Raw genomic sequence first — 106,201 nt, 5'->3', positions numbered from 1 at the left:
CTGCCCTGTATTAGTCTGCTTAGGTTGGGTGTCTTAAACAGCAAAAATTGCTTATCTCACAATTCTGAAGGCTGAACGTCCAAGATCAAGGCGCCTGCACAGTGAAGTTCTGGTGAGACACCTCTTCTTGCCTTGCAGACAACTGCCTTCTAAGTCCTCACATGGCAGAGAGAGAGAGAAAGAGGAGGAGGAGGAGGAGAAGGAGGAGGAGGAGGAGCAGGTGGAGGAGGAGGAGGAGGAGGAGGGAGAGGAGGAGGAGGAGGAGAGAGAGCGCGCTTTCTGGTGTCTTCCAAGGGCACTAATCCCATGATTAGGCCCAATCCTCATAAACTCATGTAACTCTAATCCCCCCAAAGGTTCTATCTCTGAATACCATTACATTGGGCTTCAACATTAAATTTGGGGGATACAAACATTCAATTTATAACACACCCCAGCTTCTTTCTTTCTTTCTTTCTTTCTTTCTTTCTTTCTTTCTTTCTTTCTTTCTTTCTTTCTTTCTTCCTTTCTTTCTTTCTTTCTTTCTTTCTTTCTTTCTTTCTTTTTCTTTCTTCTTTCTTCCTTCCTTCCTTCCTTTCTTTATTTCTTCCTTCCTTTCTTTCTTTCTTTCTTTCTTTCTTTCTTTCTTTCTTTCTTTCTTTCTTTCTTTTATTTTTTAATAAATCTTTATTCAGATTATTACAATTGTTTCTCCTTTTCCCCCCATAGCTCCCCTCCACCCGGTTCCCACCCCACCTTCTCTCCTTACCTCCCCGCACTGTCCTCATCCATAGGTGTATGATTTTTGTCCAGTCTCTTCCTGAACCCTCCCATACCCCTTTCCCCCTGAGAATTATCAATCCACTCCCTTTCTATGCCCCTGATTCTATTATATTCACCAGATTATTCTGTTCCTCAGGTTTTTAATTCACTTGATTTTTAGGTTCACTTGTTGATAGATATGTATTTGTTGTTCATAATTTTTATCTTTACTTTTTTCTTCTTCCTCTTCTTAAAGAATACCTTTCAGCATTTCATATAATACTGGTTTGGTGGTGATGAACTCCTTTAGCTTTTTCTTATCTGTGAAGCTCTTTATCAGACCTTAAATTCTGAATGATAGCTTTGCTGGGTAGAGTAATCTTGGTTGTAGGTTCTTGCTATTCATCACTTTGAAAATTTCTTGCCACTCCCATCTGGCCTGCATAGTTTCTGTTGAGAAATCAGCTGACAGTTGTATGGGTGCTCCCTTGTAGGTAACTAACTGTTTTTCTCTTGCTGCTTTTAATATTCTCTCTTTGTCTTTTGCTCTTGGCATTTTATTTATTTTTTATTTTTTATTTTTTTAAATAAATCTTTATTCAGATTATTACAATTATTTCTCCTTTCCCCCCCCATAGCTCCCCTCCACCCATTTCCCACCCCACCTTCTGCCCTTACCTCCCCCCCACTGTCCTCATCCATAGGTGTATGATTTTTGTCCATTCTCTTCATGAACCCCCCCATACGCCTTTCCCCCTGAGAATTATCAGTCCACTCCCTTTCTATGCCCCTGATTCTATTATATTCACCAGATTATTCTGTTCCTCAGGTTTTTAATTCACTTGATTTTTAGGTTCACTTGTTGATAGATATGTATTTGTTGTTCATAATTTTTATCTTTACTTTTTTCTTCTTCCTCTTCTTTAAGAATACCTTTCAGCATTTCATATAATACTGGTTTGGTGGTGATGAACTCCTTCAGCTTTTTCTTATCTGTGAAGCTCTTTGTCTGCCCTTCAATTCTGAATGATAGCTTTGCTGGGTAGAGTAATCTTGGTTGTAGGTTCTTGCTATTCATCACATTGAAAATTTCTGGCCACTCCCGTCTGGCCTGCATAGTTTCTGTTGAGAAGTCAGCTGACAGTCATATGGGTGCTCCCTTGTAGGTAATTAACTGTTTTTCTCTTGCTGCTTTTAATATTCTCTCTTTGTCTTTTGCTCTTGGCATTTTAATTATGATGTGTCTTGGTGTGGTCCTCTTTGGATTCCTTTTGTTTGGGGTTCTGTAGGCTTCCTGGACTTGTAAGTCTATTTCTTTCACCAGGTGGGGGAAGTTTTCGGTCATTATTTCTTCAAATAGGTTTTCAGTATCTTGCTCTCTCTCTTCTTCTGGCACCCCCATAATTCTGATGTTGGTACGCTTGAAGTTGTCCCAGAGTCTTCTTACATTATCTTCAACTTTTTGGATTTTTTTTTTTGCTTTTTGCTTTTTCGGTTGAGTGTTTTTTGCTTCTTTGTATTTCAATTCTTTGACTTGATTCTTGTGTTCCTCTATTCTGTTTTTGGGTCTCTGTATAATATTTTTTATTTCAGTCAGTGTATGTTTAATTTCTAGTTGGTCCTTTTTCATATCTTCGAGGGTCTCGTTATATTTATCGGCCTTTTCTAGGATATTCTTAAAAAGTCTTATAACCGTGGTTTTGAATTCTATATCCAGTCGTTTGTTTTCCTCCATTTCTTTCGTTTGTGATCTGATTCTTTGACGCCGCATTTTCACTGCTTCCCTGAGTCGGTAAGGTAGATTTGTGTGCTAGGTTTCCAATATGGCCCAGTGGGTCTGCCTCCCCAGTTAACCTGAGGTGGACACTCTTGGTGCACCCCTTTGTGGACTGTGTGTACAGCCTTGTTGTAGTTAAGTCTTTATTGTTGTTGGTATCACTGGGAAGAATTGACCTCCGGGCCAGTTGGCTGTAAGGATCAGCTGTGTCTATGCTGGGAGAAGTTCGGTGCTGGAGACAGCCTTATAGGATTAGACTTGCCAAATTGCAATAGCCTCTGTGCTCAGCTTGGATGGGGTGGAGTCTCAGTCTTGGCTTCCTGTCAGCCTTGCCCTTGCGCGCATGAGCGCTTTCAGTCCTCCGCCTTCCCCAGCTCGAGTCTCTGCCTGAGAGTCCAGACTCCCCCCACAAGAGCGTGGGTCCCCAGGGGCTCGCCTGGAACTGGGGTTCACTGCAGTCAGAACTGGGGCTCAGTGCAGTCAGAATCCTCTGACTCCCTTCCACTAGGGAAAGCCTGTGGCAACTTCCGCAGCCTTTGTGTGCACTGGCGTGCGCACGCGTGCGCACTTTCAGTCCTCTGCCTTCCCCGGCTCCCGAGTCTCCGCCCGAGAGTCCAGACTCCCCCCACAAGAGTGTGGGTCCCCAGGGGCTCGCCTGCAACTGGGGTTCACTGCAGTCAGAACTGGGGCTCAGTGCAGTCAGGATCCTCTGACTCCCTTCCACTAGGGAAAGCCTGTGGCAACCTCCGCAGCCTTTGTGCGCACTGGCCTGCGCGCCTTCAGACTTCTGCCTTTCCCAGCTTGAGTCTCCGCCCGAGAGTCCAGACTCCCCCCGTAAGAGCGTGGGTCCCCAGGGGTTCGCCCGGAACTGGGGTTCAGTGCAGTCAGAACTGGGGTTCAGTGTGGTCAGAGGCTTCCTTCCCCCTTCCGCCAGAGAAAGTCAGCCAGGCTCTCAGCCGCCCTTCCTCTCTGCGCGCACAAAGCCCCTTTGCCGTACCTCCAATTCTCTGTGAGCTTTTCTCTTTCCTTCTAGTTGTAGAATTTTCACTCAGCCAGCTTTCCTGTGGTTCTGGATGGTGTCCGTTCTGTCTTTTAGTTGTAGTTTTGAAATTGTTGTGCGAGGCAGCAGTTTAGGTGTTTACCTATGCCGCCATCTTGGTTTTCTCTCTTGCTCTTGGCATTTTAATTATGATGTGTCTTGGTGTGGTCCTCTTTGGATTCCTTTTGTTTGGGGTTCTGTGCGCTTCCTGGACTTGTAAGTCTATTTCTTTCACCAGGTGGGGGAAGTTTTCAGTCATTATTTATTCAAATTGGTTTTCAGTATCTTGCTCTCTCTCTTCTTCTGGCACCCCCATAATTCTGATGTTGGTACGCTTGAAGTTGTTCCAGAGGCTCCTTACACTATCTTCAACTTTTTGGATTTTTTTTTCTTTTCTGGTTGAGTGTTTTTTGCTTCTTTGTATTTCAATTCTTTAACTTGATTCTTGTGTTCCTCTAGTCCAGCCGTGGGCAAACTACGCCCTGCAGGCTGGATCCGGCCCGTTCGGCTGTTCTATCCGGCCTGCGGAGCCGAAAGAGCGGAGGGTTCTCTTGCTCTCCCCTCCGCTCCTTTACTTTTAATTTATATTAGTTCACACAAACACTCCATCCATGCTTTTGTTCCAGCCCTCCGGTCCAGTTTAAGAACCCATTGTGGCCCTCGAGTCAAAAAGTTTGCCCACCCCTGCTCTAGTCTGTTGTTGGGTCTCTGTATAATATTTTTTTATTTCAGTCAGTGTATGTTTAATTTCTAGTTGGTCCTTTTTCATATCTTCATGGGTCTCATTATATTTATCGGCCTTTTCTAGGATATTCTTGAAAAGCCTTATAACCGTGGTTTTGAATTCTATATCCAGTCATTTGTTTTCCTCCATTTCTTTCGTTTGTGATCTGTTTCTTTGTCGCCGCATTTTCACTGCTTCCCTGAGTTGGTAGGGTAGCTTTGTGTGCTAGGTTTCCTATATGGCCCAGTGGGTCGGTCTCCCCAGTTAACCTGAGGTGGATACTCTTGGTGCACCCCTTTGTGGACTGTGTGTACAGCCTTGTTGTAGTTAAGTCTTGATTGTTGTTGGTATCACTGGGAGAAATTGACCTCCAGGCCAGTTGGCTGTGAGGATCAGCTGTGTCTACGCTGGGAGAAGTTCGGTGCTGGAGACAGCCTTATAGGATTAGACTTGCCAAATTGCAAAAGCCTCTGTGCTCAGCTTGGATGGGGTGGAGTCTCAGGGCGGAGCAGACAGTCTTGGCTTCAGTCAGCCTTGCACTTGTGCGCGTGCCTCCAGACCTCTGTCTTCCCCAGCTCCCGAGTCTCTGCCCAAGAGTCCAGATTCCCCCCCGTGAGAGCGTGGTTCCCCAGGGGCTCGCCTGGAACTGGGGTTCAGTGCAGTCAGAACTGGGGTTCAGTGCAGTCAGGAGCTTCCGACTCCCTTCTGCTAGGGAAAGCCTGTGGCAACCTCCGCAGCCTTTGTGCGCACTGGCACGCGCGTGCCTCCAGACCTCTGCCTGCCGGGGCTCCCCGGGATCTCTGAGTCTCCAGTTGCCTTTCTCTCTACCTGACAGTCCAGACTCCCCCTGTATGAGCCTGGGTCCACAGGGTTTTGCCCGGAACTGGGGTTCAGTGCAGTCAGAACTGGGGTTCAGTGCAGTCGGCGGCTTCCTTCCCCCTCCCTCCAGAGAAAGTCAGCCAGGCTCTCAGCCACCCTTCCTCTCTCCGCACACAAAGACCCTTTGCTGTACCTCCAATTCTCTGTGAGCTTTTCTCTTTCCTTCTAGTTGTAGAATTTCCACTCAGTCAGCTTTCCTGTGGTTCTGGATGGTGTCCGTTCTGTCTTTCAGTTGTAGTTTTGAAATTGTTGTGCGAGGCAGCAGTTTAGGTGCTTACCTATGCCACCATCTTGGTTTCTCCCCCAGCCTATCTTTCTTATGCCAGTTTCACATTTAAGTACTCTGAAAGATAAAAATTTTGAACAATCACATAGTGCTACTCCCTGAAAACCAATATTTGTTGCCTTCTCAGTGCATTAACCAGTATGTGTGCAATCATCTATTATTTCTATCTAACATATCATTACATTTTACTCAAATGATTGGACAATGAAAATAGATAGTGCTGATGCTTGGAATAAGAGCCATTAGTCTTGTAAATTTAATATTGAGAATATCAGCTTCATGGTGGAATGAGAAGATGCCTGTTTCTGCCCTTCAATTTACAAGTCAACTATAACTCAACATAGTGTTCCCTGGTCAATACACACACACACACACACACACACACACACACACACACACACACACACACACAAAACTCCTGAAAGAACTGCAAAAAATATCTGAAGGTGGGAAATACATCTAAAGGTGGGGAAGACTGAAATGAATAGGGGAGGCAGGATGGGTGGAAGGACAAGCACGGTGACCACAGATGCAGTTCAGTGCCCACCATGGCTCCAGTGAGTGTGGTATCAGCGGAGAAGCTGGGCTGCAGCCTTCACACTACAGCCTGGAGTGTAAGAGGGGCAAAGCAGCGTTCCCCCTGGAAAAGGCACCTCCCTTACCAATACCCCATTGTGGCAGACCCTAGTAGAAGTGGCTATTAAGTCTTAAACCATCCAGCTGTGCCAACAGCCATAGCAAAGGGGTGGAACCATGAGACTGCAAACTTGTCTATCTTGCCCCATCCATCCTGGCAGAGGCTAGTAAAAAAAGCTGAGAAACCCCAAACAGTACAGTGATGCTACCAGTCAGTGCTGTCAGGAGGGTGCAGCTACAAGATGATGAACTTGTTTGCCTAGCCACATCCAGACAGAGCCAGGTAGAGGAAAACGAGATGCCTTAAACAGCCATGGCTGGCAAAGAGGCAGAGCCACAAAATTGTGAACTTAGCTCTCCTGACCCACCCATCCTGGAAAAGCCCAGTAGAGATAGTGGAGACACCTTCAAAAACGTAGTGGGGCCAGGAACAATTAGTAAAATGGAAGTATCACTGAAAACTTGCAAAATGGGTTCTCCACCATCTGCCACATTGTCCCACTGGTGCTGTCTCATAACTGAGGCAAGCTGGTCACAGAGGGGACCCACCATCCCAGTTGGTACACAGCATTTTCCTTAACCAAAGCAATGGTACTCCACTGTGATCTCAGAGGCACAAATACTGCAGGTAAGAAAAAAAAAACAAAAAACCTGCACTATAATACCATCTCTTGGAAAACAAAATAAAGCACCCAACTTCTCAACCTGAATTGTTGAGAACAAAACATTATCTAAACAAGAAGTGAATTCACTACCTCAAATGTGCAGGCAGAGAAACAATCCATCAAACACCATGAACAACCAAGGTAACCAAGGTAACTAATGGCTCTTATTCTAATGGTTCTTTATTTAGCACAGAAATAAAATGAAATCTCCAGAAACCAAATACAAAGTCATGGAATACTGTGACTTAAATGACAGAGAATATATGACTGCATTTATGAAGAAACTCAGCAAGATACAAGAGAACTCAGAAGGGCCATTCAATGAGCTCAGGAGTAAAATCAATGAACAAAAGGAGTACTTTACCAAAGGGATTAAAACTATAAAAAAAGAATTGAACAAATATTTGAACTAAATAAATGAGATGAGGAATGTATTAGCGAGTATTAGAAACAGAGCAGGCCACATGGAAGAAAGAATTAGTGAGCTTGAAGATAGAAACCTAGAAATGACTGAGGAAGAAGGCGGAAATTTAACACTGGAAAGGAAAAAAAAAAAAAAAAAAAAGACCTCCACAAGAACTATCTGACTCCATTATAAAATGCAACATAAGAATAATGGATATACCAGAATGATAAGAGAGGGAGAAGAGAACAGAGAGCCTACTCAAATAAATAATAGATGAAAACTTCCCAAACCCATGGAAATAACTAAACTTAAAATAGAGAAAGCTAACAGAACACCTACTTATATCAACCAAAGATCTTCTCAAAGACACATTTTATTCCAACTATTAAAAATAAATGACAATTCTCAAGGAAGCCAGCAGGGAAAGATTGTAGCCTATAACATACAAAGAAAATTCCATTAAATTATCATCAGATTTTTCACTAGAAACATTACAAGCTAGGAGAAAGGAAATATTAAAAATATTGAAAAAGGGGAACCAACAGCAGACAAGGATACCATACCCAGCAAAGTAATCCTTCCCCCTACAAACAAAAGCTGAGAGAATTTACCATCATAAGACATACATTATAAGAAATGTCAAAAGCTCTTCCACTGGAAACAAAAAGATACAAAACTTTGAGTAAGATAACTAACAAACAGACAAGCAGGAAATTCCAACTTCACTTCAGAACAGGATATTAAACACTTAATTACAACAAAAAGTTTAAGGGTAAAAGGGGCATTAAAAATAATGATAACTGCCTGGCTGGTGTGTCTCAGTGGTTGAGTATCAACCTATGAACCAGGTCACAGTTCGATTCCCTGTCAGGGCATATGCCCAGGTTGTGAGCTTAATCCCCAATAGGGGGTGTACAGCAGGCAGCTGATCAATGATTCTCTCTCACCATTGATGTTTCTATCTCTCTCTACCTCTCCCTTCTTCTCTGAAATCAATAAAAATAAAAAGGAAGGAAGGAAGGAAGGAAGGAAGGAAGGAAGGAAGGAAGGAAGGAAGGAAGGAAGGAAGGAAGGAAGGAAGGCAGAAGAAAGAAAGAAAGAGAGAAAGAAAGAAAGAAAGAAAGAAAGAAAGAAAGAAAGAAAGAAAGAAAGAAAGAAAGAAGAAAGAAAGAAAGAAAGAAAGAAAGAAAGAAAGAAAGAAAGAAAGAAAAAAGAAAGAAAAAGAAAGAAAGATGGTTTAAAAAATGCATCTTGATTAAGAGAAAATTGTAACTACTGCACTTTGGTAATGAATGCACAACATAAAAAGAGATAAATTGTGACAAAATCATAACGGGAGGAGGAAAAGAACTGAATGTGTGTAGGTGAATGCACATACGAGGAAATTAGAAGAAAAAGGACTATTGCATATATGAGACATTTTACACATACCTAATGATAACCACAAAAGTCTAGAGCTGAGACACAAAACATAAGAGAGGAAACAAAGGAAAAAATAGCATAGAAAAGCACCAAACCAAAATAGCAGACAGAAACACAAGGGGGAAAAATGGAGATACAGAGCAACCAGAAAACAAAAGATAAAATGGCTGTAATATTTATATATCAATCATTACCTAAAATGTAAATGAACTGAACTCACTAATCCAAGGGAACAGAGTAGAGTGATGGATTAAAAAAAACAACAAGACCCACCCTGACTGGTGTGGCTCAGTTGGTTGGAGTGTCATCCTATACACAGAAAGGTCACAGGTTCGAGTATTGGTGAGGACATGTACCTATGTTGCAGGTTCCTTCCTGGTCCCGGCATGAATGGGAGGCAACGGATCCATTTCTCTCTCGCTCGCTTGCTCTCTCTCTCTCTCTCTCTCTCAAATCAATAATAATAATAAAAACAACACTATTTTAAAAACACACATACTAGTAAGACCCAACTATATGTTGCCTGTAGGAAAATCATCTCAGCTCCTGAGACAAAGGCCCAAAGTGAAGGGGTGGAAGAGATGCTCCAAGCAAATAGCATCCAGAGAAAAACAGGTGTAGCAGTATTTATATCTGACAAAATATATTTCAAGATAAAAAAGGTAATGAGACAAAGATGAACATTTTATATTTATCAACATATATGCACCCAACCTGGGAGAACTAAAATATATGAAGCAATTACTAATAGTCCTAAAGGGAGAAACTGATAAAAATACAATTTTGGACTGGAATATCCCACTCACAGCAATAGATAGATAATCTAGACCAGTGGTTCTCAACCTTTCTAATGCCGCGACCCTTTAATACAGTTCCTCATGTTGTGGTGACCCCCAACCATAAAATTATTTTCATTGCTACTTCATAACTGTAATTTTGCTACGACCCTGCTAGTCGCAACCCACAGGTTGAGAACCGCTAGCGGGGTCGCATAAGACCATCGGAAAACACAGATATTTACATTACAATTCATTAACAGTAGCAAAATTACAGTTATGAAGTAACAACGAAAATAATTTTATGGTTGGGGGTCACCACAACATGAGGAACTGTATTAAAGGGTCGCGGCATTAGAAAGGTTGAGAACCATTGACAGAAAGTCAATAAAGCGATATCCGCCTTAAATGACACATTAGACCAAATTGACTTAATTGATATGTATAGAACTTTCCATCCCAAAACAAAATACAAATTATTCTCAAGTGCACATAGAACATTCTCAAGTACAGACCATATGTTGGGGCACAAAACTAGTCTCAATAAATTTAAGAAGACTGAAATCAGACCAAGCATATTTTCCAACCACAATGTAAAATTGTAAATTAACTACAAGAAGAAAGTTGGAGAAACCACAAATACCTGGAGATTAAACAACATGCTACCAAACAATTATAGGGTCAAAGAAGAAATAAAAGAACAAGTCAGTAGAAACATAGACACAAATGAAAATGAAATATGACATACCAAAATTTTAAAGTTGTAGTAAAAGCAGTACTAAAGTAGTTCTAAGAGGGAAGTGTACAACATTACCAGCCTACATCAAGAAACAAGAAAAATGCCACCAAATTCAATAACCTAGAAGCAATGAAAACATTCTTAGAAGTATACAGTCTCCCTAGTCTAAATCATGAAAAAGTGGAAAACTTAAATAGACATACCACTAGCAAGAAAACTAAAACAGTAATCAAAAACCTCACACACAAAAAAAACAAAGTTCAGGACCAGGCGGCTTCACTGGTGAGTTTTACCAAACACTGAAAGAAGATTTAATACCAATCCTTTTCAACTTCTTCCAAAAAATTGAAGAAGAGGGAATACTTCCTAACTCATTTTATGATGCCAACATTACCCTAATACCAAAACCAAACAAGGAAAACATAATAAAAGAAAATTACAGGTCAGTATCTTTGATGAACGTACAAAGATCCTAAACAAAATATTAGTAAATCAAATACAATAATACATTAAAAGGATCATATTTCACAACCAAGTGGGGTTCATTCCAGGGAATCAATCAATGTGAAATACCACATTAACAAACTAAAAGCTAAAAATAATATCATATCACTAGATCAGGGGTGGGCAAACTTTTTGACTCGAGGGCCACAATGGGTTCTTAAACTGGACCGGAGGGCAGGAACAAAAGCATGGATGGAGTGTTTGTGTGAACTAATATAAATTCAAAGTAAACATCATTACAACATAAAAGGGTATGGTCTTTTTTTTTTTAATTTCAATAGTTTTATTCATTTCAAACATTTTAACAAGAAGAATGTAAACACTAATTATTATAATTTGAAACTTCAAAAAATGGAGGAATCATAGCACAATAACATACCTTATATTGAAGATGGCAAAGGCAAAATAAAATTGCCTAACAAAGGAAAGGTACAAAAGCCTTTCAAATTAAACTTAAATATAATAAAATAATTTAAAACTAAAACAAATAGAAAAGAACAAAATGTGTAAACAGTAAATTAAACATTTTCTTTAGTGCAACTTCCAAATTATGCCCGGGACGTAGATGTAGATGGCAATGTAGACTGGGTTGAAAGGTTTTTGGTTTTTAAAACATCAACTTCAGTGGGAACAGTGTTGTTGGTCTCCTTTTTAGCTAATGCTCTGATACTGTGCTCTCCAGGGGCGTGTCTCCCTACATCACCAGGATAACGTGTCTACGCATTCCCAGGGTGATGTCGGGGGACGCGTCCACGGGCATTACAAGGAGCCTCTGGAAGATTGAGAGGTTGTTCCTTCTACTGAATGGGCGGATATAAATCCGCCCACTCAGAAGAAGGAGCTGCGGCCTTGTTTCCCGATGTTGCCATGTTAACACTGCTGCTGGTGAAGGAGCGGAGGGGAGAGCAAGAGAACCCTCCGCTCTTGCGGGCCGTAGTTTGCCCACGGCTGCACTAGATGTATTATATTCATTTCATAAGAAACAACATCACTTTATGATAAAAAAACACTCAATAAAGTGTATATAGAAAGAAGTACCTCAACATAATAAAGACTATACATGACAAACCCTCAGCTAATATCATACTCAATGGTAAAAAACTGAAAGCTTTTTTTCTAGGATCATAAACAAGGATGCCCACTCTGGCCACTGTTAGTCAACATAGCACTAGAAGTCTAGCCAGAGCAATGAGGCAAGAAAGGGAAATAAAATATATACAAATTGGAATGAAGAAGGAAAACTATTTGCAGATTACCTGATTCTATATATATAAAACCCCAAAACTCCACCAAGAAAATTATTAGAAAAAATAGACAAATACAATAAAGTTGCAATTACAAAAGCAATATATTACAAAAGCAACATACAAAAATCTATTATATTCTACTAGCACGGGGGTGGGGGGTGGGTCCCTCAGCCTGACCTGCACCCTCTCCAATCTGGGAGGCCCCAGGGGATGTCCTACTGATGGCTTAGGCCTGCTTCCCATGGTTCTCTGCCCTCTGCGTGCCTGTCTGCTTGATGCCACCGCAGGCCCTGGTGTCTGCTCTTTGTGGGGGCCTGCTTTCTCTTCGCCGCTGGGGCCAGGGGCAAGCAGGGCCCTGCTGTCTGCTCTCTGTGGGGGCTCTGTGGGGGACTGTGTTGCAACCTGTTTCAATAAAATGAGGGATGACAGACAACATACACACAGACAAGACAGACTCCGAGCTCGGTGAAGACTGCAGCAAGTTTATTAACTGCGTAATGCCTTTTATACACAAAACACTGAATAGAAGGTCTGTCAAGAGGAATATTTTTTTGTTCCTCTTAATCTCTAAGGGAGAGACAGAGCAGAAGGACAAATTCTCAGTACAGCAAATCTCAGTAAATAGTTACAGACTTCTTGGTAAGCTATGAAAGGTTGCTCTCATTCTACTGATAACCGCCATCCAAGCAAGCCTGGGAAAACTGTGTGGGTAGGGGACCCATACCTTTAAAGAACAGCTTTAAAGGTCATTCCCTTGTGGCCAAACCCACCCTTCCTGTTTTCAGGCAAGAGGGGAGCACATCCATTTGCGAAATGTGCTTCTTTGGCACGTACACAGTTGGGAATGTCTCCAAGTTAAGCTGTTTGCAGCTTTTCCTCGGCTGATTTCTTCAGCACTGCTTGCCCCTCGCTGCCATGGCCAGGAGCAAGCAGGGCCCCACAGTCTGCTATCTGCTTGCTTGCTGCAGGGGACCTTCCCACCCCATCCCCGGCCACTTGTGTGTGTGCCGACTCAGAGTGCCTGGGTTCCAGGGATGTTCCTGCCCCGCCCCTGGCCACCCGGCACCTGTGTGCCTAGGCCCGGAGTGGCCAGGGGTGTTCAGGGACCCCGGCTGCTCTGGGCCTACATGCAGGCTTATAGGCTCAGAGTGGCCTGGCTCCTGAGGATTCCTGTCCCTGGGATGCAGGCTGCTTGGCGCCTGCATGCAGGCAAGCAGCCGCTCCGCCCCTGACCGCTTGGCACCTGTGTATGCAAATTAACCCACCATCTTTGTCGGGTTAATTTGCATGCTCACTCCTGATTGGCTGGTGGGCATCACAAAGAGATGGTCAATTTGCATCTTTTACTTTTATTAGTGTAGATATACACTAATAAAAGAGAAACATGCAAATTGAGCGTACCTCCGCTACGCCCACAAGCCACGCCCACCAGCCAATCAGGAGCAAGTATGCAAATTAACCCAACCGAGATGGCTGCAGCCACAGAGTGAGCAGGAGGCTTGGGTTTCCCTGGCAATGGAGGAAGCCAAGCTTCCCACCCTCCCCCCTGGCCTGCCCTCACCTCCACTCAAGGCTACAAAGTTTTAATTATAGAAGATAAATAAATCCCAGATACCAGGGCCTCTGCTTGGGTAGCCAGGGTATGTGGCCGGCCTGCAAACCACCACAGGCCCCTCACCCAGGCCACCCCATGCCCCAAGGGAACCACCCTGATCTGGGACACCCTTCAGGGCAAACAAGCTGGCCCCCGCCAGTGCACCAGGCCTCTATCCCATCTAATAAAAGAGTAATATGCAAATTGACCATCACTCCAACACACAAGATGGCTGCTCCTATGTGGTCAAAGATGGCTGCCCCTATGTGGTCAAAGATGGCTGCCCCCATGTGGACACCAGATGGCCAGCAGGGGAGGGGAGTTGGGAGGGATCAGGCCAGCAGGGGAGGGCAGTTAGGGGTGACCAGGCCTGCAGGGGAGGGCAGTTAGGGGCAATCAGGCTGGCAGGGGAGCAGTTAGGCATCAGTCAGGCTGGCAGGGGAGTGGTTAGGGGGTGATCAGGCTGGCAGGCAGAAGCGGTTAGGGGCAATCAGGAAGGCAGGCAGGCGAGTGGTTGGGATCCAGCAGTCCTGGATTGTGAGAGGGCAGTCGGACATCCCTCAAGGGGTCCCAGATTGGAGAGGGTGCAGGCTGGGCTGAAGGACACACACCCCCGTGCATGAATTTCATGCACTCAGCCTCTAGTATACTAATAAGAAAATATCTGTAATAGAGCCGAAACCGGTTTGGCTCAGTGGATAGAGCGTCGGCCTGCGGACTGAAGGGTCCCGGGTTCGATTCCGGTCAAGGGCATGTACCTTGGTTGCGGGCACATCCCCAGTAGGAGGTGTGCAGGAGGCAGCTGATCGATGTTTCTCTCTCATCGATGTTTCTAGCTCTCTTTCACTCTCCCTTCCTCTCTGTAAAAAATCAATAAAATATATTAAAAAAAAAAAAAAAGAAAGAAAATATCTGTAATAGAAAAGAAATGATCCCATTTACAATTATAACAAAATGAATAAAATATCAAGGAATAAATTGAACAAAGATGGTCAAGGACCTGTACAATGAAAACTATAAGACACTGTTGAAAAAAATTCAAGACATAAAGAAATAGAGCCTGACCGGCATGGATCAGTGGTTGACCATCAACCTATGAACCAGGAGGTTACAGTTTGATCCCCAGTCATGAGTTGTGGGCTCGAACTCTAGCAGAGAGCATGTAGGAGGCAGCCAATCAATGATTCTCTCTCATCATTGATATTTCTCTCTTTCTCCCTCTCCCTTCCTCTCTGAAATCAATAAAAATATATTTTAAAAAAGAAAAGAAATAGAAAGGTATTCCGTGCTCATGGATTGGAAGAATTAATATAGTTAAAATGCCCATATTACCTAATGGAATATACAAATTTAATGCAATCCCTATCAAAATCCCAGTGTCACTTTTCACAGAACTAGAACAAAAAATATCCTCAAATTTGTATGGAATACAAAAGACTGAAATAGGCAAAGCAATCCTGAAAAGAAAAAAAAAAAAAGGGAGAAGAAGAAAGCCAGAGGTATCACACTCCCTGACTTGAAACTATACTACAAAGCTACAATAATCAATACAACATGATATCAGCAAAAAATAGATGCACAGACCAATGGAACATAACTGAGAGCTTAGGAATAAACCCATATATACAGGGTGTCCCTAAAAAATGTATACACACTTTGAATGATTATAAAGTCAGTGTTTATTAACATACAGTTTATTTTCAATTTTTAAAAGAATCTACAGAAATGAATAATTACTTTTGTCAATGCCTGTTTTTAAACTGATGACTGTTCAGGTCCAGGCACTGCTGATAATGTGAAGCAATGAAATCACAAACATAAAGAATAATTTCCTTCAGTATTTGTTCATCCTCAATTGGTTTAACTGTTGCATTTTTTGTTTGTTTGTTTGTTTTGTGTGTTTTTTTACAGCTCACTGTGTTTGTTTTATTTTTCTCCATCCCTTGGAGCTCCTGAGTCCAAACTTTTCTAAGTGTAGTTTCTTTTTTTTTATTAATTTCTTTATTGATTAAGGTATCACATATTTGTCCTCATCCCCCCATTCCCATCCCAAGCCCCTCCCCACGCATGCCCCCACCCCCGTGTTGTCCGTGACCACTGGTTAGGCTTATATGCATGCATACAAGTCCTTTGGTTGATCTCTCCCCTTACCCCCACCCTCCCCTACCTTCCCTCTGAGGTTTGACAGTCTGATCAATGCTTCCCTGTCTCCGGGTCTGTGTTTGTTCATCAGTTTATGTTGTTCATTATTTACCCTAGATGAGTGAGATCATGTGATACTAGAAATACACTTATAAGAACCAAAAATGAGACAATCAATAATGGTTATGCTGGGAGACAAATGAATCAGTCTGTAGTGAGTTTCTTTCTGGGCCAACAGTTCTTTTGAGTCCCAATTTCAATGTCAAACAGTTCCTTATGTGTCAGCAATGATATTTCAGTTCTGGATGGTGGACAAATGGTGGTAATGCAGGTCCGACCCTCTCTGGTTTGGTCCTGGGCAACCTGCTACAACGCACAGCTGCTGACTGCTAGTATGGCAAGGCGTCATCAGCGTCTTCCATCTCTGGACTGTTTCTCTTCTATCTTCATGGCTGGAGAAGTCCTGTCAATTCCTCTCTGTTGCAGGAATCCACATGGTCTTGGAGGTGTTTTCTGAAAATATACAAACATATTCTAGACCAAAAGTTAATAAAGGAATCCTTTCTATAAATTTGACTTGGGATCCTTTTTCATTTTTTGCCCAAATGATTTTCCTTTGGCTTGTTTTGACACCATGTGTGTTTTTCATGGGTGTCTTGCTGTTAGCATTACAAATGAAAGTTAATTTTCTAAAGTAAAATGTATTCTAGATGTAATTTACTTACAGGATATTTTTTCTTACATGATATTCTTCTACTATCCCCCCTTTTTTGATTTAAATATTAGGAGGCTTTTGGAAATTTTATAATGTAGTCTTGATAGCTTTTAAATTTTAATTTTTTGCACTAAAATATGACTGCTTTAGGTTCATTACATGTTACGCAATTTTACCATGAGATGAACTACCAATAAAAATTTTAGTTAACACTTTAGAAACAGCTGTTTGTCCAGTACCATTAATTTTTCTAGAATATGCGCTTATTTCACTTAGTCAATTTAAATTAGTCTGAGAACTTGACTACTATTTTACTGTCAAATTTAATACTCTAAAAACAATCTTATTTTACCCTGTAAATATTAGTGGAAAGGATTATTTGCCTTCTTGAATAGGCTCTGAGCATTCCTGGTGCTAGGTTGGATTTAGATATCAAAAACCCACTTCCCCACCCCATGGGTACAAGACAACTCAAACAAGTCTTGTTGCAGTGAGAGGGCAGCTGCTGTTGGCCAAGTCTCTGTCTGTTACCTGGGTCCCGATTTGAGCTGGTCATGGGAAGTGAAGCAGCCATGGGGGAAGGAGACCTCCCTCAGAAGGGGTGAGGGTTCAGGCCCTTGCAAAGTTGGGGGGGTGAGGGTCTGTGCCCCACCTCTGTTGACCCCAAGTTTTCTCCTGATGGCTCCTCTGTGACTGTGCCTGTCTTAGGTTGTTCCTTCCCTGAGGAATCTTACCCGTCTCTGGCTAACCAGCCATCCTCCAGGGCCAAGCAGGGTGATGTGAGGTTCAGTTCTGTCTCCTTGGTAGCCTATGCCCCCGTGGCCTCCACGCCCAGCATCTGCCTTGGGATCCCCTCGCCTGCTGGCAGGGCCCCGGCACTAATCACATATCTTAGGGAACCCAGGTTTCTTCTCCAGGAAGGGCCCAGCTCACGGCACTGGGCGAGAGACAGATCCATGGTACCAGCCACCATAAGGCTTCAACCTCAGCATGAACAGAAAGCTCAGGCAACAGCTGTGGGCAATCGGATTGTGAGAAGAGGGTCCCTCTTGGCCAAAAGGGCAAGAGGGGCCAATATGGAATGCTCAGGTGCCTTCCCAGAGGGCCCTCTACACAGTGGAAGGGATTAAATCCTTTCATGTCCTCTTTAAATTGCTGCCAAATATTCAAAGAATTAGTTTGAAAGTTTGTTTGGGATAATTGTACATTATGCTGTTGTAATTCTAAAATATCAAGAGATATGTTATCTTTGTCTCCAAGCACCAAAAAGATGATTTTTTATTGATTCCCAAGGGTGTGAGGTACTATTATAGGTAATGGGGGTAATAGAAATCTGGGAAAAATTATAATGACATTGTAGAATAATATCATGTAAGGATATTCTTTGCTCTAGGCCATGGCAGTTCCTTTCAAACTGGTTGTCAATTTCTTTTTGTATAGACAAGGTCTTAGTTACATTTTCTGCACCTCTCCCAGGAGCAAGTAGTGATAGTCCCTTCCTTTGGTGTCCACGAAAGCCAGAAATGTCTCTTTAATTGTACACACAAAGGAGCAGTGGTTTGATTTTGTGTCATACAAAAGGGAAGCTGGGAGGCGACCCTGTGTAATTATACTTCCTTGCCCCACCCATGGTCCTTCTGGATGACCAAGGTGTTTGGTATTATTGGTGACTACATTAGGCGGGGGATCAGCCCACGTAAGGGCTCTTACCCATGAAGGGTCAGGAACATAAGTCCAAAATACTTCCCCATTTTCCGCAGGTAATATTACCGTACAGCTGATGACAGCTAGCATGGCAAGAAAGACGTTCTCAGGTGTTCTTGGGGTTCTGGTTAACTCACAATTACTTTTCTATTTTTTTATTTTTATTTATTTATTTTTTTTATTATTATTTTTTACATATGTGTCCTTATTCCCCCATTACCCCCCACCTCCACTTATGCCCCACCCCCCTGTTGTCTGCATCCATTGATTAGGCTCTTATGCATGCACATAAGTCCCTTGGTTGATCTCTCCCGCTTACTCCCACTGAGCCCCTCCTTCCCTGAGGTTTGAGGTTGTGATTGACGTTTCTCAGTCTCTGGATCTATTCTTTTTCATCAGTCTATGCCATTCATTATATTCCACAAATGAGTGAGATCATGTGATATTTATCTTTCTCTGCCTGGCTTATTTCACTTAGCATAATGCTCTCCATCTCCATCCATGTTATTGCAAATGGTAGGAACTCCTTCTTTTTTACCGCAGCATAGTATTCCATTGTGTAGATGTACCACAGTTTTTTAATCCACTCATCTGATGATGGGCATTTAGGTTGTTTCCAAATATTAGCTATGGTGAATTGTGCTGCTATGAACATAGGGGTGCATATATCCTTTCTGATTCGTGTTTCTAGTTTCTTGGGATATATTCCTAGAAGTGGGATCACTGGGTCAAATGGGAGTTCCATTTTTAGTTTTTTGAGGAAACTCCATACTGTTCTCCACAGTGGCTGCACCAATCTGCATTCACACCAGCAGTGCACGAGGGTTCCTTTTTCTCCGCATCCTCGTCAACACTTGTCGTTTGTTGATAATAGCCATTCTGACAGGTGTAAGATGGTACTGTTAGAGAGTGGGAATTTTTGAGCATGCTTACTACTACCATTCCAGAGAGGCCGTGGACAATGCTCCAGATAGAGTTGTCAGTGCTGACACCAGGCCAGGCCTTGAGATACGGTCTCATGGCCCCTTCCCAGCACGTAGGCCTTCTTTCATAGAGCACTGTCAGCTTTCTGAAGAACAGGATGACCCTGTGAATAACATGGTCGTCAATGGCATGATCCTGATGTTGCTTAGGAAAAACTGTTTTGTCTTGGGTTACTTGCTCTGCAAGAACAGGATGTGGTTAATGTGCTTAAAAGTGGTCCTGCACAAAGGGTCGGGGCTGCTCTCTGGACTCCCTGTGTGGGTAAAGGCAGAGCAGTTGCCGGCCGGCTGGCCGGCTAATAAAGGCTCCCTAAATTTTAATTTGGTCTGGGCTCCAGTGGTCATTCACTCACACTCACTCCACAACATTTGGAGATGCCCCAGGGAGATAACCAGCCTTTGACTGGTCCTGTGACCGGAGCCCACCAGGGTCCCCGGACTCTCCGACCTAGGGGGAAATCTCTGAGGGATGTTCCTCAGCCCCGGGGACTGGTAGAGGTCGGAGACCCCGCCTGCTAAATTTCCTGATTGACTCTGATCGGAGCCACCTGAATCTGGTTCTTACCGTTAAGAAACTTATTTATGTTTCTGGTTCTGTTCTGTGGGCGCCCATCTGGGGTCTCTGGAAGGCTGGACACAGCGCTACTTCCGAGACCAGATCCCGGCGCACGACAGTGCCCGGTGATCCTCAGTCGGTTGTCTTTGTCTTTTGTTATTCTGTGTTATTGTGGTCTAATTGTCTCTATCATTAGAATGGGTCAGTCTGCTTCATGTTCTGTCTGTACTCCCCTGCAATGTTTCTTGAAAAATTTTCAGGAATTCAAGTGGCGAGCGGATGATTATGGAGCCTCTGTTAACGCTTTTGATTTACAGAAATTTTGTGAGTGGGAAGGAGAGAGCGAGGGGGCGGAGGTGTGGGACGGGAACGGGGAAGTGCTGGCGCAGGAGTGCCGCTGCGTAAGTAAAAAACTCAGACTGTCTGGTATATAAATGTAAGTGTGAGGGTCTGTGTGAAGTGAAAGCTACTTTGTGCCATCTGGCTGTACACATGAGAGTATTTGTTATCTCGTTCTATTGTTCAATTTGTTTAAAGACAGTGTACATCCCTGCTTTAGAGGGAAGACAGTAGAGAACTTTTAATTGCTTTTCCTTGATTTATAATTTTGCTGTGTTAGTTTAAATTTTTGGAATTCTAGGGCTAATTTGTGAAGGTTGCCAATCCAGAGAAGTTTAAACAAAGGCTTATTAGGTTAAGATTAGTCATAATTAACTGCTTTGTAGGCTGCCTTTTTCAGCCCTCCTAGCAAACAGAATCATGTGGTCCCAAGAACTGGGACCTGCCTGCCCTTCCTGATAGATTTACAGTGGGTCTCTCTCTGGGGGAGGAAAAGGGCCGAAAACTGTTCAGGAGCAGGTGTGAGAAAGGGTAGAGGCGGTGGAATTCACTCTCAGCCTGCTGAGATAGAGAAGCCCTAGGCTGGGGGACAGGGGGATGGTTGGAGATATCAGAAGTGGTGAAGGTTGAGATCCTCTGGGGCCTTGGAGTAAAGAAGGAAAATCTGGGAGGGAGTGCAGCTGTTCCTTAAGTGTAAAAAGCCTGGTTATACAGGATCTCAGACTGCTTGCCTTATGTCCCCTACAAAGGACAGAGTAAATAGTTAATGCAGAAAAGGGGGGGCGTCGGCGGGGAGAGCAGGGAGAGATAGGTTTTTGTTGATTTTACTGGCTACAACCTGCTCTGCTGGCGTCCTTGGTTTCTTATCTGAACTATTTTGGCTTCAAGGCTTTCTGCAAAACACAGTGAATCTTCCTCTGCCCAGTATTCTTCTCTTTAACCCTTCTAATACACATAAAAAGAAATCTCATTGTCCGAGCCTGGCAGGGTGGGGTTACTGGGTACTTCTTGGGTGGTGGTGGAATATTCAGCAAAGGAACTTTAAGATATAATATCTTTAATGTTACTACTAGTTTAAGTTTTAAAAATCTCTGTCAAAAAGAAATATTTTTGAATTAAATTAGATCAATACAATATGTAGGTATATTTTCTTGAAAAAGTACATTTAAAGTGTGTCCATCAGTGTTAATCTAAGAAATTCTGGCTGTTTATTTTTAGGAGTCATTAAAGGATTGAGGTTTCAAAGAATAAGGAATACTGAGTAGAAGGTCTGAGCCATGGTTATGCATTTGTAAAGGACATAGAAAGAAGGTTTAAAGGCTAATTTGGAAGTGTAAAATTGATAAAGGTTGTGTATGTAATAAGAAAGAGAAGAGAAATGTTGTAAGGAAATTGATTAAATAATACAGTATCATGTTTTAAAGAGCCCTGCCTGAACTCTGAAGACCTGAAGCCAATAAGAGTACCATAGAGAAAGTTTGGTATCCTGCTTGGTAGCCCTGAAAATACCTGGTGCTGGAGCATCAAGCCATGCCCTACCATCACTGGCGGTTGGTCAGAGTAGAAGTGGAGCAATAAGGGTGCCTCTGTGTCCCTGCGGGACCCCCACGCACTCTGAGCCGCGATGAGTAGGAGGGCTGAGATGGACCTTGAAGCCTAGGGCATGGGCCCGGGTAGAGCCACTACAGGTGAAGATTCACCTAATTCAGCAGATACTACAGGCAGGCCTGATGGGAGCTGGATAGCTTGGCTTCCTGGCCCTATGGGGCACATTAAGATTCAATCATGAAATTCCGGCAAAGGCAGTTACCATTCTTGTTATGTTTATGCAAACAATCAGGCCAAATTAAATACAATAGATAAAGTAGTCTTGATTTGGCTCTTTTGATAAACATGGGGGTATTTTTGAAGAGAAAAATTCCATTTCAATAGAAGTTATTAAAACTGAAAGGTTTTCTTTCCAGACCATTTGTTACAGTTTGTCTCCGCCAGGTCACAAGCCCACCTCCTTCTGTGGCCAGGCCTCATCGTCCCTCTGACAGACAGCAAGGATCTCTTGGCTCTGAGAGAAACTTCTGACCCGCCTCAGCAGGAAGTAGCTAGAAGAGCCCACCGACATCCATTTTCCCTAAAAGAATTCAGAGCCAGGATCCTTGAGGTAATATATTAGGCAGTTAGACAGATATGAGCAGGGCAAGGACAATGGGCCAAGTAGCACTACCAGATGTAATTAAGTCTTTCCATCTCTACCTATGTGAGACAAGAGGACTCCCCATAAGCAAGAGGGAACGAGGCTGCAGATAAAGCAGCCCGGGAGGCTGACGTAAAATCAGTGGGGCCTCTACAGATTCTAGTGACTCTTCCAAACCCTGACCTACCCACCTCACCAGCTTACATGGAAACCCAATCTAGAAAAGCTGAAATCCATAACCAATCTTTACTCAAGTTCTTACAAGCTTTACAGTCCACCCAGAAAGCAGTCCAGAAGCATGTCTGATATGGTCCATCCTTCTGCCCTGGTGACTCTGTTTGGGTAAAGAAATTTGCCACGCAAGGACTGACTCCTACCTGGAAAGGACCACCTCCACAGCAGTCAAGGTCGACGGGATCTTGACGTGGCTTCATCACACCTGGCTTAAGACAGCCCAGGCAAAATAGAGAGTCCAGGACTCTTTGGACCCTCTAAAGATTAGTCCTGGCCCTCATTCTGGACCCTTATCTTATAAACAGGCCCACTGACTTTATTCAGCAGAGAATTAATTCTATCAAGCTTATAGTCCTCAGGGGTCAATATAACTCCCTTGCCAACAATAACCCAAAAGAGTCAATGATTTGACTCATGTACATAAAACCAGTGGGGAATGTTAGAGAGTGGGAATTTTTGAGCATGCTTACTACTACCATTCCAGAGAGGCAGTGGACTATGCCCCAGATAGAGTTGTCAGTGCTGACACCAGGCCAGGCCTTGAGATACGGTCTCATGGCCTCTTCCCAGCACGTAGGCCTTCTTTCATAGAGCACTGTCAGCTTTCTGAAGAACAGGATGACCCTGTGAATAACATGGTCGTCAATGGCATGATCCTGATGTTGCTTAGGAAAAACTGTTTTGTCTTGGGTTACTTGCTCTGCAAGAACAGGATGTGGTTAATGTGCTTAAAAGTGGTCCTGCACAAAGGGTCGGGGCTGCTCTCTGGACTCCCTGTGTGGGTAAAGGCAGAGCAGTTGCCGGCCGGCTGGCCGGCTAATAAAGGCTCCCTAAATTTTAATTTGGTCTGGGCTCCAGTGGTCATTCACTCGCGCTCGCTCCACAACAGTACCTCATTGTTGTTTTGATTTGTATCTCTCTGATGATTAGTGACTTTGAGCAGGTTTTCATATGTCTCTTGGCCTTCCTTCTGTCTTCTTTCGAAAAGTGTCTATTTAGATCAGTTGCCCACTTTTTGATTGGGTTGTTTATCTTCTTTTTGTTAAGTTGTATGAGTTCTCTGTAAATGTTGGAGATTAAACCCTTATTGTTGATATCATTGGCAAATATGTTCTCCCACGCAGTGGGCTTTCTTGTTGTTTTATTGATGGTTTCCTTTGCTGTGCAAAAGCTTTTTATTTTGATGTAGTCCCATTTGTGTATTTTCTTTTTAGTTTCTATTGCCCTAGGGGCAGTATCAGTGAAGAAGTTCCTTCGGCATATGTCTGAGATTTTGCTGCCTGTGGATTCCTCTAGTATTTTTATGGTTTCCCATCTAATGTTTAAGTCCTTTATCCATTTTGAGTTTATTTTTGTGTATGGTGTAAGTTGGTGGTCTAGTTTCATTTTTTTTTTTTTTTGCATGTATTTGTCCAATTTTCCCAACAGCATTTATTGAAGAGACTGTCTTGACTCCATTGTATGTTCATGCCTCCTTTGTTAAATATTAATTGGGCATAGTGGTTTGGGTCAATTTCTGGGTTCTCTATTCTATTCCATTGATCTATATGTCTGTTCTTGTGCCAGTACCAGGCTGTTTTAAGAACAGTGGCTTTGTAATACAGCTTGATATCTGGTGTTGAGATCCCACCTACTTTGTTCTTTCTCAGGATTGCTGCAGCTATTCAGGATCTTTTTTTATTCCAGATGAATTTTTTGAAGGTTTGTTCTAGGTCTGTGAAATATGCTGTTGGTATTTTAATGGGAAGTGGATTGAATTTATAGATCACTTTGGGTAGTATGGACATTTTGATGATGTTGATTCTACCAATCCATGAATATGGTATGTTTTTCCATCTGTTTATGTCTTCCTCTATCTCTTTTTTCAGTGTAATGTAGTTTTCCACGTATAGGTCTTTTACCTCCTTAGTTAAGTTTATTCCTAGGTATCTTAATTTTTTTGGTGCGATGGTAAATGGAATTGCTTTTTTAGTCTCTCTTTCTGTAAGTTTGTTATTGGTGTATAGAAATGCCATAGATTTCTTGGCGCTAATTTTGTATCCTTCTACATTGCCAAATTCATTTATTAAGTCTAATAATTTTTTGATGGAGTATTTAGGGTTTTCTATGTACAGTACCATGTCATCTGCGAATAAGGACAGTTTTACTTCTTCTTTTCCAATTTGGATGCCTTTTATTTCTTCTTGTCTGATAGCAATGGCTAGTACTTCCAGTACTATGTCAAACAGGAGTGGTGAGAGTGGGCATCCTGTTTGTTCCTGTTCTTAGGGGAAATGGTTTTAGTTTTTACTCATTGAGTATGATGTTGGCTGTGTGTTTGTCATATATGGTTTTTATGATGTTGAGCTGTGATCCTTCTATTCCCACCTTGCTGAGAGTTTTTATCAAGAAAGGGTGTTGGATTTTTGTCAAATGCTTTTTCTGCATCAATTGACATGACTATATGATTTTTATCTCTCAATTTGTTTATGTGATGTATCACATTTATTGATTTGCGAATATTGTACCCTACTTTCATCCCCGGGATAAATCCTACTTGGTCATAGTGTATGATATTTCTGATGTACTGCTGGATTCGATTTGCTGGAATTTTGTTGAGGAATTTGGCAACTATGTTCATGAGGGATATTGGCCTGTAATTCTCTTTCATTGTGTTATCTTTATCTGGTTTTGGTATTAGGGTGATGCTGGCTTCATAGAAGGAGCTTGGAAGTGTTCCTTCCTCTTGAATTTTCTGGAATAGTCTGAGGAGGATAGGTTTTAGTTCTTCCTTGAATGTTTGGTAAAACTCCCCTGTGAAGCCGTCTGGCCCCGGGCTTTTGTTTGCTGGAAGCTTTTTGATGACTGCTTCAATTTCTTCCATAGTTATCAGCCTATTGAGATTTTTAGAATCTTCCTGAGTAAGTTTTGGAAGGTTGTATTTTTCTAGGAATGTGTCCATTTCCTCCAGGTTGTTTGTTAGAATAGAGTTGTTCATCGTATTTTTTAATAATTCTTTGTATTTCTCTGGGGTCTGTTGTTATTTCTCCTCTTTCATTTCTGATTTTGTTTATTTGGGTCCTCTCTCTTTGCTTCTTGGTGAGCCTGGCTAGAGGTTCATCAATCTTGTTTATCCTTTTGAAGAACCAGCTCTTGGTTTCATTGATCTTTTGTATTGTTTTTTTGTCTCTATGTCATTTATCTCTGCTCTGATCTTTATTATGTCCTTCCTTCTGCTCACTGTGGGCTTTTCTTGTTGCTCTCTTTCTAATTCTTTGAGTTGTTGCATTAGATGATTTATTACCATTTTTTCTTGTTTTTTGAGGTAGTCCTGTAGAGCTATAAACTTCCCTCTCAGTGCTGCTTTCATTATGTCCCATAGGATTTGCAATGTTGTGTTTTTATTGTCATTAGTCTCCAGGATGTTTTTAATTTCTTCTTTGATCTCATTGATAACCAAATCATTGTTTAGTAGTATGCTATTCAGCTTCCAAGTGTTTGAATTTTTTGGAATGTTTTTATTGTAGTTTATTTCTAATATTATACCATTGTGGTCTGAGAAAATGCTTGATATGATTTCAATCTTTTTGAATTTTGGAAGACTTTGCTTGTGACCCAATATGTGGTCTATTTTTAAAAATGTCCCATGTGCACTTGAGAAGAACGTATATTCCGTGGCTTTGGGGTGAAATGCTCTAAAGATGTCAATTAGGTCCAACAGATCTAGTGTGTCATTTAGAATTGCTGTTTCTTTGCTGATTTTTTGTCTAGAGGATTTATCTAGTGATGTCAGTGGTGTATTAAAGTCGCCTACTATGATGGTATTGTTGTTGATCTCTCCCTTGATAACTTCCAGGAGATTTTTTTAATGTATTTGGGTGCTCCTGCATTGGGTGCATATATGTTTACCAGAGTTATATCTTCTTGTTGAATTGCTCCCTTTAGTATTATGTAGTGGCCTTCCTTGTCTCTTATTATGGTCTTTACTTTGAGGTCTATTTTGTCAGATATAAGTATCGCAACCCTAGCTTTTTTCTCATTTCCATTTGCCTGAAAAATGTTTTTCCATCCCTTTGCTCTCAGTCTGTGTGAATCCTTTGCTCTGAGGTGGGTCTCTTGTAGACAGCAAATATATGGGTCACGTTTTCTTATCCATTCAGCTACCCTATGTCTTTTGATTGGTGCACTTAATCCATTTATGTTTAATGTTATTATTGACAAGTACATGTTTGTTGTCATATTTCTCCTTAGTGTTTGTGTTTCTTCTTGCCTTTCTCTTTCTTCTTTTTACAGCAGTCCCTTTAGCATTTCTTGCATTGCTGGCTTGGTAGTGGTAAACTCTCTTAGCCCTTTTTTGTCTGTGAAGCTCCTGATTCCACCTTCAATTTTGAATGATAGCCTTGCTGGGTACAGTATTCTTGGATTCAGTCCCTTGCTTTGCATCACTTTGTATATTTCATTCCATTCCCTTCTGGCCTGGTGTGTTTCTGTTGAGAAATCAGTTGCTATTCTGTTAGGAGACCCCTTGTAAGTAACTTTCTGTCTCTCCCTGGCAGCCTTTAAGATTCTTACTTTGTCGTTGGTGTTCGCCAATCTAATTATGATGTATCTTGGTGTTGGTCTTTTGGGGTTCAACTTGTTTGGGACTCTATGTACTTCTTGGACTTGCATAGTTTTTTTCTTGCCAATATCAGGGAAGTTTTCTGTCATTATTTCTTCAAACAGGTTTTCTATTCCTTGCTTCTCTTCCTCCCCTTCTGGTATCCTTATTAAGTGAATGTTGTTTCGTTTTGTGTTGTCCCAAAGCTCCCTTAGGCTTTCCTCTTGCTTTTTAAGTCTTCTTTCCAGTTGCTGCTGTGTTTGTGTGTTTTTTCCTACCTTGTCTTCTAATTCGCTGATGCGGTCCTCAGCCTCTTCTAGTCTACTGTTTAGGCCTTCCATTGTGTTTTTTATTGCAGCTATGTTGTTCTTCATCTCCTCTTGGTTTCTTTTCATGTTGGTGACATTCTCATTCAGCTCCTTATAGTTCTCATTGAGTTGTGTGTATTTGTCATTGAGTTGTGTGTATTTGTCATCCATCCGTTTAAACATCCTTATAACCATTACTCTGAATTCTATCTCTGATAAGCTGCTAGCCTCGAATTCATTTAACTCCCTTTCTGGTGGTTCCTCTTTTTCTTTCCTTTGGGGATTGCTTTTTTGTCTTCCCATGTTTTCCTGTAATGTTTTAATTGTAGATCCAATTGCTTTGCTACCCAGGTTCTTTTGGGGATGGTGCTACTGGCATAATCTCTCAGTTCTCCTGGGCTTGTTAATCTAGTGTAGCTCCCTACTTGAGCTATTTGGCTTCTCTTGATGTAGTCCTGCGAGCTTGAGAGGCACAACTGCAGTGTCTAGAAGTCAGCTGCGTGGAGGGGAGTGTCCCAATTTTTGCTGTCTTGCACCCTTAAATGAAATCACGTGTGCCCAGCAGGGACTCACAGTGGCACCCAGGAACTGTCTGTTGGGGTGATGGGGCTCAGGGGGCCTGCTCTCTGTAAAGGCATGACAGTGATGCCCAGAGTTCTGCATATTGGGGTGGGCAGACCCAGCTTTTGCTGTTGCACCTGTGGTGGATAGGCGCTTACTCCCAGTGGCGGCTCACAGGAGCACCCAAGGTACATTTGCCAGCGAGGCACACTGAAGAACTCTGAAGGGCCCTGACAGTGTAGCCACGCAGTTGAGGTGCCTGTGGGCCAGTATCCAGGATGAGTGGATTCAAAACTTCTGCTGCGGGGGAGTGTGCCCCTGCTTGTTCAAGATCACACCCAGGGAGAGCTCACAGTGCCTCCCACTTGTGCCCTGTGGGTAGATGAGCTCAGGGTGCCTGCCTGTTGGAACTTCGCCTCTGTGGAGGAGCACTTGCCGGGCGCAGAGTTCTGATGCACTCTGAGGGGGCCTGGCACCGCGGTTGCGCTGCTGGGGTGAATGTGGGCAGTTATCCAGGAAGAGGGAATTCAGAATTTCTACTGCGGGACTGTGCACCCTTGTCTGTGCAGAATCACACCCTCAGGGGCTCTCAGCGGCTCCCAAGCGCTGCCTAAGGAGTAGAGTGCCCTGCACGGCTGGAAACGCATGAATCCGGATACTCGTGAATCTGCTGCTGGGGAGAGGGAGGTTGCACTTACTGCTGCCAAGCGGTGCACCTTTGGAGGTGGAGGTCCCAGCGCCTGCAGGCCTGCAGCTGGGGTAGCAGGATTTTGGCTGGAGTGGCTGCTGGGTCGCAGGCAGTTCCAAGGCCTGTCTGGTTGGTGGTGTTGATGAGTTCCTAAAAAAGGCTGCTCTCCCCTTCAAGATGGTGTGGGCTCTGTGCTGGAGTCCCATTGTCTGGGGAGTGCCTGCAGTGGTGGTAGTCTCTCCTTGTCAAGGAGAGCCTGTCTGCCAGCCCCTGCTGCTCCTGCGAGATTTAACTTTCACTCACTCTCTCACACACATACCACGCACATCCACACACTCTCCTTTCATACCCTCACTCACTCCCTCTCCCTCACCTCCATCCTGCCAGCCGCCATCTTTTCCTCCCCCCAACTGTTGCGTTTTATATCGTAAACTTTATCTTTTATGTATCCCCATAAAAAAAAAAGTCTAGCCCTACTTGGTTTGGCTCAGTGGATAGAGCGTCAGCTGGCGGACTGAAGGGATCCAGTTCAATTCCAGTCAAAGGCACATGCCTGGGTGTGGGCTCGATCCTCAGTAGGGGCCATGCAGGAGGCAGCCGATCAATGATTCTCTCTCATCATTGATGTTTCTCTCTCTCCATCTCCCTTCCTCTCTGAAATAAATACAAATATATTAATATATACATATATATATATATATATATATATATATATATATATATATCCTATATAATAAAGAGGTAATATGCAAATTGACCATCACTCCAACACGCAAGATGGCTGCACCATGTGGTCAAAGATGGCCACCCCCATGTGGACACAAGATGGCAAGCAGGGAAGGGCAGTTGTGGGCGATCGGGCCGGCAGGGGAGGGCAGTTGGGAGGGACCAGGCCTGCAGGGGAGGGCAGTTGGGGGTGATCAGGCCTGCAGGGGAGGGCAGTTAGGGGTGAACGGGCTGGCAGAGGAGAGCAGTTGGGGGTGACCAGGCTTGCAGGGGAGGAGAGTTAGGGAGGACCCAGGGCTGCAGGGGACGGTAGTTGGGGAGGACCAGGCCTGCAGGGGAGGGCAGTTAGGGGCAACCAGGCTGGCAGGAGAGGGCAGTTGGAAGTGACCAGGCCTGCAGGGGAGGGCAGTTGGGGTGGACCGGGCCAGCAGGGGAGGGAAGTTAGGGGTGGCCAGGCCGGCAAGGGAGGGGAGTTAGGGGTGACCGGGCCAGCAGGGGAGGGCAGTTGGGGGCAACCAAGCCTGCAGGGGAGGACCCAGTTAGGGGTGACCAGGCCTGCAGGGGAGGGCAGTTGGGGGTGACCAGTCTGGAAGGGGAGGGCAGTTAGGGGCGACCAGGCTGGCAAGAGAGGGCAGTTGGGGGGGACCAGGCCTGCAGGAGAGGGCAGTTGGGGGAGACCAGGCCTGCAGGGGGTGGCAGTTGAAGGGGACCAGGCCTGCAGGGGAAGGCAGTTGAGGGGGACCAGGCCTGCAGGGGAGGCAGTTAGGGATTACCAGGCCAGCAGGAGAGGGCAGTTAGGGGCAATTGGGCTGGCAGCAGAGGGCAGTTAGAAGTGACCAGTCCAGCAGGGGAGGGCAGTTAGGGGTGACCAGGCCTGCAGGGGAGGGCAGTTAGGGGTGACCAGGCCTGCAGGGGAGGGCAGTTAGGGGCAAACAGGCTGACAGGGGAGCAGTTAGGCATCAATCAGGCTGGCAGGGGAATGGTTAGGGGGTGATCAGGCTGGCAGGAAGAAGCAGTTAGGGGCAATCAGGCAGGCAGGCAGGCGAGCCAGCAGTCCTGGATTGTGAGAGGGATGTCTGACTGCCCTAAATGGGCAGTTGGATAATCCTTGAGGGGTCCCAGATTGGAGAGGGTGCAGGCTGGGCTGAGGGACACACACCCCCCCATACACAAATTTTATGCACCGGGCTTCTAATATATATATATGTTAGTGACCTGGTGCATGAATTCATGCACATTAAAAGGGGGTTAATTAGAGGAAATAATTTAATATTGCTATTTGCCCTTTCTCTATAATAGAAGTGTCAGAGATAAAAGAAAATTAGTAAAATGTATATGAAAACCTTCCTCCTGTCAGAGTCTGGGGCACACCATGGACCCAGAGTCAAGTCCCCACCCACCCACATGTACCTCAAAATCGTGTGAGACCCAGACCCGGCCACCCCCCCTCATTGGGATAGATCCAGACCCGGCCAGTCCCACCCTTGTCAAGCCCTGCGGGCAGGAGGCATAGCCTCAGGTCCCCTTTCCTGGTGCCAGGATGCGGAGCATGGCCTGAGGTCCCCCAGCCCAGACTGGGGCAGGGGCGTGCCTTGAGGTCCTCTGTCAAGCCCCACCAGGTGGGGGACATGGCCCGAGATCCCCTGTCAAGCCCCGCTGGGTGGGGGGCATGGCCTGAGGTCCCCTGTCAAGCCTCGCCAGGTAGGGGGGTGCAGCCTCAGGTCCCCCGTCAAGCCCCACTGGGCGGGGGTGCGGCCAAAGTTCCCCCGACCCAGCACTGGGGGTGCACCTTGAGGTCCCCTGTCAAGCCCCGCTGGGTAGGGGGCATGGCCTGAGGTCCCCTGTCAAGCCCAGCCAGGCAGGGGAGCGCAGCCTCAGGTCCCCTGGCCCAGTGCTGGGGTGGGGATGCAGCCTGAGGTCCCCTGTCAAGCCCCACCTGGCGGAGGGTGCAATCTGAGGTCCCCTGGCTTGGTGCTGGGGTGGGGGCATGGCCTGAGGTCTCTGCCAAGCCCTGCCGGGTGGGGGGCATGGCCTGAGGTCCCTTGTCAAGCCCCATGGGGGTGGAGGAGGGCATAGCCTCAGGTCCCTGCTGATTGCTTGTTAAGGCTCCTTAAGGGAACTTGGCCTCAGCTGTGGGTGCAGCCATCTTTGTGATGGAGTGATGGTCAATTAGCATATTCCCTCTTTATTAGATAGGATGACTAGGATAATTTTTCTTTGTTCGAAGCTTGGTCTGGCTTCACCCATTATTTCAAATCAGTTAAACCTAAAAAGAAGTGAAAATTAAGTGAGTTATCAGCTGTTAAAGTATGTATACATTTTTTGGAACACCCTATATATATGCAACTAATTTTTGACAAAGGAGCCAAAAGCACAATGGAGAAAGGAGTCTCTTCAATAAATGATGTTGGAAAAACTCAAAAGGCACATGCAAAAGAATGAAACTGCTATGTGACACCATATACTAAAATGAACTGAAAGAGGTTAAAGACTTGAATATAAGACCTGAAACAATAAAATACATAGAAAAAATAGGCACTAAACTTGTGGACCTTGGTCTCAGAAAGTTTTTGTAATCTTAAACCCAAAGGCAAGGGTAGTAGAAGCAAAAATAAATAAATGAGACTACATCAAACTAAAGAGCTTCAGTACATTAAAACATTTTGATAAGGGGTCAATCTCCAAAATATAAATAACTCATACAAGTCCTATCTAGTTTGGCTCAGTGGATAGAGCGTCAGCCTGCAGTGTGAAGGGTCTTGGGTTCGATTCTGGTCAAGGGCACATGCCCAAGTTGTAGGTTCGATCTCCAGTAAGGGGCATGCAGGAGGCAGCCAATCAATGATTCTCTCTCATCACTGATGTTTCTCTCTCTCTCTTCCTCCCTCTCTGAAATCAATAAAAATATATATTTTAAAAAGGAACTCATACAACTCAACAACAAAATCAAATAATTACATTAAAAAATAAAGAGGACCTGAATAGAAAGGCATACAGGTAGCCAGAAGGTGTACAAAAGATGCTTACATCACTAATTATAAGGGAAATGCAAATATAATCCACAATGAGAAACTGCCTCATACCTATTAGAATGGCTATTATCAATAAGATAAGAAATAACAAGTGTTGGATTGAATATGGAGAAAAGGGAACCCCCATACACTGCTGCTGTGAATGTAAATTGCTGCAGCCACTATGGAAAGCAGTGTGTATGGAGATTCCTAAAAAAAAATTAAGAATAAAGCTGCCATATGACCTAGCAATTGGTCTTCTGGGTATCTACCCAGAAAATTTGAAAACATAATCACAATTGGTTGCTGGTGGAGAAGGGAGCAGGAACAGATGAATAGGTGGAGCACCAAGGATTTTTAGGGCAGTAAAAAGTATTCTTTATAATTGTGGATACATGTCATTATACATATGTCCAAACTCATAGAATGTACAATACCAAGAGTGCACCCAAAAGTACTAGGTAAACTATGAAATTTGGGTGATTATGATGTGTCAACATAGGTTTATCCTTGGTTAAAAAAATATTCAATTCAGGTGTGAATGATGTTGACACAGGAAAAGCTATGCATATGTGAGGGCAAGGGATCTCTCTCTCTCTCTGTCCGTCTGTCTCTGTCTCTCTCTCTATATATATATACTAGAGGCCCGGTGCATGAAATTTGTGCATGGAGGGGGGGGGGTTGTGTCCCTCAGCCCACCCTGCACCCTCTCCAATCTGGGACCCTTCGAGGGATGTCCGACTGTCCTACCGGGATCGGGCCTAAACGGGCAGTTGGACATCCCTCTCACAATCCAGGACTGCAGGCTCCCAACTGCTCACCTGCCTGCCTTCCTGATTGCCCCTAACTGGTTCTGCCTGCCAGACTGATCACCCCCTAACCACTCCCCTGACAGCCTGATTGATACCTAACTGCTCCCCTGCCAGCTTGTTTGCCCCTAACTGCCCTCCCCTGCAGGCCTGGTCACCCCTAACTGCCCTCCCCTGCAGTCCTGGTCCCCCCCAACTGCTCTCCCCTGCAGGCCTGGGTCTCCCCGCCGCCAACTGCCCTCCCCTGCAGGCCCGGTCGTCCCCAACTTCCCTCCTCTGCCTGCCTGGTCACCCCTAACTGCCCTCCCCTGCAGGCTTGATTGCCCCCAACTGCCCTTCCTTGCAGGCCTGGTCCCTCCCAATTGCCCTCCCCTGCTGGCCATCTTGTGGTAGCCATCTTGTGTCCACATGGGGGCAGCCATCTTTGACCACATGGAGGCAGCCATCTTGTGTGTTGGAGTGATGGTCAATTTGCATATTACTCTTTTATTAGATAGGATATACAGTGTGTGTGTATATATATATATATATATATATATATATATATATATATATATCTTCCCTATCAGTTTTGTAAATCCAGAACTGTTCTAAAAAAAAATCAAGTCTTTGAAAAAGAAAAAGATATATGTACCCCTATGTTCATTGCAGCATTATTCACAGCTAGAGCCCAGTGCACAAAATTGTGCACGGGTGCAGTCCCTAGGCCTGGCCAGCAATTGAAGCATGAGCATCTGGCGTGGAAGGGCAGGTCCCAGCTGACCTCTGGGCCCTGGGCAGCACCTGGGCCCCCGCGCCCCCGCACACCACCCTCTACCAGAGTCACGGCACCTGAGTCCTCACGTGGAGTTGTGGTGAGCATGGCTGGACACCACAGGCCGGGGTGCAGCATGGGCCTCTGGACTGCCCAGCAGCACCACATGGAAGCCACGTGGGCAGCGTACTCTCTCCCAGTTGGCCTCGCAGACTGGCTCCTGTGCAAACCCATGGGAGCCCAACTAGCCCCTGTGGTCCTGGCGGCTGTGGGCTGGCTCACCCACAAGAGGCCATGCGGGTGCAGGGCAGGCTCCTTATGGGTGCCTGGCACCTGAGTGTGAGGGCTTCTCGGGCACTTGAGCCCTGGCATCCAGGGGAGGGTAGCAGGGGGAGTGAGAGCAAGCTCAGTGGATACCCCACATTCTCACTGCACCTCTGTCCCCATCACCCCTGCTCCCAGGTAGCTGGTGAGAGGTTGCAGCACATCGCTGATGCCTGCCATGTTCTGCAGTGCCCCCTGGTGGTCAACGCACATCATAGGGCAATGGTAGGCAAACTGCAGCTCGTGAGCCGCGGTTTGCCGCTCTGTTGACTAATGAGTTTGCTGACCACTGCTGTAAGGCATTACCCTTACCCAGAAGTTTTGACTTCAGGTTAAAGACATTAGTACATTATTAAAATGTTTTTTAAGTGTTTTTCCCTAAGGCAGTGGTTGGCAAACTCATTAGTCAACAGAGCGGCAAACAGCTGCTCTCGAGCTGCAGTTTGCCGACCACTGTCATAGGGAGCGGTGGAACTCCTGCTCTCCCAGTCGAAGAACAGCCCGAGGGGACAATTTACATATTAGGCTTTTATTATATAAGGAGGCTAGCCAAGACATGGACACAACCTAAGTGTCCTTTGATGTTTGATTGCATAAAGATGCGATGCATATATATAATGAAATACCAATCAGCCATAAAAGATAAAATATTACCATTTATGACAACATGGGTAGATCATGGGAGTATTATACTAAGTGAAATAAGTCAGACAGAAAAGAACAAGAACCATATATGTTATTTCACTCATATGTGAAATCTATACCAATAAGAGAGAAATGTGTTGACTGTCACACTGCGACGCCCACAGGAGGGAATATGCAAATTAGTGGGACAAAGATGGCAGCGGCCATGTAGCCAGCTTGAGCGGGTGAAAGGCTTGGGTCGCCCCTGGCGACGGAGGAAGCTAAGCTTCCTGCCTGTCCTGGCCGTCCACTGAAGGAGGGGCCTGTGGACAGAGGCCACAGAGCTGGCCTGAGCACACGGGAGTCTGGAGTTGCCTGGGCTGGCCACTAAGGGAGGGGCCTGCAAATGGCACTCAGCCCCTCACCCAGGCTGGCCAAGCCCCCATGGGGTGAGGGTCCCCGCTGGGGGGTGTGGCCAGCCTGAAAACGGCCCTCAGCCCCTCACCCAGGCTGGCCAGGCCCCCCAGCAGGGACCCCCACCCTGAAGGGGGTGTGGTCAACCTGAAAAGGGCCCTCAGCCCCTTACACAGGCTGGCCATGCCCCCATGGGGTGAGGGTCACCACTGGAGGGCATGGCCAGCCTGCAAACAGCCATCAGCTCCTCACCCAGGCTGGCCACACCCCACCAGCGTGGACCCCCCCAACCTGAAGGGGGTGTGGCCAGCCTGAGAATGGCACTCAGCCCCCCACCCAGGCTGACCACACCCCCATGCGGTGAGGGTCCCCACTGGGGGGTGTGGCCAGCCTGAAAACGGCCCTCAGCCCCTCACCCAGGCTGGCCAGGCACCCCAGCGGGGACCCCCCAACCTGAAGGGGGTGTGGCCAGCCTGAGAATGGCACTCAGCCCCTCACCCAGTCTGGCCACACCCCCATGGGGTGTGGGTCCCCACTGCGGGGTGTGGCCAGCCTGAAAACGGCCCTCAGCCCCTCACCCAGGCTGGCCAGGCCCCCTAGCGGGGACCCCCACCCTGAAGGGGGTGTGGTCAACCTGAAAAGGGCCCTCAGCCCCTTACACAGGCTGGCCATGCCCCCATGGGGTGAGGGTCCCCACTGGAGGGCATGGCCAGCCTACAAACAGCCATCAGCTCCTCACCCAGGCTGGCCACACCCCACCAGCGGGGAACCTCACCCCATGGGGGTGTGGCTGGCCTGCAACCTGCCCCAGCCCCTCGCCCAGGTTGGCACTGTCCCCAGTGGGGACCCCCACCCCAATGAGGGTGTGGCCAGCCTGCAAACCACCACAGGCCTCTCACCCAGGCTGCCCCGCCCCCCAAGGGAACCCCCACCCTGATCCAAGACACCCTTTAGGACAAACCAGCCAGCCCCCACCCATGTACCAGGCCTCTATCCTATATAATAAAGAGGTAATACGCAAATTGACCATCACTCCAACACACAAGATGGCCATTCCCATGTGGTCAAAATGGCCGATCCCATGTGGACACAAGATGGCCACCACAAGATGGCCAGCAGGGGAGGGCAGTTGGGGGCGATCAGACCTGCAGGGGAAGGTAGCTAGGGGTGACTGGGCCGGCAGAGGAGGGCAGTTGGGGGAGACCAGGCCTGCAGGGGAGGATAGTTGGGGACCAGGCCTGCAGGGGAGGGAAGTTAGGGGCAACCAGGTTGGCAAGGGAGGGCAGTTAGGGGTGACCAGGCTGGCAGGGGAGGGCAGTTAGGGGCAATTGGGCTGGCAGTTAGGCGTTGATCAGGCTGGCAGGGGAGTGGTTAGGGGATGATCATGTTGGCAGGCAGAAGTGGTTAGGGGCAATCAGGCAGGCAGGCAGGCGAGTGGTTGGGAGCGAGCAGTCCTGGTTTGTGAGAGGGATCCCAGATTGGAGAGGGTGCATTCTGGGCTGATGGACACCCCCTCCCCTCCTGTGCATGAATTTAATGCACCGGGCCTCTAGTATAAAATAAAGTAACAAATGGACAAAAACAAACAAAACAAACCACAAACCTACAAGAAGTATCAGATACTAAGAGAATGATGGTTAGAGGGAAAGGGAATTCCAGGGGGAGGATGAAGAGGATAAAGCAGATCAAATATATGATGACAGAAGGATACTAGACCTCAAGTGGGTGAGCACACAATAGAGTATATAAATGTCATAGTATACCTAGCTGTACTCCTGAAATTTATATGTTATTAACCAGTGCTATCCCAATACATTTTAAAATTAATCTTAACACTGATAAAAGAATGAATTTACTAGGTGTGCCAAAAGTGAAAAATATTTAGCAAACCTATGCTCACAGGTTTGTTGTGTTCACATGTAAGCAAGAACATACATTAAAATCATATGAAACATTATTTAGTGAATAGTCCACAGGGTAAGATGCAAAACATTAATATTTTAATCTCTATAAGGATGAACACACCCTACAACAAAAAATCACTTGACTTCCACATATATTTTCATGCATGTATTAACACTGTAGGAGATTGAATAGCATAGGCTAGGTATGTGGTTCCCAAACATTGCTAACACACTGGAATCACCTGGGGAATCGTTAAAGAATATGATAGAAAACAGTATGTATGGAGGTTCCTAAAAAATTAAGAATGGAGCTGCCATATGACCCAGCAACTGGTCTTCTGGGTATCTATGATTAGTCTTTGTTGTTTAGTTGGCATGAAGGAAGACTTGGGCATTGGATGTTGTAAAAGTGTCCCACATGATTCTAATGTGCAACAAAACTTGGAAATCGCTAGACTAAGTTACCCTGGGGATTTTTAAAAAAAGTCTCCAAACTCTCAATGACTTAAAAGTTTATTTCTTATTCATGCTACACGTCCAATGTGAAGAGATGCACCATCTCCAATAGTGATATCTCAGTCCCAGGCCTCAGGGTCCACCACAACAGGGAGGCATGAAAACCCATCTATTGGCTCTTAAATGACTCACTTCACTTCTCCCTAACATTTCAGTGGCTGAAGCAAGCCACTCAGCCATGCTGTACTTCAAGAGGATGTGGAAGTATAATTCTCTACATGCCCAGGAGATGGGAACAAGAAGTATCAGAATAATACTGGTATCTCTCATCTTTTAATTTTTATTTAGCCTCACCCAAGGAAATGTTTTTATCGATTTTAGAGAGAGGGAGAGATATATTGACATGTGAAACATTGATAGGCTGCCTCACGCATGCATCCTGACCTGGGACTGAACCCACAACCCAGGTATGTTGATTTCCTGATTGGGAATCAAACCCATAACCTTTTGGTGTATGGGAGGACGCTCCAACCAACCTGGCCAGGGATCTCCCATCTTTTTAAAATTAGTGTATGCTTGTTTTAATGATTTCCTCTGGTGCTAAAGACTGAATGTTTTTGTTTCCCTAAAATTTATATTGAAACTTAATTCCCAAGGTGATGGTATTTGGAGGTGGGGCACCTGGAGGTGATTAGGTCATGAGGGCAAAGCCCTAATGAATGGGACCTGTGCCCTTACAAAAGAGAACTCCAGGAGCTTCCTCCTCATGCCCACACAGCAAGATGGCTATGAACCACCTCATCAGACATCAAACCTGCAAGTGTTTTGATCTTAAACTTCACAGCCTCTAGAACTATGAGAAATGTTTCTGCTGTTTATAAGCCACCCAGTCTATGGTATTTTGTTTTGGGAGCCTGGATGAACTAAGACACCTTGCCACATCTTTTGGTATTAGGCCTCAATTCTTCAATTTTCTTCTATTTCATGAACCAACCTTACATCTACAAATAAGTTGACATTACTGAATGGTACATTTTATTTCCTTTATAGCCTGCACTGTACTTAAATTAATCAAGTAGCTTTAAAAACAGTGTGATGGTCATTACTTCTAAATCTGGTTTGACTGCCCTCACTGGTTTGGCTCAGTGGATAGTGTTGGCCCATGGACTGAAGGGTCCGGGTTTGATTCTGGTCAAGGCCAAGGGCATGTACCTTGGTTGCAGGCTCAATCCCTGACCCTGGTCGGGGCTCATGTGGGAGGCAACCAATCGACGTTTCTGTGTCTCTCCCTCTCCCTTCTCTCTAAAAATCAATGGAAAAATATCCTTGGGTGAGGATTAACAAAATAAAAAATAAATGTTTTGACTATTGTATTGGTAGCTGCATATGACCCCGAGAAATAGGCACCTGTTGTCAACTTATTCCACTACTAGAGGCCCGGTGCACAAAATCTATGCACAGGGGGGTGTGTGTGTGGGGGTCCCTCTTAGCCTAGCCTGCACCTTCTCCAATTCAGGACCCCTCTCACAATCCAGGACCATGGCTCCTAACTGCTCACCTGCCTGCCTGCCTGGTCGCCCCTAACTGCCCCCCCTGCCGGCCTGGTCACCCCATGCAGCCTGCTGTTCTGTCATTTGGTCACCCCTCACTGCCCCCTACTGGCCTGGTCGCCCCACACATTCTGCTGCTCAGTCGTTTGGTCGGCCCTCACTAATCCCCCTGATGGCCTGGTCATCCCACGCAGCCTGTTTGGTCAGCCGTTTGGTTGTGACAGTTGCTTAGGCTTTTATATAGATTCCTCCTTCCTTCAAAAACAAAACACTTAATTCTTACCAGTTTGCTCTGCTCTGAATATTAATGTATTTACACAGGTGGAGGAACCCAGAAACTGCTTTGAATTCTCCCTTGAATAAGAATTCTTGCTCCGCTGGTGTGACTCAGAGGTTGAGCGTTGATCTATGAAACTCTTTTATCATGGTTTGTTTTCTGGTCAGGGCACATGCCCAGGTTGGGGGCTTGATCCCCAGTGGCTGGGGGTGGAGGTTGGGGGGGGGGAGGTGTGCAGGAGGCAGCAGACCAATGATTCTCATCATTGATGTTTCTATCTCTCTCCCTCTCCGAAATAAAAAATATATATTAAACTTTTTTTTCTTAATATTTCTACCTGTCTTTCTAGTATTTTACCAAATCAAAGAAATACAGGAGTCTGCCCTTAATGTTTTTTAAAAAATATGTTTTTATTGATTTTAGAGAGGGACAGAGATAGACACATTGATGAATGAAAAATGTCATCTATATGCTGCCTCCTACTGATTGAGTTTGCAATCTAGGCATGCGCCCTAACCGGGAATTGAACCAGTGACCTCTTGGTTAATGCGTAAACACTCAACCACTGAGCCACACTACCAGGCCCCCCTTATTCAGTTTTTCTTTCTGTGGTTTCAGTTACTGTGGTCAATTGTGTTCTGAAAATATTAAATGGAAAATTCTAAAAATAAACCATGCACAAGTTTTAAACTGCATACCACTCTGTCAGTAGGGTGATGAAATCTCACTACTCTGCCTTGGTTGTGAATCATCTCTATGTCCAGCGTATACACGCTGTATATGCTATAATCTACCCAACCGTTAGCCACTGAATGGCTGTCTTAGTTATCAGATTGGTTATCAGAGGGAAAGAGACCACATTCATGTAACTTTTATTACAGTATATTGTTATAGTTGTCCTATTTTATTATTATTGTTAATCTCTTACTGTGCCTATTTTATAAATTAAACTTTATCAAAGGTATGTATGTGTAGGAAAAAAATGTATATGCAGGGTTCAGTACTATCTGCAGTTTCAGGCATCCACTGGGGGTCTAGGAACGTATCCCACTTGGATAAAAGGTGACTACTGTATTTTAAATCTCATTTCAAGCAGACTTTCATTGCCATACACTCTTTTTTATTTTTACCACCTAACTCTTACTCCCAGAGGATAATGTGTTTAAAAGAAAAACCAAACAAAATAGGTAGTCAAAGAACACCTCAGTGATTTTTATACTGATGTGTGCTCAGTAATTTTTTACAAAGAATTAAATGGATTAGATCATTACAGAAAGAAAATGAGTCTAAGAATTTTGGTGGGAACAGTAACTCTGGTGAAAATAACTAAGTTTCTATGATACTATCTCTGAGATAAACATTTTATAAATGATTAGTAAGTTTACTATAAACTGTGCTATAAATGGGAATTAATTAAAACAACTGTTAGGCTTCTAAGCCAAAAAAGACATTACACTGTTTCAGAATGCATTATTTAACATTTTATTAGAAAAATATTTTTTAAAGTAATATATTATAAAAGTAATCTGTGTCAATTTCTAATATCTGAAATAAATGTTGAAAGCAATTATATGTACATATATGCACACATACACTCCACACACAAAACATTTAAAATGCCACTCAAATTTAATGCATTCGATCTTGACCAAAGCTTGATAGAAACTTTGGGGCATCAGCAAACTCAGTCATCTGTTTGTGTGTGTCTCTCAAGGTGTTTCTGGATTCTTTTCCTTTACATACCAGATTAAATATTAGCCCTGGAAAATGAAAACCTATATCAATGCAAATGAAATAAAAATAATTTCAAATGTAAACCTGATGAAAATAATTAATTGTAATATGAATTGGTTTTGATAATCAAATATCTTGCATTATCATTATATCATTTTTTCATCATATGAAAATACAACCAAAACAATCACAGTCCATGTTTGGAACACATTTACCTCATCCTCAGATATCTAGGTTTATTATTTGAAATACCAAAATAAAATATTTTACTCTATTTTTAAAGTCTATATTTACTTTAGAACTAAGAAAAACTTTACTTCAGATAATACAAATAATATGAATAATTTAACTCATTTACTACAACCTGATTTTTAAGGATTTATTTAAAGTTTTGATACTACAGTAATATTTTAGGATAAAAAAAGCCATATTATATATTAAAAGGCAATTTTCCTAAACTCACCTTCTAAATTAATAAAAGATTTCTTGAGTGAAAAACTTATAACAAAGCCAAAATTGATTACATTTAAAATCTTTATTCATTTATATGGTAAATACTATCTCCTCCTAAAAAACAATGGCATTTGTCTTTTAATATGTCAAACTTAGCTAGAAAATTCATGTGTCTTTTTTTTATTTCATGTTAACATGATCTAAAATGCAAAACACAAAAATCAATTTTAATAGGCATTATTAAATAATTTCACACATATGCAGAACTTTGGAAAATGGTTAAAATTAGAGATGTAAAATGTGGGCACATGAACATTCCGTATACACCAATGAACGTAATAGAAGATGAGTTCCCACTGATTTCTGGTAACCAACTTCCTTTTTGTGACTCTTTAAATACCCAATTCCAAATCTTCCAGCTCCTGGAGAAGGGCTTTCTCTTTTTGAATTTTCTCCAACTAGAAAAGTTTAAAACAATAAAATTATTAAAAAGGAAATAAAATAATTACTGACTCCATAGCCAAATAGCAAAGAAGAAAATATTTAGAGAGAATATAGCTGACAGTTTATCAGATCCCCTGGTAAACAGATTTAAAAATATAGACTGGATGCTCAGCTGGTGTTATTCAGTGGTTAAGTGTTGACTATGAACCAGGAAGTCCAGTCAGGGCACATGAGAGCAGAGGACATGCAGGAGGCGGCCAATCAATGATTCTCTCTCATCATTGATGTTTCTATCTCCCTCTTCCTTTCTCTCTGAAAATCAATTAAAAAAACAAAAATAAAATAGAAGTGCAGATTGGAAACACGTTCTAATTTGTAATCTGGCATGAATCATGGGGGCAAAGGAAAGAAGCTGTCTTTAAGTCCTTTTATTCCCCCAATATATATTTATTTATTTCAGAGAGGAAGGGAGAGGGAGAAAGATAGAAACATTAATGATGAAAGAGAATTATTGATCAGCTGCCTCCTGCATGCCCCCGACTGGGGATCAAACCCCTAATCCCAGCATGTGCCCTGACGAGGAACGGAACCATGACCTCCTGGTTTACAGATCCATGCTCAACCACTGAGCCACACCAGCTAGGCCAGAAGCTGTCTTACTGCATTCCTTCAGGTCCAGTAAAATTTCCAGTCTACATCTGGGCTTAAACGTGCTGAGGAAAGGAAGAGGGAAGGGCAAAAAAGAGCAGTGCAACCTGAGACACAAGAAAGAAGAGAATCTTCTATTTGTCTAACATAATAAATGCTCTTATTTTCAGCAGCAATAGCATTAAAACACCTCTTAGAAATAGTGACTTTCTCAGTCACCATGATCTACTTCATGTCCCAGAAACATTTTTAAAACCTATGTGCTCTTTTACCCAGTGAAACAATTACTTATAATAAAAAGAGGAAGAGTAGTCATGACGATGAACTCAAATTAAAAATGCAGAAAAGACCTGATTTTTTTCTAGCGGTTTTCCAGTTGCTGCTTGTTCTTTCAGTTGTTCGATTGCTTTCAGTTTCTACAAATATCAAGAGGAAGGAAGAATTAGTCATTTCAGAATGCAAATGTCCTTATTAACAACTCAATTATATGAATGTGAATCCTGAATAAGGAGAATCAATTATCTTACATTTGTATTAAGAATAGTCTGTTAAAATGCTAAGGTAAACTATTTTTTTTAAATAAATGCAAAATTAGATATGTTAACAATATAGGGGATAATGGGGGGATGTAAAGTACAGCACAGGGAAAGTAGTCAATAATCCTATATAATAAAAGAGTAATATGCAAATTGATTGTATCTCTGCTATATCCACAAGCCACACCCACCAGCCAATCAGGAGTGAGTATGCAAATTAACCCAACCAAGATGGCTGTGGCCACGGAGCGAGCAGGAGGCTTGACTCCGCTCAAGGCTACAAAGTTTCAATTATAAAAGATAAATAAATCCCAGATACCAGGGCCTCTGCTTGGGTCGCCGGGGGGCGTGGCTGGCCTGCAAACCACCACAGGCCCCTTGCCCAGGCAGCCCCATGCCCCAAGGGAACCCCCACCCTGATCTGGGACACCCTTTAGGGCAAACCAGCTGGCCCCCACCCATGCACCAGGCCTCTATCCTACCTAATAAAAGATTAATATGCAAATTGACCATCACTCCAACACACAAGATGGCTGCCCCCATGTGGACACAAGATGGCCTCCACAAGATGGCCAGCAGGGGAGGGCAGTTAGGGGTGACCAGGCCGGCAGAGGAGGGAAGTTGGGGGCGACCGGGCCTGCAGAGAAGGGCACGTGGGGGGGGGACCCAGGCCTGCAGGGGAGAGCAGTTGGGGGGGGACCAGGCCTGCAGGGGAGGGCAGTTAGGGGTGACCAGGCCTGCAGGGGAGGGCAGTTAGGGGTGAGCAGGCCTGCAAGGAAAGGGCAGTTAGGGGCAAACAGGCTGGCAGAGAAGCAGTTAGGCATCAATCAGGCTGGCAGGGGAGTGGTTCAGGGGTGGGCAACCTTTTTGACTCGAGGGCCACAATGGGTTCTTAAACTGGACTGGAGGGCCAGAACAAAAGCTTGGATGGAGTGCTTGTGTGAACTAATATAAATTCAAAGTAAAGGAGCGGAGAGGAGAGCAAGAGAACCCTCCATTCTTTCAGCTCCGCGGGCCGGATAGAACAGCCGAACGGGCCGGATCCGGCCCGCGGGCCATAGTTTGCCCACGGCTGGGTTAGGGGTGATCAGGCTGGAAGGCAGAAGCAGTTAGGGGCAATCAGGAAGGCAGGCAGGCGAGCAGTTGGGAGCCAGCAGTCCTGGATTGTGAGAGGGATGTCCGACTGCCCGTTTAGGCCCGATCCTACCAGTCGGACATCCCCCGAGGGCTCTCAGATTGGAGAGGGTGCAGGCTGGGCTGAGGGACACACCCCCCCCACCCCCGTGCACGAATTTCGTGCACCAGGCCTCTAGTATTGTAATAAGTATGCATGGTGGCAGGTGGGTACCAGCCTTATTGGGGGATGAGGAATCACTTCATAAGTTATATAAATGTCTGACCACTATGCTGTACACCTGAAACTAATATAATATTGACTGTCAACTTTAATTGAAAAACTTAAAAATAAATAAATAAATAAAATATGCTCTAGCTCGGGGGCGAAAAAAGAATATACATTTGGTGAAATATTTTCCAAGCTTTTAATTAATGTTATACCGGTATATGTATATGTGTGTGTATATATATGTACATGATGTATGTAAATATATCACCAACTTCACTATTTATTTTAGCACCTCATTGTATTAGGATGACATCTTTGGCTTTAAGGGAAAATTAATAGTGCAACCTGGGAAGGACTCTAGAGACCTGATTTTACCTCCACATCTAGTTGCAATTTGACAAGCTAATCAACTTCTTTCTGGCTCTATTTGTTCATCTTTAAAACTGGAAAAAATGTCTGTTCCTACTTGTCTCATAAGTGTCCAATAAAATGCTAAGTATAAAAGTATTCAGCATATTTCTGTACAAATGTACATTATTTATTACTTCAAAATCAATAATGAAAAGACTAATAGGCATTAGACCAGCCGTGGGCAAACTAAGGTCCGCGGGCCGGATCCGGCTGTTCTATCCGGTTCTCTTGCTCTCCCCTCCGCTCCTTTACTTTGAATTTATATTAGTTCACACAAACACTCCATCCATGCTTTTGTTCCAGCCCTCCGGTCCAGTTTAAGAACCCATTGTGGCCCTCGAGTCAAAAAGTTTGCCTACCCCTGCATTAGACAATTGTAAATAGAACTTAAATCAGCGCCATTCCTGTAACAGCATTTCATAGTAAGAAAGCAACAAGAACTGCTATAAACTTCTTAGATGCCTATTTAGGTGTCTAAATATTATTTTCTTTATAGAATCCTCACACATTTCTTTCAATAAACACATCTGACTTGCACTGAATTCTTACCTTCTTTAGGTTCTTGATTTTTTTGTCTACCTCAGGGTCTCCAGAAGTTGGCTGAGAGACAGTATTTTGAGCTGAGCTCTGTGATGTAGGTGTAGGTGACAAATCCAGACTCTTGTCACTTCTTGCTTCCTGCAGGAAAAATTCAATTGTCTAAAATGAAAACATTGCCTTGGTATATAACATGAAGAAACCAAAATGTGATTTTTATATTTTATGCTACATTTTATATAAAGAAGGGATCTGAATTGAAGGTCTGATAAAATATGTGACATTGTACTGCAATAAATATAATATAGCTGAAAAAAGTACCAGAGTACAATGAGACAGACAAAAGGTTTTTATATAATATTTGTCATAGGGAACACTTTGTTAGATCTAGAATTTAAAGTAACATATAAAAATTTTTTTAAAAATGTTATGTTATCCTAATATATAAAAACCAAGGGTCCGTAATGTCTGAAACGACCGAAGGCTCAACTGAATGCCAGGCTGCGCACGCAGCAGGCTCCGGTGGGCAGGGACTGGCGAGCGAGCTGAACTGCTGGCCTCTCCAGGGAGAGAGAGAGGTAGGGCTGATCAGTGGCTACTGCGGCCACTGGCGAGGCCCGGAGAGGGAGAGAAGCAGGGCCTGATCTGCAGCAGCGGAGGCAGTCAGTCACTCGGAGAGATCAGTAGTTCAGCCTGCTCACCAGCAGCCTGGGGTGGCTATTGATCAGCCCCACCTCTGTAATCAGGCCCGGAGACACTGACTGGCATAGAAACCGACCAATCAGAACCAAATCTGGGTGAAGTGCAAGGAGCCAATGGCTGCCTAGGAGGTGGAGCTTTTGACGCTGATTGGCAAAGAAACCAACCAATCAGAACCAAATCTGGGTGAACAGCGAGGAGCCAATGGCTGCTTAGGAGGTGGAGCTTCTGACGCTGACTGGCATAGAAACCAACCAATCAGAACCTAATCTGGGTGAACTGCAAGGGGCCAATGGCTGCCTAGGAAGTGGAGCTTCTGACGCTGACTGGCATAGAAACCAACTAATCAGAACCTAATGTGAGTGAACTGCGAAGGCAGAACCTAAGGTGGGGGCTGAGGGGGGTTTTAAGGGAAACAGCTATTTGGTGTAAGGTGTAAGAAAGCGGTTCAATTTTTTAATGACCGGTTTGGCAGTATAGTGCATATGGCTGGCTACCAGTCCAGATATAGGGATTATGTATTTTTGTCTGCCAAGAGCATCTCCTCCTGCTGAAAAAGGCTTCCCCACCCATTTAAGCAATCCTATCTTATATAATCTATCTACACTAATAAAAGAGTAATATGCTAATTAGACCAGGTCTATCACCTTCCAGACGTCAGACTTCCTCCGGACAAAGCCATGGTGGTGGGGGCCGAGGCAGAGGCAGTTAGGGGTAATCCGGTTGGCAGGGGAGGGCAGTTGGAGGCGAGATCAGGCCAGCAGGGGAGGGCAGTTGGGGACGAGATCAGGCCAGCAGGGGAGGGCAGTTAGGGGTGATCAGACAGGCAGAGGAAGTTAGGGGCAAGATCAGGCTGGCAGGGGAGAGCAGTTGGGAATAAGATCAGGCCTGCGAGGGAGGGCAGTTGGGGGCGATCTGGCAGGCAGGCAGAGAGGTTAGGGGCGACCAGGCAGACAGGTGAGCAGTTAGGAGCCAGAGGTCCTGTGTTGTGAGAGCGATGTCCGATTGACAGTTGGACATCCCCCAAGGGGTCCCTGATTAAAGAATGTGCAGGTTGGGGTGAGTGAACCGCCCTCTGTGTACGAATTTTGTGCACTGGGCCACTCATACTACATAATACCATTAGGGTTTCAGGTTTTAAGATCAGATCCAGTTTCCTTACTCTATTATATACACAAGAATACTTAAAAATTCATAGTCAAACACAAAGAAAGACATTCTAAGTAAGTCTAACTCCAACATTATTTCACAACATACCAGTCAAATCTTTAGGATGACGAAACTTTAAGGCTTAAAGATAATATAACAGATTTTTTTTTGAAGAGATTAGTACCCCCTAATACCTGCTTTGCAGCTTTCTTAGCTTCATGTTTCCTTTGATTTTTAAGGGCTGTTTTTGATAATGGCTTATCATTTCCTGGTTGTGGTTTCATATTCTGAGGTGGTTCCTCCTCATGCTATGGAAAATGTAAAAGAAACAATTTTGAAATAGAGTACATGTTTTAAAAAACATATAAAACAAATTACACAATTTTGCTAGTATGGGATAAAGTTACTTAATCAAGTTTAAGATTACCAGCAAAGAATATTTCAAAACTCTGATAAGTAATAGGCACATTCCAACTGTCAGGGTGGATTTAATGAGGGTCTTCCTATCAGTTGAGAGATATATCTTACATAAGAACTGGAAAAATTCAATTTTGTTTACACAATGGAATTTATTTACTTCAATTTTTTAAAATTGATTTTTACAGAGAAGAAGGGAGGGAGGGAGAGAGAAACATTGATCAGTTACTTCCTGTATGTGCACTGACTGGGGACTGAACTCACCAACTTTTGGTGTATGGGATGATGCTCCATTCAACTGAGCCACCTGGCCAAGTCTGGAATTTTTTTTTTTTTTGAATTACTACTGACACATGACCCTTATGAAATTAAATTAGATACCAATAACTTCTTCTGGAATCTTTTTGGATTTGACTACTGCAAATAGAAATGGTTTCCTCATTTATTTTCTTTGAACTAAGAATTATTTGCTAGATCTTTACTTGCAAAATCAGAGATTAGAAGACTAAAAATAAAAGCAAATAAAAAACCTACAACAGACCTAAAGAAAATAGATCAAATAGGAAGGAATAAGTTACAGCATAATTATAAATCTATGATTAACATAATGAAGTAGTCTATAAAAAACTAAGTAACTAGTCAGATTATACAATGAAAATAGTCATTTCCATCACCAGATATTTATATAACTACCTATCAACTACATTCGACAACAGAAAGAGGGTGAATTAAGTATAGGATTGAGGAGCCTCTAATGTAGAAAATGGGACTATCTATATATATAAAAAGCCAGCAACCGTAATGCTGTAATGACCGAAACAACCGGTTGCTATGATGCCCACTACGGCCAGTGAACAGGCTCGATGGGGAGGTGGGACAGGACGGCCAACTGCCTGCGACCCCTTCACCAACCAGCCCCGCCTCAGATGGGCCCCCACCACCCTGATTGACCCACGTCCCCTTTCCCCAGCCAGCTCCGCCCCCAAGTGGCCCCCACACTCTGATCAGGGGCAGGGCCAGCTGGCCATCACCCATGGCCCCTCCCTCAGGCCACTGGCCCTCGAGAACCCCTCCCATCCATTTTGGGGGCAGGGCAGGCTGGCCCACCACCCACAGCACCTCCTCAGGGCTGGCACCACCCCCAATCAGCCCACATCACTCCTCCCCCCAGCTAGCTCTGTCCCCAATTGGCCCCCCCACAGCAATCAGGTGTGGGACTGGCCAGCCAACCTCCCACAGCCCCTCCCCTGGCTGATGAACCCCAATGGGCTCCCCCACCCCTTCAGCCCCAAATGGAGGTGGGGCTGACCGGCCAATCGCCTGTGGCCCCTCCCCCCAGCTGGCCCAACCCTGATTAGGCTCTGATCAGGGTGGGCTGGCCGGCCAACCTCCTACCGTCTTCTCCTCCTGACAGGCCCAACCCCAATCCACCCTGATTGGGGCTGGGTCGGCCAGAATCCACCTGTGCACGAATCTGTGTACTAGGCCTCTAGTCCTAGCTAATAAAAGGGTAATATGCAAACTGACCGTCACTCCAACACACAAGTGGGCTGCCCCAATGTGGACACAAGATATCCGCCACAAGATGGCCAGCAGGGGAGGGCAGTTGTGGGCGATCAGGCCTGCAGGGGAGGGCAGTTAGGGTGACCGGGCTGGCAGAGGTGGGCACTTGGGGGTGACCAGTTCTGCAGGGAAGAACGGTTGGGGGTGACCAGGCCTTCATGGAAGGGCAGTTGGAGGGGAACCAGGCCACAGGGCAAGGCAGTTAGGGGTGACCAGGCCTGCAGAGCAGGGCAGTTGAGGGGGACCAGGCCTGCTGGGGAGGGCAGTTGAGGGGAACCAGGCCAGCAGGGGAGAACAGTTAGGGGTGAGCAGGGCAGCAGGGGCGGGCAGTTAGGGGTGACCAGGCTGGCAGGAGAGGGCAGTTAGGGGCAACCAGGCCTGCAGGGGAAGGCAGTTGGGAGCGATCAGACCTGCAATGGAGGGCAGTTGGGGGGGGACCAGGCCTGCAGGGGAGGGCTGTTGCGGGGGGACCAGGTCTGTAGGGGAGGACAGTTACGGGTGACCAGTCTGGCAGGAGAGGGCAGTTAGGGGCAATCGGGCCTGCAGGGGAGCAGTTAGGCGTCTACCAGGCTGGCAGGGGAGTGGTTAGTGGTGATTAGGCTGGCAGGCAGAAGCATTTAGGGGCAATCAGGCAGGCAGGCAGGCAGGCAAGTGGTTGGGAGCCAGCAGTCCTGGATTGTGAGAGGGATGTCCAACTGCCCATTTAGGCCCGATCCCAGTAGGATCGGGCCTAAACAGGCAGTCAGGCATCCCTTGAGGGGTCTCAGAGTGGAGATGGTGCAGGCTGGGCTGAGGGACCCCCCCCCACCACCGTGCATGAAATTCGTGCACTGGGCCTCTAGTAGTAAATAACACTGTATTGTATAATTGAAATTTACTGAGAGAGAACGGAAATGTTTTTACCCAAAACAAAAATATTTAACAATTGATTCTATCTACATTGCTATTATCTTAGTTTTTAACTGTCTCTTTAGGCTTTATCATACTTGCACATCAAAGGACCAGATCTTCATGAAGTTTTTGAGTACTAGATCTCAGATCTGTATTGAACTAGAAAGTGCTATGAGGAAATGGGCAGGGCTCAAACATTTAAGATACAGAGGAGTAAGTCAGAAACCATAGTGACTTTGTCTTAACAGCTGCATTAACTATTTCAGATCATCAAGTTCTATGCATATACATATCCTACTTGAAGCCACTGAGTATGAAGTGGGGCAAAAGGAGGTTTATAGTTGTGAGTACATGAAACACATAATTTATTCCTGTATTATTATTATTTATTGTACAAGAGGTGCGGTGCACAATTTCGTGCATGGGTGGGGTCCCTCGGCCTGGCTGGCAATCAGGGCCACGGGAGGTTGGCTGCAGGGAGAGGTTGCAGGAGGTTAGCCAGCAGGGGGAGGGGCCGCAGGAGGTTGGCTGGCCACTGGAGGTTAGCTGTGGGAGCGCACTGACCACCAGGGTGCATCTCCTGCATTAAGTGTCTGCCCCCTGGTGGTCAGTGAGCATCATAGCAACTGGTCGTTTGGTCACTTAGGCTTTTATATATATATATAGACTATAGGCCTGGTGCAGGAAATTCGTGCACGGGTAGGGTCCCTAGGCTTGGTCGGCAATCAGGGCTGATCTGTTGGGGCCCCCCCCTTGCACCTGCCTTGGCCTGCCACCGCCCGCTCACCTGATCCACCATCCTGCTGTGGTCCTGCTCTTGTCGGGCTCATTGGGGCCGGTAGCGCCTCCACTGCCGCCCGCTGCCAGCATTGCGTCGCGGAGGCCCGACATGTTCCACACCGCCCCGTTTGTCAGCATACGTCTAACTCCCATTGGGCCGAACTCTCGCCCATGGGGACAATTTGCACATTAGCCTTTTATTATATAGGATTATTTTCTTTTGTTTTTAAATATATATTTTTTTAATTTCAGAGATGCTTTCAGAGAAGAAGGGAGAGAGAGAGAGAAATAGAAACCTCGATGATGAGAGAATCATTGATCAGCTGCCTCCTGACTAGGAATTGAACTCTGACCTCCTGATTCATATGTTAATGCTGAACCACTGAGCCACACCGGCTGGGCTATTATATTATTTTCCATACAGACAACTGTAAAACTATGTTTGCTTCAGCCTGTATATACAAACCCACATTTGTAGAACAGAGAAATTTGGAGGATAAACCTCTGTCACTTCTTTTTTTTTGTCTCCACTCTGAGTACAATGAGAGTTAAGATAAACTACAATGTGCTGAACATTTGTTTTATACATCAGAATCCTTTCAATAAGGGGCTCTTGTATAGTACCTTGCTTCGACAGAAAAGTTTCTACTCAGTTCAAAAAAACTTCAAAATGACAAAGCTGACTGGCTGGCATGGCTCAGGGGTTGAGCATTGACATATGAACCAGGAGGTCACAGTTCCATTCCTAGTCAGGGCACATGCCTGGCTTGATCCCCAGTGTGAGGTGTGCAGGAGGCAGCTGATCAATGATTCCTTCTCATGATTGATGTTTCTATGTCTATCTCCCTCTCCCTTTCTCTCTGAAATCAATAAAAATATTTTTTTAAATGACAAAGCAATTAAATAATGATGCAAGAAGAAAGAATAAGTTACAAATCTCTTCCACACCATGTAGCCACTGACAGACTTTTAGTTAAGACAAAACAAAAATCCACACAGCACCTATGCACCATGAGCTTTTCTGGTTTTAGTTTTATGTCACCACTGTACATATTTCATCCTCACTAATAAAATGTGTTTCTTTGCCCAGCCAGAGTAGCTCAGTTGATAGCAGGTTTTATTCCTGGTCAGGGCACATTCCTGGTTTGGGGTTTGATCTGCTGTTGGGGCATGTACGAAAGGCAATCCTATATAATAAAAGCCCAATATGCAAATTGTCCCTTTGGGGGGGTCGTTCGACCGCTCGCTATGACGTGCGCTGACTGCCAGGGGGCAGCGTGGAACATGGCGGGCGTCAGTGACACACTGCCACTTTTTGCCAGCTATTGATGGGGATGGAGGTGTGGTGAGAATGCAGGCTGTCTGCTGAGCTCGCTCTTACTCCCCCTGCTACTCTTCACCTGGACAACAGGGCTCTAGTGCCAGGGAAGCCCCTGTGCTCAGGTGCTGGGCATCCGCGAGGAGCTTGCCCCACACCTGAAAGGCCTCTTTCGGGTGAGCGGGGCCTCAGCTGCCGGGACCACAGGGGCTGGTTGGGCTCCTGTGGGTTCATGCAGGAGCTTGTCTTCAAGACCGGCTAGGAGAAAGCACGCTGCCTGCCCAGCTTCCATGCAGTGCCGCTGGGCACCCGAGAGGCCCACGCTGCACCCTGACCCGCAGCATCCAGCCGCGCTTACTGCATCTCCATGTGGGGATTCGGGTGCTGTGACTCAGGTGGAGGGGGGTCTGCGGGGGCTTGGGAACCCAGGTGCTACCCAGGGCCCAGAGGTCAGCTGGGACTTTCCCTTCCATGCCAGACACTCGCGTTTCAATCACTGGCCAGGCCTAGGGCCCGCACCCATGCACGAATTAATTCACCAGGCCTCTAGTTGATTGATGTTTCTGTATCTCACTTTCTCTCTCTAAGCATGTCCTCCGGTGAGGATTAAAAATCCTATATAATAAAGAGGTAATATGCAAATTGACCATCACTCCAACACACAAGATGGCCAGCAGGGGAGGGCAGTTGGGGGTGACCAGGCCGGCAGAGGAGGGCAGTTGTGGGGGGGGACCAGACCTGCAGAGAGGGACAATTGGGGGAGACCAGGCCTACAGGGGAGGACAGTTAGGGGTGACCGGGCCGGCAGGGGAGGGCAGTTAGGGGCAACCAGGCCTGCAGGGGAGGGCAATTGGGAGTGACCAGGCCTTCAGGGGAGGGCAGTAGGGAGGGACAAGGCCTTCAGGGGAGGGAAGTTGGGGGAGACCAGGCCTGCTGGGGAGGGCAGTTGGGGGCAACCAGGCCTGCAGTGGAGGACAGTTAGGGGTGACCAGGCTGGCAGGGGAGGGCAGTTAGGGGCAATCAGGCCGGCAGAGGAGCAGTTAAGTGTCAATCAGGCTGGCAGGGCAGTGGTTAGAGGGTGATCAGCCTGGCAGGCAGAAGCAGTTAGGGGGAATCAGGCAGGCAGGCATGTGAGCAGTTGGGAGCCAGCAGACCTGGATTGTGAGAGGGATGTCCGACTGCCCGTTTAGGCCCGGTCCCATCACCGGGATCAGGCCTAAAGAGACAGTTGGACATTCCTCGAGGGGTCCCAAATTGAAGAGGGTGCAGGTTGAGTTGAGGAGAACCCTCCGACCCCATGCACGAATTTCTTGCACCAGGCCTCTAGTCAATAAATAAAATAAAATTTGGTTCTTCAGTTACATCAATTTTCATGTGACTGTTTTGATGAACACATAATAAAAGTGAAGGGTTTTTTTGAAAATGAATAAATACTTAAGTATAATCTATATATATAAAAAGCAAGCGACCATAATGGCGTGACAATTGTAATGACCAATCACTATGATGCCCACTGTGGCCAGCAAATCGGCCCAATCAGGTACATATGTCTCCTTTTTTCCCCATTGACCCAAGAGCTCTCTGTGGTTATCTGAGGCTGATCCCTGGCCAGCATTGCAGCTTTACTTATTCCTCTGCTCAAACCTGCTCTTTTCCCATTCTTCCCAGTTACTGTTCTCAAAAGTACACTTTAGTAAGTACTGCCCACTACCCGACTCTCCCACCCCAATCAAGGGTAGGGCCAGCCGGCCAAACGTCCCATCAACTTCCCCCCAGCCAGCCCCACCCCCGATCAGCCCGCCCCACCATGATAGGCCCGCAGCCCGTCCCCCCCGCCGGCCCCGCCCCTGATCGCCCCCCACCCCAATAGGGGGCAGGGCTGGCCAGCCAACCTCCTGCAGCCCCTCCCCCTGGCTGGCCTCACCCCCAATGGGCCACCACCACTCTGATCAGCCTGCAGCCCTCCCCCTGGCTGGCCCCACCCCTGAGCGCCCCCCTGCACCCCAATAGGAGGTGGGGCCAGCCAGCCAACCTCCCGCAGCCCCTTCCCCAGGCCCCCGATTGGCACCCCCACACCATTTGGGGGCAGGGCTGGCCAGCCCACGGCCCACAGCCCCGCCCTATGGCCAGCCTGCCCCCAATCGGCCCCCCAACCCTAGTCAGGAGTAGGGCCTGCTGGCCAATTGCCTGCATCCCCTCCCTCCAGCCAGCCAGCCCTGACTGGCCCAGTTTGGGGCGGGCCAGCCAGCCAACCTCCCGTCATCTCCTCCTCCTGACAGGCCCAGCCCCAATGCGCCCCGATTGGGGCCGGACTGGCCGGACCCCACCTGTGCACAAATTCATGCACTGCAGGGGGGTCCCTCAGCCGGGCCTGCCCCCTCTCACAGTCTGGGAGCCCTCAGGGGTGGTAGGTGACCGGTGATCAGGGGAAGGCAACACCCCATCACACCTCTGCTGCTGCCACTGCAAGCCTTGGCCGGCCCTGGTTACCTCAGCCTCGGGCAGCCCTGGGCAGCTGGGCAGCCGCCATCTGAGGCTTGCCTGCACCTCGGGCCGGCCCTGGGAGGCTGGGGGTCTGAGAGATCTGGGGGACACTGGAGGCAGCCAAAGGGACTGGGCGCCGCCATCTTGGAGCTGTGGGCACCACCATCTTTGAGGGCGCGACAGTCAATTAGCATATTGCCTCCTTATTGGCTATGGACGCTGCCATCTTTGAGGGCAGAGCAGTCAATTAGCATATTCCCTCCTTATTGGCTTTGGGTGCCGCCATCTTAGCATATTCCCTCTTTATTAGATAGGATGTTTACTTATAAAAAATGTTACTTTTTGCCTGGCTGGTTTGGCTCAGTGGATGGAGGTCGAGTTGGCCTGTGGACTAAAGGGTCTCAGGTTCAATTCCCGCCGGGGGCACATGCCCAGGCTGTGGGCTCGATCCCCCTCAGTGGGGGCAGTCAGTGATCCTCTCTCATCACTGATGTTTCTATCTCTCTCCCTTCCTCTCTGAAATAAAAAAAATATATATGTTTTTTAAAAAGTAACTTTTTTCTTCAAGGGGAAAAATCCCAATATTTTTATTTCTGTCTATTACGTAATCCCCTTCTTTTGTGAAGTTATCAACTAGAATATCTTTGTTTCTAGTAATTTCTTGACAGTATTTTCTTTGCCATTTACCTAATTTCTGTAATTAGATACAAACAAAAATTTCTCCTTAGTGGTTACTTTGACTAAAATGATTTATTAGGATCACATAAGTTTTAGTCTTGAAAAAAAACTTTTCAAGTTTTTTAGTCTTGAAAAACCAAACATTTTGGCATAGTGGGACTAAAATCTCCTATGGAAACAATGAGCTACTGCTGTGTGGTTGCTGTGGCCTTTAAAAAGGGCATGATCTCTTCCAGTCACCATGGTCTTACACTGCCAGACTAACTGGCAGGCCTTTGAATTTGATCCCATAGTCTACAAAGCCGGTATATTATACTCATAGTTATCTTTCCCAGACATGCAAAATGTGAATTGTTTCAAATTAACTACTCTATCAATCTACTATGAGCTGTTCACCATTTTCAGCAATAGTTTCTCCATGGTTTCTACCCTAGAGTTTATATTCTCATCAGGTACTAAGTAACACAAGCATATGCCTGAGGAAAAAAAGGTGTAGACAGTTCCACACACTGGAAAACCTTTTCCCACTAAAGTAGTAAGCTTGACTTACCAGTTTGGAGTTGGTAGTTGGTTTATTTCTTAAAGCTGGGGGTCTGTAAGCTGTTGCAGTTTTAGGTTCTTCACTGGGTACGTCACTTGGAACGGCTTGGTAAGTTATTGTTTTTACTGGAAATATTCCATCTAAAAATGGCTGCCAAGAAACCTGCCATAATTCCACATTTGATGGCACATCATACTTGTGCAAGACTGAGCCAGTGTAATGCCAAATCTTGTACCCATTATTAACACGTAACCTGGGAGCACATGTAGCTGTTAAAATATGCTCACCATCTGGGCACCAAGCAAAATATGTAGAATCAGAGGCCACTGGTTTAGAAATAAGTTTGTAGTTTTTAACATCCCATACTTCCATCTGTCCCCTCAGATTTCCAAATCCAGCCAGTACTAATATATGCCCATGAGGACTATAGTAGGCTGCGTTACGAGGACCAGTTCCAAAGTCAAACACAGGATCACATTTCAAGTTGAAAATTGTTGCTTTGGCAGGCATAAAACCATAAACGGCACAAAACTCAGTAGAATTAGAATTCCAAACCACATCATAGATGGGGCCACTTTTTGCTGGAAAAATAATATAAAACCCAAATTAGCAATAATTATATGAACATATTTATTAGCACTAATTATAAGCACATAACACTCAAACATGTCAAACAGTAAATAAACAAAACAAACTAAAAAATTTCATGGTATGTTAAAATTAAAATATTTTTACATGATATACAGTATATAAAAATTAATGTATAATCATAAATTTAAGAATCCCTAATAAACCTTCATTTTTTTTTTTACATTTTGGCAATGTGGGCTCACAGTAGCATAAATTACTAATATTTATTAACAACTAGTTTTTATTGAACTTGGTAGTAGTATATGCATAAAGTAATAAAAATATGAGCTATATAAAAAGACACACCACAAAAATAAACCCCTCTACACTAAAGGCAAAACTTTGATATATTTCTTTTCTTTTTTTTGGTTAATCTTCACCCAATAGTATTTTTTCCATTGATTTTTAGATAGAGTGGAAGGGAGGGAGGAAGGAGGAAAGAGGGAGAGGGGGAGGGAGGGAGGGAGGGAGGGAGGGAGGGAGAGGGAGAGAGAGAGAGAGAGAGAGAGAAAGAGAGACACATTGATTTGTTGCCTCCCACAAGCACGTTGACATAGCGGGGGATTGAAACTGAACCTGGGTATATGCCCTTGATCAGGAATCTGCATGGGGACTGACACTCTAACCATTGAACTACATCCACCAGGGCATCTCTGGTATATTTATTGCATATGCTTTCTGAATATTTTTGTTGAAATTAAGTTTCTCTCTCTTAAACAACACATACAAAAAAAACCCAAAGTTCTATAACTTTTATATATTTAAATTTATCCCTTTTCCCTCATAACTTCAGTCTTTAGAAAGTCTTTTTCCATTTTTAGAAAAAAAATCACAAATATTTGCTTCTAGTTCTATAATTTTAGATATAATATTTTGGCCCAACTGGATTTTCTTTTGGTGAAGAGGCAGCATTATTGATTTTTTTTTTTTTTTTAAGAGAGGAAGGAAGAGGGAGAGAGAGAAAAATTGATGTGAGAAATATTCATCAGTTGCCTTCAGCAGACCAGGAATCAAACCTACAACCCCACCATGTGCCCTGATTGAGAATTGAACCGATGATCTTTCAGTGCACAGAAAGAGGCAACACTATTAATGTTTTGTTCCAAATAGCTAGACAGTTGTCCCCATACCTCATATTAAAAAATCCGTATTTTCCACCATTGATTCAAATGCTGACTTTCTTACACAGCAGCAGCAATGGAAATGTGCATCTCTTTCTAGGTTCAGTTCTGTTTCATTGTTTACCTGCTACCAACCAGCCAGAACCAAAGTGCCTTAATTACAACTGCCTTACATCTTAATATCTAATAGTATAAGAATTCCCCCACTCTATTCTTCTTTTGCAGTTTTCAAAACATTATTGCAAGTTTATTTTTCAATATCAACTTTAGAATCTGCTTGCCTAGTTAAATATACTGGCATTTTAATTTCATTTTTAGATCAATTTGGAGAGGAATGACATCTTTATAAAATTCTTCAAGATTACAGTTTGTTCCTCAGAAGTTTTTTTCCCCATCAGACCTATACTATTTGTTTTTTGTTGCTATACATATATGAAATCTTTCCTTCCATTATGTTTAAGTGGTTGTTGTTTATATGGTGACTTCATCTATGAGCAGAGATGACTTTGCTTCTTCCTTTTAAAACTGCATACTTGCCCCAGCTGGTTTGGCTCAGTGGATAGAGTGTTGGTCTGTGGACTGAAGTGTCCTGGGTTCGAGTCCCGGTCAGGGCATATGCCTGGGTTGCAGGCTCGATCCCTAGTAGCGGGTGTGCAGGAGGCAGCCGATCAATGATTCTCTCTCATCACTGATGTTTCTATCTCTCTCTCCCTCTCCCTTCCTCTCTGAAATCAATAAAAAAAAATATTTTTAAAAAATAAAATAAAATTGCATACTTGCCTTGGCCGGTTTGTCTCAGTGTTTAGGAGCATGGTCCGTGGACCAAAGGGTCTCGGGTTCTATTCCCAGTCAAGGGCATGTATCTGGGCTGCAGGTTCAAGCCCTGGCCCTGGTTGAGGTGTGTGCAGGAGGCAACCAATCTTGATGTTTCTCTCTCTCTCTCTTTCTCTCTCTCTCCCCTTGTCTCCCTCCCTCTCTCTCTCTTATACACTCTCTCTAAAAATCAATGGAAAAAAATATCCTTGGGTGAGGATTAAAAACTAAAAATAAATAAGACTGCATACTTTATCTTTTTAAAAAAATACGTATTTTTATTGATTTTAGAGAGGTAGAGGGAGAGATAGAAACATCAATAATGAGAAAGAATCATTGATCGGCTGCCTCCTGCATGCCCCCTCCTGAGGATGGAGCCCACAACCCGGGCATGTGCCCTGAGCAAGAATGGAACTCTGACCTCCTGGTTCATAGGTCGAAGCTCAACCACTGAGCCACCAGCCGGGCTATATATGTTATCTTTTGATCAGTTACACTAAGTAGATCTTTCAGAATGTTAACTAAGAGTGGAACGGGGAGTCACTCTTGTTTTGTTTGTGACTTCACTAGAAAGTTTTCTTTATATGTTCAATTCAAAATGAAAAAATTAGGGAGTTGCCAGAATTTTAGATCTGTATTATTCTATAGTTAATTTAGCTCAACAAAACAAAGATGAAGTACTAACATTCTTCAGTACTGAAGATGGTGCTAAACTCACTAGATCAACTTACTGTCCTAATAAGTTCAAAGTCCCCAGAGAGCTATAGCAATTGAATTGCCTGACTTAGGAAGTTTCCTACTAAAGAACTAGCATAACTAAATTAACTGGGTTATGCCAAAATCAGGTGTGTCTGGAAATGATTTTAAGTTTCTTAATCAAGAGGAATTTTATCATAAAGGTTATAAAACATGTTAGTCTTATCACCTGATCAAGAATTTAGATTTCATCATCTTTTTAAAAAAAACATGTATTTTCATTGATTTCAGAGAGAGGAAGGGAGAGGGAGAGAGAGATAGAAACATCAATGTGAGAGAGAATCATTGATCAGCTGCCTTTTGCATACCTCCCACTGGGCATTACTGTGACCGGGAATCGAATCATGTCCTCCTGGTTCATAGGTCAACACTCAACCACTGAACCATGCCAGCTGGGCTATATCATCTTTTTCACTGTCCTTGTTTTTATCAAAGGAAGATGGCTGAAATACTCACGTAATTGCACCACAGCACTTTCTCCGTTTGTTGCAATATAGTGCAGCGTTTGTTCACCATAGTAGGAAGCTCCTGTCTTGTCAACATCTGTACTAGCTATTACTAACACAGCAGTAGCTGTAACAGTAAAAACTTAAATTAGATTTAAAACACAAATCAACCTAATGGTGATAAAAAATATATTAAATAATATAATAGAGCCATGTAAAAGTTCATTAAATAAGCATTGATACATTCTCTTATACAAAAAGGAATCAAGTCTAAATCAATACTTGATAAACAAAATGAGAGAAAATATATTTATCATACCTTTTTTATTCCATAGCATTGTAACCTTATCTGCCTTAAAGAAACTTTTATTGGCTAAAGCTGCATGAGGCCCATCAAAGTTGGGGTACTGATATAATCGAACAAATGAAGGTGCACCCTTACTTCCTGGAACGTAAACAGCCACCTATGATACACAGACATGAATAATTTAATTTATGAAGCATATAAACTAAGATGGATATCACTAAAAACTAAGAAGAGTTAATCTTATAATATTCCACATAATCAAACAAAAACATAGCCATTACCTTGTATGGTTGGGGTCCAGGTGATAACACAAAATCATTAATTTTTTGCAAATGCAATTTATTTGCAGTTGTATCTAAGAAAAAAAGAAAAGGTGTTAGATTGATGAGAGATGCTAATAGCGAATGCTAAATTCTGAATGCATTTTAAAAGGTTAGTGTAACTATACACAATACTGATCATTGTAGTCTCATACAGGTGAGGCAGAGCAAAGTAGTGGAAAAAGCATGGTTGGGAGTAGACAGACTTACACTTGAATTCCTACTCAGTCACTTATTAGTTGTGTGAGTTTGGGCAAGTAATGAGATTATACACCTAATTCCTAGTGATTGATTTTTAAGAGCACAGTATCAGGCACATAGTAAGTATTTAATAAACCTCAATTCCCTTCTCTTCAACTTCTGAAATAAAGTAGTTTTAGAGCCCATTAGATGGGAAAGATTACTTTAGCCTAATGTAAAATGTGGATACAGATATTCTGTAACTAATTACATGACAATAATGATCACAAGAGTAACAATGGTGGACATTTTTTTGAGTTCTAACTCTGTGCCAGGCAGTCAGAACCCATGTTATGAATAATACTGCTTCCCTAGTTAATGGGATCAAGAGCTATTATTCTTCCTTTGTTCAAATTCAAATTTGCAGCCCCCTTCTTTTGGCATGCTCACAAAGAGGCAGGCAACATAAGCCAGCAAGTGAACCCAAAATCAGTGGGGGCTGCAATGAGCCTCAAAAGCAAGATAATGAAGTGTACAGCTATAAAGATTACGTGAATAATGCCACCTTTGGTATATGTGAATGGAGTTACCAATTCCTCCTCTATTGTAATATACTCAAAAGTGTACAGTCACTAATGGGATACCCTAAGGATAAAAGAAACTGCAAAACTTTTTCTCTGAATTATTTTCAGTAATCATGTTATTGGTATTACTGTTGGTATTGCTATTCTAAGAATATTATGTGGTTCATGTAAAAAAAAGCAAATGAAATTCCAGAGAACCAGGATTCCTGGTATTGGCAAAAGGCAATACATATATAAGATATAAAAGACAGAAAAAGGCCTAAAAACAACCATCAACACAACAGTAATAAGAACCCCTATACACGCATATTGTGGTCTCTAAATACCATTTTCCACTCAAAGAAACCAGAGTATTTCAAAGAACTGACTGATTCTAGGGATATAGCAGGAAATAATAAACACGGTAGTCTCAGAACAGCTTGTCTTACCATTTAGCAAAATAGTCATTAACAACTAATTGACCAATCATGGGATAATATGAGCACCAATAAGAATAATAATTGCAATGGACTGAAACACGTTTAAATTTATAGTTCATAAAGATTGGGGTGGGGGGCGGGGGGGACCAGGGGAACAATTGGTTGCAATGAAGATTGCCAGAGAAAGAACTCATTATTTCAAAAGCGATAAAAGGAAAGAATATTGATCCTGCCTTTCCTATATATATAGTACTACTAGGCAACCAAATAGTAGACGAGAAAATTTCTCTTTATGGAAGTAGTACAGCTAATAAATAAGAGGGGAGGAGGATAATCAGACAATCACCAATTTGCAACCACTCATGAAATAATGAATCTAGGCACTGAACATTAATGTCAGTTAACCCTACAAAATTAAAGACAGTAAGACAGTATGTGCTTCTTGATAAAATAATTCAATACTGTCTTATGATGTAGTCTTACCCTCATCTCTCCCAGAAAAGATGCTGAAATTGACCAACTCTAGATCCAAATGAGTTACTAATAGGGGACAGATGAACAAGTTTAATTACAGAATGGGATACAATTCAAACTATGGGAAAATATATAGGACAAATAAACTGCAAGAGGGAAAAGAAGAGATGGAGAGAGAACCTGTAGCTTAAAAAAAACTTAAAAGATACATCAGTCAATTGCAATGTGAAAAATCTTATTTGGATCATAAGTTTTAAAATAACTAACATTTGTGATAATTAGAAATTTAACGCTGAACAGATATTTTATAGTCTGGGATAATGGTCTTTTGGCTAAGTCATAAAAAATTTAAGAGTCCTAATCTTCTGAGATACATACTGAAATATTTATAGGTAAAATTATATGATCTCTAGGATTTGTTGTAGCAGAATAAGAGGGATGGAAGATGGACAGATGGATATGATAGGATTGGCAATGAGTTTATGGTTATTGGGACTAGGTGTCTAATTTTGTGTTTCAAATTCTACACAGTGAAACATTCACTTGTATCACAGAATTTCAATAGCAAATAAATACAGAAAGAGACATTTAAAATGTTTTGGTTTAATAGAAATTTAGGGAATAATTAGTTATTATAAAAGAAAATTTTTGTGTTATAAAATTTCACTAGTGTTTATGTTATTCAAATGAATAACTATAATAGTAATTTTAATACATTTTATGTTTTCATATAGTATGTGTATAAATATACAGCAATGTATTAATATAGTAACAGTATTTTAGAGAACTCTATGATACATAGAAAGCAATAAAAACTATATACATTTATAGTAAATAATAAAATTATTTCATAAATATTTCCATACTGAAATTGTTATTTTCAAAGAAATGAACTTCATTGTTAACATTTCGGGCACAAATAGTTTCATCTTCTGACCAGGATGGACACCTACATTGAAAAGAAAATATAAAAAAACATTTAAATAGAATGTAATACCACATGTTAACATTTGTAATATTGCTTACTATTTAAGGAAAAATACTTACAATATGATGTTAAGTCAGTTACTAATAGTTTTAGTCAGTATATATAATAGACAAAATACTAATAAACAAAAGAAAGATCAAGTGTTTATTACATTCCTATATACAAATTTCTGAATAGATCTAGATTTTGGTCTGAGAAGTTATTTTCTAAACCAATGCCAAAGAAACAAGTATTATAACAATGAAGATATTTAAAATATTTTGTAAATAATAATAAGTATTCTAAAACATTTACTTACCAATTTTGCATCTTTTTCTGGATGAAAGCCTTCAAACATGTTCCAGTTTTCACATCATAAAGTTGTAGGTTGGGAACCCCAGCTGTGCCATCTTTAGAAGCTGAAGTAGAAACAACATTTTTTATAGTAATTGTCTCCTAACACTAGTAAAAAAGATGTCATTTTAAGAAACAATTTGAACAAGATTATACGGATCAAGTAAGAGAGTTGCTTTAAAACAACTTTCCCCAATATCTTTAATATGGATTTACTCACCCATTCCTAAAGTCATAACAATAGGACAGCTGTTGGAGCAAAAGGTCAGCATTTCTGAAATGAGTTCATTACTATGGATTTTAAGAATATTTAAAAGAGATTTCTTGTTTAGTGAGGTTTACTGTTAAGTAGATTAAATTGTGTTATATGAAAGCTTGTATCTATAAGTCACACACACAGAATTATATAACTCATGATTTTCAATTTCCCTTTTATTTACTTGAAAAAAGAAGATTCATTAGAGTCCATGCCTCTTGGAAGAACACACCCAAGAGGTTTATAATCCAACAAGGAACTATTATATTTTGCTTAATAGCCACATAATTAGAACACATTTCTCTTATTTATTTTAATTAATTTATTTTTATATATTTTTACTGATTTCAGAGAGAAGGGAGAGGGAGAGATAGAAACATCAAGGATGAGAGAGACTCATTGATTGGCTGCCTCCTGCACGTGCTCCACTGGGGATCTAGCCCACAACCTGGTTCATTGATGGATGCTCAACCACTGAGCAACACAGGCCAGCTAAAATAAACATTTTAAATAATCATTATAAAGAGGAAGTACACTAGATTCAAACCAAGACATTTTAAATGTCTCTTTCTGTATTTATTTGCTGTTTCATTTTTATAAGAAATGTGTATGGTATGACAAAGAATAATGGTGTGCCATTGTCTAACACTTTTAGAGATATATGTTATGTGAACATTTTATATAGCTGTGCTTCATAGATGAGTAATAAAATACTGGGAATTGGTATCAGGGTTTAAGAAACATATTTTAGATTCAGATACACATTATTTAAGAATTTAATAAGATGATGAAAACAAAATACTTACACAGTGTCTGGCACATGAGTACTCAAAGTTATCTACTAGAAAAAGAAACATGGCCCAGCCGGCGTAGCTTAGTGGTTGAGCATCAACTTATGAACCAGGAGAGGTCAGGGTTTGATTCCTGGTCAGGGCACATACCCAGGTTGCGGGCCTGATCCCCAGTGGGGGGCGTGCAGGAGTTAGCTCATCAATGATTCTCACTCATCACTGATGTTTTTGTCTCTCTCCTTCTCCCTTCCTCTCTCTGAAATCAATAAAAACATTTTTAAATGCTTTTATTTTGACGGTTATTATTATTATTAATTTTTGAGATCTTCTCTATACAGTGTTATTTACTTCCTAAAATTTCCCTTGGCTTTTTCTTTTGCTCTATTTCATGATGCATCTTTTCACTAACCTACTATACCTTGCAATTATTTAAAGTACATTATATTTGGGGAATACAAGATTCACTAATTCACACGCTATTTACTATCATAAAGACTAATTACTTTCTTGTAAGTTATAAATTCTCATTTTTTCCCACTGAATTGAATTGGGCCTGTTAGAATATTTTTATAATTGGAAAATACTTACTAGTGTAAGGTTGCCACGTTGCCAGGACAGTGTTTTTTGGTGAGAATTCAAGGCAAACTGTCTTAGGGAGGTCGAAGGAGTGCAGTAGTCCCTTGTTAGTGACACTGATAATATTTATTCTGGTTTCAAAAGAAATTACTTCAGCAACAAAATACTGTTTCACAATAGCCAGCACTATCAAAAACATTTAACTCTTTCAAATATAGATCACTCTTTAAGTGTTTATTTTTCATAAAATCAATTTTCAGTTAGTTCTACAAAATATCCAATAAACACCTTAACTGAAAAAAAGTACACACAAAAGGCCCCTCTATAAGGCTGGTATTTAGAAATTACATGCAATTAATAGAAAGATACAATCACAACAGGATTTTAATTGAACAGAGCTACCTAAAGACAAGCTGTATCAAACCAAAGAGAAAACAGAGGTGCTAAAACAAAAGCATATTTTATTTAATTTTTAATTTTTATTGTTGGCTTAACTAACATTTATTTCTTAAAGTTCTGGAGCCTAAGAAGTCCATGATGAAGGTGCTGGAAGCTTAGGTTTCTGGTGAGAGCCTTTGTAGAAAGCTGCCTTCTTTCTGAGTTCTTACATCGCACAGAAAAAGTATGTTTTAAGTATGTTTTTATTGGTATTTAGTAAAAGAGGAAGAGGAATAGAAAGATAGAGACATTGATGAAAGAAAAACATTGACCAGCTGCTTCCTGCATGCTACCCCTCCCCCCACCCACTAGGGATTGAGCCTCCAACCCAGGTATGGGCCCTACCTGGGAATTGAACCAGTGACCTCTTGGTTTTTGGGTTGTTGTTCAACCACTGAGCCACACTGGCTGGGCAGAAAAAGTATATTTTAAAAACTGAGTAGCCCCTGAGGAAATCAGCAGAGACTTTGCCTATTAAAATTTTACAACCAGTCTTGAAAAGATATAGAGTGTAAGAGTTATTTTGTTATGATAATGATAAATATTAGAATAACTATACCAGACTCCATTTTCTTTGATGCTTTCTATGTACCCTGTTCTAGTCTAATCACATTTTCTTATTTCATCCTCACAACACCTTATAAAATAGATATTATCATCTCAATTTTACAAATGTGAAACTGATTTGATGAAAAATTCAATGATTTGGTGATTTGCCCAAGATCATACTACTGATAAATGCCAGAGCTAACCTTTAAAACCAGCTTAGTGACTTGCTATTATGTATTCTTTGGGGTTAAAAAAGAGAGAGAGAGATAATCCATTTTATTCCAGAAATTCCTTAAAGTTACTTTGTTCTACTCAAGTTTGAGGATACTGCATCAGGATAAGCAGAAATTGGTAAGAATGCAAGATTACTGCATATTGTTTTAACACACAGACACATGAGATTTTTTACAACTTATTGTGAATTTCATATTTTAGAATACATAAAGCTTTCTTTTTTGTAGTTGATAAGCTTGAATAGTTATTCTTAGAATGTTTAATGAAGGGTGTTTATTTTTAATTTTTTTTTTAAAAATCACATATTTAAGGAAAAATCACCTAGAGTTTCTGACTTAGTTAACCATGAATTCAGCAAAGACCACATACACTACATGTTTTTCCTGCCCCAGGAACATGATGTCTTTGAGCCACAGCACTTTAAGGAAATAAATGCTAGAACCAAATACAGAAAATATCTATTAAAAAGATGGACATAACATATAGAGACATATTAAAAACATTCAGAGTTGATGCCTGGCTGGTGTTCTCCCTTCCTTTCTGAAATAAATAAAAATATTTATTTTTTAAATATTAAAAAAATAAAAATATTCCAAGTTGAACCCAATAGAAAGCCAAGTGGAGATGTGAAATAAATAAAATAATTATAATAACTACCAAGGTAAAAACAGATTTATTCAATAAACTCTAAGATAACATGATAGGGTTACCACAAAAAGATAACAGACAATGAAAAGAAGTATGGTAGGTCCCATTAGACAGTAAATTTCTATGAACTCATTACTTAAATAGCATAAATTAAAATATGGATTTAAAAAAATAAAAGCCAAATACCCACAACAGGTTCACCAAAATATAAATAAGTAAAATAAATAATAAAATCTTGAGAGTACATTTTTCATTGAGGCTGAGATTCAGATTGTCAACATTGTAGATAAGATTCAACATGATTATATACTTAATAATTTGAGAGTAGTTTATTGGTTGGATTTAATAACTTAAAAAATAAAAAAACTGATTAATATTTTTAATAATAAAAGCTAATTCTGCCAGCTTATAGTCATAAAAAGTGAACCAACTAATGTAACACAATCTTTTTAGCATTAATTTTTCAAAATCATGTGTTTAATCCAATCTGACCTGATAGTTGAAAGACTTCAGAATATATTACCACTGTGTAAAAATCATTTAAAATGTACTTTTGGAACTAATGTATGTATTTTCCCCATTAAAAAAACACACGCTATTATATCTGGTTAAAAACAACAACAAAATAACTTCAAACCAAGCAACAAATACTTGGGCATCTTTCTGATTCTGTTAACTGACATTTTATACTGACTCTGGAAAAATTCAAAAGGACTGGTTTTCTTAGTAAAATATGAGCATTTAATCAAAATACTTTTTTTGCAAGATCAATTTTGTAATCTGATTATTTTACATAATACAAGAGGCCTGGTGCACGAAATTCATTGACGAGGTGGGGGTGTCTCTCAGCCCAGCTTGCACCCTCTCCAATCTGGGACCCCCTCGGGGGATAACCAGCAGTCGGACATCCCTCTCACAATCTGGGATGGCTGGCTCCTAACCACTCGCCTGCCTACCTGCCTGATTGGCCCCTAATTGCTTCTGCCTGCCAGCCTGATTGCCCCCTAACCACTCCCCTGCCAGTCTGATTGACGCCTAACTGCTCCCCTGCTGGCCTGATCCCCCTAATTGACCTCCCCTGCCGGCCTGATCGCCCACAACTGTCCTCCCCTGCCCGCCTGATCACCCACAACTGCCCTTCCCTGCCACGACCCGCCTCCTCCTCCGGGACCCGCCTCCTCCACTCGAGGTGGCGGAGACACTGGGACCAGCCTCCTTCGCGCCACATAGAGCCGTGGGACCCCAAGGTCTTACTGTGCGAAGTGGCCGCCAGGCCCCACCTCTGCAGTGCATACGGCCATCTTGTGGTGACCATCTTGTGATGACGTGAGGGCGTGACACCACCTAGGCTATTATTAGTATAGACTATACTAAACATACTTTTGATTACTTTAAGTATATTTTTTTTTAAAATATATTTTATTGATATTTCACAGAGAGGAAGGGAGAGGGATAGAGAGCTAGAAACATCGATGAGAGAGAAACATCGATCAGCTGCCTCCTGCACGCCCCCTACTGGGGATGTGCCCGCAACCAAGGTACATGCCCTTGACCGGAATCGAACCTGGGACCCTTCAGTCCGCAGGCCGACGCTCTATCCACTGAGCCAAACCGGTTTCGGCTACTTTAAGTATATTAATATAGACTATATTAAACATATTTTTTAATGCCTTACAAATCCTATATAATAAGAAGCTAATATGCAAATTGTCCCCTCGACCAGGAGTTTGACCAGGTAGTGGAGCCGGCTGGCCAACCACTCCTGGCCCCTCCCCCAGGCCGGCCCTGCCCCTGATTGGCCTCCCCCGGCTCAATTGGGGCAGGGACGCTGGCCAACCTCCCTCGTCCCTTCCCACTTCCCGCGTCCCTTCCCCTCCCGCTGGCCCGGCCCAATCATCCCCGATCAGGGCGGGCTAGCTGGACCCCACCTGTGCACGAATTCATGCACCAGGCTTCTAGTACTTAGATAAATAAGCAAGAATTATTTTCTAAGTGTTAGTGCGGAACTTAAAAAAACCCAATCAATAACCGAAAGCACTATTTAAAACAACCTCTCAGGTTATTCAGCATTAAATTAATTGCCCTTTCTCATATGTTACTTTTAAATTCTAAGTAATTAGATAACCCAAATGAATCAGGCATATATGTATAAACTAACAACTTTGGAGATAGGCCATGGAAGTTATGTTGGAGGTAATACCTAACTGCATCATGACATGAAAAGATGGACTTTATTAATGACACCCAAATACATATTACTCTAATAATGCTGGTTATGTTTCACATTCATGACACATACATAAAATTTTATATAAATGAACACTAACTTCTCTCCGTTGCCCCAGGCAAACAAGGTCCCATCCTTACTAAAAGTATAGACTTTGCAATTTTTCCCAGATTCCCTGAAAAGGACAATAAAAAAAAGTTTAAGTTAATAAGCATTAATACTTAAAAAAAAACACAACTGATTAAAAGTTCACAATCTTACTACTAATTTAATAACTAAGAACATATATAAATTTTAGAAAATAATTCCAAAATGCTTTTGTCTACCAAAATACTTTATCTCTTAAAATGCAGGTTCAACAAACACTGTAAAGTAAGCTGGAAATTTTTTTTATACCAACAGGTCAATATTAAAGGGGTGGGAGGGAAAGCTCTTTAGGGTGAATATCTAGTTTGTGTGACAACCCTAAAATGTAAATGAATGTGGAAGTTTCAGCTATCAGCCCTGAAACTGAGAGGGTGAAGGATTTCAAAAGGAAGACTTTGTGAAGAATGTCCCAGACCACTTGCATAAAAAACAATGGTGAATAGAATATCCTCAAGTGGCTAAGAAGTGCCCCTGGATTTAATATGTAGAGACAGAAAGTATAACATGATGATCTTCACATTAAATAAATGCAGATGCAGGATTCCACAGAAAACACTGACTTTTTGGCAATATTCTACCAAATGGTCAACACTCTAAGTACTGTATCTCTCAACTGGAGATGGCTACTATGATTTCCCAGTGATAGTGAGGATCCAAACAGAAATTGTATGTGTGTACATGTTGATGTCCATGGTTAATCACAACATTACATTAGAACTTCATGGCTAATAAATATTTGAATTATTAAACAATAGTGCATTGAAAACTAACCACTACACCGCTTTTAAACAAGGTATTATCTTTGCATTAATTCATCTGAACATGACATTTGTGTTTCTGCAATCACACAGTAATGGAAGTTTGTACACATTCTGTGGTTACCAAAATATTATTTTTTATCTCTTACAATAAACAGCTATGACCAAGATGTCCTTCATCCTATATTGCAAAATCATTTCTGAATCTTAAGGCAGAACTTTACAATTATCATAGTCAATTCCACACAGGTTTGGGTCTATTATTCCAGCCTACAGAGATGTATTTACATCTTGATTTTTCTCTTTTAAGACACTAGTTATTCCTTACAGCTTTATGGAATGTATAAAGTATAAAACATCATCCTAAGCTATCATTTAAATTAAGTATTAAGAATGCTGAATGAGCTCTTAAGATCCTGTGGCTCACCAACAGTCCTTCCCTCAAACTAAAATCAACTCATTAATCAGCTGATTTCACAGCTCTTAACCAAAGACAACTTTGTCATTACCATCATATAACCAAAAATCTTTGTCGACCTAGCTGGTTTGGCTCAGTGGATAGAGCACTGGCCCGCAGACCCGGTCCCAGGTTAAATTCCGGTCAAGGACACATACCTTGGTTGCATGCTCGATCCCTGGCCCTGGTCAAGGGGCATTCAGGAGGTAACCAATTGATGAGTCTCTCTCACACTGATGTTTCTCTCTCTCTGTCTCTCCTCCCTCCCTTGCACTCTCTAAAATTCAATGGAAAAAATATCCTTGGATGAAGATTAACAACAACAACAAAAAGACTATCATTTCTCAGATACTTCGCCAAAATCATGTTCATAGTTCTATTCTGATGTGTCTGGAAATTCTACTCAGAAAGGAAGTGAGTTAAACTTAAAACAATTTGTTCTTATCAAGCTCATTTTGATTCTAATAATCAGCCCTTTATATCATGATTATAAATTGTCCTTTTAACAACTTATTCTAGAATAGTGTTTAAGGTTGAAAGCAAGCTTACTAGATTACAGAATTCAGAATTTAATTATTTTTTCAATCTTAGCAATTGGGAAATTTTGTCTATTTCTTTCTGATATAATAGTTTATTTTTAACATATTTTTACTGATTTCAGAGAGGAAGGGTGAGGGAGAGAGATAGAAATATCAATGATGAGAGAATCACTGGTTGGCTGCCTCCTGCCCCCTCTCTACTGGGGATTGAGCCCACAACCCCGGCATGTGCCCTTGACCGGAATCAAACCCCAGACCCTTCAGTCCACAGGCTGATGCTCTATCCAGTGAGCCAAACTCGCTAGGGCCTTCTGGCATAATCTTTTAAATGAAAAACTTAAAATATATACACAAAAAAAGAGAAAGAGTATGATAACCCACCAAGCTTAAATAATTAACTCATGGCCAATTTTATTTTATTTACTCCCCACCTTTATATTTAATGCCAGAATATTTTTTTAATTTAAAACAAAATCTTCATTTTTAAGAGTATTAGAGATGTCCCCATTGCCCCACCCCCCACAATGGCCCCCTCCACCCGGTTCCCACCCTGCCCCAGGCCTTCACCACCCTACTGTCTGTGTCCATAGGCAATGCATATATGCATATAAAATAATTGGTTAATCTCTTACTGCCTCCCCTCCCCACGTCCCTCTGAGATTTGTCAGTCTGTTCCATATTTCCATGCCTCTGATTCTATTTTATTCACGTTTATTTTGTTCATTAGATTTCTTGTTCGTTTATTTTGATTTTTAGATTCAACTGTTGATAGGTATGTATTTATAGTCATTTTGTTATTCATATTTTTTCTTTTTTTGGTTCTTCTTCTTCCTCTTAAAAGAATACCCTCCAACATTTCATGTAATACTCGTTTTGTTTTGATGAACTCCTTTAGCTTTTTCTTGTCTGTAAAGCTCTTTATCTGACCCTCAAATCTAAATTAGAGCTTTTCTGGGTAATCTTGGTTATAGGTCCTTACAATTCATCCCTTTGAATATTTCTTGCCACTCCCTTCCAGACTGCAGTTTCTGTTGAGAAATAAGCTGACAGTTGTATAGGCACTTTCTTGTAGGTAACTAACTGCTTTTCTCTTGCTGTTTTTAAAATTCTCTTTGTCTTTATACCTTGGCATTTTAATTATGATGTGTCTTGGTGTGGGCCTCTTTGGATTCCTCTTGTTTGGGACTCTCTGTGCTTCCTGGACTTGTAAGTCTATTTCTTTCACCAGGTAGGGCAAGTTTTCTGTCATTATTCCTTCAAATAGGTTTTCAATATCTTGCTCTTTCTCTTCTCCTTCTGGCACCCTCATAATGTGAATGTTGGTATGCTTGAAGTTGTTCCAGAGACTCCTTACACTATCTTCATATTTTTGGATTATTTTTTCTTTTTGCTCTTCTGATTGGGTATTTTTTGCTTCCTCCTGTTCTAAGTCACTGATTTGATTTTTGGGATGCTTTAATCTACTGTTGAATACCTGTAAATTATTCTTTATTTTAGTTACTGTATGTTTTATTTGTGACTTTTTCATGTCTCAGATTCTCACTAAGATCCTTAAATGTCTCACTAGGTCCCTTGAAGCTCTCATTAAGCCTCTTGAAGCTCTCATTAAGATCCTTGAGTAAACTTATAACCACTGTTTTGAACTCTGTGTCCAGTAGTTTGCTTGCTTCCATTTCTTTCATTTGTTTCTATGCATTAGGTAGAGCTGCTACACCTTGTGTGGTTGGTGTCCTGTAGGACCCAGTAGCTCAGCCTCCCCAGTCTCCTGAGCTGGACACTCAAGGTGTTCCCCTTTGTGGGCTGTGTGCACAGTCTTGTTGTAGTTGAGCCCTGATTGCTGTCAGCATCACTGGGAGGAATTGACCTCCAGGCCAATTGGCTGTGAGGACCGGCTGCCACTAGAGTGGAAGAGCTTCTGTAAAGGAGACACTCCTACAGAGCAGGACTTGCTTCAGTGGGGCTTTGGTGCTCACTGAGTCTGCCCCTTGAGTGTGTTGCTTGTGGATGTTTAGAATTATAATCAGGTATGGTCTGAAGCTGTCTACTATGTGCACTGGCTCTGGGTCCTCTGGGAGATGCAAAGTCAGCCACTGCCTGGGGCCACATGGCAGGATCTACAGAGGGATCTGCAGATGGCTGCTACTTGTATTGAGCTTGGAACTGCCCAGGTGAGGTCCAGCTGTTAAGCAATAGAGGCTGGTGCTAGTGCCAGGTCTTGGGCCTTTTACTGATAGGTTTGAGGCATGCTGACACCAGGTGCTGCTTGTTTGAGAGGTTTTAGCAAGGTCTGAAGCCTGTGCCAGAACAGGCTATTCATATGGAAAAGCCACTGCCAACAGCTTCAGTGGAGCTGAAAATTGCATGGGGTGGGGGTCTCAGGGAATCACCAGGGCAGAGCAAACAGTGTGGGCCACGCTAATGGAAACTCAGATGTGGCTGCCAGTCGGCTCTGTAACAGGGTAGGTCCCAGCACAGAAACAATGACCCCTGTGAGCACCCCCATTTGGGAGAAAGTCCCCGAGTTCCTGCCCTGATGTCAGACAGTTTAGTTCCTACCCATATGTCCCTGGATCCCCCCAAGTCGCTACCTGGCACTGGAACTCAGAGGAAGCAGAATCATGTAAGAACTGCCTGAGGTTCCAGCATTTCTGTGTCACTCATCACAATCTGTGCTGGTTTTAATAGTCTGAAGTTATGGAGACCCTTAACTTCCCAGCTCTGGAATCCTGGGCTGGGGGTTTGATATGGGGCTGGGACCCCCTGCTTCTCATGGGAGGCCTCTGCAGTGGGGATATCCCTCCCAATTAAAAACATACCACACATGGGTGACCAGCCCATTCTGCACCTCCACCCCTCCTATCAATCTCGATGTACTCTCCTTTACTTCTCTAGTTGTACGACTTCTATTCAGCCAGATTTCAGGTGGTTCTGAATGATGGTTGTTCTGTATTTTAGATGTAATTTTGATGTGGTTGTGGGAGGCCGTGAGTACCAGCATTTATCTATGCCACCATCTTGGTTCCCTCTCCTCAATGCCAGAATATTTTAAAGCAAAACCAATTCCATACCATTTTACACTATAGTTTAGTATACATCTCTAAGTGATGACAACATTTTAAAAAACATAATCGGCATCATGCCACTTCATCTCACAATATCAACAATAACTCCTTATTATTTAATACCCAGTACTGGATATGTGGTTTTTTCAAAGCTCCTCATGTCATTCTAATATCCAATAAATTTGAGACCCATTCATCCAAAAGCTTGATTAGAGCCAGTTTTTGTTGTTGTTTTCTACCTTCATAGAAGTTAAGTACCATGTCATAATGCTTCCTTATTCTACTCTTAATGATGCTGAGATTGTACTGGACTCATTATGTGCCTTTTCAGACTCACCTAACCCTTCCTGCTCCCAGGCATCAGCTAGTCCAGTGGTCGGCAAACTGCAGCTCTGTTGACTAATGAGTTTGCCGACCACTCACCTAGACTCTCGATTCCAATAATTACAGGCTGTTGTTGTTCCTTGTGATTAAGCCCCTATCCCAGTGATCGGCAAACTCATTAGTCAACAGAGCGGCAAACCGCGGCGCGCGAGCCGTATGTGGCTCGCAAGCCGCAGTTTGCCGACCACTGAGCTAGTCAATGAAGAGACCACCTCATCTTCTAACACCACTGGTTGCCTCAGACTCTTCATGAGTGAGGACCATATTTCAGCATGGCTTCCATTATGCCAAGTGCAGTAGCAGAAGAGGAGCTCTGGCATTCAGATACAACCCTAACACACCAAGAGAAGCTGTGGCTGCAGATACACTTCTTACTCTTCTTCTCCACAGCAGATTGTTTGGAAGCACAGTGGTTCATATAGCCTCTCTGGAGACATTCTGCATGACCAAGCAACCTGGCTGTACTCTGGGAATCTGTGGTTAGCTCAGTGTACCCCATACCATATTTGGTTTTACTTCTTTAGCTCATTTCCTATCCCCCTCATTCTTGAAGCCTTAGGCTGCATACTGCAATGAAGTCCAGCACAAAAGTTTTGGCACAGATTCCTGTTTTCTAGAGTAGTGCTTTTCAAATCACCTGAGAACTAACAACAACAAAAATTCCACTTCTTGGCCCCCACCTCAGATTTAATAAGTCAGAAAATCTGGGGAGAACCAAGATAAACGCATGTACTCACAACCACAGTGCCTCTCGCAAACACATCAAAATTACATCTAAAATACAGAACAACCATCATCCAGAATGCCTGAAAGCTGGCTGAATGGAAGTCCTAGATCTAGAGAAGTAAACACTCTGAGAATGGTAAGAGGGGCAGAGGCACAGAACGGGCTGGACCAGTACCCATGTGTACCACTTTTTTAATCGGGAGGGAAATCTTCTCTGTGGAGGGCCCCTGTGAGGAGCAAGGGGTCCCAGCCCCACACCAGACCCCAGCCCAGGATCCCAGCACTAGGAAAAGAAGTCCCCATAACTATGGGCTGTAAAAATCAGCAGGGATTGTGGCTGAGTGACACGGAGGATGCTGGAGACCCAGCTGTTCCTCATAAAGCGCTAGCACATGAACTGAACTTACAAGATCCTGCTTCCTCTGAGCTCCAGCACCAGGGCGAGGCTCTGGGGACAGACACATACGAGGAGGAACTGGATGTCTGGCACTGAGACAGGAACTCAGGGGCAGCTTTCTCCCAGACGGACATGCTTGCAGGGGTCATTGTTCCTATGCTGGGACCTCCCCGGTCACAGGGCTGGTTAGTAGCCATTTCTGTTTGCTCCACCCTGGTGATTCCCTGAGACCATGACCCATCCAATTTGCAGCCCCACCCAAACTTTGTGCAGCGACTTTTGCATATAAATGACCTGTCCTTGCTCAGGCTACACACTTTGCTAAACTCTCTCAAACAAGCTGCAGCTGGGCCAGGAGCCCCAAATCTATCAATAAAAGGCCCAAGACCAGGCACTAGCACCAGCCTGCATTGATTCAGAGCTTGGCCTCCCCTGGGGACTTCCAAACATGATATAAATAGGAGGAATCTACAGATCTCTCTGTAGCCCCAGCCATGTGGCCCCAGGCAGTGGCTAACTTTGCACTGCCCTGGAGACTCAAGAACCAGTGCACCCAGTGGCCAGCATCAGACCATACCAGATTATAACTACACATCCACAAGCGACACACTCAAGGGGCAGACTCAGTGAGCACAAAAGCCCCACTGAAGAAAGTCCTGCTCCATAGGAGTGTCTCCTGAATACAAGTTCTTCCACTGTAATCGCAGTTGGTCCTCACAGCCAATTGGCTGGGAGATCAATTCCTCCCAGTGACACCAACAGCAATCAAATCTCAACTATAAGACTCTGCACACAGCCCACAAAGGGGTGCACCTAGAGTGCCCAGCTCAGGTGATTGGGGAGGCTGAACCATTGGGCCCCATAGGATACCTACTACACAAGGCCACTCTACCAACTCAGGAAGACGTAACAGTTCTACCCAATACATAGAAACAAACACAGGGAAGCAACCAAAATGCGAAGACAAAGAAACATGTCACAAATAAAAGAAATGGAAGAAAGCAAACTACTAGATGTAGAGTTCAAAACCATGGTTATAAGGTTACTCAAGAGTCTTCATGAGACCTTCAAGGGACTAAATGAGACTTTCAAGGATCTTAGTGAGAATGCAAAAAAAAAAAAAAAAAAAAGGAAAAATGAACCAGTAAGAAATTAAGGACACACTGACAGAAATAAAGAATAATATACCAGGACTCAACAGTAGAGTAGAGGATCCCAAAAATCAATAATTTGAAATATGAGGAAGCAAAAAACACCCAATCAGAAGAGCATACAGAAAAAAGAATCCAAAAATATGAAGATAGTGTAAGACAAGCATGTCAAACTGAAAGGCTAACACGTCCAGAAGCCGTCTGGAAGGATGTCCGGTCTAATTAGCATATTACGCTTTTATTATTATATAATAGATTTTCAAAGTAATGACCGAGAACCACATCAATCTTTAATTGTTGACCAATAAGTTTTAGAGAAAGGGTTTTGAGGAAAGTGTTTACTACTATATACTTGACATGTCTTAATCCTTTTAGTCATAATTCTTCTTTTGAAAAAAATGTTTTTTAAAATTGATTTTAGAGAGAGAGAAGAAGGGAGAGAGAGAGAAAGAGCAACACTGATGTAAGAGAAAAACATTAATCGGTTGCCTCTTGCACATGGCCAACCAGGGATCAAACCTGCAAACCCAGGTATGTGCCCTGACCAGGAATCCATCTCGCTACATTTTTGTATGGGAGGACACTGGAACCAACTGAGCCACCTGGCCAGGGCAGTCATAATTCTTTTGAATGCTCAATCTTTCTAATCTTAGGCTAGTGTGAACCCCTTCAAGTTGACTTCTGTGATCCTTTAATAAAACTCTGTTAGTCTTTTACAGCTTCCTAGCTTTCTGACACTAGATGTCTCTAGTTCAACTTATAAATTTTCTGTCCTAGACCTGGAGTCAGCCAGTTCTCCAAGAGACTGGTTCATTTTAGTGAAGAATGGTGTTTAGAGATCACAATCTGTGATGCAGAGGTATTCTCCACCGCTAGGTAATCACTATTTCTAAACCTTTTCAGTGGACAGAACAAGAAAATACAAGTGATTTTATGAAAAAAAAAAAAAAATCATGAATAAAGTTAATTTTAAAAAAATCATGAATTCATATTGACAAATGCTGTTTTGTTGGAAATCTTGGTTCTTTAATGACATTGTTTTATCCTAGAATAGATTTAAAATGATAGTATAATTTTGTGTTCATAAAACTATTGAATGCATTTAAGAATTTTTCAGGTCATCATTTAGTTATGCTACCCACTTAACATAAAGCAAGATTCACTTGTTTCCATTTTATTATTTTTCTTAAATTTAAAACAATACGATGGTCCAAAGTTAAAACTATATCTACACCAAAGTTCATTCACAGACATGTCCCTTGAGTCCTGTAATTCTCTTCCCTCCTATAGATAATCACTTTGGTTCATTTTTGGTTTGCCCATTATTCCTTTTTGAGAAAAATACATCTATACCTATTTTAGTTCCTTTTTTATACCTTTTTCATCTGTGATTTCATTAAAATTACAGGCAGTGTTTTATTGTAAGTTCTTCCTCATTCTCTAAGACAAAATTCTTCGAAGGTAGTGGTTGACCTCAATTACACTACTGTCTACACCTTTTTTTAAAAACATGCTTAAGCTATTATTTTCAAACCTAAAGATCATTTTTCATGATAGAATATATGCATTCTTTCTAATTTGTTAATATTATATAATATACCACAAGAAACTAGCCATTTTTTCTCCTTCTCAAAATATAACAACAAAAATAATTTAGAATGTATTACATAGTTCCAGCTAACATCACTCAAATAAACCATACCTTGGAAGCACTGTACTCTCTGTAAAATGTGGTGGTCCATTCACCATGTACAGTCCTTCTGATCCTCGGACTAAAGAAATAAAATGAAAAGAATCACCGTGACTTTGTTAATAGTTATCACAAACGTCTTAAAAAGCAAAAAGCTTTCAGTCAAAATATTAATAAAATTATGAAACACTTCTTAGACTTATAGAATGTTAGTGTGAAAAGGGCACATTTTTCTTACCTTATTGCATGAAATCATATAACTGCTGAGAATAAATAGGTAATGCAACAGACTGAATGTTTGTGTCCACCCCAAATCCTCAAGTTGACACCCTAATCCCAATGTGATATTTAAAGGTGGGTTCTTTGGGAGGTAGTTAGATCACAAGGGCAGAGCTCTCATAAATGGGATGGATTAGTGCTCTTATAAGAAGAGCCCAGCGAGCTAGCTAGTGCTCTGTCATGTCAGGACACAGTAAGTAGTTGGTAGTCTACAACTTAGAGGAGGGCCCTCAGTAGAACCCAACCATGCTGGCACCCTGATCTCAGACTTCCAACCTCTAGAACTGTGAGAAATAAATTTGTTGTTTATAAGCTACCCAATTTGTTATAGCAGTCCAAACTAAGACAGGTAATACCCCTCATTTCTTTTCCTATAAAGCATGTTCATTTAGTCTCGAAGGAGACTACTTCAATAAATCCACTTTTAATATTTTATAAGAAATATATGCAAGTACACTGACATATAACATTCATACTTATATTCCTTCATTCAAATGAAAAAAGTGACTTAGTGTTATATTTTCACATTTTTATTTATTGACTAGTGGCCCGGTGCACGAAATTCATGCACATTTAAAGGGGATTAATTAGAGAAAATAATTTAATATTGCTATTTGCCCTTTCTCTGTAATAGAAATGTCAGAGATAAAATAAAATTAGTAAAATGTATATGAAAACCTTCCTCCTGTCAGAGTCTGGGGTGCACCACGGGACCCAGAGTCAAGTCCCCGCCCACCCACATGCACCTCAAAATCTCGTGAGACCCAGAACCGGCCGCCCCTCACCCCCATTGGGCTAGATCAGGGGTGGGCAAACTTTTTGACTCGAGGGCCACAATGGGTTCTTAAACTGGACCAGAGGGCCGGAACAAAAGCATGGATGAAGTGTTTGTGTGAACTAATATAAATTCAAAGTAAAGGAGCGGAGGGCAGAGCAAGAGAACCCTCTGCTCTTTCGGCTCCGTGGGCCGGATAGAACAGCCGAACGGGCTGGATCCGGCCCGCGGGCCGTAGTTTGCCCACGGCTGGGCTAGATCCAGACCCGGCCAGTCCCACCCTTGTCCCACCCACGGGGCAGGGGACGTAGCCTCAGGTCCCTTGGCCTGGTGTCAGGACGGGGGCATGGCCTGAGGTCCCCCAGCCCAGACCAGGGCAGGGGGTGTGCCTTGAAGTCCCCCGTCAAGCCCCGCCAGGTGGGGCACACAGCCTGAGATCCCCTGTCAAGCCCCACTGGGTGGGGGGCATGGCCTGAGGTCCCCCATCAAGCCCTACCAGGCAGGGGGGGGGGGTGCAGCCTCAGGTCCCCCGGCCTGGCACTGGAAGGGGGGCACAGCCTCAGGTCCCCTGTCAAGCCCCACCGGCAGGGGGGTGCAGCTTCAGGTCCCCCGTCAAGCCCCGCTGGGCAGGGGGGCGCATCCTGAGTTCCCCGACCCAGCACTGGGGTGCACCTTGAGGTCCCCTGTCAAGCCCAGCCAGGCAGGGGGGCGCAGCCTCAGGGACCCTGGCCCGGTGCTGGAGTGGGGGGTGAGGCCTGAGGTCCCCCGGCCTGGTGCCGGGGTGGGGGGTGCAGCCTGAAGTCCCCTGTCAAGCCCCACCTGGTGGGGGGCACGGCCTGAGGTCCCCTGGCCTGGCGATGGGGCGGGGGGAGCAGCCTGAGGTCCCCTAGCCCAGCACCAGGACGGGAAACACACCTTGAGGTCCCCTGTCAAGCCCCATCGCGGGGGGCATGGCTTGAGGTACCCTGTCAAGCCCTGCCAGGTGGGGGGCGTGGCCTGAGGTGCCCCAGCCTGGCGCTGGGGCAGGAGGAGCAGCCTGAGGTCCCCTAGCCCAGCACCAGGACGGGAAGCACACCTTGAGGTCCCCTGTCAAGCCCCATGGGGGCAGGGCAGGGCGTAGCCTCAGGTCCCTGCTGATTGCTTGTTAAGGCTCCTTATGGAAACTTGGCCTCAGCTGTGGGTGCAGCCATCTTTGTGATGGAATAATGGTCAATTAGCATATTCCCTCTTTATTAAATAGGATTGATTTCAGAGAGAGGGAGAAACATCAATTTGTTGTTACACTTATTTATGCATTTATTGGTTGCTTCTTGTGTGTGCCCTGACCAGGAATCAAACCTGCAACCTCTGCATATTAGGATGATGGCTCTAACCAACTGAGTTACCTGGCTAGGGCTATTTTCACATTTTTAATCTCATTTTCAGAATGTGTTGATGTTGGAAACAGAATTAGAAGCTGAGTTTAAGTTCAATCTTCTTTGTATCAGCTTAATTTTTCAAGTAACTTTTACAAATAAAAACTCAAAATCTTAACTGCTATCAGTGAAAATGTAGCTGTGCTATAATAGAAAGGGCCTGAACTCAAAGGCAGACTTTTGCTTCTATCTGGCTGTGAATCCTTGGCTACATCACCTCTAAATCTGTTCCCTAATCTGTAAAAATGAAAACATTAGAACAGAGGGTGGCTGTGTGCTTTATATAAACTAGAGGCCCAGTGCACTAATTCATGTATGAGTGGGATCCAACCGGCCAGGCCCCAGGGGCCAATCAGGTCCGGGCCAGCTGTGGGGGTGGGAGGTGGGCGCAGAAGGTCAGGTTGGTTGGCTGGCCACAGGGTGCATCATAGCGACCTGTCGTTCCAGTCGCTTGGTTTTTATATATATAGATAATGACATAAACATACAGCATATATTCAAAGCTCTTAAAAATGTAAGGCATGCCTGGGCGGCATGGCTCAGTGGTTGAACGTCAACCCATGAACTAGGTCACAGTTCAATTCCTGGTCAGGGCACGTGCCCAGCTTGCAGGCTCCATCCCAGTGTGGGATGTGTGGGAGGTAGCCAATTGATGATTCTCTCTCAGTTTCTAGCTCTCTCTCCCTTTTCCTTCCTCTCTGAAATCAATAAAAATGTAAGGCATTATTAATATATTTATACTTTCTCAAACTAAGAAAGCAAGTGGGATTAGACACATTCATTTACAAATTCCCCAATGATAGTAATTAGTCTTAAAATATTGTGTGAACAAAATTCAAGATTTAATAAGCATAAACATCTATAGAAATAGATTATACTTTTGAAAATGGCTGCATTAGTAGCTTCTAAAGCTGAATCAACTAAATTCATTCAATATTCAACAAATGCTTATTGGGAGAAAACAACAACAAGAACAAAAAACTACCTCCCAGAGCCTATGTTGAAATACTAGAAAGATACAACAGGGAGAAAAATCAGCCTTGTCCCTGACCTCATTAATCAAATAATTAGTCATATATGGAATTCTATAACTGTGTGTAGTGCTACAAAGGAAAGATATAAGGGGCTAATAGAGTGAATAATAAAGAGTTTTCTTAAAATGGAAGGTTATGGAACATGTCCTTGATTAAGTAATTTGTGTACTGACATCTGAAGGATGAACAGCAGTTAAAAGAAAAGAGAACGGGAACAAGTACAAAAACTCCATGGCAAGAGAGATGACCAAGCATCAGAGGAAGGGAAAGAAGGCATGTGTGGCTAGAAGAAGATGGAGCTGGGGAATAAATCAGGGCTCAGACCAAGCAGAATTTTGTGGCCTAAGTTAGGCAGTGCTGGTCTCTCACCATAGCCTAAGAATGGTGGGAAACTTTAAGAGGATTTTAAAAACCAGATTTGCATTTTGAAAAGGTCAGTTTAGAGAATAAACTAGAAGGGAGTAAGAGTGGACATGAAGAGACTAATCAAGACAGTTCTACAGTAGCCCCACAGGAGAGATTAAGAAAACTTGGGCTAGGGTGGGGCAGTGGAAATGGAAGGTAGAGAATGAGTGTTCAATATCCTATCTAATAAAGAGGGAATAAGCTAATTGATCGTCACACCCTCACAAAGATGATGACACCCATAGCCAATAAGGAGGGAATATGCTAATTGACTGTCACGCCCTCAAAGATGGAGGTGCCCAGTTCCCTCAGCCCCGCTGGGGCAGCTCCGCACACCTGCCTCCAGAGTCCCCCAGTTCCCTCAGTCCCCCAGCCGCCCAGGGCTGGCCTGAGGCACAGGCAAACCTCAGATGGTGGCTGCCCAGCCACCCAGGGCTACCCGAGGCTCAGGTAACCAGGGCCGGCAGAGGCTTGTGCTGCCGGCAGTGGCAGCAGCAGAGGTGTGATGGGGGCGTCACCTTCCACTGATCACTGGGTCACCTCCCGCCCCTGAGGGCTCCCGGATTGTGAGAGGGGGCAGGCCAGGCTGAGGAAGCCCGCCCCCCCCCCCGCCAATGCATGAATTTTCATGCACCGGGCCTCTAGTGTAAGATATAAAACTAATAAGACTTATCCTAGAGATTTACTATTTTATGAGCTAGAGTTACTATTTTATGAGCTAGAATTCAGCAATAGCATAAGAGCTAAAAAGAACAGAAGTTTTACTGAGGTCCATGGCTACAATTACAGCTGCTTCCTTTTCTGCTAGCTATTCACAAATCTTCCACTCTTCTCTTGGTTACTGGGGAAACAGCCAAGTTGGTAGAGAGGGGCCACTCTTGGCTCCAACTCTAGTCCATATTTCCTTTTCCTTCTCCAGGGACAGTTCTCAGATCACTAATATTCTACCTGAGAATTAATTAACTCAATTTTTAGCTATCAAAAGTAATATAATTTTCACTTCCAAAGAAAATAATTTAAAGTTAGAATGAAAGTAAAAGAATTTGCCTGGCTGGTGTGGCTCAGTGGTTGAGTGTCAACCTATGAACCAGGAGGTCATGGTTTGATTCTCAATCTGGGCCCATGCCCAAATTGCAGGCTCCATCCCCAGTGTGAGGTGTACAGGAGGCAGCTGATTAACATTTCTCTTTCATCACTGATGTTTCTCTCTCTCCCTCCCTTTCCCGTCCTCTCTGAAATCAATGAAGAAATACATTTAAAATATATTTAAAAAGCCCTAGCTGGTTTGGCTCAGTGGGTAGAGCATAGACCCATGGCATGAAGGGTCCCAGGTTCAATTCCAGTCAAGGGTATGTACCTCGGTTGCAGACTTGATCCCCGGATCCGGTTGGGGCATATGCAGGAGGCAACGAATGGATGTGATGTGTCTCTCTCGTGTCATGTTTCTCTCTGTCTCCCCCCCTCCCTTCTATTCTCTCTGAAAATCATTGGAAAAATATCCTTGGGTGAGGATTAACAAAAAAAAATAATAATAAAAACTATGAAGTTCAATTCTTTAGCATGAAAACTTTTTTTTATAATATATTTTTATTGATTTCAGAGAGTAAGGGAAAGAAAGATAGAAACATCAATGATGAGACAGAATTGTGACCTCATGGTTCATCAGTCAACACTCAACCGCTGAGCTACACTGGCAGGGCTAGCATGAAAATTCTTAATCACTTCTTGGCCTTTTGACTATTCTCACTACACAGGCAAAACAATGCTATTTCTTATCATCAAAATCAATCATCTGCTGCAATCTCATGTATGATACAGTATGGTTTAAAAGAGAACAGGACATCCTTTTCTTAATACTGTAATTAATTTTTTAACAAACATTTATTTGAGGGATTAATAAAAAATGAATTTCCGAAACTAAGGAGTTCAGTTACCAGATTTCACTTTAACTAGGTTATTTAACATTTTGTTAGTCTAATGAGGTCCCTCCCACAAGCTGCAGTGGCAACTACACACACTGAGAGCTCTCTTTCCGAAACCACATGCAGGCATAGGAAAACAATACGGCATATCACCAATGCAGTCCCAATGAAGCTGCAATGTAATTAGAAAATATGCCATATGGTGATATAATCAAACCATGTTATTGTCTATTGACTTAACTGCTGATCCCATATGCTTGAGGTAACTGGCAAAAAAGAAAAAAGCTTTGCTCAACTTGGCTTCTACGTTCTCACTAGAGGCCCAGTGCACGAAATTCGTGCATGGGGGCTAGGGGGTGTCCCTGAGCCCAGCCTGCACCATCTCCAATCTGGGACCCCTCGAGGGATGTCTGACTGACTGTTAAACAGGCAGTTGGACATCTCTCTTATAATCCAGGACTGCTGGCTCCCAACTGCTCGCCTGCCTGCCTTCCTGATTGCCCCTAACCGCTTCTGCCTGCCACCCTGATCACCCCCTAACCACTCCCCTGCAAACCTGATTGCTCCTAACTGCCCTCCCCCACAGGCCCGGTCCCCCTAACTGCCCTCCCCTGCAGGCCTGGTCCCCCCACAACTGCCCTCCCCTGCAGGCCTGGTCCCCCCACAACTGCCCTCCCCTGCAGGCCTGGTCCCCCCACAACTGCCCTACCCTGCAGGCCTGGTCCCCCCCAACTGCCCTCCCCTGCAGGCCTGGTCCCCCCCAACTGCTCTCCCCTGCAGGCCTGGGTTCCCCCCCAACTGCCCTTCCCTGCAGGCCCAGTCACCCCCAACTTCCCTCTTCTGCCGACCTGGTCACCCTTAACTGCCCTCCCCTGCAGGCTTGATCGCCCCCAACTGCCCTCCCTTGCAGGGCTGGTCCCTCCCAACTGCCCTCCCCTGATGGCCATCTTGTGTCCACATGGGGGCAGGATCTTTGACCACATGGGGCAGCCATCTTGTGTGTTGGAGTGATGGTCAATTTGCATATTACTCTTTTATTAGATAGGATGGCACCTGTAACTAGTAACCTTGGTCCTCATACTTGTATTATCATTATCACTGACCACAATGCTTACTTGGGGAAAACTGATATTTCAGGGTTTTCGAAACAACCAGTATAAGGCTTTCTTTCCTTTTCTAAATTCTTATTTCATACCTACACCCCAAACTAAGATAGGGAAAAGACCCCACAGGAGTTGCCAGACTAAATGCTTGTGTACTCCACCCTTCAAATTCATACGTTGAAATTTAACCCCTAATTCGATTGCATCTGGAGGTGAGACCTTTGTGAGGTAACATAAGTGTCCTTATCAAAGAGACTCCAGGGAGGTCCCCTGCCTCTCCCGCCATTTGAGGACACAGAGGAAACTGGACATGAGTGCTCACTAGACATTGAATCTACAGGTGCCTTTATCTTGGACTCCCTGGTCTCCAGACTGTGAGAAACAAATTCCTATTGTTTATAAGCCTGAGATCTTTTATTATAGGAGCCCAAATGGACTAAGACAGAAATAGGGGTGAAGGGGAGTGGAAATCCCACCTAACCCACAGTCTTTCATGTAGATTAATCCAAATCTTACAAAGCACACTTGACAGAGATGTCAGTGTGAAAAGGTTCGTGTCTTTCCTGCTCAATTAGCATTCAGTCTCATGTGGTTTTCAATTCCTGGTTTGAATATGTTTCTGGAGAAGTGAAAATCTTGAGTCAAACTAATCAACTGCTTTTCAACACGCACATATTCCCATTCAACACAGAGAAGACTTTAAAAACAAAAATCTAAAGATTACATGTGCTATGATTCCATTTATATAACACTCTTGAAATGGACAAGAGTATCATGATAGAGGACAAATCAGTGGTTGCCACGGGTTAGAGTTTGAAGCAGGTGATGGAGCAGTTCTATATTCTGACAGTGGCGATTACATCAATCTACACATGATAAATTGTCTTAAGACTATACACACATACACATAAACTGGTGAAATCCAAACAAAGACTATAGTTTAGTAAATACTACTGTGCTATGGTCAATTTTTTGGTTTTGATAACATACTATGATTATATAAGACTTCATTGGGGAAAACTAGGTGAAGGGTCCATGGAAAGTCTATTTACTGTTTTTGCAACTTCTTATACTTAAATTATATCAAAATAAAGGGTCTCTAAAAAGCCTATCTTTTTGGTAATGCTTTGTTCACAATACAACAAGAAATTAAACTAATTAAAAGTTTTGCAACATTCTTCAAAAATTTTAAGTTAAAATAAAAAAATTGAATAGACCAAGATTTTTGTAATAAGATAAAGAACATATTCCATGAGACAAAAGAACTCATTAAATTAGACAACTTTCTTTGTACATGATGCTTTACAATAGATACACCTATTTTAGGGGGACTAATTATCCATTGAATCCATCACAAAAATCATAGAGAGTTGTTCCAGTTTTGTTCATACATATAAACATTATTCAAAACAAATATTTTACTTCACACCTCCCTTCATAGAAGCATAACTATGAAAAAGTACTGCAAGAGATTTTGGTACCACTAAAGATACTTTACTGGATTTAATCATTTTGAGCAACTTTTTACACAAATATGAATAAACAGATATAAAAAGTTTATTAGAAGAAACACAGAATCAAGAATCATAACAGAATATAAACTGTATTACAAGTTAACAAAAGCAAAATAATAAATTAAAAACAAATTCTTCAATAATTAGAAGTGACTGAAACAAGAGAATGTGGAGCTAACTTAATAATGTATTGAGACTTGATATGATTTATTTTTAATGATTTCCCTTTTCAATCAAAGGGAATGTGGCAATATGTCCAATTAGAAGGAAAAATCAAGAATGTGAACAGTTTTTTTCATTAAACAAGTGCCAGTTTCACAAAAAATAACTATTTAAAAATAATTATATTAAATATTGTACATACATATTTTTAAAACTTACTATCCTTTCCAGATACGCATGTACAATTTATTGCTCTAGGCCTGAGTTAATGTGAGAAAACTACTGGGCTTCAACTAACAAGAATCCTATGGCAGGGATATGGTGATTATTATGATACTAGAGGCCTAGTGCACAAAATTCATGCACAGGGGTGGGGGGTATCCCTCAGCCTGGCCTGTGCCCTCTCATAGTCCGGGATCCCCGCCATCAACTGCCCCAAAGAGGGGTGTCCTGCCCACCCGCCGCAGTGCCACCACCGCTGGGTAGCCTGGACCTCCCTCTTTGGGGCAATCAACTGTGCCCTGCAGAGGGAGGACCTGCTCACCTGCCTCAGCCCGCCGGTCAGTGGACTGGGCCTCCCTATTTGGGGCAATCGTGGAGCCCCCTAATTTATTGATCACCCTGCAGGCCGGTCGCCTGGGCTACCCTCTGCAGGCGATCATGGGGCGATGGCCGGGCCCCTGATCAATTGCATTGCACCGCCTTGGCTGGCCTGGTGCCAGTGCAGGGGTGGGCAAACTTTTTGACTCGAGGGCCACAATGGGTTCTTAAACTGGACCAGAGGGCCGGAACAAAAGCATGGATGGAGTGTTTGTGTGAACTAATATAAATTCAAAGTAAAGGAGCGGAGGGGAGAGCAAGAGAACCGGATAGAACAGCCGGATCCGGCCCACGGGCCGTAGTTTGCCCACAGCTGCGCCAGTGTGTCATAGCGTGGTCGTCCGGATGCTCGTTCCACTGTTCTGCCGTTTGGTCGATTTGCATATTACGCTTTTATTATTATAGATGACTAGAGGCCTGGTGCACGAAATTCATGCACAGAAGTGGGGGTCCCCTTGGCCCAGCCTGCACCGTCTCCAATCCGGGACCCCTCGGGGGACATTCCTCTCACAATCTGGGACTGCTAGCTCCTAACTGCTCACCTGCCTGCCTGCCTGGTCGCCCCTAACTATTCCCCCCAGCGGCCTGGTCGCCCCTTACTGCTCCCCCTGCTGATCTGGTCACCCCCAACTGCCCCCCTGCCGGCCTGGTCGCCCCCAACTACCCCCTCCACTGACCTGCTCTCCCCCAACTGCCACCCTCTGCCAGCCTGGTTGCCCCCAACTGCCCCCCACCCCACCGGCCTGGTCGCCCCTCACTGCCCCCCCTGCCGGCCTGGTCACCCCACAAAGCTTGCTGTTTAGTTGTTTGGTTGTCCCTCACTAACCCCCCTGCCGGCCTGGTTGCCCCACACAGCCTGCTGTTCAGTCGGTCATCCCTCACTGCCCTCCCTTCAGGTCTTGTTGTCCCACGCAGCCTGCTTTTCAGTCGTTATTGTTACTGTGACAGCATCCTGGACAATTTACATATTTCTCTATTATTAGGAGATACTCTTTTCAACCTTTACATTCACTGAAGTACATATCAATTTAGAAAAAATGACTTAATTTTTAATAAATTATCTCAATGGCCTCAATTAAGCAAGCTGACTAGACAATATGGGTTTCATGTTGTTTGGCATCCAAACAACATGAAACCCATATCAATCCCCCCTTTTTAGATTACTCTAATTTTCCTTTGAAAACTATCCAGGGGTGAGAATATAACTTGGTCCTGGTGATCTGATTTAAAAATGACTGAATCAAAGATGAGCAAGAGCCAAGCCAACCTAGACAGCCACCTTGTGATAGCAACAATGTGCTCTTCCTTTGGGGCTACTGGTTTAGTTGAATGTAGACCTTGAGCTATCATGTAGAATGTTAGCCTCAGAATGAATTTAACTGTGAAGAAATCAAGAGCACAGGGATGAAAAACCACAGATTTTTGGAGTCATGCCAATTACCTAGATGCATCAATACTGAAGCTTTGGAGAGAAACCAAGATGGCGGCATAGGTAAGCACCTAAACTGCTGCCTCGCACAACAATTTCAAAACTACAACTAAAAGATAGAACAGACACCATCCAGAACCACAGGAAAGCTGGCTGAGTGGAAATTCTACAACTAGAAGGAAAGAGAAAAGCTCACAGAGAATTGGAGGTACGGCAAAGGGTCTTTGTGCGCACAGAGAGGAAGGGTGGCTGAGAGCCTGGCTGAGTTTCTCTGGCGGAAGGGGGAAGGAAGCCCCCGACCACACTGAACCCCAGTTCTGACTGCACTGAACCCCAGTCCTGGGCGAAACCCCGTGGACCCAGGCTCATACAGGGGGAGTCTGGACTGTCAGGTAGAGAGAAGGGCACCCGGAGACTCACTCAGAGACCTGGGGGAGACCCGGGGGAGCCCTGGCGGGCAGGGGTCTGGAGGCGCGTGAGACAGTGTGCACAAAGGCTGTGGAGGTTGCCACAGGCTTTCCCTAGCAGAAGGGAGTCGGAAGCTCCTGACTGCACTGAACCCCAGTTCCTGGCGAGCCCCTGGGGACCCACGCTCTTAAGGGGGAATCTAGACGCTCGGGCGGAGACTCGGGAGCCGGGGAAGGCAGAGGTCTGGAGGCACGCGCATGCCAGTGCGCACAAAGGCTACAGAGGTTGCCACAGGCTTTCCCTAGTGGAAGGGAGTCAGAAGCTCCTAGATGCACTGAACCCCAGTTCTGACTGCAGTGAACCCCAGTTCCAGGCGAGCCCCTGGGGACCCATGCTCTTGTGGGGGGGAATCTGGACTCTTGGGCGCAGGCTCGGGAGCCGGGGAAGGCAGAGGTCTGGGGGCACGCGCGCGCAAGGGCAAGGCTGACTGAAGCCAAGACTGTCTGCTCTGCCCTGAGACTCCACCCCATCCAAGCTGAGCACAGAGGCTTTTGCAATTTGGCAAGTCTAATCCTATCTCCAGCACCGAACTTCTCCCAGCGTAGACACAGCTGATCCTTACAGCCAACTGGCCTGGAGGTCAATTCCTCCCAGTGATACCAACAACAATCAAGACTTAACTACAACAAGGCTGCACACACAGTCCACAAAGGGGTGCACCAAGAGTGTCCACCTCAGGTTAACTGGGGAGGCCGACCCACTGGGCCATATAGGAAACCTAGCACACAAATCTACCCTACCAACTCAGGGAAGCAGTGAAAATGCGGCGTCAAAGACATAGATCACAAATGAAAGAAATGGAGGAAAACAAATGACTGGATATAAAATTCAAAACCACGGTTATAAGGCTTTTCAAGAATATCCTAGAAAAGGCCGATAAATATAACGAGACCCTCGAAGATATGAAAAAGGACCAACTAGAAATTAAACATACACTGACTGAAATAAAAAGCATTATACAGAGACCCAACAACAGACTAGAGGAACACAAGAATCAAGTCAAAGAATTGAAATACAAAGAAGCAAAAAACACTCAACTGAAAAAGCAAAAAGAAAAAAAAATCCAAAAAGTTGAAGATAGTGTAAGAAGACTCTGGGACAACTTCAAGCATACCAACATCAGAATTATGGGGGTGCCAGAAGAAGAGAGAGAGCAAGATACTGAAAACCTATTTGAAGAAATAATGACCGAAAACTTCCCCCACCTGGTGAAAGAAATAGACTTACAAGTCCAGGAAGTGCACAGAACCCCCAACAAAAGGAATCCAAAGAGGACCACACCAAGACACATCATAATTAAAATGCCAAGAGCAAAAGACAAAGAGAGAATATTAAAAGCAGCAAGAGAAAAACAGTTAATTACCTACAAGGGAGCACCCATCGACTGTCAGCTGATTTCTCAACAGAAACTATGCAGGCCAGACGGGAGTGGCAAGAAATATTCAATGTGATGAATAGCAAGAACCTACAACCAAGATTACTCTACCCAGCAAAGCTATCATTCAGAATTGAAGGTCAGATAAAGAGCTTCACAGATAAGAAAAAGTTAAAGGAGTTCATCACCACCAAACCAGTATTATATGAAATGCTGAAAGGTATTCTTTAAGAAGAGGAAGAAGAAAAAAGTAAAGAGAAAAATTATGAACAACAAATACATATCTATCAACAAGTGAACCTAAAAATCAAGTGAATTAAAAACCTGAGCAACAGAATAATCTGGTGAATATAATAGAATCAGGGGCATAGAAAGGGAGTGGACTGATAATTCTCAGGGGGAAAGGGGTATGGGGGTGTTCAGGAAGAGACTGGACAAAAATCATACACCTATGGATGAGGACAGTGGCGGGGAGGTAAGGGCAGAAGGTGGGGTGGGAACCGGGTGGAGGGGAGCTATGGGGGGAAAAGGAGAAACAATTGTAATAATCTGAATAAAGATTTATTTAAAAAAATAAATAAATACAAAAAAAAATACTGAAGCTTTAAGGTTACATAAAGTTTTCTAAAAAAAAAAATCCCTTTGTCATTTCCAATTAAGTCATGACTAATAAAATTTACTGAATAATCTCTAAATTATTCACAACTACAAATCCCATGAGTCTAAGTTTTTAAAAGATTCTTGAAGCCAAAACCGGTTTGGCTCAGTGGATAGAGCGTCGGCCTGCGGATTGAGGGGTCCCGGGTTCGATTCCGGTCAAGGGCATGTACCTGGGTTGCGGGCACATCCCCAGTGGGGGGTGTGCAGGAGGCAGCTGATCGATGTTTCTCTCTCATCGATGTTTCTAGCTCTCTATCCCTCTCCCTTCCTCTCTGTAAAATATCAATAAAATATGTTTAAAAAAAAAAAGATTCTTGAAGTAAAATAACCTATTGTTAACTAAAATATCTATATTAAAGTGTTTAAAGATTAATCATGTGGATGAAAAAGAGGGGTCCTATGGAAAGTAATCTCATAGGGTGATCAGATCATAAATTGCTAACTGGAAAGTCAGGGTGGGTAGTCATGCACAGACATATAACATTTTAGTAAAAGGTTTCTCTCTGCCTTAAGCAATTCCTGTTTACTGTTTCTGTGCATCTATGTCAGCACACCTTTGAAATAAGCACCCCTAAGTATTTAGTATTCTTAAATTGTGAATAGCATACGAGTTAACCTTTATAAAGCTAGAAGAAAAAAACCTAATTGATATATATATAAAAGCCTAAGCGACTGAATGACCGAATGACCAGTTGATAGGTCGCTATGACACCCACTGACAACCAGGGGGCAGACGCTCAATGCAGGAGCTTCCCCCTGGTGGTCAGTGTGCTCCCACAGCCAAACCTCCTGCAGTCCCTCCAGCCAACTGGCTCTGATAGGGCTGGCTGGCCAACCTCCCACAGTCCTTCTCCCCAGCCGGCCAACCTCTTGCGGCCCCAATCAGCCCCGATCATCGGCCAGGCCAAGGGACCCCACCCGTGCACAAATCTGTGTACCCGGCTTCTAGTTTAATTACATAATTATGCCTTTTAAATAGTATCTGCTGGCATATTACCTAACAAATTATAGTCAGTATTTGATAAATGTTTGATGAATAAACTGTAGTAGACAGGTTGAATGTGAGTGGGCACAGTGCATAATAACAAAGATCTTAAAATGTAGTATAATGTAAATCAAGCATGTCAAACTCGCAGCTCACAGGTTGCATGCAGCCCACAATGAATATTTTTGTGGCCCAGCCAATAGAACAGTATGTAAGAAGTTTTAATAAAAATGTCGTTACTTAATTTTTACAATATCCTGTTATACATAATGAATAACAAACTACCTTTACTAATGACTGATTACTATACTTATTACTATAATTATGTTGCATTCATTTCCCTTAAGCGCCTTACGCGCAAGCGCACCATTTCTTTCCACTAATAGTAGCAGCGAGTATTTTAGCAGCAGATTGCCACGTCATTAGTTTTGTACTGACTTGTTTGGTGTGCGCAACAGGAAATATTTCGCTTTTGGAGAATAAGAAAAATAGGTTTATTTGCGTTACACTTACTAATTTGTGCAGTTATTCGGTGTCTGGTAAGTTAATGTTCAAGAAAAAATATTACTTTCTATTAAAATGTTCTATTATTTTATGTTAACCATTACTCATTTATTTCAGCCCTTTGTATTCAGCATGTCTCTATCGAAATAAGCCTATGTTTCTATGAAAATTGAAGCTTTTGTTTTTTTGTGGCCCACATAAACTTAAAACTTATTTATTTGGCCCGTGTTAGCCTTTGAGTTTGACATGCTTGATGTAGATCTTAAAATGTAGATGAATGCAAAAACTAAAAAGGTTTCTTTCAAGTCTCAGGAGCAAATAATCCTTTTCCATAAAAGTAAACATCCTGTCTTTTAATGACTTCCTTTTCCTCCTACATAAGTTATTAAGCCGCTGGTGATTTTATCCCTTCTCCCCCCCCCCTCCCCAATTATCCCCTCCTTATTTGATGCTCAGGAGACTCCCAGCCATTACCCTAGTCCAGAGTCTTCCCTGACACTGTCCAAGACTAAGTTTATTATCTTCTCCAACATTATAAACTCTGCCTCAGCTTCAAAACCTCAGGAATCCTCCAATATTCTAATGCTAAAATTCTCATAACCATTTCAACACCAAACATTGCTATATTATCTCTATAATGCTCACTGCTACCATACCAGACCACACGTACTGCCACAGTTCCACTCTTTCAAGTCCTACAAATTTCATCAAAGCAAGGAGTACAAAACTTGGTATTACTTTAATTCACGTGTTCTTCCTGTGTGGTCATTCTAGTAGACTTAGTCACGTGTTTATAAAGCTAAACGATTTCAGAGTGAACAAAGCCTGTCAACAGATAAGGGTTCCTACAATACCAGTATTGCAAACCCAGGGTAACAAATTCAACTAGCATTTTCAGTTCTTATCACCCTTCCTCTAATCCCGCAGAACTTGAAACGGCAGGAAAGAATGATGGATAGGCAAAAGGGAAAGGAAACGCAGAAGCGCAGAGGCGGGGACTTCACTTCCGATTGCCACGCAACACGAAAAAACCCAAAGGTCCCTCCGGCTCTTTCGCAATCTACAAGAAAAGGCCAGATTGGACTCCAAGCCCAAGGACAAAGACACAAAAAATAAACTGCTCTGTAGAAACAGACCCTTGCTCGTTCAGAACTCACCTGTTAAAAGCGGCGTGTACGGCGCCATCTCGTCCCGGAAAGAGAAACCTATGCACTCGGGTCAGAGTTCACGAGGGCCAAACCCGGCCCCTACACGTCCACTCCGGCGTGGGCACGGCAACTTAGTATTTCCGGGGTCACCAACCTCGGGGCCAATTCACTTCCGTTTAGAGAATGTAGCAGCGAAGGAACCTCAAGGCGCACGCGCAACGCTGGGGGCAGGGTGGGTGGGACACATTTTTACAGAACTTGGGAGGGCTGGGCTAGAGCCCCTGCGCCCGCCTTCACCCTCCCTCTCCCCCTTCTGCCGGTGGGGCCCGCACTTCCGCGGGGCGGAGTTCTCCCAGTGCTGACGTTGGCAGCCGAACCGAAGTAGTTCGAGCTGACGGGGTACGAGGTCCACTTGTTTCGTTTCTTCCTCTTTCACTCCACGCTCCCGGCGGCGGGCGGTGCGAGCCTACCCCGGGCCTGCTGTCCTCCCGCGCTCCACCCTCGCTCGCCGACGCGCCCGGGTTCCCAGGCAGCCGGCGTCCCACGCCTGCTAGCGCTCAGCACCGCGCTTGCCGCTCTCAGGCCCAACCTAGCGCCCGCCTGAGAACCTCCCCGTTCCCGCAGCGCGGCACCGGGAGCGGGGCGTCGCAGCGGTCCGAGGGGGAGCGAGCGAGGCCAAGGGGTGGTTTGGGTTAGTGGTGGCGCCGCGAAGATGGTCGCCAAACAGCGGATCCGTATGGCTAACGAGAAGCACAGCAAGAATATCACCCAGCGCGGCAACGTAGCCAAGACCTCGGTAAGGAGAGAGCGGACGTGCCTCTGTGCTGCAGTCTAGGGCCACGTCGAGTCCTCCCCAGACCCGGCCGGCTGTGGGGGCCCGAGGCCGCGAGCTGGACACTAAGTTAGGGGTTCAGCGAGGGGGGTGCAGGAGCTGGGTGGCTCGGGAACGGAGGAGAGACTCCGCCGGAGAGCAGGCTGTGTGAGTCCTGGGTCGCAGTGGTTTTTTTGCATTTGAAACGGTGGGTTTTCCTTTTTGCAGAGAAATGCTCCCGAAGAGAAGGCCTCTGTAGGACCCTGGTTATTGGCTCTCTTCATTTTTGTTGTCTGTGGTTCTGGTAAGTGCTTTGGGGGCCACTGTCGGGTGGGATGTTGGATGACGGCTTTAGGATGACGTGGTGACCTATCAGTGGTGAGTCTTAACCGCGTAGTTCTCAACCCACCTGCCGCGAGCTCCACATAATTCTATCTCATTTGAACAAATTTACTTGTCCCACATATGCACAGAGGGTGGTGCTCCAGAAACTTCTCCCAGCTTGACTGTGCCCACAGGATATTAGAAAAGGAGGTCGTCGGGTTCTTAGTAATGATCAAGCTGTTAGAAATGTAGACCAAAACAAAAAACAAAAACATCTCAGAGAAGGAATAGGATGTTTTGCAATTCCATTATCAATACCTTTGCAAAAAAAGAAACTTTTGAACATTATGTACATATGGATGTTCTAACTTAATTTAACATATCCCAGAATCTAACATTATGTCAAAAGCTGGGTATATTTTAGGGTAAAGCTAGTGCGAAGAACTGATTCACTATAAAAGAAACGTGGCAATTTAATATGTGACAATTGGTTTTAGATTAATAAAAGAAACATTTGACATACGGTAGAAAAATTCGTTATCAGGGCAACCTGCTGTTATAGACTCATGCCTCTGCAAATGTATTACAGAATATCATTTGTTTTCTTATATAAGCTGTTGCTATTGAAGCACATGTTTCTGCATTTCAAATTTTGACATTCTGACTTTATTGAGGTTTCTTTTAAACATTTCACTTTGCCTGTCTCCTAAACTTACCAGTTGGAAGCTTTCCTGATAGATGGCCAAGAGCCAAGCAATTTATATAACCTAAAGATGATTGGATTTCAGCCTTGTGAGAATGAGGAAACATGCATGTTATAGGCCAGGCCTTCAGGGGACATGTAATATTTAGTGATAAACCAAAATAATTCTGTGCTTGAAAAACCTGTTTGCTTTGGTACTTTAAATTCTTTCTAAGATGATTGTTATTGTCAAACTCTCTGGGACATTAAAATATAACACTCAGAAACTGAGATTTTAAAAAATAACTTCTGGACATTTGTTTTATTATGGTAGGCCTGTCTTCATTATTACAATGAAGTTACATAGCATTTGCAAGTTATTATTTAAGGGTACCCTACCTTAATATTTGCCCCTTGCCAGACCAGTTTATTCAAAGCATGTTTTAATTTTTGCTCTTTCTCTTTACAGCAATTTTCCAGATTATTCAAAGTATCAGGATGGGCATGTGAAGAGACTGACCTTAAGATGTTTCCATTCTCCTGTGAATTTTAACTTGAACTCATTCCCGATGTTTGATACCCTGGTTAAAAACAATTCAGTAAATCATCCTGCCTCAGAATGATTTTTCATATCATCATCCATGTGTCATTCCAAGGTTTTTTCACAAGTCATTCCAAATTTTCTAGTCCATACCACAGTGCCTTGCAAAAGCACCACATGAATAAAGCAATAAAATTTTGATTGTTAAGCTACATTAGTGGACCCTACTTATTCAGTCATTAAAGAGTAAGTTTTTTAATGTGGTTATTAAAACAGTATACAGTATAGGTAATTAGATTAAGTCTGTGTGGACAGGGTCCAGGTTTTGTTAACCCTAATGAGTACATGCAGTTAGCTTAATTTAAAATTTGGATTCTTACAGTTTTTATATAGCTAGGCACTTATTACAATATCTTGAATTGAAAGCACACTCCCATATAGGGTCATGGACCTGTGCTGTAATAAGGTGCTTATAAATGGAACAACTATACAGTTAGCCTAGTTTCCCACAAGCTATAGCACCTAGGAAATTCTAAAAGCTTCTAAATGCCTAATGTAAAAGATGCTTATAGCCATGTTTACTTCAATATTATTTCTGTTACACTACCTTGGATTTTGCATGAGTGAATATACTAACCTGAGATGTCATAAGAAAACAACTTGGTTGAGCATTTTGTAACTTAGTCACTTCAGTTTCACTAAAAGCTATCATGGTGGAGTAAAGTCAGGGAAGGTTTGTTTATCTCACCAATGATTTCATCAGAATTACTTCAATGTATCAAAGGGGTCTACTATGTTAGACAACATCCAAGGGGCAAAATACTACTAAAAATGAATGCCTCATCAGACCATACTGTTGAGCCCAATGTGCCATAGGACATCTTAGCATGTTATTAGCACTTTTAACATCAAAAAGGCACAAACTAAAAAGTTACACCTAGTTTGGAAATGCTTTTTCTAGATTTATGATTAAAATTGTTGGGTTTCTAGATACATCAGACTAATATATCATCTGGAATTAAATGGATTTACTGATAAGGGATCAGTCCTTAGTTTTCCCTTTGTTGTGTAATTTTATAGGTTATGATCAGACTTCCATTGTAATAATGGTAAGGGTGAGTAAGAAGGCAGATTTGGGGTTTTCTGGTACTGTTAAAAACTGAAAGTATTGGCTATTTAAGTACTTAGCCATTACTTGATGAAAAAAAGCCTGAGAGATGTCTGTTAATTGGAAAAAAAGCTGCTTGTTTGCTTTGTTTAATTGCCTCAGGATATTTCTTTTAAAATAAGCTGTTTTAAGAGGAACAGAAAGGGAAATCTGCTACCTTGTCTATACTCAGTGTGAACCTCAGAGAGAGCTTCTGATGCCCCAAGGTATGGGAGAGAGTGAGGGAGGGGAGTGGTAAGGATTATCAGGAATTTGACTATAGAATAGGAAAAGAATCGGCTGACCTGGGGGCAGCAGGTTTTATCTTCATTGTTACCTGCCTTTCTCACCCAGGAAGTCAACTCCTATACTTGTTTCCCTCTTTGAAACAAGTATCTTGGTTAATTCTATTTTATTGTAACTTTTAAAATGAAAGTTATTGTTCTAAGTTCATAGCAGGTGCCTTATTCTTTGCTTTGAGTCAAACCATTCCATATCAGAATTTCCCTTGGTGTATCATAGATAATTGACTTTTAGATGGTGGTGGTGTCTTTTAATGTACAATGTCTATTAATTTGACTGTTAAATTACTATGGCTAGCAATCATTTTACATATGTAAAGTTGCATTCCCTTTGTATTTCATGTGTAATTTTCCAATTGAGTGCATTTTATATTAAGGATGGATTATGCATGTTTGGGTCAATGAAAACTATGTCTTACTTGATTTTTTCTTTAAAAATAAAAGTTCCCTGGATATTTTATGCCTTCTAAAAGAAAATGATTTTACAGAGTTCTTTTTTTTTTAATAAGAATTTTTTTTTAACCAAATTGATGACATGCTAGAAATCAACATCACAAGTGATCTCCAGAGTTCTTATCTGAGTGTACTTTTTACAATTAATAGAAAATGATTTTAAAGACTGCCTAGTATTGCCGAAACCAGTTTGGCTCAGTGGATAGAGTGTCGGCCTGCGGACTGAAGGGTCCCGGGTTCGATTCCGGTCAAGGGCATGTACCTTGGTTGTGGGCACATCCCCAGTGGGAGGTGTGCAGGAGGCAGCTGATTGATGTTTCTCTCTCATCGATGTTTCTAGCTCTCTATCCCTCTCCCTTCCTCTCTGTAAAATATCAATAAAATATATTTAAAAAAAAAAAAGACTGCCTAGTATTATGTTGTACTTGAGATAAAACAAATAGTACCCAAATGCACAGATTTAAAGTTTATAATTAGGAATAGGTAGCAAGAAAAATATATAAAAGCACAATTAAATACTTCCCCAACTAGGTATTACCCTCATCTAATGTTTATCCAAGGAAGAAGCACGGTTCTTTTGAACTCCCTTTCCTAATTGAATTTTAAAAATATATATTTATTGATTCCAGGGTGGAAGGGGGAGGAAGAGAGAGATAGAAACATCGATGAGAGAGAATCATTAATTGGCTACCTCCTGCACACCTCCCACTGGGGATGGAGCCCACATCCTGGGCATGTGCCCTGACCAGAAATGAACTGTGACTTCCTGGTTCATAGGTCGACCCTCAACCACTGAGTCACACTGGCTGGGCTCCCAATTGAATTTTGCATGTCATCTAATATTGAGCACAGTATGAGAGTAAATGCTTTGTTGCAGTTGTCTACATTATCCAATTACTCTAATTTAGCTACAACATTTCAAATAGTTGTCAAGGATTACATTGTATCTGTTGGGTTGTATATGATGCTCAAAATAATTGAGTGAGCTTCCAGATTAAGTAAAAGATTTTCATTGTAACAGGATACACTGTAATGGGCTTTTGACTTACTTTAAAGAAATATGTATACTCAAGTGCAAAGCATCCTTTACAGATAAATAAAAAAATCCATGGTTCTTCTCACCAAGTTTTGTTGGTACAAAGGACTACTATATAGTGCTGGATTATGTTCTTGGAGGTTCAACAAACTTATTGTGCATTAGCACCTGCAAAATTTAGAATATCAAATTTTATACTTATAAATTGTTCTGAAGTTTGATTTGCCTTTACCTTTTTAGTTCTTCACTTGTTTTAGACACAAACCACAACTTCAAGATGTAGGAGTTGGGTTCAACAGCATGCGCAGTATCACTCCCTCAGAATCCTTCCTTGTCTAGACATAGTCCTTGTACTACTTTATCTTCAAGTTGAATTTAGACAAAATGTCCTAATTTGGAAAAGTACTAGTATGCAATAAAAGGCTATAAAGTAAGCTGAAGGGGAAAATTCAACTGTTTGGACTTAGATATAATCCAAAGTAAATTCATATCCTATCTAATAAAAGAATAATATGCAAATTGACTGTCACTCCACCACACAAGATGGCTGCCCCCATGTGGTCAAAGATGGCTGCCCCCATGTGAACACAAGATGGCCGCCACAAGATGGCCAGCAGGGGAAGGCAGTTGGGAGGGACCAGGCCTGCAGGGGACAGCAGTTGGGAGGGACCAGGCCTGCAGGGGAGGGCAGTTGGGGGGACCCAGGCCTGCAGGGGAGGGCAGTTAGGGGTGACCAGGCCTGCAGGGGAGGGCAGTTATGGGGCAAACAGGCTGGCAGGGGAGCAGTTAGGCATCAATCAGGCTGTCAGGGGAGTGGTTAGGGGGGATCAGGCTGGCAGGCAGAAGCGGTTAGGGGCAATCAGGAAGGCAGGCAGGCGAGCAGTTGGGAGCCAGCAGTCCTGGATTGTGAGAGGGATGTCTGACTGCTCGTTTAGGCCCGATCCCAGTAGGACATCCCTCAAGGGGTCCCAGATTGGAGATGGTGCAGGCTGGGCTGAGGGACACACACCCCCGTGCACAGATATCGTGCACTGGGCCTCTATTAGAATCAAAGATGGAAAGGACATGGGAAATTCTGTCCAACTGCCTCACTTTACAGATAAATAAAAAATTCATTCAGTGAATATTGAGTAACTTACATGCTGGGTAGAGAGCTATGAATACAGAGTCCTGACACAGATCTTGTAATCCAGTAGTGAGGGAAAAGACAATGATGACCATAATTGTGGTAAGTATTTCAAAGGAGAGGTAAAACCCGATAAATGGTTTCTGCCCTCACAGAGCTAACCAAGGTAGAGCAGAAACTAGAAACAAGGTTTTCTGCCTCAGTGTACCCTGCAGAAACCTAGGGATGACTGTGAAGCATCCACACAGAACACTTCTGTTTCCATGACTCTTCTGTTCTTAGAAAAGCTCTTAATTTTTTTTTCATGTTGCTAATTCAAAAGAAGAAAGGGGGAAAAAAAGAACTTGTCCCTTTATGGATGCAATTTCCTTTGAAAATGAGTTTGTGACAAATTTAGTGCTGGCATTTCCTGTACAGCACAAAAATACAAAGATCAAGTCAGTAGTGTTATCCACTGTAACATTCAAGCGTACACTTTTAAAAATATTTTGCTATAATTCTAATTTATTTAAAAAATATTCATCTGTGATGTTGAAAAATATTTGATAATTTAGTCAAAAAATGCCTTCATCTGCTCTCCATAGGTGCTTTTTATAACAAAGGTTCAGTGAATAAATCAAAGGTTCAGTGACTTCCAGAGTGCAAATTTCTACTTTGCAGTGCAGACAGAATTAGAACAAATCTGCAAATTTAAATAATTAAAACTGTGATTTCAGTGTCATTAAATAGGTTATAACAGGTTTTTCTTCTTTTCTCACTGGAGAAAGTCTCTAACAGGAGAATGAGAATAATTGATTTTAGAGCTGGAAGGAACTTTAGAAATGATCTTGATTAACCCTTTATTTTAAAGTTGAAATTATGGCCTAGAGAAGTTACCTTTCTCATTACCAATGAGCCCGTAGCAGAGCAAGGATTAGAAAACTGGCTCTTTAGTGTTCTGAGTGCCAAGGAATTATTGTTGTGTAGGAATGTCTCCTTTTACTTTAGGAGATTATATGTTAATCTCAGGAAACCCCATGAGTGTTCCATTAAGGTAAATCTGAAGATTTACTAAACTTAAATGGGTTCCCACTGCCACTGGGATGGAAATAACTAGCTTTGATTTTCAGGACACTTCCCAACACAGCAACAACCTACCTTTTCAGCCTTGTTCCCCACGGCTTCCCTCCATAGACCTGTTCTAGCCCAGAGTCTACTTTCATTTTTCAGATATCTTGAACTTTAAGTGTTTTTATTCTGTTTACCTTCATTACAATACTACCCATCCCTCAAAGTCTAGCTTAAATCTCCCCTCTGTGAAGTTTTCCCTGGCCATGGAAATCAGAAACACTTTCTTTGGGATTTATGACTCTGGATGAGGTAGTATTTATTATATTGGCCTGTTTATTCATTTTATTTTTTAATTTTATTTCTTAGTTACTCAGAGAATGGAATCCTTAAGAACTAATGCGCTCTCTCTCTCCCTTTCTTCTTCTTCTTCTTCTTCTTCTTCTTCTTCTTCTTCTTCTTCTTCTTCTTCTTCTTCTTCTTCTTCTTCTTTTTCTTCTTCTCCTTCTTCTTCTTCCTCTTCTTCTTCTCTCATCTATTCTCACCACCCTCAAGGTTAGTATGAAACTTTACACACATAGAGAGAGCTCACCTTTTTAGTTGAGTGACCAAGTGTAAGAGAATGATGAATGCCCTATTATATCAGAACCTTTAAAATAATAACATGTTTTATAAAATAATTTGCCACTGATAAAACCATTATTTCAATGTTTTCCAATCCTGACAACCTCTGCTTAATGGCTGGGCTCAGCACCAGAATTCAGCCTGCCCTTAAAACGAACTCTCCCAGGATAGGTTTGATATTTGAAAATATATCAATTAGAGGTATTTGTCCTTCAGTCATATTTGAGGACCTGTTCATAGTAAGTGCCACTGAGAAAACCAAAAGGTGTTTTATAAAGAAAGCTGACACCTCACCACACCGGTCTGTCCAGCTATGAGGAAAAAGTCAAACAACCATGCTTGCTATTTACAGCAGGTGTTTGGGGGCTTTCAGCCGGCTCTGTCCTGCCTTATCCTAGGTGCAAGGGGGGGCAAGGATGCCACAATATGTCCCCTTCACACCAGACCATGAAACCAGAATGGCTCGGTACTCCCATATCCAGATCCAGCCTTTGGCAGGGATAGCTTGTTCTGTCTTCAGAAAGGAATTTTCTACAGTAAGGCCACATTGGCTGGCATTTAAGATGTGGCAGGATTACCAAATTTTAGATTTCATACATTGTGCAAAGGAGATTCCCAGGGCCTGTCTGGAAAAATGCCATCCACACACACATGCAGAGTTTGGAAAGAGCACTTAGTTTGGGAAGAGTGCTTACCTCCTGGCACCTGGGAATGCCCCTTAGACCAGATTCTAAGGCTCAAGTTTCATCTAGGATTGAGATAGATTATAATTTCTGACAAAACCCAAATCATAAACACTGGGAGTACCCAAGCATGTTTCTGCCTACCTCCAGCCTTGGTTACTCCTGCACACCCCCCTGTTAATTATAGGTGGATGACATGAAGAAGGAAGGTGCTACAGAGAATGAAAACCATCTCAGAACCTTGAAGTCATTTCTGCTTGATTGAGAACAGCAATCAGAATGTTTTTCAAGGTGAAATCCCTTTCTTTTGCTAAACATTACATTACAGTCCACCTGACTGACAGGAAAAGCAGACCAGTACATTTTAACACCCAGCCTGTGTTGGAGGTCTAATAGGAGTAATCTATGGCCAGAGTACCAACAATAACCTGGGATCCTGTTAGGAATGCAGAATCTCAGGCCCCACACAGGCCATTAAATTAGAATTTTCATCTTCACAGAATCCCCAGGTGAATTGTATGCAAATTAAGCGTGGAGCAGTGTTCAAGAGGGCTCAGCATTCTAGTTCCAGTGCCTTAAACAAATTCCCAAATTCCACAGGTTTCTCTGTGACATGCAACTGTTATGCAACCTAATGACAGTAACTTTGTGAACTGCCAAAACAAAGGGTGAAAGGCCTTCCACACTGAAAACAAAAAGGACCTGCAGCCTCTGTATTTTATTTGGCAGGAAGGACATTGCCAACTTTCTTAGGATCACTTGCTACTTATACATCTTGTGTCCTAACATGTGACCTATCTTTGAAAATGTCCCCTGTGCACTTGAGAAGAATGTATATTCCTTAGTTTTGGGGTGAAATGCTCTGAAGATGTCAATTAGTTCCATCTGAACTAGTGAGTCCTTTAGGATTGCTGTTTCCTTGTTGATTTTTTTCTAGAAGATTTCCAGTGAATTCCTATGATTGTATTGTTGTCCATATCTCCCTTGATATCCTCCAGAAGTTTTTTTTATACATTTGGATGCTCCTGTATTGGGTGCATATATATTTACCAGAATTATAGCCTCTTATTGTATCGATCCCTTTAGTATTATGAAGTGGCCTTCCTTATCTCTTGTTATGGCCTTCGAGGTCTATTTTGTCAGAAAGAAGGATTGCTTCCCAGTTCCTTTTTTAAATTTCCATTTGCCTGAAATTTTTTTTCCCATCCCTTCACTTTCTGTCTGTGTGGGTCTTTTGTTCTGAGGTGGGTCTTTTGTAGACAGCATATATATATGGGTCATGTTTTCTTATGCAATCAGCTACATTATGTCTTTTAACTGAAGCATTTAATCCATTTACATTTAAGGTTATTATTGACAGGTACTTGTTTGTTGCCATTTTTATTCTTTAAGCCTGTGTTCCTTCCTCCTTTTCTATTTCTTCTTTTTAAAATAGTTCCATTAGCATTTCTTGCATTGCTGTTTGGTGGCAATAAACTCGCTTCGCCTTTTTTGTCTGTGAAGCTCCTGATTTCACTTTCAATTTTGAATGATAGCCTTGCTGGATAGAGTATTCTGGATTCAGTTCCTTGCTTTTCATCACTTTGTATACCTCATGCCATTTCCTGATGTGTTTCTGTTGAGAAACCAGTTGATAGTCTTATGGGAGATCCCTTGTAGGTAACTTTCTGCCTCTCTCTTGCAGTCTTTTAGATTTTTTCTTTTTCTTTTACATTTGCCAATTTGATTATGATATGTCTTTGGGATTCTATGTGCTTCCCAAAGTCAGGGAAGTTTTCTGTGGTTATTTCTTCAAACATGTTTTCCACTCCTTGCTCAGCTTCCTCTCCTTCTGGCACCCCTATTATGTGAATGTTGTTTCATTTTATGGTGTTCCAAAGCTCCCTTAAACTCTCCTCCTGCTTTTTAAAATTTTTTCAGTTGTTGCTCTGCTTGGGTGTTTTATTCTACCTTGACTTCTAACTTGCTGATTCTGTCCTCAGCTTCTAGTCTACTGTTGAAATTTTCCATGGTTTTCTTTATTGCAGCTATGTCATTTTTCATCTCCTGTTGATTCTTATTCATGTTGTTGTATTTCTTATTCAGCTCCTTATAATTCTCATTGAGTTCCTCTTCCTTCTCATTCAGAAGTTTGATCATCCTTATAACCATTACTCTGAATTCTTTCTCTGACAAGTTACTTGCCCCTATTTCATTTAGTTCCTTTTTTGGTGATTCTTTTCTCTTTTTTGGGGGGAGGTTGTTTCTTTGTCTACCCATTTTTGCCGTTTCTTTCTATTTGTTTCTATGTCTTAGATCAAACTTCTATGCCACCCATATTTTTTTGGTTGGTCTTATGTAGTATATGTTTTGTGAAACCCAGTGGTGCAGTCTCTCAGGTCTCCTGGGCTGGGTGTTCTAAGAAGGCCCCCTACTTGTGATGTTTGGGTTCTCCTGTTGTAGCTGGGTCTTGAATGTAATTGTCCTGTTTGTGGATAGAGTCTCCACTCAGGGTGTCTGATTATGTGGCTCACTCTGTATCATGTCATGCCAGCCGTTTATAAAATCATTTGCCACTGATAAAACTTATTTGCCAATGTTATATCCAATAAGGGCCTAATCTCCAAAATTTATAGGGAACTCATACATCTTAATAAAAAGAAGATAAACAATCAAATCAAAAAAAATGGGCAAAGGACCTAAATAGACTTTTCAAAAGTGGACATACAGAAAGCCACGAGCCATATGAAAACATATGCTCAAAGTCACTAATCATCTGAGACATGCAAATCAAAATGACAATGAGATACCATCTCACACCTGTCAGAATGGTTATCATCAAGACATTGACAAAGAACAAGTGCTGGCAAGGATGCGGAGAAAAAGGAGCCCTCATGCACTGCTGGTAGGAATGCAGACTGGTGCAGCCACTGTGGAGAACATATGGAGCTTCCTCAAAAATTAAAAATGGAATTCCCATTTGACCCAGTGATCCCACTTCTAGGAATATATCCTGAGAAATAAGAAACACCAATCAGAAAGGACATATACACTCCTATATTCATAGCAGCACAATTTACAATAGCTAAGATTTGGAAACAGCCTCAGTGCCCATCAGCAGATGAGTGAATTAAAAAACTGTGGTACAGGAGAAACCAAGATAGCGGCATAGGTAAGCACCTAAACTGCTGCCTCGCACAACAATTTCAAAACTACAACTAAAAGACAAAATGGACATCATCCAGAACCACAGGAAGACTGGCTGAGTGGAAATTCTACAACTAAAAGGAAAGAGAGAAGCGCACTGAGGCTAGGAGGAGCTGTGGGAGGCAGAGGTGCTGAGACAACCACGTGC

The 106,201-nt window shown here is 43.1% G+C and overlaps 2 protein-coding genes across 5 annotated transcripts; one reads left to right on the top strand and one right to left on the bottom strand.

Annotated features, from left to right (window-relative positions):
• Positions 1 to 40,750: 40,750 nt before the first annotated feature.
• Positions 40,751 to 94,200, bottom strand: EIF2A (eukaryotic translation initiation factor 2A). Of its 4 annotated transcripts, XM_080657524.1 has the most exons (14): positions 94,101 to 94,200; positions 78,326 to 78,395; positions 69,103 to 69,177; positions 64,919 to 65,037; positions 63,249 to 63,348; positions 62,829 to 62,911; positions 60,267 to 60,340; positions 59,998 to 60,142; positions 59,689 to 59,805; positions 55,922 to 56,493; positions 47,435 to 47,548; positions 45,405 to 45,533; positions 42,914 to 42,979; positions 40,751 to 41,929 (listed from the first exon to the last, which is right to left on the bottom strand). In XM_080657524.1, exons 1-14 carry the CDS (start codon positions 94,126 to 94,128, stop codon positions 41,864 to 41,866), a joined length of 1,758 nt encoding a protein of 585 aa, XP_080513650.1. In that variant the 5' UTR covers positions 94,129 to 94,200; the 3' UTR covers positions 40,751 to 41,863. The 4 variants fall into 4 exon arrangements, with proteins under 4 accessions (XP_080513650.1, XP_080513651.1, XP_080513652.1 ...); XM_080657525.1 differs by lacking the exon at positions 64,919 to 65,037 and having other exon boundaries at positions 94,101 to 94,158; XM_080657526.1 differs by lacking the exons at positions 64,919 to 65,037; positions 69,103 to 69,177 and having other exon boundaries at positions 94,101 to 94,158.
• A 62-nt stretch (positions 94,201 to 94,262) lies between these two features.
• SERP1 (stress associated endoplasmic reticulum protein 1) lies at positions 94,263 to 98,353 on the top strand. Its single transcript, XM_080656962.1, has 3 exons — positions 94,263 to 94,887; positions 95,131 to 95,206; positions 96,378 to 98,353. The coding sequence occupies exons 1-3, from the start codon at positions 94,804 to 94,806 to the stop codon at positions 96,416 to 96,418; spliced, it is 201 nt and encodes a 66-aa protein (XP_080513088.1). The 5' UTR covers positions 94,263 to 94,803; the 3' UTR covers positions 96,419 to 98,353.
• Positions 98,354 to 106,201: the final 7,848 nt, after the last annotated feature.

The sequence above is a fragment of the Plecotus auritus genome (genome assembly GCF_963455305.1).
Source record: "Plecotus auritus genome assembly, chromosome: 2".
Taxonomy (NCBI): domain Eukaryota; kingdom Metazoa; phylum Chordata; class Mammalia; order Chiroptera; family Vespertilionidae; genus Plecotus; species Plecotus auritus.
This window is presented reverse-complemented; position numbering and strand designations above follow the sequence as displayed.

Bases quoted from the DNA above. Each gene is read 5' to 3' on its own strand.
- EIF2A (XM_080657524.1), bottom strand. From the start codon at position 94,128: ATGGCGCCGTACACGCCGCTTTTAACAG. The intron at 78,396-94,100 runs GTGAGTTCTGAA...TTATTTCTTTAG, and splicing joins GTACACGCCGCTTTTAACAG to TCCGAGGATCAGAAGGACTG. The intron at 45,534-47,434 runs GTATTAGGGGGT...TTTTTCCTGCAG, and splicing joins CTAAGAAAGCTGCAAAGCAG to GAAGCAAGAAGTGACAAGAG.
- SERP1 (XM_080656962.1), top strand. From the start codon at position 94,804: ATGGTCGCCAAACAGCGGATCCGTATGGCTAACGAGAAGCACAGCAAG. The intron at 94,888-95,130 runs GTAAGGAGAGAG...TCCTTTTTGCAG, and splicing joins GCAACGTAGCCAAGACCTCG to AGAAATGCTCCCGAAGAGAA. The intron at 95,207-96,377 runs GTAAGTGCTTTG...TTCTCTTTACAG, and splicing joins TTTTGTTGTCTGTGGTTCTG to CAATTTTCCAGATTATTCAA.